At 36.4% G+C, this 144,179-nt stretch overlaps 2 protein-coding genes and 1 non-coding gene across 3 annotated transcripts; 1 reads left to right on the top strand and 2 right to left on the bottom strand.

The window, feature by feature from the left end:
- The first annotated feature begins 54,093 nt into the window (after positions 1-54,093).
- Positions 54,094-92,280, top strand: LOC149416458 (uncharacterized). Its single transcript, XM_089641698.1, has 12 exons — positions 54,094-54,205; positions 60,859-61,036; positions 66,121-66,222; positions 70,698-70,822; positions 71,847-72,025; positions 73,737-73,882; positions 75,434-75,540; positions 77,717-77,833; positions 79,350-79,471; positions 79,916-81,317; positions 83,595-83,688; positions 84,134-92,280. Exons 2-12 carry the CDS (start codon positions 60,887-60,889, stop codon positions 87,413-87,415), a joined length of 5,826 nt encoding a protein of 1,941 aa, XP_089497824.1. The 5' UTR covers positions 54,094-54,205; positions 60,859-60,886; the 3' UTR covers positions 87,416-92,280.
- A 9,724-nt stretch (positions 92,281-102,004) lies between these two features.
- Positions 102,005-102,079, bottom strand: TRNAK-CUU (transfer RNA lysine (anticodon CUU)). Its single transcript has one exon. It is a non-coding gene; the product is annotated as a tRNA-Lys (tRNA).
- A 144-nt stretch (positions 102,080-102,223) lies between these two features.
- LOC149416456 (uncharacterized) lies at positions 102,224-141,094 on the bottom strand. Its single transcript, XM_089641697.1, has 13 exons — positions 140,675-141,094; positions 138,712-138,805; positions 128,687-128,839; positions 127,290-127,352; positions 124,415-124,470; positions 123,454-123,634; positions 120,527-120,774; positions 117,773-117,942; positions 115,928-116,125; positions 114,856-114,987; positions 113,003-113,118; positions 111,954-112,089; positions 102,224-110,576 (listed from the first exon to the last, which is right to left on the bottom strand). The coding sequence occupies exons 1-13, from the start codon at positions 140,678-140,680 to the stop codon at positions 110,447-110,449; spliced, it is 1,683 nt and encodes a 560-aa protein (XP_089497823.1). The 5' UTR covers positions 140,681-141,094; the 3' UTR covers positions 102,224-110,446.
- Between the last annotated feature and the right edge of the window lie 3,085 nt (positions 141,095-144,179).

Below are 144,179 nucleotides of genomic sequence, written 5' to 3'. Positions count from 1 at the left end.
ATCCATAAAAAAATCATAACTTAGCAGGGGTACACAGGTTCATAGGGTGAGGTTTGTCTAGGTCCTGGCGGCGGATGCGTTTGCCCATCTACTGCGTGGCGGGCCGGATCGAAAGAAACTGGTTGAGGGATACCTTTCGACCATAAAAATCCAAAATGGCGGCAAAAGGAACAATGTTATGTAGGAAATTTTGAACCTGTATCTTTTACCATCTCTCCTGATTACGCTTCGTGACTTAGTAGGGGAGGCCGGGTTCTTGATTATAATGGGTAATTAATGGATGATTGGACGCGGTTGGAGCTAACAAAAAAACTGTCCAAAGAAGCGAAGCTAGCAGTCCACAATGGAGTGCTGGTACCTACCCTAATATATGGAAGTGAGGCATGGAACTGGCAGAAGAAGGCTGAAAGTAGACTGAATACTGTAGAAATGAGATCCCTGAGGCATTTGTACGGTAAAATCATGTATGACGAAATGTGCGTATGCTGTGTCTATTCTACAATCCCCAATTGGGGTTGTTGTGACTGTTGTGAGACTGAAGATATTGTGAACCTCGAAGGAGATGACGAGGAGGAAGTTGGTAGAGTACCTGGCTATTCAGATCTGGTTGCCAAACACTAATTGTAAAATAGTAACAATTTATTTTAGTAAAATTTATTTGAGCCCGCGACCTTCGGATTGCTAGTCGATAGCCTTACCCCTCGATAACGGAGGCCGTCATTTAGGTACGTTTTAAATTATGTTTTACATTTGAAAGTAGAAGTTTATCACAATTTGGGAGGAGGGTATGTGTACCGCCGCCCCGGGAACCATTTATTGGATAACCCACACTTCTGCCATAGGTCTCCCCAAGTTGTTTGATATGTTTGGTGACTTATCAGGAGTGCCCGGGTTTATAGGGTGAGGTTTGTTCGGTTCTTGGCGGCCGATGCGCTTGCCTACCAAATGCGTGGTGGGCCGGATCGATTAGTCCTCTTCCAACGCATCGCCTTGCAACGCAGTAGGAGAGTTAGATTTTTTTATTATTTTTTTTTTATAGTGAATACCTCACAAGAGTCCCAACTGCTCCCGTCTGGAGCCAGTGAGACTATGGCATCCCCAATTGGGGGATGTTGTGAGGCTGAAGGTAAGTGGGGAAGGGAAAGAGGAAGGTGGGGAAGTACCTGGCTATTCAGATCTAGTCACTAAACACGGCTAAAGCCATTTGGAGCAACGTTTCAATTCTGAATGGTGGTCTTACACCAGGGCGATACTGGTAGTATCTTCCACTCTGGAACGTGCCGCAAATATACTATATATTATTTTAATTAATTAATTGTGAAATAACACAAATTAATCAAATACAATTTATTTGCGCACGCCGGGTTTGAACCCGCGACCTTCGGAATGGCAGTCCAATGCGTTACCACTGGACTATGCCGGCATACATTATGATGTATATCACTCGAACACACTGAACCCCAGATTACTACCCACCCATCAAACCTATTTACTTCCCAGAACTCACCCTCCTTCCTTTCCTTCAAAATTCCCCCAACACAGCATTCACAAAGATGACATAGGCCCTGAGGGTTACGATTTTCCTCAGGGCCTCCTGTGTGGATATGATGTAAAAAATATAAGAAATAAACAACAATCTCGCTAAACGTTGGCGGTGACCTATGGTAGGGGTGTTGGTTATCTAATAAATGGTTCCCGGGGCGGCGGTACACATAATTGTAATAGTTCTCGAGGGCTCTGATGTACAGACATTATGGCTCATGTTGATTGACGAACATGTACTAAAACATCGTTGGTTGGAATCGTAGCTTGAAATGACTTTAGCCATGTTTAGTAATAAACAAATTAGAATAAATTTTTTAGCAATCATAATTTTTAAATTTGAAAAATTTAATTCTTACCAATCTAATCGCCGCAATTTTAATAGGCACATATTATGGATATTACGCTTTGTTTCAACTTAATCATTACAAGAAACTTACGTCGGGAGAGATGGTAAAAGATACATTAAAATAAAATTTTATTCAATCAAAGTTCAAAATTTCTCTTATAAAATGACCCAGACAAACCTCACCCCATGAACCCGGGCACCCCTGCTAAGTTACGAAACGTAGTAAATGATGTATTAAATTTACAATTTTTGTTTAATCAAGTTCAAAAGATTTTTTTAGCATGGATTTGACGTTTGCGAAAGTTCCATTTCAATATAAATACTCGTGAGGCAGTCTATCCTCTGTAAGTATAAAGTCTTTTTCATTGAATATGGATGTACTAACAGGATATAAAAAGTACGACAACGCGCGCGAAATTGGCGGTTAAGTTACAACGCATGCAAGCCGTCAAGTTTGTCAGAAATATATAGATCAACAAAATAAATCGTGTAAAATGTATATGCGACCGAAAAATGGGCGTGGCTTACAGCTATATCTCGATGACACAAGTTGATCTGTAGGGATTTACATATGTATGCCAGCTTGGGTAATGGATCAACATATCCGGGGTGGATCAACAAATGCAAACGGATCAACATATACCTGGCGTACCGTCGCACGAGATCAACATAGTACGAGAGGGGATAAATATATATATATATATATATATATATATATATATATATATATTTATCCCCTCTCGTACTATGTTGATCTCGCGCGACGGTACGCCAGGTATATGTTGATCCGTTTGCATTTGTTGATCCACCCCGGATATGTTGATCCACTACCCAAGCTGGCATACATATGTAAATCCCTACAGATCAACTTGTGTCATCGAGATTTTGCTGTAAGCCACGCCCGTTTTTCGGTCGCATATACATTTTACACGATTTATTTTGTTGATCTATATATTTCTGACAAACTTGACCGCTTGCATGTGTTGTAACTTGTAACCGCCAATTTCGCGCGCGTTGTGGTACTTTTTAGATTCCGTTAGAACATCCATATTCTATGAAAATGACTCTGTACTTAAAGAGGATAGACTGCCTAACGCGTATTTATATTGAAATGGAACTTTCAAAAACGTCAAATCCATGCTTAAAAAATCTTTTGAACTTGATTAAACAAAAATGTAACTTTAATGCATCATTTACTACGTTTCGTGACTTAGCAGGGGTGCCCGGGTTCATGGGGTGAGATTTGTCTAAGTCATTTTATAAGAGAAATTTTGAACATTGATTGAATAAAATTTTATTTTAATGTATCTTTTACCATCTCTCCCGACGTAAGTTTCTTGTAATGATTAAGTTGAAACAAAGCGTAATATCCATAATATGTGCCTATTAAAATTGCGGTGATTAGATTGGTGAGAATTTAATTTTTCAAATTTTAAATTGCAATTGCTGAAAAATTTATTCCAATTTGTTTTTTACTAAACATGGCTAAAGTCATTTCAAGCACCGATTCCAACCAACGATGTTTTAGTATATGTTCGTCAATCAACAGGAGCCATAATGTCTGTACATCAGAGCCCTCGAGAATTATTACAATTATGTGTACCGCCGCCCCGGGAGCCATTTATTAGATAACCAATACACCTACCATTAGTCACCGCCAACGATTTAGCGAGATAGTTGTTTATTTTTTGTATTTTTTTACATCGTCTCCACACAGGAGGCCCTAAGGAAAATCGTAACCCTCAAGGCCTATGTCATCTTTGTGAATGCTGTGTTGGGGATATTTTGAAAGAAAGGAAGGTCAGTGAGTTCTGGGAAGGAAATAGGTATGGATGGGTGGGTAGTATTCTGGGGGTCAGTGTGTTTGAGTGATAAACATAAGATTCCAACTCTCCTACTGCGTTGCAAGGTGATGCGTTGAAAGAGGATTAATCGATCCGGCCCACCACGCATTTGGTAGGCAAGCGCATCCGCCGCCAAGAACCGAACAAACCTCACCCCATAAACCCGGGCACTCCTGCTAAGTCACCAAACATATCAAACTACTTGAGGTGGCTCTCGACTAGCAATCCGAAGGTCGCGGGTTCAAATAAATTTTATTAAAATTAATTTGCACTATTTTACAATTAGTGTTTGGTTATATCTGAATAGCCAGGTACTCTCCCACCTTCCTCCTCGTCATCTCCTTTGAGGTCTCCTTTGAGGATGCCATAGTCTCACTGGCTCCAGACGGAAGTTTTTGTAAGTCTCCATATTCAAATTCGGCGGTATGATTTTTTTATGTGACACCTCTCACTAGAGCGCCCCTGTCTTTACGCGTTAAATACATAGAAACTATGTCGCCAACCGGTTGGGAAGCGTTATAAGGCGGGTTAAGGTAGGGGCTGTAGGAATGAATTTATTAATGCTGGTCTTAAAGAGGCGCGAATTATATGGACGAGGAAAAACAGATGCTGATAGCTCGTTCCACATGCGAGCCGACTTACGGTAAAACGAGTCGGAGAAACGACCCGTTCATACATAGATAACATCAACTTTACTGTGAACCTGTGTTCCGCTCGTGTCCGTCGAGTATCACGCACGTGCACGGTGCACCGGGGATCAATGCTGCTAGCTTCTTTTAACAGGCTCTTATAAAATACCTGTAGAATAGACACAGCATACGCACATTTCGTCATACATGATTTTACTGCACATATGCCTCAGGGATTTCATTTCTACAGTATTCTGTCTACTTTCAGCCTTCTTCTGCCAATTCCATGCCTCATTTCCATATATTAGGGTAGGTACCAGCACTACATTGTGGACTGCTAGCTTCGCTTCTTTGGACAGTTTTTAGTTAGCTCCAACCGCGTCCAATCATCCATTAATTACCCATTATAATCAAGAACCCGGCCTCCCCTACTAAGTCACGAAGCGTAATCAGGAGAGATGGTAAAAGATACAGGTTCAAAATTTCCTACATAACATTATTCCTTTTGCCGCCATTTTGGATTTTTATGGTCGAAAGGTATCCCTCAACCAGTTTCTTTCGATCCGGCCCGCCACGCAGTAGATGGGCAAACGCATCCGCCGCCAGGACTTAGACAAACCTCACCCTATGAACCCGTGTACCCCTGCTAAGTTATAATTTTTTTATGGATTTGTTTTTGCGAAATTTTCGTTTCAATCTAAATACGCATACATTTCTTATAAACAATTCAAGCAACACACGTCATTTTGATTTGAAACGGTACCATCTCACAGTCATTTCATGCGATATTCGACTCTAGAGACTAATACTTTGAGTTCAATATCACAAAAGATTACGGAATCACATAAAACCTTGTGATGAACAGTCCACCGATTGCCCCCTTGATTGGTTCATTTAGTAAAACCATATATAGGGACACAGATCAACTTTGTCTAATAACTTCTTACCTGGATCAACATACTACGGGAATAGATCAATATATATGAGATCAACAAAATCTTTTGAACTTTATTAAACAAAAATGTAACTTTAATGCATCATTTACTACGTTTCGTGACTTAGCAGGGGCGCCCGGGTTCATGGGGTGAGATTTGTCTAAGTCATTTTATAAGAGAAATTTTGAACATTGATTGAATAAATTTTTATTTTAATGTATCTTTTACCATCTCTCCCGACGTAAGTTTCTTGTAATGATTAAGTTGAAACAAAGCGTAATATAGATAATATGTGCCTATTAAAATTGCGGCGATTAGATTGGTGAGAATTAAATTTTTCAAATTTTAAATTATGATTGCTAAAAAATTTATTCTAATTTGTTTATTACTAAACATGGCTAAAGTCATTTCAAGCTACGATTCCAACCAACGATATTTTAGTATATGTTCGTCAATCAACAGGAGCCATAATGTCTGTACATCAGAGCCCTCGAGAACTATTACAATTATGTGTACCGCCGCCCCGGGAACCATTTATTAGATAACCAACACCCCTACCATAAGTCACCGCCAACGTTTAGCGAGATTGTTGTTTATTTCTTATATTTTTTACATCATATCCACACAGGAGGCCCTGAGGAAAATCGTAACCCTCAGGGCCTATGTCATCTTTGTGAATGCTGTGCTGGGGGAATTTTGAAGGAAAGGAAGGAGAGTGAGTTCTGGGAAGTAAATAGGTTTGATGGGTGGGTAGTAATCTGGGGTTCAGTGTGTTCGAGTGATATACATAAGAATCTAACTCTCCTACTGCGTTGCAAGGCGATGCGTTGAAAGAGGACTAATCGATCCGGCCCACCACGCAGTTATTAGGCAGGCGCATCCGCCGCCAAGCCCCTCACATACCTCACCCCATAAACTCGGGCACTCCTGATAAGTCACCAAACATATCAAACAACTTGGGGAGACCTATGGCAGAAGTGTGGGTTATCAAATAAATGGTTCCCGGGGCGGCGGTACACATACCCTCCTCCCAAATTGTGATAAACTTCTACTTTCAAATGTAAAACATAATTTAAAACGTACCTAAATGACGGCCTCCGTTATCGAGGGGTAAGGCTATCGACTAGCAATCCGAAGGTCGCGGGCTCAAATAAATTTTACTAAAATAAATTTGTACTATTTTACAATTAGTGTTTGGCAACCAGATCTGAATAGCCAGGTACTCTCCCAACTTTCTCCCCGTCATCTCCTTCGAGGTTCACAATATCTTCAGTCTCACAACAACCCCAATTGGGGATGCCATAGTCTCACTGGCTCCAGACGGTAGCAGTTGGGACTCTGGTGCGATATTCATTTTTTTTTTATAATGAAAATAGAAATATTGGTTCAGTATTATAATCAGATAATGATTAATACATCAGTGAATAACATTCATTTAACATGACCACCCAACGAGAGGCTGATTTGTTTCACAGTTTATCCGTCCGTCATTGTCCGTCGAGTATCAAGCACGTGCACGGTGCACCGGGGATCAATGCTGCTAGCTCCTTTTAACAGGCTCTAATAAAATATCTGTAGTATAGACACAGCATACGCACATTTCGTCATACATGATTTTACCGTACATATGCCTCAGGGATCTCATTTCTACAGTATTCAGTCTACTTTCAGCCTTCTTCTGCCAGTTCCATGCCTCACTTCCGTATATTAGGGTAGGTACCAGCACTCCATCGTGGACTGCTAGCTTCGCTTCTTTGGACAGTTTTTGTTAGCTCCAACCTCGTCCACTCATCCATTAATTACCCATTATAACCAAGAACCCGGCCACCCCTACTAAGTCACGAAGCTTAATCAGGAGAGATGGTAATAGATGCAAGTTCAAAATTTCCCATATAACATTATGCCTTTTGCCGCCATTTTGGATTTTGATGGTCAAAAGGTATCCCTCAACCAGTCTCTTTCGATCCGGCCCGCCACGCAGTAGGTATTTTTTATGGATTTGATTTTTGCGAAAGTTTCGTTTCAATCTAAATACGCATACATTTCTTATAAACAATTCAAGCAACATATATTAGGGTAGGTACCAGCACTCCATTGTGGACTGCTAGCTTCGCTTCTTGGGACAGTTTTTAGTTAGCTCCAACCGCGTCCAATCATCCATTAATTACCCATTATAACCAAGAACCTGGCCTCCCCTACTAAGTCACGAAGCGTAATCAGGAGAGATGGTAAAAGATACAGGTTCAAAATTTCCTACATAACATTATTCCTTTTGCCGCCATTTTGGATTTTTATGATCGAAAGGTATCCCTCAACCAGTTTATTTCAATCCGGCCCGCCACGCAGTAGATGGGCAAACGCATCCGCCGCCAGGACTTAGACAAACCTCACCCTATGAACCCGTGTACCCCTGCTAAGTTATAATTTTTTTATGGATTTGTTTTTGCGAAATTTTCGTTTCAATCTAAATACGCATACATTTCTTATAAACAATTCAAGCAACACACGTCATTTTGATTTGAAACGGTACCATCTCACAGTCATTTCATGCGATATTCGACTCTAGAGACTAATACTTTGAGTTCAATATCACAAAAGATTACGGAATCACATAAAACCTTGTGATGAACAGTCCACCGATTGCCCCTTGATTGGTTCATTTAGTAAAACCATATATAGGGACACAGATCAACTTTGTCTAATAACTTCTTACCTGGATCAACATACTACGGGAATAGATCAATATATATGAGATGAACATAAGTATGCCAATTTGGGTAGATCAACATACTACGGGAATAGATCAATATATATGAGATCAACATAAGTATGCCAATTTGGGTAGATCAACATAAATTATGCATCCGATTTCCATACAAATTTTGAAAATTTTACTAACAGTATATCAAATGGTTTTTCTGGCAAACTGGCAACATTGATAATTATTGTACCACTGTTGTCAATTCATTCAGATGTATTCCATAATAGCCAAGTTATATGGTGTTAAAGGTGGATCAACTTAGTCTAACAACTTCTTACTGGATCAACATAATACGGGAAGAGGACAAAATATATATATATATATATATATATTTATATGTAGAATAATGTTCTCGGTTTACCCGCGTAAAGTAGTCCTTAAAAGGACTTTTTAATTTCTGACGTTTCGGACAGATCTCACTGTCCATCTTCAGAGGCCTTATGTCCTGAATTCCGTCTCAAACTGAACGCTTTCGCGTGTCTGTTCGGTCCAAAAGTCCATGAATATTGCACTATGTTTTACTCACGATAATCGCTAATATCATATTTTTTTAATATTCATAATAATGCAGGTTTTGATGTTTATTACACTCTCATACATTTCTAGCGTCACGTACATACTCACGTCCGGGTGTATATTTTTTGTATATTGAAGGTTCCTTTTAATATAGGTTTCACGTCCGTTCACTCTAATTTAATTGTTACGTCTGCCGTATATTTCTGACTATTCTAATAAAGGTTTCACGTCCATACTGAATAATATATTCTTGCGTCCGAGTGTATATTATTTGTTTGTTACATGGCGTTTTGAAGGTCGATTTAATTTTTACGTCTTCCGTATATGCGGCCCTTAAGACTCTTGGATTTGTTTTGAGAGTTTCAAAAGGTAAATTTAGGCCGTTGTTATGCCCCTTATATTATTAAACCCCTTAGGATTACATGACTTATTCTGATATGGGAGATATATTTCACCTTAAAAATAATCAATATAAATATTGTTTATTTTAATTCTTTTATATATCGAGACAAATAGACATCTATAATTTTTGCAATCTTTTCTTTATTTTGAATATCTACTTATGTGAGACTTCTTATCATTTTTACCAATGTATCTTATTTTATTATACGCTTTTGTTGTAACATTTTACTTTTATTCATTCTATTTTGTTTTCTCTATTGTTTTAATTTTGAAGAATTTATAATAACTGCGATACTCAACTATTAAACTAGAATGTAAACGTCTATTAGGTGTAATAAATAAATTAACAAATAAATAAACAACACAAAATATTTCTTACTTTTCTAGTGAAGTTTTCACGTTCATAGTGAATTAATTAATTAATTACAGCATCTGTGGTTGAGAGATAAGACTCTCGACTCGAAATCCGAAGCCCGTAATCTGACGGTCAAACCCGGCGTGCGCAGATAAATTTTTATTTGTTTGTGTTATTTCACAATTAATACATTAAACATAATATAAAGTGTGTTTGCAGCACGTTCCAGAGTGAAATATACTCTCAGTATCGCCCTGGTGTGTGACCACCATTCCGAATGGAAACGTTATTTCCAAGCTTTTGCCGTGTTTGGTGACCAGATATAAATAGCCAGGTACTTTTCTACATTTCTCTTCCTCATCTTCTTCCCCTCCCCAATACCTTCACCCTAGTACTCAGATTGGGGATGCCACAGTCTCGCTGTTCCAGACGGGAGCGGTTGAGACTCTTGTGCGGTATATAAAAAATATATGTATATATATTTATGTTTTATTTTTTTGACATCCAGAAACACACCAGACCTGACAACAAACTGTCTATTGATTTTTTTTTTTTATATTTACTCCACACAGGAGGCCCTGAAGAAAATAATTTCCCTCAGGGCCTATGTCATCTTTGGGGATGCTGTGTGGAGGGTCTTTTTGTGGAGAGGAAGGAGTGAACATGGGTCTTGAAGAGTCCCATGTTGTAGGAGGGAGGAAACACATAGGCCGGCAGTTCGTTCCACAGCCGAGCTGTTGAACTTAAGAACGAATCATAGAAGCGACCCGTTCTCATGTGACAAGTGTCAACTGTGTACAAATGTTGGGCGCGCGTTTGGCGTGTATCCCGACTACGCACCGGTGCCGAAGGGATCAATGACGCTAGTTCCTCAGAGCATCTTCCATTGTAATACCGATAGAACAAGGACAGCATACCTACCTGACGCCTGTGCTCTAAAGATTGCAGTCCGTTTGTTAAGATTGGGGAATCTATCAAACGGACCGCCCGTTTCTGCACAGAGTCAAGGGTTTTTTTCAGGTATTTTGGGGCTCCAGACCAGAGATGGCTGCCAAATTCGACAGTAGGGCGCACTTGCGATTTGTACAGGGTGAGCAGTTGTGTACTATTAAAGTATCTGCGGGCCCTGTACAGTACGCCCAGCTTCTGAGAGGCCAACTTTACTCTAGCTTCGATGGAGCCCCCGTACCTGAGCTGGTCACTTATAGTGAGAAGTTTGAATGAATATCTTGTTGCACCTTGTATACAAACGTACCTACTGGGCGCAGGCGTGCGACAATTTTTTTACAACGATATCCTTAGTAAAAATGTATCATTTCATAACGCGCCCGTTTGCTCCATGGCAGAGGGCGGTCGGACATTTTTAGGTCGGGATATCAATTTACCGTCCACTGTAAACCATCTTACAAAAATGTCCACCCGCGCAAGGCGCTTTTTAGTTCTGAGTGCTAAGTGGCAACGTTGTAAATGAACTGAATGTTGCCAAATCTGGGGTTTTGATTCACCAAGGACTCAAACAAATCATAAAAATGTACAAATTCGCCAACGGCCATGGGGACGCAATACTATCGACGAAATGCGTGGACGCAGCACGGCCGTCGTTATGTATACAAAATAATATCTACTCGTGATTGGTCACGAGGATACAATACCATCGACGCAGAACTTCTGTCGTTACGTATTCAATATAATAATATCTGTTTTTATATTTAACTTAATTAGTTCAACCTCAAATTGCAATATTTTAATTAATGAGTTAAACTTATTAATACCATTAAGTTCAAAATAAAAATATTTTTTTATTTTTATTTCTTAACATCTTTAGTGTTACAATATTTACAACATAATATTAAATAATATTTAAATCACTTTTCTGATAAGTAAGATGCTTGTGCTTAGGAGAGGACAACAATATATTTTTACATATTTATATTGCAAATATTATTACAAAAACTATTAATAGCCTTACAAGAAAATACAATAAAAGTAATAAAAACAGGTTAGTTATAAATAATACCAAGGAATGATAAGCAGAAACATAATATGTGGAGTTTATTAAGCAGAATTTTTTTTTTTTTTTTTTTTTTTTTCTTTATTCATGAAATATTAATGTGTACAGTTTTAACATGCTTTTCGACTACCACACTAGACACACGCCCGTATTATGGTAGTCGAAATTGATTTGAAAGTACCTACACGGCACACACGCTCATGTAATCTAGTAAAATAAAAATGCTTGTCTTAGAAGAATATGTTAAACATATGTATAATAACATTCTCTCTGATTCTATTTTCAATGTAACCAAAATAAATATAAAAACTATATTAAAAATGTATTAAACGTGTACCAAACTGCATAAAATGTTATTATATTATGTAATGACATATATTATGTAGTATTACGTTATAATAATCTTCTGTTTTAATAATCTCCTGTTATAATAATCTCCAGTTAAAATAATCTCATGTTATAATAATCTCCCTCTTGAATAACGTTATATTTTTTACAAAATGAAACAATACTATGTTTTAAACCACTTTATATTTATTTTATACAATATTTGGGTTCAATCCAAACCGGTCGACGAAATATAAATAAAAATAAAGTGGTTTAAAACAAAGTATTTGTTTCATTTTGTATAATGTCAAGCCACTAAGTGTTTGCTTTCTTCGATAAATTTAATATTTTTTAGTTCTTGTAAGTATGGTTTTTAAATTTTTACATACATAATAGAATAGAATATTGCGGAAATCTGCAATTGGTTTCTCAGTTAGGTAAATTACACGTGTATAAATGAACCACATTGTACACTGTTGATTTCCCTGAAATAAAATAAATAAATAAATAATTTAAAACAATAAGAAAATTTATTAGGTGGTATTAGAGAATTTTAAATTGTTTTTATTTGTAACTGTCATAATTTTCCTCAGACATATCCAGGAGTAATTTATTGAATAATTTTATACCGTTAAATAAATAATGATGTTTTGCTGTTGTAGTTCGAACTAGTGGTACGGTTAGTCCTCCAATATAAATAATTATTTAGCTTAAAATTAATTATGGAATATTATTTTTATCAAATAAATCTTTATGTAATTGAAGTTCTTAATGTACGAGTATTTTTGTCATAAATTTTTGTGAGAAGGGGAACCGGGAAACCTTGGAAAACATTTATTGTTGGATAGTTATATGGCTTTTTTAAATATGATTTTTATTAATATTTTTTGAATTGTCACAAGTGGACGTAGGTATGATTTATACGCACCCCCCCCCCCCGCAAACCACGATTTCATATTTTAGTAGTGTAGAATGTGCAAGTGCAAAATAAATACCTTTAAGTATTTTTAATGATACAGTATTTCTAAGTCTAAAAAACATAAAGATGAGTTTTCTCATTCTGTCTACTGTGGAGTTTATTTGACTTTTCCATTTGATGTTATTATCGATAATTATTCCAAGATGTTCACAGCCTAAGCACCCTGATCAAGTTTCTGAAGGAATCGCTTGGGTACCTACTGGACTATAAGGGTATAACGAGCTATGTATTCGATACATGCAATTATATTAATTGGCTAATTATTTAGATTCATTAATTGACAAACAGTTTGCGTTACATATTGGTATTTCGTTAACATTGATATCAGTAAATTTTTCTTTAGCATAGACTTCAATTCCACTACTTTTATTTTTGTGATAATTTGTGACTTATTGTTTGTAGTTTGGAATACTTGGTATATTTTTATGTATTGCATGCGAGTGTGCCTCGGATAGTATTAAAAAATCTGGTTGTGGACATAATGTTAAATACATAGGTATACCAGAAGTTCGTCCATGTTTCAAATTATACTCCTTATGTTTAAGTGCAAGATTGTTATTATTATATTGTTCTAGATTTTAGTGCATTCGCTGTATGTTTCACATACGTATTCTTCTATATTTTGATTTTTTGTTGATTTCATTAAAGTTAAAGTTTTCATTGCATTTATGAAGGTGTGATAAAATATATAGTTATAATTCTATGAATATATTAATAATAATCCTCACAATTTGTTTTACGATATTCTTGCTAGATTTCAATTCATATCTTGAGGTTTTTATTTTATTCTATAAGATTTATTTTATATTCAGATAATATTCGGGAACTTATAAATTGTTTGTTTAATTGACAACAATATTTAATTTAAAATAAAACAATAACTTTGTAAACACCACTTTTATTTTTTATGCTTTGTGCCGACCGGGTTTCGCTCCCAAAAAAAACGCTTTTTCTTTTAAAAAAAACAACAACGGACGCAATACTACCAACGTAATGCGTAAACGCATCACGATCGTCGTTATGCATTAAAAACTACGCAGGATGCTTCTTAGTTCTGAGTGTCAAGCGGCATCGTTGTAAATTAACCCAACGTTGCCAAATCTGATGATTTACTCAACCAAACGCTCAAATAATTTATAAAAATGTACTCGTGGATGGCCATAGGGACGCAGTATTATCGAAGTAATGCGTGGACGCAGCAAAATCATCGTTATGCATTAAAAACCACGCAAGACGATTCTTAGTTCTGAGTATCAAGCGGCATCGTTGTAAATTAACCAAATGTTGCCAAATCTGATGATTTACTCAACCAAACGCTCAAATAATATTTAACAATGTACTCCGAATGGCCACGAGGACGCAGTACTATCGACGTAATGCGTAGACGCAGCAAGACCGTCGTTATGTATTCATAATAATATTTCAACGTGATCGGCCAGGGGGACGCAATACTATCAAAGTAATGCGTGGATGCAGCATGACCGTCGTTGTATATTCAAAATAATATCTATTCGTGATCGTTCACTGGGACGCAATACTATCGACGTGATGTATGGAAGCATCATGATTGTCATTATGAGTTAAAAATAGTATATTCTCATGAGCGGCTACGGGGACCCAGTACTATCGACGTAATGCGTGGACGCAGCACGACCGTCGTTATGTATATAAAATAATATCTACTCGTAATCGGTCTTGAGGACGCAATACTAACGATGTAATGCGTAGACGCAGCATGATCGTCGTTATGTATCGAAAATTATATTACTTCGTGGACGCGGCAAGATCGTAGAAATGAATAAAAACATACACTGCTCGATATATACATCGTGTAGCGAACCTGTCGGCAAAATGTCAAACGTTCAATATTCGTTTCCAGACATTCTGAGACATTTTTTGCTTCCACAAAAATTTTTGCCATACGATTATACATGGGGTAAGCATCGTTCTGGCCAATTTTGAGGTCAAAACATTGCAGCGTCCGTATATCGGACGCTGTAAGTCGGTGGACGCTGCAATGCTATGGAGTTTTTAGGGGTCGGACGCAACAAATGTAGCGGGATATATATATATATATATGTTATAATATATATATATATATATATTGTATTTATAATAACTATTGTATTGTTCTCTTTTATGTATTTTATATTTATATATTTTTTTATCTATGTATATTCTGTATTAATATGTAAAACAAATGTTATTTTTTTGTAAAAGCCGCTATAATCGGCGTTAATAAATAATAAATGAATAATAAATAAATAAATAAATATTCATGTTATTTTTACGTATGATATCGGAGAACTTGAAGTCATTTTTTTCCATCTGAGCCTGTTTCATCTTTGGAGATGCTGTGTGGAGGGTCTTTCGATGAGAGGAAAGAGTGAGCATAAGCTAAGTAATCGATAGTTAAAAAAATTTCAAGACCCATATTGTAGGAGGGAGGATACACAGGAGGTTTCAAAGCCGAGCCATTCAACTCAAGAACGAGTCGTTTAAGCGACCCGTTCTCGTGTGACATATGTCAACCTGCAAATGTTGGGAGAGAGTTTGACGTGTTTCCCGACCACAGATAATGTTTAGAAAAGTTATTTTGACGTCGCTGTATGTAGGCATACGGGGGGTATCAGGGCGGACCCGGCAGACTTTAACTAGCGATTACTGAGCTTATTTAGACGTCACCTTATGTAGGCATACGGGGGGTATCAGGGCGGACCCGGCAGACTTTAACTAGCGATTACTGAGCTTATTTAGACGTCACCTTATGTAGGCATACGGGGGGTATCAGGGCGGACCCGGGAGACTTTAACTAGCGATTACTGAGCTTATTTAGACGTCACCTTATGTAGGCATACGGGGGGTATCAGGGCGGACCCGGCAGACTTTAACTAGTGATTACTGAGCTTATTTAGACGTCACCTTATGTAGGCATACGGGGGGTATCAGGGCGGACCCGGGAGACTTTAACTAGCGATTACTGAGCTTATTTAGACGTCACCTTATGTAGGCATACGGGGGGTATCAGGGCGGACCCGGCAGACTTTAACTAGCGATTACTGAGCTTATTTAGACGTCACCTTATGTAGGCATACGGGGGGTATCAGGGCGGACCCGGTAGACTTTAACTAGCGATTACTGAGCTTATTTAGACGTCACCTTATGTAGGCATACGGGGGTATCAGGGCGGACCCGGCAGACTTTAACTAGCGATTACTGAGCTTATTTAGACGTCACCTGCATACGGGGGGTATCAGGGCGGACCCGGCAGACTTTAACTAGCGATTACTGAGCTTATTTAGACGTCACCTTATGTAGGCATACGGGGGGTATCAGGGCGGACCCGGCAGACTTTAACTAGCGATTACTGAGCTTATTTAGACGTCACCTTATGTAGACATACGGGGGGTATCAGGGCGGACCCGGCAGACTTTAACTAGCGATTACTGAGCTTATTTAGACGTCACCTTATGTAGGCATACGGGGGGTATCAGGGCGGACCCGGCAGACTTTAACTAGCGATTACTGAGCTTATTTAGACGTCACCTTATGTAGGCATACGGGGGGTATCAGGGCGGACCCGGCAGACTTTAACTAGCGATTACTGAGCTTATTTAGACGTCACCTTATGTAGGCATACGGGGGGTATCAGGGCGGACCCGGCAGATTTTAACTAGCGATTACTGAACTTATATACATTATTATATTATTATTACATCAATAGATTGGCGGTACGAGTGCCTTCACGAATTTACTAAATACTAATATTGAAAGTGTGTCGTATAATAGTACCACTACCAATTCGGAATATTAAAGTAAATCAACAAACCAATAAGAAAGTATATCATATCGTCGGCCTACTGGCAAAGTCCGCTAAGTCACTAAAACACAATCCTGAGATAATCGCATTTTAATATTTAGCGATTTTGGAAAGGCTATAAATGGATGGTTATCTCTAAAATATATATTTTATAATTTAGATTGAACCCTTAAGTAACTTATCAATACACAATATTAGTTGAAAGTAATAACAGGAACCTTTAGTTAAAGACTTACAAAAAAATGAGCCGGACTGGTTTTTACCGGTCAATAATGACTTAGTGTGCTTTGCTTGTTAAGATTATTGTCAAATTGTTGACTGTAATGCTGCAAAATAGCTTTAAGATTATTTTAATTATAATATTTAATTATTAAATACGAATTATTATTTCTTATTATAATTTCTAAATAAGACAAAAGTTTTTTTTGTAGTTTTTTTTATTAAAATAATAATAATTACAAATTATTGTTGGTACCTACTGAAATACAGATATTCAAAGCTACAAAAGAAATATTTATGATAATAATAATCACATAAAAGATATTATGACGAATATCAAAAATAAACAATGTGTGTGTTTAGATGAAATAAAAAAGATTATAGAAACATTAATCAACGTAAAAATAAGCAATGTTTGTAATATTTAGTAGAAATAAATATGAAAACCAAGAATGCAATACAAATTTTAATATTTTTTATTAAAAATAATATTGGTGTTTACTGAAAGACACATTCATAATATTTTATAATAATAAAAAAAGGCTTTTAAGGGATGCGTATACGTGTAGACATGTAGGTACGGTACACTCTACTCATCTTCAGGATCGGAATCAGAAAAGCTGGGCTCGGGAGCTACATTTTTAATGCTACTTAAACATGGTATATTTTCATACCAGTTATGTAAGGCTGGTGGAATAATATTGGTCTTACATAGTTTTAACAGGTCATTCTTTTTTGCGACTGATATTGGAATGGGCTTTGTATAAAGCTTTGGTATAATAACATTGTTTGCTCTTCGATCTATGCACATGTTATTTTATTTCTGATTGGTCGTGAAAGGGAGGCAACGGAAATCCTCTTGTAGTCACTGGAATAGTCATACCGATATTCTATAATGTTTGGTAATTTTTCTGATATCGGAAGCATTTAACTTTTAGCCATTTGACAATGCTGGAATCCTCATCAACCTTCTTATTTTTTATTTTCATTTCAACCAACTTTTTCAGATCTAAAAAATCTGTAAATAAAACTTCTTTAGTTTCATATGGAGGCTTTTTATTTTTTGGTTTCTAAGATCGAGCCATTTTAAAAACGTTGATCCATTCGTGCACACTAAAGATATCCAAATATTTTGTTTTGTTTTCAATTGCACTATGCATTGAGTCTACTTCCATAAATGAATGACCGCTTTAAGAAATTTTTGTTCAATAGTGTTATTTACACATGGAAGTGTTTTGGACGAAATGCAGGAACAGCGCGGAAATTTGTATATTTCTATTTTGTCCACCACAAGCATCTGGAAATATGGATACTTCAGTGATTTGCGGTGGGAGTTGTTTTAAATAAAGGGCCATGCATGTTCCAATTTCACAACTACCCTTTTTCCCGTTATTTTCTGTCCAAAGGTAACAGAGACCCTTATTTGGAGGTGCCGCTTCATAGATTGTAAAATTATACAAATTTCTTCTTCTTCTTTATGTGCCGTATCAGGTCCCCCCGACGTTGGCGATCACTCTAGAGAATGTCTCTTTGTCTTGCGCTGCCCGGAATAGCTCCTCCACACTTCTAATGCCGGTCCACTCTCGTATATTTCGCAGCCAAGACATTTGTCTCCTATCAGATCCTCTGCGACCCTCTATCTTGCCTTTCAATATTAACTGGAGCAAGTGATACTTCTCCCCTCGAAGTACATGACCCAGATATGAAAAGATTTTTATTAATCTAAGCAGTTCTCTCTCTGCTCTAGCCCGCCTGAGAATTTGTGTGTTGGTGATCATGTCGGTCCATGGGACTTTGAGTATTCTCCGGTGAAGCCTCTAACCTGTTCATGGTATTTACTTTCAAGGTCCATGTTTCACATCCATACAACAAGACCGACCACACATAACATTTTAGCATTCTCTGCCTTAGTTTTAAGCTGATATTATCATTGCAGAAGAGGGATTTGATTTTAATGAACGCAGTTCTTGCTGCTTCAATTCTGCACCTAACCTCTACATCTGGGTCAAGAGTCTCCGTGAGAATACTGCCGAGGTATCTAAATCTTTCGACCTTTTCGACATTGCAACCATTTAACTGTATCACTGATTCAGAGTGATCTAGTCGTCCAAAAGTCATCCATTTTGTTTTATTGACGTTGATTGTTAGGCCCAGTTGCTCACCAGCATTATTAACAAGATTTAATAGGTCTTGGAGGTCATCGATACAGTCAGCTAGTAATACAGTATCATCTGCGTATCTTATGTTATTAATGACAACTCCGTTGATCTTAAGACCCTTCTCAGTATTACTTAGGGCTCTTTTAAAGACATAGTTGGAATAGAGATTAAACAATAGTGGCGACAGGATACAGCCTTGTCGTACTCCACGCTGAATGGCAATTGCATTAGATCTCTCATTCCCATGTCTTATTTCTGCTGTTTGAAACCAATACAGGTTTTTTATAATACATACAAATAGTAAAGTAAGCTCACTTGGGAGCAAGGTAATTGCAAAACACTTTGCAAGTCACATGTTATAGACATGAAAGTAAAATCCTCAATAGCTCTTTTCTTATCTTCGTCTTTGGCTTTCATGGATTCAGATTTTCGGTTTTGGTGTTGTTGATAGTTATCTTCGAGGGTTTCCTTTTCTGGGGCACCGGCCTTGTTGTATACTATACAGGTGACGCATTGATCTTTCTTTGGTTTGAAGAAGGACAAGTTATAGTTCTGGCAGAATATTCTTCGCTAAGTTATAAGACTAACAGGATTGTCTTCACCGTCTTCTGTACACTTCCCTTCATACAGCGCATGCATTTTTGCAATGTTTAGTTTGGAATCTAAATATTGCCTCTTTGTGAATTTCCGTGTATAGTGGCTCTCTACTGAAGGAAAGCTTTCAATATGTTGCTTCACTTTTAAAAATCTAACGTCGTCGGTTTTGTTAGATGGAGCCCTTCGCCTAGAGTATAATGTCTGACTTAATGTGTTTTGCTTGGCAATAATATCGGATTTATAACTTAGTGTGAATTTAAAAACATGTTTAAATCAAAAACGATTAAATATACGACTTAATGGAGTATGCCAATCGAAAGAGGACGATTTTTTACAAAAGACCTCATACTTAAGTCATTTCACAAAAAAACGGGACTTAGTGGACTTTGCCGCCAAGCCGACGATAATATGATAGTACACAGATAACTGTCATGTTGTTAAGCCTGGCAGCTTATTACTATTTGATAGAAACCCAAAACGCACCTAGAATCGGCGTTTTCAAATGTCAAACTGTATGTTTAGCTGCACCCTGTACCTGTACTTAGATAGCATGCAAACTGTTTGTTTAGCTCCACCCTGTACCTGTACCTAGATAGCATGCAAACTGTCTGTTTAGCTCCACCCTGTACCTGTACTTAGATAGCATGCAAACTGTCTGTTTAGCCCCACCCTGTACCTGTACTTAGATAGCATGCAAACTGTCTGTTTAGCCCCACCCTGTACCTGTACTTAGATAGCATGCAAACTGTCTGTTTAGCTCCACCCTGTACCTGTACTTAGATAGCATGCAAACTGTCTGTTTAGCCCCACCCTGTACCTGTACTTAGATAGCATGCAAACTGTCTGTTTAGCTCCACCCTGTACCTGTAATTTCAATGTTATAAAGTATTTTAGTTAAAATTTTCACTGCTTCTAAGTTACCATAAATACTAAATATAAAGTAGATATAATTTAAAAGCGCTTACTCTCACAATTACAATAAAGACAATGAATTCCCACGCATTGACAAGTCTGACGTTCGTCCTAGTCCAGTAGCCCAGTAGCCCAGTACGCTGGCGTTGACAAGTCTGACGTTCGTCCTAGCCCGGTAGCCCAGTAGCCCAGTAGCCCAGTACGCTGGCGTTGACAAGTCTGACGTTCGTCCTAGTCCAGTAGCCCAGTATCCCAGTACGCTGGCGTTGACAAGCCTGACGTTCGTCCTAGCCCAGTAGCCCAGTACGCTGGCGTTGACAAGTCTGACGTTCGTCCTAGTCCAGTAGCCCAGTATCCCAGTACGCTGGCGTTGACAAGCCTGACGTTCGTCCTAGCCCAGTAGCCCAGTACGCTGGCGTTGACAGGCCTGACGTTCGTCCTAGTCCAGTAGCCCAGTACGCTGTATTACCTAGATATTTTACATCAACAAAATATTGTCTAAAATCATTATTTAACGCTTTAAACTATAGATTTATGTTATAAATGTGGGTTTTATTGCGTATCACTGTTTTATTTACTATTTATTAACTAAAAACTCTGCCATTCCAAGCCTGGGAATGGCATACGAAGGGTAGTTTTGGACGTGTTTGATAGTTGCTTTCTGATAAATTACATCATTTTGCCTATCATATACCTATAATGAATTTTACAAAATATGGTCTCATATTTTTCAACGGCTTATTTAATCAGAGTGAAATTGAAAGTTGTTAATTTCGATTACTGTATAATTCGTAGAACAACGACAACTTAATACAACATTTTTATTTAACCTTTTACAATTTTTAGGCAGAAAAAAGTGGTTTATTTTTGTATAAACCGTTGTCAGTTACTAATGTCAATGGAATGTTAATAATACTGTTAATTGAACGTTGATTGGTTGCAGGTGGTCTGATGAGCATATCACCTCCCCTCCAGAGGTGGTGTTCACCATTACAAGGGTCGTGCTCCATCCCCAGTACCTCCGCGGGGCCTCAACTGGAGCTAATGACATAGCCCTTCTGGAAATGGACCGGCCGTAAGCATCAAACATTAATAATAAATTACTTATTATCAATTTTCAAATTTAATTTCCATATTAATATTATTGACCGCCGTGGTAGAGCTCGCGGGTTCTAATCTCGTTGTGACCATTTTTTGGTTGATAAATATTGTGTTAGTTTATATATAATTTAACAAAACATATTAAATTAGCGACACATTCCATCACAATAGATACTCTCAGTATCGCCCCGGTAGCCGTGTTTGATGATCAGATCTGAATAGCCAGGTACTTACTGCCCCCCCACCGCCTTCCTCTCCCTTAATCCCTTTGGCATTATGTGGATGCCATAGTCCCACTGGCTCTGGGCAGTTGTGACCCTCGTGAGGTAATGTCACAAGACCAATTACAAATTAGCGACACATTCCATCACAATAGATACTCTCAGTATCGCTCCGGTAGCCGTGTTTGATGATCAGATCTGAATAGCCAGGTACTTACTGCCCCCCCACCGCCTTCCTCTCCCTTAATCCCTTTGGCATTATGTGGATGCCATAGTCCCACTGGCTCTGGGCAGTTGTGACCCTCGTGAGGTAATCCGATAAAAGTAAAAAAAATAATTGTTTGCCACAAGACCAATTACAAATTTCCTGGTTTCAATACATTTTCATCAAATTTGTTGTATCTAAAATAATATTTCAGTGGTAGTAAAGGTACAAGTAATGTGAAGTAAGGAAATATAATGATAGATAGAGTAACTCTGTGATGGTGTTTCAGGGTCCTCTTCGGCAGGAAGTATCGGCCGGTTTGTCTTCACACGCCGCAGGACTCTGTGGGAGGACTGACACTCTCTGAGTTGAACCAGTGGGGTGATAAGGTAAGTTAACCATAATGCCCGGGCAAGGAGCTTGCAGAGGTCACTGATATTTTCGTTTTAAATCTAGACACATTCAAAGCCAAATTAGTTCAGCACTTTTAGTTCATGTAAGTAACGAGTAGGATCCTTTTCAATGAATTTTTTTTTATTACACCTATATTAATTTCAAGTACTTTTTTAAAGTTAGCGAGAAACTTTTTTTAGTTTTATATATTTTTTTTTACATTAGCAGGAGGCCCTAAAAAAACCTCTGGGGATGCTGTGGGGGGGGGGGGGCTTTTTAAGAAAAGGAATCATAGAAAGTTCTGAGAAGGAAAAAAGGTATGAGGGGAGGGGGTATCTGGGGGTCAATATGTCCAGGAGGACCTTCCCACTGCGGTACAAGGCGATGGGTCGACAGGGTCCGGCTGGAGAGGTCAAAAGGTCTCCCTCAACCAGACTCTCTCAATCTGACCCGCCAAACGCAAAGACCTACACTAATCTCACCCCATGAACCCGGGCACCCCTGCTAAGTCACCAAACGTAGCGAACCACTGGCATTGATTATCCAATAAATGTTTCCCGGTAAATAATATTAATATTACATACACTCTCCTGATAAAGCAGACGCTTGTGCTTAGGACAGGAGAACTTATATATTATTATTGTGTAAAGTTACAAAACGGAGTTCAAAGTAAAAGGTAGATAGTTGAGTTAAGTGATATGCATGTTTTTAAACTTTATTTGTCTGACTAATAAACTTGTTTTAAAACTAACACAACTGTTATACAACCATTCATATATGGCAATCTGTTAAAATTTAAAATACGTTTATTAGTAAGGCGATAAGTATGTAAATTAGTGGCCTCCAGCATCTCTTCAGTGCGAAAGTAAATACATACATAGTTATTGTTTCTGTGTATATTCACAGGATCCAGTGGCCCTTCTGACCCAAGAGAAGTGCAGCAGAGTGTTCCCTCGCGGCAGTTATGGAGCACCTGGCGGAGTTACAGACAGACACATGTGCATCACCAACAGCAGTAGGAGGCATTGTGTAAGTAGCAATGACGCAACTATTCATTAATTCAATGCACTGCTCGATGGGCCTTGCGGGCTATTCTGTGATTTTGTTAAATCATTCATTTATTAAATTTAAATATCCCTTTAGTTCCCATTTCTTATTAAATTAAATGATTAACACACAAAGAGGGATCTTGTTGTATTGGTTCATTCAATCGCAAATGTTCAAATGATTTTTTGTGATGCAATTTCAATAATAGAAAAATTGGCTATTTTTGTAAATGAAATGTTTTCTGTAGGTAGGTACCTACAGTTTTTATACACGGTGTCCGGAAAATCGTAGCACAACTGGGAAATTAGTGAATCTATATCATATTTTGATTTGACATTTCGTTTTTGAGTCTCCAGGGGGTTAATAACAGCTGTTATAAAATGCACTGAAGCGTACAGCCTGCTCTAAAAGTTTTATAACCCTTTAGTAGCCGAAAATAAAACATGATGATATTTGATGTAAATTTACAAGTTTCCCGCTTATACCACGAGTTTCCGGGCACCGTGTATTACGAATGTTTTTGTTGTTGGAATCTAATTTATTGATAGCTCACGTTTGAATGTGATCAAAAACAATAATACCAACTTAACAGTGTGTGTAATGTTGAATAACGCTCCGTATTATATTTAACGTAAACAAGATCGGTTTGCAACCAAACATAACAGAAAGTGTCTCCCAGTTTAAATTACCTCGTGCTTGACATTTTAAATCAGTTAGATTTCAACATCGTAGTGAATACTGTACGGTATCGTGAATTGAAAAACAAATTTATCCAGAACAAATATATCTGAAATCAATTACAATCTAACTGCGCAGACGCAAACATTTGGATCATCATTGGTCGAAAGTGTCGTCACTTAGTGTCCCATTGGTGGAAAGTGTCATCATTGTTCGTCTGTGCTAAACGGATTGCGGCATTTAGGCGCTAATTACCGAAGTGTGCAGTTTTAATCAAATTCAACGGTAAATTTCAAAAATCGACAATGGCAAGCACGAGAGGCAAGACAACCACTCTGGAAAGTGAAGACAAGATTATTCAGTTCCTAGAAAAAAAAATGGACATTATGAAAAAAGATATAATATCCCAAATAACAAACCAAAATATTGAAAACCAAAAAAACCTCGACAGCATAAAGATAGAAATGTCAGAAATCATAGAAAAAAAATTTAATTCTGAATTGAAAGACGTCAAAAACATCAATAACCAGTTGAGCGAACTCACTAAAACCATCGATTTTCTCTCACAAAAAATCGACGATTACGAGGCGGAGAGAAACAAATTGCACAAAAAAATTAAGGAAGTTGAAAAGGAAAATAAAAATTTAAAATACATTGTCAACCAATCTCTGCAAAACTCTCTCGACACTACGCTTGAAATCAATGGAATCGACACGAAGAAAGACGAAAATCCTAAAATTCCAATAGAACGCATCTTCAAAAAAATAGGATGTGAAGACTTACTTGACACCATAACAAACTCCTACACCAACTCCATAAAAAATCAATAACTGTAAAAATGGCCACAAAAGAAGAAAAAGACAAGATCATTCTCCAAAAAAAGAAAGCGGGATATTTCTCTGCCAAAGACATTAACCACTCCAACTCAGAAAAACCCATCTACATAAACGATAAGCTGACGCCACAAAATAAACAACTGCTCTGGCTAGCGAGAGCAACAAAGGCGATGGGTTACCAATACGCGTGGACGAAGAACGGGAACGTCCTTCTCCGCAAAAATAAGGATACTCCAATTATATACATCAGAGACGCGAGCGACATACCCCTTCAATAACCTGGACTCCCTCCTGTACCTTCAAAGATGACCTCCGGACTCAACTAAAAATGGCCCCTTCAGAAGAAAACAGCATCCCTGAAACTCTTGAATGTGACAATTTTGAAGATGTAAACACACTTTTCTACGACACATCTTTCAACATACTAAACATGAACATCAGAAGCATTAGAAAAAATTTTGATGATTTCTGTATCCTTTTAAATTCGTTAACCTTCCAAATTGATTTTATTGCACTCACTGAAACACAAATGCGCGAATGTACCCCTTTCAACTTACCAAACTACACTACTTTTTCAGTTCCGTCTAGACACACCTCTCACGATGGCATAACCATATTTTACAATATACACACTATATCCAACATTAGCATAGACAACACTCATTTCAAATATGCAAATGCCGTCCATGCAACCTTCTCCTCCAAAGGAAAAAAATACTCAATTTTAACAGCATACCGCTCCCCTTCTTTATCCCCAATTTTGTTTACACAAGAAATCAAAACCTTTATCAACAATAACAGCTCTAATCAATTCGATTTTGCATTTTTTACGGGTGATATTAACATAAATATACAAAACGCTGTATTAAATCCGACCGCAAACGAATATCTAAATGTTCTATACTCCACAGGATACCTATCATACATAAACAACACTACCAGACCTAATCATCCAAACGATACATGTCTTGACCATATATTTCTAAAAACACATAAAAATTTCCAACATAAATCCGCTACATTAAAAATCGACATAACTGACCACTATCCCACCTTTTACGGCCATCATACACCAAATTTATCCACCTCTGTTGAACCGAAAAACAAAGCAATGATTAAAATCAACTATTCAACTTTAAATAACTTACTGAACGAAGAATCGTGGATCGCTGTCCTATCTAATGACAACCCAAATTTAGCTTTAAATACCTTCTATGAAATACTTCAAAATTGTATTAAAAAAAGTCAAAAAACAATAGCACCGCCAAAAAGTAAGCACAAACACATAAAACCGTGGATTACGCGCGGACTAATAATCTCAATACAACACAGAAACAAACTTTTTAAGATCTATAAAAATCACGAAAAATATTGCACATCCAAAAACGAAGCACAGAACCACACCAAACGGAACGAATACATTTTATTTAGAAACTACCTAAACTCAATCATAAAAAAACAAAAACAACAATACTACTCTACACAACTACATAATGCTCACAACGACTCCAAAAAAACATGGCACGTCATAAACGAAATCTCTAACAGGAACCAAAAAGTTCATAAAATTCCTCAAAAAATCATTACTGACAATAACACAACCATCGAAGACGCTGAGAGCATTGCAAACAATTTCAATCACTTCTTTACAAACATCGCCTCAACCCTCATAGATGATAATCCCAGTCTTAGCATTCACTCGAATCAAATTCCTCCCGGCCTTTCAGATTCTAATGACACTACATATGAACTATCTACCTTCAAAGAAATAACAGAACTTGAAATCTCAAAACAAATTGACAACCTTAAAGAGAAGTCTGCAAATGGCCCAGATAACATTAGCAATACCACAATTAAATCAATTAAAAAGCATATAATCATTCCAATACATCATATTTTCAACAAATGCATCAGGCATAGCATTTACCCCAATGACTTCAAACTCTCTCACATCATTCCAATACATAAATCCGGATCTCAATTCAAAACAGACAACTACAGACCTATAACTTTAACTTCTCAATTATCCAAAATCTTCGAAAAGTGTTTAAAACGACAAATTATGAACTTTCTAGAATCTAATGATATCCTCTCAGCTAATCAATATGGCTTTAGAACCAAACTGTGCACCGATGACGCTATCTTTAGCTTAACCAAAAGCATATACTCTAACCTTGACTCTAACACTAAAACGCTAACCATTTTCTTGGATTTAAAGAAAGCGTTTGACACAGTCAACCACAGAATTTTGTTAAAAAAAATCTCTAAAGTCGGTATTAAAAACAAAAGTTTCATGTTATTAAAAAGCTATTTATTGAATCGCCAACAACGCACAAAAATAGGAACAAGCTTAAGCACCTATGACTTGACAAAACATGGTATTCCTCAAGGAACTGTCTTAGGGCCACTACTCTTTCTAATCTACATCAATGACCTATGCAATATTGCAATACCAGGCAAAATTCTCTCTTTTGCCGATGATACTGCAATAACAGTACAAGGTAAAACGTGGGAAGAAACAACCAGTAAAGCCAACAAATGTATTGCAACAGTCAAAGATTGGCTTGATAGAAATCTCCTCAGTCTAAATTTGAATAAAACTATCTTTATTCCCTTTTACAATTCCCAAAAGTCATCCCCTAAAAATAATCTTAATCTGAAGTTCCACAACCCTAATTGTAACTTTGCGACATGCTTAAACTGCGAAGACGTGAAATTCGGACAATATATCAAGTATTTAGGAGTTACTATAGACTGCCAACTCAAATGGACTTACCATATAGAAAAGACGGTCAATAAACTGAGATACCTAAGTTACATTTTCAAACGAATGAGCAACATTGTCAATATAAGAACCATGAAACTTGTTTATGACGCGTTAGTGCTTTCATCTATTTCCTATGGAATAATTGCCTGGGGAGGAACTTACAATAATCACGTAAAACCCTTAGAAATCGCTCAGAAATCCATCATTAAAATAATGTACCAAAGGACCAAGACATATCCCACCAACCAGTTATTTCAAGAAACAGAAATCATGGAACTAAGACGGATCTATTGTATTCAATGTCTCAAATTTATATTTACGCGTCCTATCAATTTCACCAAAAACACAAATCGCTCGAGCCAGAGACATACCACATGCGTGTTCACAGTCCCTCACTGCAAAACTAGGCTGGGCCAAAGGCACATCAACTATATTGCCCCAAAATTGTTCAATTCTTTACCCAATTCCATCAACATGTGTCAAAACCTGAACTTATATAAGAAAAATGTTAAAAGTTGGATAAGAAATAATTTCGAAGCGCGTAACTTTTTTCTATAATTTAAGCCATCTGTTTCTAAATAACTAAACTACCACATGTCTTTCTGTAAATTAAAGATTAATTTCTTTAAATCGAAGAAATATATACATGCATCTATGTCTTATGTGTGTGTGTGTGTGTGGGTGTGTGGGTGTGTGTGTGTGTGTGTTTGTGTGTGTGTGTGTGCGTGAGTGTGTGTGTGCGTGTGTCTGTGTGTGTGTGTGTGTGTGTGTGTGTGTGTGTGTATATGTTTGTAAATTTAAAAAAAAGAAGAAAAAATAGAAACTTCTCTAAAAAAAAAAACCAATCACATTGATCTCTATAGATACATTTAACAAGTTTAAAAAATATATATTTTAAACACCACTGTTTTATCCTTACACTATAATACCCACGCTCAGGCTTCGCCTTTGTGGGATTTTTTTGTTACTCTTTCATTCTATATTACTATGTATGTACCTGAATTGTATATGTATCAAAAATTTTGTTAATAAAAAAAAATAAAAAATAAAAAAATTTGTGAAGTAATAATAATACAAAAGCAAGGAGCTCATTATTCTGATTAAAAAGGTTTATATAGTTTAACCGTCCCGTTGTTTGACAATGTCACAAATATTGACTAAGATTGACTGATTGATTAATCAACTCATTCAGAATTGAAGCATTGCTCGAAATGGTTTTAGCCGTGTTTAGTAGCCAGATCTGATTACTCAAGTACTCCCCATCTTTCTCTTTCCCATCTCCTTCCCCTCCCCTATACCTTCAGCCTCACAACATTCCCTAATTTGGGATGCTTTTGGTGACTTAGTAGGGATGCCCGGGTTCATGGGGTGAGGTGTGTCTAGGTCTGTTTGCCCACCTACTGCGTGGCGGGTCGGATCGAGAGAGACTGGTTGAGGGAAACCTTTGGACCTCTCCAGCCGCACTCTCTTTCTCCCCATCGTCTCGCCCCGCAGTGGGAGGGATGAATGCAACGTCCATCACTCCTGGACACACTGACCCCCAGATGTATCCTATTCCTATCCACCCCTCATACCATCTCCCGCTCGTGCCACCGAGCTTTTCACTGCACAAAGGCATTGCTTATATTCCGCATTGACTGACTCTAATGTGTGCATTGCAGTACAACTATGGACACTATCTCACAGCCAGCAACGGTGGCAGAGTGGCCTGCACCCAGCTGCTGGTGGGGTTGTCCTTGTTTTACAATAGTGAGGGTGACACCTGCCAGCAACTGTACCTCCGCATGTCCCACTATACCCCCTGGGTGGAGAGTGTGGTGTGGCCATAAGCTGCGTCTGCCCGTCTGACCATCAACTGTTCCTCCGCGTGGCCCACTACACCTCCTGGGTGGAGAGTGTGGTGTGGCCATAAGCTGCATCTGCCCGTCTGACCATCAACTGTTCCTCCGCATGTCCCACTATACCCCCTGGGTGGAGAGTGTGGTGTGGCCATAAGCTGCGTCTGCCCGTCTGACCATCAACTGTTCCTCCGCGTGGCCCACTACACCCCCTGGGTGGAGAGTGTGGTGTGGCCATAAGCTGCGTCTGCCCGTCTGACCATCAACTGTTCCTCCGCGTGGCCCACTACACCTCCTGGGTGGAGAGTGTGGTGTGGCCATAAGCTGCATCTGCCCGTCTGACCATCAACTGTTCCTCCGCGTGGCCCACTACACCCCCTGGGTGGAGAGTGTGGTGTGGCCATAAGCTGCGTCTGCCCGTCTGACCATCAACTGTTCCTCCGCGTGGCCCACTACACCCCCTGGGTGGAGAGTGTGGTGTGGCCATAAGCTGCATCTGCCCGTCTGACCATCAACTGTTCCTCCGCGTGGCCCACTACACCCCCTGGGTGGAGAGTGTGGTGTGGCCATAAGCTGCGTCTGCCCGTCTGACCATCAACTGTTCCTCCGCGTGGCCCACTACACCTCCTGGGTGGAGAGTGTGGTGTGGCCATAAGCTGCATCTGCCCGTCTGACCATCAGCTGTTCCTCCGCGTGGCCCACTACACCCCCTGGGTGGAGAGTGTGGTGTGGCCATAAGCTGCATCTGCCCGTCTGACCATCAACTGTTCCTCCGCGTGGCCCACTACACCCCCTGGGTGGAGAGTGTGATGAGGCCATAAGCTGCGTCTGCCCGTCTGACCATCAGCTCAAAAAAACAAATGTTCCTTTTCTTCATTCTTTTTTAATATAATATGCCATGGAGCTATTTTTAGCATTTTCATCTTTTTTCAAAATATTAATATTTTTTTGAAAAGAAAGAGAAGAAAATATGTTTGCAATAACCATAAATTCCTTCATATTTAGTTATGTAATAGCGCACACCTGTGAAAAATCACGGGATAGTTTGAATTCTTCACTGGTAAGATTTATATTTTTATGTAACAATTATTTTCTATTAAAATATTATATTAGAAGAATATTATATAACTTTAATCGCTTGTCTGAATTCTTCACACAATCAGTTCCAATTTTCAAATCCTTGTGACTAACTGCTTAATTGCAGTTTTACAGGATAAAGAATAAATAAATAAAACCAAGTTCAAAGCAAAATTAGAATTCATGTAAGCAGTTTTCACGCAGGACTAAAGCACAGCACAGACAACCGTGATAAGTGTTTGATTATGTACCCTTTCTTGAATGTGTTTTAGAATTTTTGTTTTTGTGTTTCTGTGGCTCAATCTGTCTGTGGAGATAGAGTAACAATAGCGCCTGTTGCTTTTACGTGCAACAGATTGCACTGTTTTTTTTAAAATAACATGTTTTTACCTGTACCATCTATATAATATAATACTTATATAAAATCACTCGCGTATTCGAATACAACGTTGTGTCAAAGCAATCGGTGAAGAACTTTAGGAGATTTAAGATTTTGAACAAACAAACAATTACATTTTTATTTAAATGGCGCTGATTACCGATTTGTAAAATGGGACGGGAGTTCGTGCAGTCGGGCCTTATGACTGCTTTACACCATCCTTTTTTTTCATAAAATTTGTTGATTCCTAGCAATTCGAAAAAAAGGACGTGTTCTGTTTTGGTAGTTGGTACCGGGAGTGGTATATCTACGTTGGTAACGATTTTTGAACAGTTTAAGATGAGCGACATTTGTTGACTTCTGTCATCTCTCATTGTTTTTATTTTTTTATATATAAACAGTTAAAAGTAAAGAATAATACATTTTTTAGCAGATTGACCAAAAAAAATCCCACATAGGCATTGCCAGTTCGTGGGTATACTTGTGTTTATTAACAGTTAAAATTTTATTAAATCAAATAAAACACTTTGTTTATTAACCACGACTTTATTATTATTACATCTACCGGTTTCGCTACGGTCGAGCTTCATCAGGATGTGAAATATAACTAAAAACTAAGACAGAGGTGATGCATATTTATAGGAAAACAGAGGGAGACAGAATATAATACATTATAAAAGTGGGAGGAGTCAAATATTACATAGGCATAGTGAATTGAAGATATATAATAACAATTAACATTTTTACATGAATTATACATATAATAATACATTTTAAAGACATAAGAAAAAGCATAAACTTATTATTTAAGAGTGGAAAGGATTCTGGGAAACAAGTTAAATATAGGACTATAGAATGTGTTTTTTTGATTAGATAAATTAACTTGTGTATTTAATAAATGGTCTGATAAGTTACTGTTTATAGATTTCCTGATTTCTAATGATTCTAAATTGTCTAACCTAATGCCTATACTATTTTTATTTAAGAGGCTAGTACCTGTTATTTTATCAAATCTATGGTCTGCTGATATTAAGTGGTTGGCGAGTTCCGAAAAACCTTTACCATTTAAACACCGTACATGTTCCTTCACTCTGGTGTTTACATTGCGCGATGTTTTACCTATATAAAAGGCGGGACAATCACTACAGTTGATTTTATAAATACCCGAATGGCTTAGTATGTCATCCTTGTCTTTAGTATTAATCAAAAATTTTCCTAGGGTATTGTTTGTATAAAAGGCAGGTTTAATATCTAAAGGAAGGTTCCTAACGCTTTGATTTGAAAAATTATTTATAAATAAAATCCTACGCCAGTGGTGAATATGGGTGTTGATATTAATTGGTGGAATACTGCTATATAGAAATTTGTTTGTGGAAATATGTTTTTGTTTTTTATTAAGAATTTTATCAATTAAGGCCGAATCATAGCCATTATTTGCTGCTATTTGTTTTATTATTGATAATTCATTTGAGAAATTATTGGTAGATAGAGGGACGGAAATTAACCTATGTATCATTGAATGGAACGCTGCATGTTTATGGGAGATGGGATGATTAGAAGTATTGTGGATGGTTATGTCTGTGTAGGTCGGTTTTCGGTATATGTTAAATTCAATTCTATTATTTATCAGGGTGAGCGTGAGGTCTAGAAAATTTAGAGAAGCATTGACACCTACTTCTAGGGTAAACTGAATTTGGGTATGGAAAGAATTTAAAAGCTGGAGGAAGATATTTAACTCATCTTCCTCCAGCTTTTAAATTCTTTCCATACCCAAATTCAGTTTACCCTAGAAGTAGGTGTCAATGCTTCTCTAAATTTTCTAGACCTCACGCTCACCCTGATAAATAATAGAATTGAATTTAACATATACCGAAAACCGACCTACACAGACATAACCATCCACAATACTTCTAATCATCCCATCTCCCATAAACATGCAGCGTTCCATTCAATGATACATAGGTTAATTTCCGTCCCTCTATCTACCAATAATTTCTCAAATGAATTATCAATAATAAAACAAATAGCAGCAAATAATGGCTATGATTCGGCCTTAATTGATAAAATTCTTAATAAAAAACAAAAACATATTTCCACAAACAAATTTCTATATAGCAGTATTCCACCAATTAATATCAACACCCCTATTCACCACTGGCGTAGGATTTTATTTATAAATAATTTTTCAAATCAAAGCGTTAGGAACCTTCCTTTAGATATTAAACCTGCCTTTTATACAAACAATACCCTAGGAAAATTTTTGATTAATACTAAAGACAAGGATGACATACTAAGCCATTCGGGTATTTATAAACTCAACTGTAGTGATTGTCCCGCCTTTTATATAGGTAAAACATCGCGCAATGTAAACACCAGAGTGAAGGAACATGTACGGTGTTTAAATGGTAAAGGTTTTTCGGAACTCGCCAACCACTTAATATCAGCAGACCATAGATTTGATAAAATAACAGGTACTAGCCTCTTACATAAAAATAGTATAGGCATTAGGTTAGACAATTTAGAATCATTAGAAATCAGGAAATCTATAAACAGTAACTTATCAGACCATTTATTAAATACACAAGTTAATTTATCTAATCAAAAAAACACATTCTATAGTCCTATATTTAACTTGTTTCCCAGAATCCTTTCCACTCTTAAATAATAAGTTTATGCTTTTTCTTATGTCTTTAAAATGTATTATTATATGTATAATTCATGTAAAAATGTTAATTGTTATTATATATCTTCAATTCACTATGCCTATGTAATATTTGACTCCTCCCACTTTTATAATGTATTATATTCTGTCTCCCTCTGTTTTCCTATAAATATGCATCACCTCTGTCTTAGTTTTTAGTTATATTTCACATCCTGATGAAGCTCGACCGTAGCGAAACCGGTAGATGTAATAATAATAAAGTCGTGGTTAATAAACAAAGTGTTTTATTTGATTTAATATAATATGTCTAACCACAAAGTGATTGCTTCCTACGAAAAAAAAAAAAAAAAAAAAAAAAAAAAAAAAAAAAGTTAAAATTTTACTCACGTACATACATTATCTTTGTAGAAGATTAGAAAATAAAATTGAAAATATAAAAAAATCAGTGTTTACTGAATTACAATTCAAAAGACATGATTGAAAAATATAAAAAAATATATATATTAAAAATGTTAAGTTACATCAGGTCAGATGTTACAGCAGGTCGGATGTTACGGCAAGTAAATGTTTGTATCAATGGTATTTAATTTATCCAAGACTCAATATGATTCAACAAACAGTTAAAAAGTTTTACCTAACTACCTATATCACATGACGTTTATTCAGTTTTATATTTTGAATTTTTCTTGTATTATTTCATTTAGTTATAAAAAAATATGTTTGTATATCTAGTATAAACCTTTGGAATAACTTGGAAGCAAAACTTATTTGTATGGCTTCAAGGCATACTTTAAACTGCATCTAAAACTTATTCTTTATAGCATTTAGGCATAACCCACAAAAGCTGCAAGGCTTTTAGCTTCTTTAACATCCATCGATAGTTCATTGAATATCTTGAATCCTTTAAAATAGAGATTATTTTGGGTTCCCGACAAATTTATAAAGTCTAAAATCTTCACAGCTTCTCGTGGGGTATTCATGTATTTAGAAATTTGAATTTTAATTATATATTTCCGGGGCATCTTATCTTAGAGCTTAAATGTAAATATGAAGATATTGTAAATTATACGCTGTCTCACACTTAACATACCTAGTTGTTTCTGCATATTCATTTGGTAGGCGGGTATGGGTACCGCCGCCCTGGGAACCATTTATTGGATGACCAACACCTCTGCCACAGGTCACCCCAAGTGGTTCGCTACGTTTGGTGACTTAGCAGGGGTGCCCGGGTTCATGGGTTAAGGTTTGCCCAGGTCTTGGTGGCGGGTGCGTCGGCCCACCTTCTGCGTGGCGGGCCGGTTGGGAGATGCTGGTTGAGGGAGACCCTTTACAACCGGTTACCGCTGTCCGGGCCGCTCGATAGTACAGGGGCCCGACCCTCAGGCTCACGACTAAGGGTGGGCTGCCCCATCAGCGAGTGAAAAAACCCCGCCACTGCTGTTGTGCCGGTTCGTGACCGGAGGGGACCCAGCAGCAGCGTTTGGGGCGCATTGGATGCCCTCTCCAGCCGGACTCTCCCAGCCTATCGCCTAGCACCGCAGTGAGTGGGCTGGAACCAAACGCTCATCACTCCTGGACAGCCTGAACCCCATATTCCTACCCACCCCTCATACCTTTCCATTCCAGACCTTCCTTTCACTTCATACCCTTAAAAAAGAAAAACAAAATTAAAATCATGAATATACATAAAAACAAACTTAACATCATTACAGCGGCGAGTAGCAGGCGTCCCCGGTGCGGGCCAAAACTGTTGGTAAATTTTGCCAACATTCACGGTCTGCACACTAATTTAAATTCAGTTCATCACCATATTTTGTCCCAACGTCCCAACCTTCTTTTCCTATCCGAAACTCAGATAGCCGAGCCGCCAGACTCCTCCTATCTGGACTGCCCGGGCTTTACCCTTGCAAGCAAGTTCCGATTCAAAGGAGGAGTCTGCCTCTATAGTCGAGCTGACGTCAACTTTGTACGACTATTGAGTCTGGAAAACTCCAGATTTGACGTAATGTGGGTGCGCGTCAATCTTGCCAGTACGGCAAGATTCTACGCATGTCTATACCGCTCCCCGAACCATAGCGAATCAGACACTTCCGAGCTCTTCAAACATTTAAGAGATACTATTGATGATCTCTTGCCCCGCTACCCTTTGGCCGAGTTTATTGTTCTGGGGGACTTCAATGTTCATAACGAACCATGGTTGAAGTTCTCAGGCCCAACGGACTCGGCTGGCCGACAGGCGGAATCCTTTGCCATTTGCTACGGATTAGAGCAACTGGTTCAGGAGCCTACAAGGGTTCCTGATGTCCAGACTCACCGTTCCAATCTGTTAGACCTATTCTTAACTACTGTGCCACACGGTTATAAGATAGACGTCACAGCGCCTCTGGGATCATCTGACCACTGCCTAGTGACGACATCAATCCCCGTTAGCCTCAGACCAACCAATGAGAGGCTGAGGAGAAAAGTGTGGCACTATAGGTCAGCAGATTGGTTCGGTATGCGGGCCCATTTCAACGCTTTTCCGTGGTCAGCTGTTTGTTTTCGGACTTCGGACCCTTCAAGATGTGCCCAGGAGATTGGTGAAGTCATCAAATCGGCGATGGATGGCTTCATACAATCGACTATTAAAGAAACTGGTGTGGGCTCAAAGCCGTGGTTCAGTCGACAATGCTCCGAAGCAGTTCGACGAAAAAACGCGGCTTACCGAGCCTACAACACATCTCGAACGCCCGAAAGCAGATCAGCATACAACAAATCGGCAAAGGAATGCAAGAGAATCATTAATAGGTCAAAATTTGAACACGACCTGCAGATCAGCAAAAAGCTGGCTGCCTGCCCGCATGGCAGCAGAGCATTCTGGTCCCTTGCGGGCTCAATAGGTCGGAATTTTTGCAAACCCAGTTTGCCACCTCTTACCAGACCTGACGGCTCACTAGCAAACACCGCCACCGAAAAGGCTAACTTATTAGGGAAAATGTTTGCGGAAAACTCGACCCTCGATGACGGAGGTGCTGTTCCGCCGTCGGTTCCTCACTGCGGCTTCTATATGAAAAAGCTGAGGATCCGGCATCGGGATGTACTCCACGTTATACGGGGGCTCGATGTTAACAAAGCTAGTGGACCTGATGGAATACCTGCCCTGGTATTGCAGAGGTGTGCTGCGGAAATAGTTCCAGTTTTGACAAAGCTCTTCAAAATGTCCCTGAAGTGTGGCACTGTGCCCTCTGGTTGGAAAAAAGCGGTCATTCACCCTATTCCCAAGAAAGGTGACCGCTCCAACCCGGCCAACTACCGCCCCATAGCGATCACATCAGTTCTGTCCAAAGTGATGGAACGTGTGATCAACGACAAACTGCTCACATACCTCGAGAAGAACAAAATTATCAACGACCGTCAATACGGATTCCGGCGGAACCGCTCGTGCGGTGATCTTCTCGCGTATGTGTCGCATGTTTGGGGGCGGTGCCTGGAACGTCACGGTGAGACCCAAACGGTCGCACTAGACATATCCAAGGCCTTTGACCGGGTCTGGCACCGAGGACTTGTCAACAAAATTGCCTTCTTACGGACTTCCCGCATCCCTGTGTACGTGGATTGCTGACTTTTTAAGGGATAGGTCGATTCAGGCAGTTGCTGACGGTTTCACCTCATCCTCACACTCTATAAATGCTGGCGTCCCACAGGGATCGGTTCTGTCTCCGACTTTGTTTTTGTTGCACATCAATGACCTTTTGACATGTGCACCGATTCATTGTTACGCGGATGACAGTACAGTTCATGATAGCTTTTTGTTTGACAAGCCCCCAAAGGGCACACAAACTCCAACGGCTCGGAGGGCTTTGAAGCAGAGAATGGACGGTTATCTCGAGAGTATTTCCTCCTGGGGTAAAAGTAATCTCGTCGAATTTAATGTTTCAAAGACCCAATCCTGTCTGATTACGTCTAAAAGGGATCTAAATGATAATCTAGTCTCCTTCAACGGAAGCAATCTTCCGAACAGGCCTTCCATTGATATGCTTGGTGTAACTATAAGTGACCAGCTCAGGTATGGGGGCTCCATCGAAGCCAGAGTAAAGCTGGCCTCTCAGAAGCTGGGCGTACTGTACAGGGCCCGCAGATACTTTAATAGTACACAACTGCTGACCCTGTACAAATCACAAGTGCGCCCTACTGTCGAATTTGGCAGCCATCTCTGGTCCGGAGCCCCTAAATACCTGAAAAAAACCCTTGACTCTGTGCAAAAACGGGCGGTCCGTTTGATAGATTCCCCAATCTTAACAAACGGACTGCAATCTTTAGAGCACAGGCGTCAGGTAGGTATGCTGTCCTTGTTCTATCGGTATTACAATGGAAGATGCTCTGAGGAACTAGCGTCATTGATCCCTTCGGCACCGGTGCGTAGTCGGGATACACGCCAAACGCGTGCCCAACATTTGTACACAGTTGACACTTGTCACATGAGAACGGGTCGCTTCTACGATTCGTTCTTAAGTTCAACAGCTCGGCTGTGGAACGAACTGCCGGCCTCTGTGTTTCCTCCCTCCTACAACATGGGACTCTTCAAGACCCATGTTCACTCCTTCCTCTCCACAAAGGGACCCTCCACACAGCATCCCCAAAGATGACATAGGCCCTGAGGGAAATTATTTTCTTCAGGGCCTCCTGTGTGGAGTTAATATAAAAAAAAAAAAATATATATTAGAATACCTGCTACAATTCAATACTGCTCGCATGTCTCTATTTTGAATTATTTGCATTTTTTTTTATCTGTGTTATTTATTTTCTTGTGCAAACAAAGAAAGATAAAAAATGTTTGTTTTTTAGGAAATAATACACGAGAACTTTACATACGTACTGTTAACTAATAAAGAAAATATATTTGTTTAACTTCATATTGTAAATGCTTTTATTAATGAATGAATCGAGACAGGGGTGTGACAGCTGTTGCTTTGGCATCTGTGCTGCTGTATTTTGGTGCTTTCACCTCATACATAATACTAATATCATTTATTTATTTATTTATTTATTATTTTATTTACGCCCTTATGGGCTTTTACATGAAAATATACATTTACATTGATTACAATATTTGAACATAAGAAGATAAATGGAGTTAATTGTAAGAAAGCAACACATATAATAAAATTTTGTGCAAATTAGCAAAACACTAATAAGATGGATTCAATATAAAATATACCCAAGCATGAAATAGTAAAGTAAAAGAAAGTTCAACATAAAAAGTAAGTAAGTGGGTGTGTTTAAACCCAGTATTAATTGTGTGTTTAACAAATCGATAAACCAATATAAATTAGAGTGTAACTTACTCGTGAGGTAAAGAACATTATAACAGAGATTTAAAAAAAAATAACAAAATAAGAGTTGCACCTGTAAAAAGCAAAAACTAATAGAATTTAGCAATATCGACATGAATAAGAAATAATAAGATCTGAGATGGAACATAGTGTTATTTATAAAAAGTAGTTAGTAGGTATATGCATACAATTATAAGTGTATAGTAGAGCAAATAAAAAACAAACAAATATGGATATAATTTACTTGAAAGGTTTCGAATGGGAGAAGATGTAATAAAATTATTAAAGCTATAAAAGTTAATTATTAGCCGATAGAATCGAAATAAGTTGCCTTTTAAAGCTCACAAAATTGTCAAAACCAAATATATCTATAAGTTCACAGTATTTATTCGCAAGGTTGTGAATTCTAGGAATTGGTGAAAAAATAGAATAATTAGTGTTGAGGTTCTTGTTAAATTTAAAAGTATCTTTACTGCGAGTTTGCCTAGCAGGAACATTAATGCAAATAAGTTCCAACAAATTAGGGCTGTCAATTAAAGATTTAATAATTTTGAATAAAAATAGCAAATCAATTAACACTCTTCTATCAGATAATATCATATCGATCAAGATACGGTGATCAGGCAGGCAAATTCACCAAGGCATACGTACCTATTCAAATCATTATGATAAAGGTTCAAACGATGAACGGGTAAACAAAAACACTGATTAGATACTGACCAAGCACAAACCAAGAAGTATTTTATTTCTTCTCTAATTGCAACTATCTGTATGAAATAGTAGGTATGAAAATAATGATTTAGTAGTGCAAAGTTTTTCATTTGGGTCCCCGATAATGGAGATGGGGAAGAATAGGAGAATGGTGTAAAGATAGATTATTTGTTTAAAGAATGTAAAACTCGACCATTTCATATCATCCAGGGTGGTAGATACTCTCAGTATCGCCATGGTAAAGATCATTTTGCCACCGTTTAGAATACAAACATTTAAGCTGTATTTTATTTAATGGTCAGATCTAAATCAGCCAATCCAGTTCTTCCCAACCTTTTGGTCTCCTAACAAATAATCTTTTTTTTTTGTTAATCCTTATATTTATGTAATTATGCTTTACTTTGTGTCTTTATCAAAAATATGTTGTGTTATTTGAGCGATTTACAATAAAATATTATAAAAAATTGTGGATGAATGTTTGATTATTATTTTTTTACATTTGTATTTGCATTTTAGTTGTTAAACTGTCACTGTACTGAACATGTAATAATACTAGCGTTTACAATTTTTTGTATTTCTTTGGCATTCACTATGTAACAATTTCTAGACATTTTTGTTTTTAATGAGTTTTATTATTCCAATGTATATTTGTTACTTATAAATTTTATTAATTAGCGACCGGTTTCGACACGTCCGTGTCATTAACTAGCTATTTTAAAACTAAATTTTTAAGTGCAGAAATATGGGGTTTTATTTAGTTTGGTTCTTTGGTGGGAGGGGATTTGATGGAGGGGGAGGAGGGAAACGGAGGGAGGAGTCAACATAACGGGGAACATTGTCAATAGAGGTGATTTGCAAGGTGCTATTATTTTATTAACTATATTCATGCTTGAATTAATTTTTTTGTTAATTTCTAATGTTTCTAATGGGCACAAATTAAAATATGTATTAATGTTAGAATGTTTAAACTTAGTTTTATCCCGGTTGAAGCTATGGCCTGTCTCTATCAAATGATTAGCGAACTCGGAGAAATTATTATTTTTTAAACATAGTTCGTGTTCCCTGATTCTAGTTTTGAAATTTCTAGTAGTCATACCTACATACTGTGCGTCACATTCATTACACTCTAAAGTGTATATCCCATTTTTATCTAATTTATTTCAAACATCCTTGTTATTAATTAAGTTTTTTTTTTTTATTTTAGAATTAGTGTAAAAAGCTGTTGAAATATTAACTGGTAAGATGCGGGATATTTTTAAGGATAAGTCGCCTGTATAAAGAAGTTTTTTTATAAATTAAATTTTTACTAGATTGATTGTTTTTATCTCCACTATAAATGTACTTTTTAGTAAATATTTTGGTTTGTTTCTTATTATATCCGTTGTTTAGAGCTATTTGTTTTATAATGTTAATTTCATTATTGAAATTCTCAATATTTAAAGAGACATTAATGGCTCGATGTATCATTGAGTTGAAGGAGGCGAGTTTATGGGACAAAGGATGAAGTGAAGTAGAAGGTATAACACAGTCAGTGTGTGTAGGTTTTCTATAGATGTTAAAAACACACTTATTATTATCTAAACTTATGTTTAAGTCTAAAAAATTTTAATTGTTATTATCGTTATGTTCCAGTGTAAATTTTATATTTTGGTGAATGTTATTAATAAAAGTGAGAAAATTGTCTAATTGTCTGTTGCTACCTGTCCAAATTACAAAAATGTCATCAACATATCTATACCAAACAAATACATTAGCTAAAAGGGAAAGTCCACATTCGAAAAGTTTGTTTTCAAAGGAATCCATAAATATTTCAGCAAACAAAGGAGAAGCAGGATTTCCCATTGGGAGACCATTATGCTGTTTATATAATTTATCATTAAAGGTGAAGTAGTTTTGATTGATACAAATTTCTAAGAAAGTGGACATTTCCTTCACAATGGTTGGATCTAAATGGGAATTATTTAAAATGTTTACAATTAGGTTTTTACATTCATTAGTGGAAATGCTTGGGAAAAGATTAACAACGTCAAAAGACACTAATTTACTGTGGCTAGGTATGTCTAAGTCTTTGATTTTATTTATTAACTCCAAACTGTTTTTAATTGAACGATGTGATCTGAATAAATTATTAGATTTGAATAAAGATACAAATTTAGAACGTATATTATAGTTGGGGCTAGAATATGCAGGAACAACAGGTCTAACCATATAGTATAGGAGGCTGTGGATTAGTTAATACTAGATGATTATATTAAGGTTCACGACATAGTAAAGGGCAGCTTTTGGTTGTCTTCTTGAAATATATTATAGTTGGGGCTAGAATATGCAGGAACAACAGGTCTAACCATATAGTTTAGGAGGCTGTGGATTAGTTAATACTAGATGATTATATTAAGGTTCACGACATAGTAAAGGGCAGCTTTTGGTTGTCTTCTTGAAATTCCAAGACAAAATATTCACAAAAAAAATAATTAACTACTCAAACTTGAAAGAAAAACTCAAACAAATAGACTGGAGTACAATATACCAAATAGAGAACGTGGAGGAGGCCTGGGATAAATTTCATAACATGTTAGCACAAGAAATAAATAAAAACACTATCATTATTTTTCGGAAAAACTTATTGAGTAAAACCTCAAATTATAATATTTAAATATTGAAGACAATATTAGTGATTCTTAAACGCAAATCTGAAACAGAAAAATCAGAAAAGGAAACGGTCACATGAAAAAAAAAAAAATGAAGACAACGTTGGTAGTTCTTATTCGAAGTATGATACAGTTAAAAGTGACCGAATAGGATAGGGTCCCATTAGCGCAGTTGGTAGAGCATTGTCCCGGAAAGACAAGGGTCCTGGGTCCCAGATGTGACCGTTTCCTTTTCTGATTTTTCTGTTTCAGATTTGCGTTTAAGAATCACTAATATTGTCTTCAATATTTAAAAACACTATCATAAAACAAGTAAAACTCACACACAAAGCTAAAAAAATTAAACTATGGATAACACAGGGAATATTAAACTGTATTCGTAAACGAGACAAAATTCACAAACAAATTAAATATACACCCTACGACATGGAACAACTTAACTACTATAAAAGATATAGAAACATCTGCACCAAAATTATTAGAGTGGCTAAGGAATTATATTATGGCGAAAAACTTAAAAAAGAAAAAAATACGCAAGACAGAAGTGAAACTTCTAGTTTCAGCTGATGCTTGGCGTGGCGCAGTTCGCTGGTGTCTGAGAGAGAGGAAAGAAGAGAAGAGAGAGAACGTTCGTGAGCGGCTCCCCCACCTCAACAAGGTTTCACTTCAAAAATGCCACAGCCGAGAATCGAACCTCGCTTAACTGATTGAAAGCCAACCACGCTGAGCACCAACTGTAAGCAAAGCCGCATAAATTGATTATATTATGTAGGTTCTGAAAATATGAGAGCTTGTTATGTTTTATAATGTTACCTACATCACACCCAAAATATAATATATTTTTAAAAATAATGTACAATGTACAGAAATAGAATCCCACACAAGATCGCGTAGTGCGCTCTAGCGAACGGATATTTTATCAGAGGGAGATAGTTTTAATTTTTTTTTCTGTAAATTATTACATATTATCAAAATAAATAAATTAATTAAATAAATGTAATACAATTATCATAATATACGGATTAGATAATAATTTTAATCCAACACAATAACGCAAAGCGCGCTCTAGCGGAGTAATGTTTTATCACAGTGAGATAAGTGTTTTTATTATTTTGCAATATTATTTTCTTTTAAAAAATGTTCTGACCTACTAAAAAATAAGATATTGAATGAAAAAGGCGTTAAAAACAAAAAAATAATGTGCGATGGCCGAGAATCGAACTCGGATCAACTGCTTGGAAGGCAACTATGCTGACCATTACACCACCAACGCCAGTTGTCGGGATGAGCTAAGAAGCATTTATATGTTACTTCAAAACTTTGACTAGATCAAATGAACTTTAATCGGTGGTGGGGGTACCCGCATTTTCGTTTCGGTCATGAGTCGGTTTTACTCCGGTCCTCGAAATTGCATGACGCGCGTAAAGAAGTTTCACTTCAATAACCCAAAGGAATTATGGAAAATATTAAAAGAAGTCACATACACACAAAAATACAAACAGAAAAATACTATTGAAAATCTAAATATTAACTCCAAAAAATTAGATGTCAATACAAATACAGAAACTATAGCAAATCATGTAAAATAACTTCTTTGCAAATATAGGAAAAGTTTTAGCGAACCGTAAATTGCATAACACAAACACACTAACACAAACAAATAGATCAAATATCAATAAAAAACCGACACAACACAGATTTACAATAAAAACAACCTCGGAAGAGGAAATTAACAAAATAATAAACACATTAAAAAACCGAATTGCTCCTGGATTAGATGAGATAACAACGGATTGCATTAAGATATTAAAAAATGAAATTTTGAAACCTATAACACACTTAATCAACCTTAGTATAACACACTCCTGCTTTCCTAGTACTCTTAAAAAAGGACTAGTTATCCCCATTTATAAATCCGGAGACAAAATGGAAATAACTAACTATAGACCAATCACTCTGTTAAACTCGCTATCAAAGATTTTCGAAAGAGTATTAAAAAACCAAATTATAAAATACCTTGAAGAAAACAAATTAATCTCGGATAACCAATATGGATTTAGAGACAAAATAGGCACAAAAGAAGCTTTAGCATGTACAGTAGATTATATACATAGCAACTTAGATCAAGGGTACAAATGCATAGCGATATATCTAGATTTAGCTTTGACTCAATCTGCCACAATTCACTTTTTAAAAAATTAGAAAACATGGGTATCAAAGGCAAGGAACTTCAACTATTTAAAAGTTATATGAGTAACAGAACTCAACAAGTCAAAATTAACAACCATACTAGTAAACCACTGCCGATTACATATGGAGTTCCACAAGGAAGCATACTAGGGCCCGTTCTTTTTACTATTTACATAAATGAACTTTGCAGCATGAAAATAGACGGTGAAATAGTTAGCTATGCTGATGACACAGTTTTACTTTTCAAATCTAAGGATTGGAATAATGTATATAACATAGCGAATTTGGGAATCTCGCAAGTGAAAACATGGCTAGACTCAAACATACTTACACTTAACATATCAAAGACAAAATTCACAACATACAGTATAAATAGCACGGGACAGCCAAAAAACAATACAAACACCATAAAAATACATGAATGTTTAAACACCAACATCTGCGATTGCCCTCCTCTAGAAAAAACAGAACAAATAAAGTATCTAGGAATCGTAATTGACCATAACCTTAGATGGATACCTCACATCAAACATATCACAAATAAACTTCTCAAAACAATCCACATTTTCCTTAACATAAGAAACATATATAAAATAAAACAATTGAAAACAATATATTTTGCACTCTGCCAATCAATAATAGAATATGGAATTATTGCTTGGGGAGGAGCAACAAACTCGGCTATCAATTACATAGAAACCGCACAGAAAACGATCTTAAAGGTAATACTAAAAAAACATAGACTGACCGATACAGACCAAATATTCAACAGCTGTGACGTACTAGATATACGCCAATTATACGTTAAAACACTACTAAACTACATTTTTAACAAAAAAAAAAAATTTCAACATACACAAAATAACACTAACAGACCAGTTAGACAAGCGTACAAAGAAAACATTAAAACTCCAACAGTAAATTCAACATTTGGACAAAGACACTACCAATACCATGCTATAAAAGCTTTCAACAGTCTAAAAATTGAAATTAAAATTGAGGAAAATAAAAATAAATTCACACACAAAATTACAAAATGGATTAAACAACAAAAAAGACAATATTACCAAAATGTCATAGCATAAAATAAAAATAAAACCTACACGTAACACACAAAACCAACATAAACACACATCACTCACAAACACACAAGATTATTTTCATTGTATTATTTTTTTAATTTTAAATGTATTATTATGTATTTTTATTTTTAATTTTAAATTTATTATTTTCTTTTCAAATTTACTATCTTCTCTTTAAATGTAATATGTAGATAAGATTTTCATATTATAAAATGAAGGCCTCAGCACGGGCAAGCCACCCAGTGAGGCCTACATTACTGGAAAACATAAATTGTAACAAAATAATGTACCAAATAAAAAAAAAAAAAAAAAAAAATATTATAGTTGGGGCTAGAATATGCAGGAACAACAGGTCTAACCAGAGACGGATTTGCAGTCTTGGCCGCCCTAGGCCCCAGACCATGTAGCCGCCCCTTTTTCAGTACCCATCATATTGACCAGGAGCATCCAAACTTTTCAGTAAGTTCCTAGGGTCAAAACCGTTTTAATTTTCCTGCCATTATCATTCATGGTTCATGGGGTGAGATTTGTCCAGGTCTTGGCGGCGGATACGTCTGCCCACCTGCTGCGTGGCGGGCCGGATCGAGAGAGACTGGGTGAGGGAGGCCTTTTGACCTTTCCAGCCGGACTATCTTGACCCATCGCCTTGCACCGCAGTTGGAGGGATGTATTCATACGTATGTCACTCCTGGACACACTAATCCCCAGATTCCTACCTACCCCTCATACATTTTCCCTTTCAGAACTACCTATCCTTCCCTTCCTTAAAAAGACCCTCCACACAGCATCACCATATTCATGGTGATTTCCATCCATATCTAATTATGCGAAATAACACTTTTTACGTGAGGTATCGTCCACGTCCTGTAAAATATTTTGATTTTTGTTAATATTGCAGTACATACACGTCGCGTCGCGAATACCTTTAAGAAATTAGGAAAACGCTCGTCAACTCGCTGCAATTGCTGTACGCACACTGGCATACTGACCACTGCCGGCACTGACTGCTGTCGCCTGTCGCGAGCGGGTGCGTATTTCCAATCCCTACGCGGATTGTTCCTCTGAAACGATTTCGGTCGAAAAATGGACAACGGACCACTTTTATTTTTCTGCGATTGATTTCGGTCCAAAAATGGACCACATTTCCTACCATTCGTAAAACATTTATTGTAATTATTTAAAACATTTTCTTGGCCAGCCGTTTATTTTAACACGGAGCTTTTGCAAATTGCAATGCTTTATCTATTTTGACCATAGATGTCACAAATCCGAACTCCGTAGGCTACTTTAGGACAATGCTAAAAAGAAATAAAAATCCTTTGCCTCTTAATCCTATTCCTACGTTCCTCCACCCCCCCCCCTTTTTCATAGATTTTAACTAAAAATATATATATTTTTATTTTTTAAAGAAAATAACTTTATAATGTCACACTTTATTATTCACTATCATCAGTGGAAAGTTCATAATTAGCATAAATAACATCTTATTATTGTATTATTTTATAATATCTGATTTATTTATTTATTATAGCTTTTGTAAGGTGATTAAGAGCGTATTCACACAGAGCTATAATATGCGTGGGATGGCGTATTTCGGCATATCGCTCGCCGTACATTCCAAATTGGAAAGTATGGCGAGCGATATTATAGCTCTGTGTGTATTATGCATAACAATACCTAACGCGGTTCAGTCACTAGCGCAACTGAATCACGGTAGGGATTGGAAATACGCGAGCGGGCGAGCGACGGAGCATGATAGGTGTGGCGAGGGCGGCTGCGGGGCGTGGGTGGGGGCGCGCTGTGTGCTGTGTGTGAACACGCTCTTGCATATCGCTATTTCGTACGTAGAATATTTAGGTACTTAGGAAGTAATTTCTTGTTATCATCTGTGACTTTTTTGTCACGATTGGCCGCCCCTAATATCTGGCCGCCCTAGGCCCGGGCCTACATAGGCCTAAGGGCAAATCCGCCTCTGGGTCTAACCATATAGTTTAGGAGGCTGTGGATTAGTTAATACTAGATGATTATATTAAGGTTCACGACATAGTAAAGGGCAGCTTTTGGTTGTCTTCTTGAAATATATTATAGTTGGGGCTAGAATATGCAGGAACAACAGGTCTAACCATATAGTTTAGGAGGCTGTGGATTAGTTAACACCACATAGTAAAGGGCAGCTTTTGATTTTCTTCTTGACGTCTTCTTGAAATATATTATAGTTGGGGCTAGAGTATGCAGGAACAACAGGTCTAACCATTTAGTTTAGGAGGCTGTGGATTAGTTAACACCACATAGTAAAGGGCAGCTTTTGATTGTCTTCTTGACGTCTTCTTCAAATTTCTTTGTAGGGTCTTTTGGAAGAGTTGAAAATTTATCACTTTTTAAAAAATCTTCTACTTTATTAAAATAGTCTATGTTGTTCAAAATCACTATGGTATTTCCTTTGTCGGCTTTGATTAGAGTTAGATTATTTTCTTTTATGGTTTTTTTTATGTTGTTTAAGGTTTGTTTTTCAGTATTTTTCGAGGAATTATTGTTATTATTATTTTTATTTTTAAGGTGTTTTTGGATGAGTTCAGAAGATTTATGTTTAATGGAATCTGGGCATTTGAAGAGGGCTTGATCCGTGTCAGCAGTAAGTATTTCAACGTTATGAACTTTGTCATCTTGAATGTTATAGTTAAGTCCTTTGGATAATAAACACGTTTCTTTGACGGATAGTTCATGATCAGACAGATTTGTTATTCTTTCATTAAATGTATGATTAGAAAAAATAATTTTATTAGGCAGGGGGTTCAAACATCCATCTAGTTTTTTGGAGGCGAGAATAAGGTTTTTTAGTTTCTTTTGTAAGGTAATTTTCTTTTTGAAAGCAATTCACTAGCACAATTTCTTACTTTGTCGTCGAACAAATCCCATTCTATAGAGTGTAAAGTGTTCACAAGTTCAGTATGTAAAACTTTTAACAAGGTTTGTATGTTGTCTCTGATGTGAAACCACGATTTTATTTCTTCCTTTAACCACATTTTCTTAGCAAAAAGAATCGATTTGGAAGCAGAAAAACTGTTGTTTTTAGATTTTATATTTATATATTTAGGAAACACTTTATTTTTAACACACATTTGATTAAAATATATATTTAAAGACACAATTCTGTACTTGCAAAAAGGTTTTAAATAATATTTGCCTTGGTATGCTGTACTAGCGTTTACAATTTTTTGTATTTCTTTGGCATTCACTATGTAACAATTTCTAGACATTTTTGTTTTTAATGAGTTTTATTATTCCAATATACATTTGTTACTTATAAATTTTATTAATTAGCGACCGGTTTCGACACGTCCGTGTCAAAAAAAACTAAATTTTTTTGTGCAGAAATATGGGGTTTTATTTAGTTTGGTTCTTTGGTGGGAGGGTATTTGAGGGAGGGGGAGGGGGTTGAGAGGGAAACGGAGGGAGGAGTCAACATAACGGGGAACATTGTCAATAGAGTTGTTGACTAGCTAATTACAATGATATAATTTACTGACAGCAGGACAAAAACTAACCTCATGCAGAGATTTAATGAAAAAACTACATCTAAATGTAAAATCATATGTACCATGTATTATGTTCATTTTTATGTTTTTGGTTATTTATTTTGCTGTTGTTGTTTTAAAAATAAAATTAAATCTTCTGTTGACACTGTATTGTGCAGAAAATCTTGTAAAATATGTACCATTTAAAAGCCCAGCATGGCGTTTAAATTAATTAAAAAATTAAATAAAAAAATAGCATCCTTAAATTATTTTTTTTACGTTTAGATATTGCATTGGTGGTACACAAAATGGAGATAACTCATTTTGTGAAAAAATTGGAGATGACGCTTTCTTCACAATGATGAAGGCAGTGTATGTTACCTATTTTTTTTTCAATTTATTTAAATTTTTAACGTAAATTATTTTACATAAAATCAATTAAAATATATGAAAGAAAACCAAGGAGCACAGCTCATGGCGTCACCAGCTTCCAAGCTAGGGGAGGCAAGCTTATTTTTTTATAGAGCTTACAAGGAAGGAACAAAGAAGTAGTCAGAATATAAACAAACAAAAAAAATCCCACACAAGATGAAGTGTGAAGGTGCCTGAAATAAACTTTTGCGTTTTGAAAGGTGAAATAAAAATCAAACCAATGTTTTTTTTTATCGTGTTGATTGCCTACTTAGATATAGATTACCAGATCCCTGTGGAATTATTACATCCCCAACTGGAGTAAGCAACGAGAGTGGCAGAGAGAGTGACAATGATACGGAAATACTTCATTTTTTCCATGGTATCCCCTTGGGATAGGTTGGCGTGGGTGAAGGTAGTACAGTGGTACCTCGACATACGAGTGCCCCAACATATGAGTTTTTCGAGATACGAGCCGGCGAGCGAGTGATTATTTGCTTTGAGTTACGAGCGAAATTCGAGATACGAGTTCGGTTTAGCAGGAATTGGAACCCGGTATGTCAGTAGAGGAGGAGATTGTGTCTCTGGGGAAATCCATGGGTCTAGAGGTGGAAGAGAGAGACGTGAACGAACTCGTCGAGGAACTGACGACTGAGGAGATACAAGAGTTACAGTCACAGCAGCATACGGATGTTATGCAAGAAATTGGTTATGCAAGAAATGAGTGAGATAAAGGAGATCTTAGGAATGTGGGAGAGAGTTTCACAGTTCGTGGAAAAGAAAAAGTTGCAACAGGTCGTGCATCTGATATTTTTAATGACACTTGCCTAACTCATTTCCGGAACATCCTGAGAGGGAGGAAGAAACAAACCTCCTTGGACATGTTTTTTTCTAAACGGCCTACAGGTGAAAGCGAGAAAAATGTACCGAAAAAGGCAAAGACCAGTAAGGATATCTAATTTATTTATTTACATTCTCTTTTTTGTTTTTGTACAATAAATATTTGTCATTTATAAATACGTTTTTATTAAATAACTGGGGTGACATTTTGGGGGTTGGAACGGATTAATGGTAGTCTAATTGTTTTGTATGGGGAAATCTGCATCGATATACGAGTAATTCAAGATACGAGCAAAGTTGCGGAACGAATTAAACTCGTATGTCGAGGTACCACTGTATTTGAATTATTATATTCACAAACGGTTCAATAAATGCTTTCGATGTTTATTTTTCTGAGAGTCAGTATCGCGACTTTACACCGCTGCTAGATGAAGTAAGTCCTCCATCATTGCATAGACAATATTTTCCCCTTATACAAAAACGAATATTATTTTCCGAGTCCTAGGTCCTCAATGTATGTCATTTGGAATCTAGCCGAGGCCCCCTCCAATGTTGGGGCCCCATGTAAAATTAGATAAATTATTTTCCGAGTCCTGTGTCCTCAATGTGCACTATTACCAATACCAATGGGATGGTCCGATGTTCTATAGGGAACCGGCTTGAACAGCGCGGGTGTAAACTGTGCGCCCTTAAGTTTAAGTTTAGACTACTTACTGTACTCAAAAAATACACTACTCAATTTTAAAGAAAAATATGAACACCTTGCTGAACAACACACCTACACTACAAGGACGAAATCCTCAAATCTACTAAACATTACAAAATTAAATACATCTTTTGGCCAGAAAAACCACTATTTCCATGCTATAAAATTATATAACGCCCTTCCCATTGAAATTAAGAACACCATGGATATAGAAAAGTTTAAAAAAGACATCAAATTATGGCTAACTAAACATGAAGATGAGGAAATCATTAAATTTATGAAGTAACCCCAACGCAACCTACAGACAACAAACATAAATACTTTTTGCTTAATTTATTTTATATTTTGTGGGAACCAACAAATTAGAAAATGAGGAAATTATGATCAACACAAATACAACAAACTACAGTCCGCCTCGGAACAGGAATACCTAGTGAGAAGGACTAAGAACAAACTACATCACTTTATATCTTTATGTTACAATATTGTAACTTTTTTACTTTACTTTATATTGCCGTTAAATAAAAAAATAAATAAAAAACTTAAAGAATTCAATACTTCGTTTGTGTGAGAGCAAAATGAAACAATACTTACACTGCAACCTCAAAGAAAACATATTGCTCCATAAGGATTTATTTCTCATCGGGGTCTCCTGTGTTTTTTTTTTTTTTTTTTTTTTTTATATTTACTCCACACAGGAGGCCCTGAAGAAAATAATTTCCCTCGGGGCCTATGTCATCTTTGGGGGTGCTGTGTGGAGGGTCTTTTTTTGGAGAGGAAGGAGTGAACATGGGTCTTGAAGAGTCCCATGTTGTAGGAGGGAGGAAACACAGAGGCCGGCAGTTCGTTCCACAGCCGAGCTGTTGAACTTAAGAACGAATCGTAGAAGCGACCCGTTCTCATGTGACAAGTGTCAACTGTGTACAAATGTTGGGCGCGCGTTTGGCGTGTATCCCGACTACGCACCGGTGCCGAAGGGATCAATGACGCTAGTTCCTCAGAGCATCTTCCATTGTAATACCGATAGAACAAGGACAGCATACCTACCTGACGCCTGTGCTCTAAAGATTGCAGTCCGTTTGTTAAGATTGGGGAATCTATCAAACGGACCGCCCGTTTCTGCACAGAGTCAAGGGTTTTTTTCAGGTATTTTGGGGCTTTGTGGAGTTAATATTAGAATAAAAATCGTTTCCTGGACGGGGTCGAAAAAATAACAGATTTGTAGTTTTGGCGCCAGTTACAAACATCTTTTTCCATTTCATTTTTTTAGTTCACCTTTACTTCTTCTAAAAAGTATATTTACCTAATTTTCTCGTCTCTGAAATCTTAAGATTTGCGTGTTGGTACCCATAAAACAGTTTTAAAATTACTTACTTTTTCAATTTTAATTTCTATAGAGATGGTGATACCTGAAATTGGTTATCACTGCGGTTCCGGTTACTGACGATCGATGTGGAACCGGTTATTTATTTAGTTTCTTTTGAAAAAAAAAACTCTCTGTGAGGGGGGGGGGGATTGCTAAAGAATTAGAAACTACAGTCCCTTTTTATTGAATGTTTTATCAATAACCTTCTATATTAAATACCAGCATATTTTTTCATTGTTATAGTTAGTTTTAAAAGTAAAAATAATTTTAATTTTTTTAATTTTTCCGGTCCACATCTCAAATCTATGGAAGTGATGTGTGACGTCACCAGTTTCAAAAAGCCTACTTTTTTTCCAACTGGGGCTGTATTTTGTTTGGAAGTCGAGACGTTTTTTATTCTTAAGATTACACGCTTTTAACAACCTGTGTTTGAAAATATGCATTACCACGAATGAAAATAAATCTTTCCAACATGCCTTCCAAAGATGACATAGGCCCTAAGGGAAATCATTTTCCTCGGGGCCTCCTTTGTGAGTTAAAGTAAAAGAATAATAATGTGGTGACGCCATCAAACTAACCATTAGAAAAATGCTTCTTTATCACTTAGATCAACTGAATTCAGATGTGGACTGTGGACGTTCTAGGCCATAGATATATAATACACGTAGACTGGTTATGATTGGTTATGATGTCCGAATCAGCGAATTTAGTCGTACCAACCACACAGCGGTGTTTTAACTATGAAGATGTTTTATTCATTTTTAAATTACGATTTGTACATTCTACTTATAATAAATCTTATACATTGAGAATCAACGTTTATTGATTTACATATATATTTAGGCCATAATTTTTTCACTGAAGTTCCTTAATTCTGAGTAAAAAATATCTCAAACTGTGGTGGGAGAGAAATTCTGAGAAAAGAGAACCAATTTCTCAAGAATTCTTAAATATTACGTCAGTTTTTATAAATTTTCGAATACTTTTTCCTTTTAGATAAATATTCCAAAAGGAACCAGCTCCAAAAATAACAGTTCGAAAAATAAGATAAAAATTATATCGACGGTTCCAATCATGGACGTAAAAAAACCTGGACAGTACATTAGTGTGATTTTGTGTAAATGACATTGAAGCCAAATCTCGGATGAGGGGAAATTGCCTGGCAGCCATCTTGTATGACAAACTTTTGAAACGATTTTTATGCAAAGTGGTATTTTTGTAACTATTTTATTTTTATATTTTAAATGCAATTATAACGGCTTACGATTTTTTAGGGTGATTTAGGGTATTCAATGGTACAGAGAATGAGACATTTATCGTTCATCTTCTCCTCACCTCGCGGCTTCAAATTGAAAGAAAAACGGAATATTACCGTACAGGGCTTATTAGGTTCATGGGGAACTGTCTAGCAGCCATCTTGTATGACAATATTTTTAAATGATTTGTATGCAAAGTGGTGTATAATAAACTATTATAATTATAATTTTTTTTTGTTAATGCAGTTATAATGATTTTTTGAGTATTTGATGAGACAAGGATGGGATGTGTCATTAAAAAATTTAAGTATGTTTTGGCATTTGTATTCATTACATCGTTCCCCTCACCCCGCAGGTTCTCGAATAGCTCCGTCCAAGCCTTTTTGGGTTCACGGTTCCAGTTACAGCAAGGGAACAGGTTCCTTGTAACCGAGACAGGAATAACGACCATCTCTAATTTCTAATATTTCTATGGCGAAGTGCGCGCCGATAATGCTGTCATGTTGAAAGTTGATACAATAATTTCCTGAGTTTGACGAAATTCGACAATGTGTAGTGATAAAATCTACGAAAATTTGTGATTCACGAACTTATCGAGTGGTGTCAGGTACCTACGCCCTTTTGCCATTTCAAAACTTGCCAAATGTCACTTTGTACGGGTCGCATTATTTCCAGGTACTTTCACAATAACTGCTTGAATAGTTAGTTGCCTAGAGATTAACGATATTTTGTTAATGGTATCTCTTCATTGGCTTATCGACAAATCGTTATCTCATTATCTTTTGATCGAGGTTTATTTATTTCTGAGAAGAATTTGACAAGATATTATGAAATAATTAATTTGTTTTTGACAGCGGAACAGGTTCATATTTTTGGTTACGTATAATAATACTAATAGTTGGTAGATATTTCTATCGCCCCCGTGAAAAACCATCATTCAGAATCGTGCTGGAAATGGCTTCACCCGTGTTTAGTGACCAGTTCGGAGCAGCCAGGTAGTAACCTTCTCCTACTCCTCCCAACTCTCTTCAGCATCACAGCCTACCTCGATTGGGGATGCCATGGTCCTTTGATTCTTGTTTGGTATTTACATTATAAAAATGCAGGTAAAGTTGTCGAATTACGCTTCAAGCAAAGGATCTATAAAAAAACAACACTTGATTTCAACTTAAATATCTAATGGAGACAACTATTTAAGTTTTGGGGATCTGGTATTGATCTCGCATTGCATCTAGAGTGTTCCCGCTACAATGCGTTATTATTATTATAATGTAATGAGCAGGCAGCATTCTGCTGATGCGCTCATATCTGATTTCACAACAAGTTTGACAGTAATTGAGTTGTTTTAAGTTTGAATTAAGTCCTTTCTTTCTTCTCTCCAAATGTGAATCCAATAGAGCTTTGAATTGATTTATATTTGTTGCATCGATGACATGTTGTGGGAGTTTGTTCCAAGCATCCACTACTCTATTGGCAAGGAAGTGTTTTCTAGGATTAGATGCAAAAGGCGTTTTGGTAATTGTGTCCACGGAGATTTATATTTTTATTAGTAGTGAAGATTTCTTGGATGCTAGGGCAACTGTAATGTCCAGATGAAAGTCTCGATCAAGTCACCCCTTTCTCTTCTTTCTTGTAAGGTTGGTAATCTTAGTTCCTTGAGTCTATCTTGGTATCGTAGATCTTTCAGAGCTCTTGGTATTTTGTCTCTGTACTCTCTCTAACAGATTTATATCCTTTGCGAAGTAAGGACTCCATATTTGGAAAGCATATTCCAGGAGAGGTCGCACATATGTTTTATATATTTTTAACATCATGTCCGGCGTTAGGTCAAGGAAGGATTTCCTGATTAGATATGTTAGTGAATTTGCTCTTTTCACAATTCCAGCAATGTGTGGTTCCCATTTCAAGTCCTGTGATATGGTAACTCCTAAGTCTTGTTGTAATGTCACTGCTTTTAGAGGTGTTCCATTAAGTTTGTAGGCAAGTGTAGGGTTAGTTTTTCCAACATGTAGGACAGTGCATTTTTCGACATTGAGTTTTAGAAGCCAATCATTTGTCCATTGATATATTTCGTTTAAATCGTTTTGCAGTTGGTTGTGATGTGTGTGTGGGTTGGCAAAGAATTTGGTATCATCTGCAAAGCAGCTGGAGTCTGATTTTATTATAGTATGCAGGTCCGTTATGTATTGGCGAGCATTCCAGAATATTCTTGTAGCATCGCTACAAAGTCAACATTCACAAAATAGGTTTTTAGGGTGTTAATTTGGGTTATTTTAATAATGTATGCATATTTCCTTACCTTCAAACTTAAGGTTGAGAAAAAATGGAACTTTAATGCATCTTTTACCATCTCCCCTGGCATAAATAGTTATTTCTTTTAGTAATTTAGTTGAAACCAAGTTCTATTTATAATTTTTTTTTTGCAGATTAAGCGTGAAGCGGAATTCAACCAGTTTATCAAAATATATAATACACTACTCTCAGTAATCCGCCGCTACGTTAACTGACAACTACTAGTTGAAAGCACAAAGTTAGGCTCTGTAATTCGCCAGTACTCTGTAGTCCTTGGCGTACTGGAGCGACAAGCCAAGTAAACTTGCTCTACTTATCGTACTCGTACACGCGCAGTCAATATACCCCCGTGTCTAGCTTGCTGACCATTTTTGTTGAGTCTTTGGAGTAAACATGACACCATAATGATAAACAAAAAAAACATATTCAACACTACAATCTCTTTTTTGTCATTTCATATAAAAATAATTAATAAAAAAATCACATAGTTTCGTGTTTATTTTCCAATTGCGTTCGCAACCTTTGTTTTCATAAAGGTGCACATTTTGATTCTTTCGTCGTTAACTTCTAGATTTGAATATTAAGTGTGGTGTTTTCTCTCTCTAATGCTACGTATAGTACGCGAGCCAAACTGCTGAACTGAATTTCAACTTATGGCTTAGTCTGTCTGTGCGGATAGAGAAATGCTAGCACGTGCAGAGATGTGCTTTATTTCAAATAAATCCTTTTCAAATGGAAATGCATAATGCAAAATGGGTATTTTCCATTTTAAATGCTTTTCTAAAAACCATATTGCATTTTAAATGCTTTTCTCAATGTATTTTCCATTTTAAATGCTTTTTGCAACATTCTTCCTACTATCTCCACTCATCTTTTTTTCATAATCCCCAAATATCAGTCGGTCCTCAACCTCGCTATGAGAGATAATTTACATTTGTCAAGATGCTCCCTGGTAGGAGCCCTGGCAATCGAGTGATACCATTACAAAAAATACTGAACATGGGGCCATGACGCTGTAATATTAAATGTTAGATAGCAGTTTCTATGTTTTTACGTTGGCAACATTAGTCCCGCGCAAATTTTTTGTGGTATCATAATCTGTAATTGTGGTGTTTTTGGATTTACCATCATGTAATATGTTTGTTCTACATTGATGTCCATTATTAAATGACAAAATTGTTTAAAAATTCAATAATTATTTTGATTGTTTGACCTGAGAAACCATTTTGCATTTTCAATGCATTTTGAAAATAGGTATTTTGCATTTTGCATTTGAAATGCTTTTCTAAAAACCATTTTGCATTTTCAAATGGAAAAGTTTTGACCCATTTCCATTTTGCATTTCAAATGGTTTTGGGTACCCATTTTGCACATCTCTGAGCACGTGTTACGTCCAACGAATAGCAATTTAAAAAAAAAAAAGCCTGTTTGTCCAACAGATAGTGCTTCGAAAAAATCATGGTTTTACCTGTAACAGGTGACATCTATATAATATAGGTAAATAAAAACACACGCGTATTCAAATGCAACTTTGTGTCAAAATTTAAAAGCAATCGGTGAAGAAGTTTCGGAGATTCAAGATTTTGAACAAACAACAATTTTATTTATACTAGAAGATTCGTGGCAAAAGTAAACATGAAATTTATTTTTTAATATTGGAGAATTTAATTAAAATTTTTACATATTTAGTTATATACAATGTTGCGTACTACGAAGGTGATTAGTTTCTGAATTTATGGATATGACTATGACAGGGTCGGCCATTGTACACCGAAAACGTTGTCCAAACGATGTATTCATTTTTAGCACCATAATCCTTTGTTCTGATCTTTGTCTTGTTGTGCAACTGTGATCTACAAGACCATGAAACTTGGAGTTAATAATATATGTCTTAATTTAAGAAAGTTTGCACATTACAACTAAAAATGCATATTATGATGTATATTGTACGTTGATTTGTATTTTTTTTTGTTTTTAAGGTCATAAAATTAACAGAAAAATACAAAAATAATATGATGAAGGTAAAAAGAAAATAAAAGTACAGTTAGTTGAGGTTTCTCAAATACCGCCTCACTAGGCTAGCCTGTGTTGAGGCAGAATTTTTCGGAAAGTCGAGTTTCAAGATGTATTCACTCAATAATGTGGTTATTTCAATAACTGCGAATTTGGGTGAATGCACCGGTAAAGGCCCTATTCTTATTTTTATCCAAGTTTTTACATTGTCTTTGAAATTTTTTTGTGAATTACATTGTTTTATATTGTCTGGAAGAATGTTGTAGAGTCTTTTCGCAAAGTATTTAAAGTTTCGTTGACCAAACGTAGTATGTGTTATCGGTATTTGTAGTATGTTTTTGTTGTTGCTTCGAGTACATCGTGTATTTGAACTTTTTTCGTAGTAATTATGTATTGAGTATAGATGAGTTAGGATAGTTTTTGCATATAGCTGCCGAACATCAAACACATTCATAATATTAAAGATTAGGTTCGAGTTCGCAATTATAGGTAGCCTAAGAATTATTTTCTGAGCCTTTATGATTGGGTCTAGTGCAGATGAAGTGCCGCCTCCCCATGCTATGATACCATACTAAATAATAGATTGGGTCTAGTGCAGATGAAGTGCCGCCCCCCTTGCTATGATACCATACTCAATAATAGATTGGGTCTAGTGCAGATGAAGTGCCGCCTCCCCATGCTATGATACCATACTAAATAATAGATTGGTTCTAGTGCAGATGAAGTGCCGCGCCCCATGCTATGATACCATACTCAATAATAGATTGGGTCTAGTGCAGATGAAGTGCCGCCTCCCCATGCTATGATACCATACTCAATAACAGATTGACAGACTGAAAAATAAATCATTTTCAGGTGTTTTAAGTCGAGAAAGTTTCGTATGATTCTGAAAAAGTGCATGATTTTTCTTATTTTGTTTGCAATTATTTGAGTATGAAGATTCCATTTGAGATATGGATCAATGGTGAGGCCGAGGTACTTCATCTGAGTAGAGCGCTGAATGCGGGCGCACTGACAACATTCATCAGAATTCGAACACGAGTATATTCTGATGGAGGCATCGTCAGGAGGTTGACCAGTAATATTAATGCTTGATGTGTCATATTTAGTTTTCTCAGTATTCAGCGTGAGCGTGTTTATATCCAACGACTTTTTTACCATGCTTATGTCCGTTTCAGATGTTTTATAGACAGCTAGCCAGGTGTCAGGTAATCGGTGTCATTGGCAAAACTAACGATTTTCCCCTGAATATTAATGTTGCATAAGTCGTTAATATACAACAGGAACAGAGACGGACCTAATATGCTTCCTTGTGGTATACCGTAGTCAGATGAACAAATGTTGCTAAGTATGTTATTTATTTTAACTTGTTGCTTGCGTCCATTAAGGTAGCTTTTAAAAAAGTTATGTTCATTTCCCGTAATACCGATTTGTCTAAGATTGTTTATTAATTTATTATTATTATTATTATGTAATGAGCAGGCAGCATTCTGCTGATACGCTCATATCTGATTTCACAACAAGTTTGACAGTAATTGAGTTGTTTTATGTTTGAACTAAGTCCTTTCTTCTCTCCAAATGTGAATCCAATAGAGCTTTGAATTGATTTATATTTGTTGCATGGATGACATGTTGTGGGAGTTTGTTCCAAGCATCCACTACTCTATTTGCAAGGAAGTGTTTTCTAGGATTAGATGCAAAAGGTGTCCACGGAGATTTATATTTTTATTAGTAGTGAAGATTTCTTGGATGCTAGGGCAACTGTAATGTCCAGATAAAAGTCTCGATCAAGTCACCCCTTTCTCTTCTTTCTTGTAAGGTTGGTAATCTTAGTTCCTTGAGTCTATCTTCGTATCGTAGATCTTTCAGAGCTCTTGGTATTTTGTCTCTGTACTCTCTCTAACAGATTTATATCCTTTGCGAAGTAAGGACTCCATATTTGGAAAGCATATTCCAGGAGAGGTCGCACATATGTTTTATATATTTTTAACATCATGTCCGGTGTTAGGTTTATTTATTGTGTGATATTGTATCAAAGGCTTTGGAAAGGTCTAAGAAGAAATAATTTTTTTCCTTTTATCGAGGTTTTTAACAATGAAATCTGTGACAGCGGTAATAGCGTCCGAAGTACTCTTGTTTTCTTGTATTGATTTTCTGAGATCAGTTTATGTCTCACGAGGAATTTTACCAGCTGTGAGTTGAGGACTTTTTCAAATACTTTTGATAGGCTTGTTAGTAAGGTTATTTATGTCTGTCTTGTTTCCTGTTTTATGTATAGGAATAACGATACCTTGTTTAAGGTTTGAGGGGAAGTGGCCCTGAGTGATACTAAGTTTTATTTAATGTACTAGTGGCAATGCAATTTTCGTAGACAGCGTTTTCAAGATCTTGGTTGTTATACCATCAGCACTGGCTTTAGAAGTTAGTCGTATACAACATTATCTGGCTCACATCTAATAATTTTGTTTGTAAGGTTTTTTACCCATTACTCTTACTACAGCTTTTTGCTTTGATCTTTAATGGTTTTGGCTGCAGCGCACATTTAGTATGCCATCAATATATATATAAAAATTCAGCTTGCGTATGTTTGTGCTCGCAAAACTAGAAAAGTAGCCCACCGATTTCGTTGAAAATTTCAAAGTTTGTTCTTATTAGTGCCAGGAGTGTTTAGACAGTGGTTTCAATGTTAGAAGAAGTTGAGGACGTCCGAAGAATACTTAACGCAATATCTCGAATTAAAGTCGATGTAATGTAGTTTTTTAACCGTAACATTGTGGTGTACAGTAGTGAGATTATAGAAGCCGGATTGCGGGGTCTACTTGTACATAATAATTGAATGTCAACAATGTTATGCGTATTCATTTGGCCATATTATTAAAGTCCGCTCTCCTGGTTAAAGAGTGGTCTATTAAAATTCCCAGATATGTGTTTCTTACGAGAAAGTTTTGTTTTCAGAAACGCCATTTGTAACGGAGGTGCAGAGATGGCCAAGGAAAAAACCCGTTGGGATAACAATAAAACTCTCCGAACCAATTCCCGCCCCTGTTCCTTCTGCAAAGAGTGTGACGATGTAGAGGTTCTGTTTGGCATCTTTTATACAATCGGAAAGACCAATTGCCATCATTACTGCCTGGTGAGTAGCCGTCTCTATTACTTACTGTCTGGTGAGTAGCCGTCTCTATTACTTACTGCCTGGTGAGTAGCCGTCTCTATTACTTACTGTCTGGTGAGTAGCCGTCTCTATTACTTACTGTCTGGTGAGTAGCCGTCTCTATTACTTACTGCCTGGTGAGTAGCCGTCTCTATTACTTACTGCCTGGTGAGTAGCCGTCTCTATTACTTACTGTCTGGTGAGTAGCCGTCTATATTACTTACTGCCTGGTGAGTAGCCGTCTCTATTACTTACTGCCTGGTGAGTAGCCGTCTCTATTACTTACTGTCTGGTGAGTAGCCGTCTCTATTACTTACTGTCTGGTGAGTAGCCGTCTCTATTACTTACTGTCTGGTGAGTAGCCGTCTATATTACTTACTGTCTGGTGAGTAGCCGTCTATATTACTTACTGCCTGGTGAGTAGCCGTCTCTATTACTTACTGCCTGGTGAGTAGCCGTCTCTATTACTTACTGTCTGGTGAGTAGCCGTCTCTATTACTTACTGTCTGGTGAGTAGCCGTCTCTATTACTTACTGTCTGGTGAGTAGCCGTCTCTATCACTCACTGTCTGGTGAGTAGCCGTCTCTATCACTCACTGTCTGGTGAGTAGCCGTCTCTATTACTCACTATCTGGTGAGTAGCCGTCTCTATTACTTACTGCCTGGTGAGTAGCCGTCTCTATTACTTACTGCCTGGTGAGTACCCGTCTCTATTATTTACTGCCTGGTGAGTAGCCGTCTCTATTACTTACTGCCTGGTGAGTAGCCGTCTCTATTACTTACTGTCTGGTGAGTAGCCGTCTCTATTACTTACTGTCTGGTGAGTAGCCGTCTATATTACTTACTGTCTGGTGAGTAGCCGTCTCTATTACTTACTGCCTGGTGAGTAGCCGTCTCTATTACTTACTGTCTGGTGAGTAGCCGTCTCTATTACTTACTGTCTGGTGAGTAGCCGTCTATATTACTTACTGTCTGGTGAGTAGCCGTCTCTATTACTTACTGCCTGGTGAGTAGCCGTCTCTATTACTTACTGTCTGGTGAGTAGCCGTCTCTATTACTTACTGTCTGGTGAGTAGCCGTCTATATTACTTACTGTCTGGTGAGTAGCCGTCTCTATTACTTACTGCCTGGTGAGTAGCCGTCTCTATTACTTACTGTCTGGTGAGTAGCCGTCTCTATTACTTACTGTCTGGTGAGTAGCCGTCTCTATTACTTACTGCCTGGTGAGTAGCCGTCTCTATTACTTACTGTCTGGTGAGTAGCCGTCTCTATTACTTACTGTCTGGTGAGTAGCCGTCTCTATTACTTACTGCCTGGTGAGTAGCCGTCTCTATTACTTACTGCCTGGTGAGTAGCCGTCTCTATTACTTACTGTCTGGTGAGTAGCCGTCTATATTACTTACTGCCTGGTGAGTAGCCGTCTCTATTACTTACTGCCTGGTGAGTAGCCGTCTCTATTACTTACTGTCTGGTGAGTAGCCGTCTCTATTACTTACTGTCTGGTGAGTAGCCGTCTCTATTACTTACTGTCTGGTGAGTAGCCGTCTATATTACTTACTGTCTGGTGAGTAGCCGTCTATATTACTTACTGCCTGGTGAGTAGCCGTCTCTATTACTTACTGCCTGGTGAGTAGCCGTCTCTATTACTTACTGTCTGGTGAGTAGCCGTCTCTATTACTTACTGTCTGGTGAGTAGCCGTCTCTATTACTTACTGCCTGGTGAGTAGCCGTCTCTATTACTTACTGTCTGGTGAGTAGCCGTCTCTATTACTTACTGTCTGGTGAGTAGCCGTCTCTATTACTTACTGCCTGGTGAGTAGCCGTCTCTATTACTTACTGCCTGGTGAGTAGCCGTCTCTATTACTTACTGTCTGGTGAGTAGCCGTCTCTATTACTTACTGCCTGGTGAGTAGCCGTCTCTTTTACTTACTGTCTGGTGAGAAGCTGTCTCTATTACTTAATTTGTTTAATATAAAAATTTTATCTATACAGGGTGTCCGGGGGTGATTCTACATGATAGTAGAAGTAAAAAAGATAAATAGTTTTTTTCTAAAATCCATTTGTTTATTTATTTTCTCATACAAACAATCCAACTTTTTTTTACCTAAAAACTGCCTTAAAGCATTGTAATTTTACAAAAGTTATTAACCTTTTTTACTTCTAAAATCATGTAGAATCATCCCTCGAAGTTAGCCCACTTTACCCCCAGACACCCTGTATAATCCTATGTACAGGGTTTTCCAATAAGAGGTTTTATTTTGATATTCAATCGTAAAAGATCAATGGTTTTGTTGCTTGTGTGGCACGTACCGCCGTCTTGTTGAAAGTAAACGTTGTCCAGATCAATACCATCCAATTCCGGCCATAAAAAATCATTAATCATCTCTCGATAGCGCAATCCATTCACCGTAACTGTTGCTCCAGCCTCATTTTCGAAAAAGTAAGGTCCAATGACTCCGCCGGACCATAAACCGCACCAAACAGTCACACGTTGAGGATAGAGAGGCTTTTCAACAATAACTCTTGGGTTTTCCGAGCCCCAGATGCGACAATTTTGCTTGTTGACGAAGCCACCGAGGAGGAAATGGGCCTCATCACTCAAGATGATCTGCATTTGATTCACTCAAGTGACTTTTAATAATTTCAATGTGTTGTTGAAGCGTGTATCGTTCCATTTTTATTAATGGCGTAGTTTCTACTTGTCAAATGTCAAAAAATGACAGCTTCAAAAGTAACATCTACCGAAATAGCGGGCTATTCAAAATAACACCTCTTATTGGAAAACCCTGTAGTTTCTCCATGATAGCTATTTATATTTGACAGCCTCCGTGGTAGAGGAGTAAGGCTCTTGACTAGCAATCCGAAGGTGGCGGGTACAATTCATGCCGTGCTCAAAAAAATTTTATTTGATGAATTCAAAATTTATTCATTAAAAATAATATATATTATGCTTGCGGCACGTTCCAGAGTGGAAGATACTCTCAGTATCGCCCTTGTGCAAGAACACCATTCAGAATTATACATGATCACAATGTAAATTGTTCGTTTGTTTGTCGTTGGAAAGGAATATCACGTCTAAGTTTTGCCATAACAATTAATGAAAAAATATAACTCGACGAACTTAGTATAATAGTTTTTGTTAAAATATGGCCATTTGGGCAAGGTTTGAACACGGGCACTTTCTAAACGCATCGTCCAGCCAATGATGGAAATCTAACGGACACGCCCAGAACTACTCGGCCTATCCTGATGCATAGCAGGGAGGCATGGAACTGGAAGAAGAAGAATTAACTCATTGGCCTCCGAATTGTTTGGCTAAAAAATTGTCCTTCACATCCGAATTAATTTTGTACCAAAAGTTTTAAGTGCAGTGGTGTACTAAATCTTACATAACTTTTAAACTAAACATGCAAACGAAACAATCTTTTTTAATTTACTTGTGCATTGAATCAAGGTATGTAAAAAATATATCCATTGTTTAAAAAAAATATATATATATGATTAAAGAGGATATGAAATTTTTTTTTTTTCAAAAACCAATATTTTTTTATAATTGGATTTAGAAAAGTTGTACATTAATCATACTTATTACCATAATATATATTTTTTGCCATTCGGGCTCTTGTTAGCAGCCCACCATGCGTTTTACGAACAAGCTTGTCAATTCCCGAACCACACGCCATTTTGAAAAAATTCAATGAAGCTGAAATATAGCAAAATTTCAATCGTAAATATCAGGAAAAAATTGTACCAAAGGAGTCCTGCCAATTACTACGAAATAAATGCTTAATTATCTACAGAGCGATTGGCACTTAAAATTTTAAACACAGATGTCAATAATGTATCCCTTTTTCGTTTTTAAGCCGACAGACATCGGACCCGCGGGGACGGCGTCGTTTGATTTTAAGACACATCGCCGTACACACGCCGGCGGGACGGCGTCGTTTGAGGCCAATGGGTTAAAGTAGACTGAATGTACAAATGAGATCATTGAAGCATATGTGTGTGTGTAAACGTTTGGTAACGGTAACCTATTGTATTACGTCTATGCCGTATTGCGCTTCGCCCTTCTTCAGCTAACGATTCGGTTAGGTTTACAGTATCCATCATTGTCCAACATCTGTGCTCGTGATGAACACTGTAATGCTGTCTGAAACGATGGCTAAAGAAGGAAGAAGCGCAACACGGCAAAAACACACTAAAATAAATCAACATTTAAACCAAATACATTCTCAAGTCAATATAAATTGAGTTGGGCCATGTCAAGAATAACAGAAGAGTATTTTTTAAATTTTTTTTTTTATATATTAACTCCACAAAGGAGGCCCTGAAGAAAATAATTTCCCTCAGGGCCTATGTCATCTTTGGGGATGCTGTGTGGAGGGTCTTTTTGTGGAGAGGAAGTAGTGAATGTGGGTCTTGAAGAGTCCCATGTTGTAGGAGGGAGGAAACACAGAGGCCGGCAGTTCGTTCCACAGCCGAGCTGTTGAACTTAAGAACGAATCGTAGAAGCGACCCGTTCTCATGTGACAAATGTCAACCGTGTACAAATGTTGGGCGCGCGTTTGGCGTGTATCCCGACTACGCACCGGTGCCGAAGGGATCAATGACGCTAGTTCCTCAGAGCATCTTCCATTGTAATACCGATAGAACAAGGACAGCATACCTACCTGACGCCTGTGCTCTAAAGATTGCAGTCCGTTTGTTAAGATTGGGGAATCTATCAAACGGACCGCCCGTTTCTGCACAGAGTCTAGGGTTTCTTTCAGGTATTTAGGGGCTCCGGACCAGAGATGGCTGCCAAATTCGACAGTAGGGCGCACTTGCGATTTGTACAGGGTCAGCAGTTGTGTACTATTAAAGTATCTGCGTATGTATGAGACGATGAATGAAACAAGGAGTGTGTGCCAAGACCCAGTTGTTTAGTAGTCTGTCCTCTCTGCCCACCCCTGTGGAGAAACGGCGTGTGAGTCTGTGAGTTATGTAAACTTATGATTCATCTTTATACTGTTAGATACATGTTCTAGTGCCAACTTGGGTTCTAATGGTGATTTTGTCTTGTAATAGTTGCTGTCATCTCGTCTGAAGCAAAATGGTCAAGACGATGAAGGAATCGAGGGTTTTCTGCATCAGGACATATCCAGGGAACTAAAACGTGGCAGTTCTAGGGTAAGATTTACACATAAGATACCGAATTGAGCTTCGCTAATTTGTTCCCTTTTTACATCTTCTTTTATATTACAACTCGTCGTCAATTCTGTTTTAAAAACCAATAAATATGTTTATGAAGGTACCTAGTAAATTTCTGATAGTGATGCACAGGCCGCTTTGCATATTTTTAAAACAGCCCGCGATTTACTTTGTTTTCGTTGAAATTCAAGCGTTAACATTGACTTTTTTAAATTTTGTGTTTTGCAAACCGGTTTTTCAAATTTGATTCCATTTAGGACACGCAGCGTAAATTAACTAAAAGTCTATTAAAAAATGTTTTTCTGCCAGGGTTTTTAAGAATTACCCCAAACCTTGATTTTTCTCTACAGCATTGTTAATAAATTTGAGTAATAAAAGTGTATTTTCGATAAGTATTACCTACTCGTATTTTGAAAATTTTGTCGGTCCTCTCGTGCTCGTTATAACCAAGTTTGTCTGTATTATATTTTAATTTGATTTTCAAAATTGGAACTTATTGTGTCATGAATTCAGACAAGCGATGAAGTAGGTACCTACATAAAATATCATATTTTAATTTGATTTTCAAAATTGGAATTTATTATGTCAAGAATTCAGACATGCGTTGAAGTAGGTACCTACATAAAATATTATATTTTAATTTAATTTTTAAAATTGGAATTTATTATGTCAAGAATTCAGACAAGCGATGAAGTAGGTACCTATATAAAATATCATATTTTAATTTGATTTTCAAAATTGGAATTTATTATGTCAAGAATTCAGACATGCGTTGAAGTAGGTACCTACATAAAATATTATATTTTAATTTAATTTTTAAAATTGGAATTTATTTTGTGTCATGAATTCAGACATGCGATGATGTAGGTACCTGCATAAAATATCATATTTTAATTTAATTTTCTAAATTGGAACTTATTGTGTCAAGAATTCAGGCAAGCGATAAAGTACAATATTTTAACACGAAATATTTTCGAACTGATATGTCAAGAATTCAGCGTTAAAATTCCACCTTATGTGTCAAGAATTAAGACAAACGATTAAGTACCTTCTACAAAATATAATATTTGAAAAAAATGTTCAAAATTGGAACTGATTTGTCAAAAATTCAGATGAGCGATAAATTACCTACCAAAATATAATTTTTTAAGGGAAAATTATTTTAATTGTCATTTTCATAATTGGAACTGATTTGTCAAGAATTCATACAAGTGATCAAGTACCTACCTATAAATTCATTCAGCAGTAATTGTCTTTTATCTGATGTGTTTTTTTTACATAAACTTTCAGCTTCACAAATCCCACAATTATAATATCCCGTGTTTTTTCACGGGTCTGCGCTAATGATGTCTTTATCCACTCGAGCGATGGTTATCGATTTAGTTAATATGAGGCATGAATCTGCCTACTGGGGTTTAAAGCCAATAAATCCACCGAGATTTCATCGTTTATCCAATATTTTTAGGTTCTATACATTCGGCGCACGTGGTTCGAGACGTTTTAGCAAACTTGCCGAAATATCATCTCTCGTTACAACACACATTCTAAAATACAACCCTACAATTTTTTTTATTTTTTTTTTTATATTAACTCCACACAGGAGGCCCTGAAGAAAATAATTTCCCTCAGGGCCTATGTCATCTTTGGGGATGCTGTGTGGAGGGTCTTTTTGTGGAGAGGAAGGAGTGAACATGGGTCTTGAAGAGTCCCATGTTGTAGGAGGGAGGAAACACAGAGGCCGGCAGTTCGTTCCACAGCCGAGCTGTTGAACTTAAGAACGAATCGTAGAAGCGACCCGTTCTCATGTGACAAATGTCAACCGTGTACAAATGTTGGGCGCGCGTTTGGCGTGTATCCCGACTACGCACCGGTGCCGAAGGGATCAATGACGCTAGTTCCTCAGAGCATCTTCCATTGTAATACCGATAGAACAAGGACAGCATACCTACCTGACGCCTGTGCTCTAAAGATTGCAGTCCGTTTGTTAAGATTGGGGAATCTATCAAACGGACCGCCCGTTTCTGCACAGAGTCTAGGGTTTTTTTCAGGTATTTAGAGGCTCCGGACCAGAGATGGCTCCCAAATTCGACAGTAGGGCGCACTTGCGATTTGTACAGGGAACAATTTGGTCACCTGTCTTTAATAATAATGTTAATATCATTGAAGGAGTTATAGCGATCGATACTACTGATATGTTCCAGAAAGAACGCCCATATTAAAATGCACGGACTTTGAAACTAAGAGACGTTTTTTCGCAAAACACATTTGGTTACGTAGTGTTAATATTCCGGCCGCCGCCGTATACGAGTACCTACTTGCGACGTCCGAAGCGAACTACCCACGACAATAATATTGCTGGTTTGGCGTAGTGCATTACGCGCACTCGCCAGAAGTGTCTAGACAAAGGGTCTAGGCATAATCCAACGCTGCAGAAACTACTAGAACAATCTAGTTCCAGCTAGTGCCCGTAGTTTACCAGCGATCTCACACAGCTACTACGACCGCCGGCCTAGCTATTAAATAGGCCCGACGCAGCCAGTAGTCAGTCTTCAGTCAACTACCTCGCGCGCTTGTAACCTTGACCTAGATATCGCCTGCATTCCACGCTAAATAATATAGTGCCTACTCGTATTTATCCCATAAAATAAACGCATTATTATTGTGAAGTAATTGCTATTGTGCATTCTTAAATAAATGCTCCACCTGAGTAAAACGAGACTTTTATTTTTGTACACCAAGATAACTACAGAGTCATTGTTGTATTTTATTATTATTATTATCATTAAGTAATGAGCAGGCAGCATTCTGCTGATGCGCTCATATCTGATTTGACAACAAGTTTGCCAGTAATTGAGTTGTTTTAAGTTTGAACTAAGTCCTTTCTTCTCTCCAAATGTGAATCCAATAGAGCTTTGAATTGATTTATATTTGTTGCATCGATGACATGTTGTGGGAGTTTGTTCCAAGCATCCACTACTCTATTTGCAAGGAAGTGTTTTCTAGGATTAGATGCAAAAGGCATTTTGGTAATTGTGTCTACGGAGATTTATATTTTTATAACATAATTGTATTTCATAATGTTTTCCCCACTGGGATTTCCCGTACGACAGAAGACATTTTTAGTATTTTTTATTTGATTTTAATATAATTTAATCTAATGTAATCTATTTATCTATTTCACTTCAATCAGTCTGTGTTTGGTTGTAAAGTTTTATAATTTTGTGTCTCCTGCGTCCCAGATCCAATTCTTTTATGAACGCTTTGAATATATTGACGTTTGTTTTTTGTAGGAGACTGGTAATCTGTTGTAAAGTTTTTGTTTGTTAGATGTATTTTTGATTGAAGTATCTAGTGATTTTGTTAGGTATGTTTGTTAGTAGATCAACTGTTTTTTTTACCTGTTACAAGTGACATCTGTATAATACAGGTATATAAAAACGTGCGCGTATTCAAATGCAACATTGTGTCAAAATTTCAAAGCAATTAGTGAAGAACCTTCGGAGATTTAAGATTTTGAACAAACAAACATTTACATTTATATAGATTATTTGGTAATGTTAGCCTCACTGAATACTGACGCCTTATTTTACAATGTTATGTGACAAATATTATGTAAATAAAATGGACTGTATTGAAATGATGTAAAATTTAATAAATTTAAATAAAATAAAATGAATTATTATTTTTTGGTAAACTAATGTTTAAGACAAGATTTTTTATGCATAGCACAAAGGGTAACAATTATTTTTATAAGCAATAATTATTAGCCTGAAACACTCATCCACATTGAAAAATCTCCTGATAAAAGATACATGACGCCAACGGGACTTGAACCCGTGTCCTTTCGATTTCCGGTCGACAGCTCTGACCACTGAGCTATGGCGGCTTATCTCTTATCTGCGAAATAATTCAATATATACTAGTGTTTCATTCAACAATTACTGAATATTGAATTATTTCGCGGATAAGAGATAAGCCGCCATAGCTCAGTAGTCAGAGCTGTCGACCGGAAATCGAAAGGACACGCGTCCCGTTGGCGTCATGTATCTTTTATCAGGAGATTTTTCAATGTGGATGAGTGTTTCAGGCTAATAATTATTGCTTATAAAAATAAAATAAAATGAAATAATTAAGATAGTTATAAAAACTAAGCAATTTGTGTGTAATTAATTATTGGTCCAGTTGTGTATGATATGTGTACTATGTGGGTACATTTTTTTTTGTAATTTGCGTGTTTTCTGACTATGCACGGCGCCGAAGAAAACAATGACGCCTTTTCGTCAGAGCATCTTCCATTGAAATACCAGAACAAGGACACAAGTAGAACAAGGACAGCATTCCCAGCTGGCGCATCTGCTTTATAGTTTGCAATCGATTTGAAGATTACGCTTCATGTAAACATTCTTAGGGAATTCCGACCAGCGTAATATTAGCGATATCTTCCTCTGTTGCAGATGTGTTACTATTGCGGAAGAAACAATGCCACGTTAATGTGTCACTTCCCCGACTGCAGCAAGCAGTTCCACCTGCCGTGCGGACGTCGGAATGGCGCTTTGAACCTTTTTCACGATCAGTTCCAGTAAGTTTTAATTCATATTTGTTTTTCTATCTATGTACGTTATGCTTGCAAAACTAGAAAAGTTGTCGACCAATATCGCTGCAAATTTTAAAGATTGTTCCACGAGACAACGTTTTGTAATGAGGGACAATTATTACACCTAGATAAGTTACACGGTCAACGTTTTCCAATGAGGGACAATTATTACACCTAGATAAGTTACATGGTCAACGTTTTCCAATGAGGGACAATTTTTACACCTAGATAAGTTACACGGTCAACGTTTGCCAATGAGGGACAATTTTTACACCTAGATATGTTACATGGTCAACGTTTTCCAATGAGAGACACTTATTACATCTAGATAAGTTACATGGTCAACGTTTTCCAATGAGGGACAATTATTACACCTAGATAAGTAACATGGTCAACGTTTTCCAATGAGGGACAATTATTACACCTAGATAAGTAACATGGTCAACGTTTTCCAATGAGGGACAATTATTACACCTAGATTAGTTACATGGTCAACGTTTTCCAATGAGGGACAATTATTACACCTAGATAAGTTACGCGGTCAACGTTTTCCAGTAAGGGACAATTATTACACCTAGATAAGTTACATGGTTATGTGAATACCCAGCAAGAGTCTCAACTGCTGAAAATCGTTTGGAGCAAGTGCAACTATAGCATCCGCAATCGGGGTATTTTACGAGGCTGAAGGTAGTGGAGAGGGGAAATTTGGGGGAGTACCTGGCTATTCAGACCTGGTAAGATACGGCTAAAGCCATTTCAAACAACGTTTCAATTCTGAATAGCGGTCTTTCACCAGGGCGATACTGGAAGCGTCTTCCGCTCTTTAACGTGCTGCAAATATGCTACTTATTATTTTAAATTAATGAATTTTGAAATTATACAAATTATGTAAATAATAAAATTACTTGCGCATGTTGGGATTTGAACCTGCAACCTCAGGGTTGGTATTGGAGAACCTTAACCCTCGACCACGGTGTTCATTATTTAATTTATTACATTTACATTCCAGGTCATACTGCGCTTTCCACCGCCCGGTTCAACGTGTCCCCACCAGCATCCTGACCTCCCGCCCCACGGTAACTCCTGGCTCCATCGTCATCCAACTGCCGCGCCTCAGCAGTCTGCCGGAGCTGCAATGGCTGACCATAGGGGACGCTAGCAGAGATGTGATTGTCCACGAGACCAGACGTAAGCCCGATTGGTCGACTTCTTTTTTAAATGAAGTTATTGTACTCCATTCATAAATACAGATTTAAATTAATTTCATTCAAAATTTATATTCACTAAATGCTTAACCAATACAGTGATAGCTACCCACATTTGGGTACCTCCATTAATGACCCTGGGCGATAGATACCCAAATTTAGGTAGCACCGTTAATGATCCTGGGCGATAGCTACCCAAATTCGGGTAGCACCGTTAATGATCCTGGGCGATAGCTACCCAAATTTGGGTAGCACCGTTAATGATCCTGGGCGATAGCTACCCAAATTTGGGTAGCACCGTTAATGATCCTGGGCAATAGCTACCCAAATTCGGGTAGCACCGTTAATGACCCTGGGCGATAGCTACCCAAATTTGGGTAGTGCCGTTAATGACCCTGGGCGATAGCTACCCAAATTTGGGTAGTGCCGTTATTGATCCTGGGCAATAGCTACCCAAATTTGGGTAGCACCGTTAATGATCCTGGGCAATAGCTACCCAAGTTTGGGTAGCACCGTTAATGATCTTGGGCAATAGCTACCAAAATTTTGGTAGCACCATTCATGACCCTGAGGATAGCTACCCAAATTCGGGTTGTTAATTTTGAACCTCCCGCACCAATCAGCTAATATATATGTAGTTGATTAAGTTTCTAACAGATACCAAAGAATATCACAAAGTGAAGCTAGAACGAAGATTTCTCAATGCAGTCGAAGATTTTATACCTGACTCAAGTGTCAAGTGGTGTTGGGAATTACGGGACCTTTTCAACCGAGGATGTCTGCATGGAGGACAGATAAGCCATATTTTGTTTAAAGTTTTTGTCTTTGTTTTTATTTTCTGTTTTTGTTTATGTATTTTGTTACAGATGACACTCATAAACTTCACTTTGACTTTGGTTCAAGATTTTGCTTATGATAGCCTGCGATAAGCGAGCCCTAAGGGTCTGAGACAGAGGTGTGAAATCGTCGGATCACGACAATAGAAAGAATGTATTGGAGCCAGGAAGGAGTCTGAAAGGGTCGAGAGGATGCACTAGGTGGCATGAAAGGCTGGGAGGTGACTGGAGAGACTAAGGTAAACTAGGATGAGGTGATTTTGCACAGCGGTGCTGCCAAGGTCTGTTATCTATGTGAGGATATTGTGTCGGCGCTCTTTATTGGCAGCAGACACATGTCAGCGCTATATTAGCGGCGGACACATGCCTGAACGGATGACGAGCCTCGTGCTGGCACAGTTGGTGGACGGGGTAGTCTCTCTCCCTGCAGCAGCTGGTACAGTTCCTTCGCTACCTAGGACTCTTGCAGCAGAGTCTCCATCTTCTGTCTTCGTCGAGCGTCACAGCGGTGCTGCCAAGGTTTGTTGTCTATGTGAGGATGTTGTGTCAGCGCTCTTTATTGGCAGCAGATACATGTCAGCGCTATATTGGCGGCAGACACATGCCTGAACGGATGACGAACCTCGTGCTGGCACAGTTGGTCTAAATAACAAATGTAGATCCTAGGAAATAAATTGTACAGCGCCCTTGAGGTGATTTTTCACAAAAACGGCGCTATACAAATTATCCAATTATTATTATTATTATTATTATTACATAATGTTATTATTATGGAATATTCTATATTTTTTACACGTCATGTCTAAACGTTTGCTAGTAACTATTTGACATTAGACTTTTATATTTTGTTTGTTACAGAGTCAACTTTAGCCGCGCCACAACTATCCAGTGAATGGCATACTTGTGGTATTTGCTATGATAAAGTGACCCCGCTACCCACTTGGAACACTCTGTGGCCACCGTGCTGCAAGGGGGACCGGTGGTTCCATAGGATATGTGTTGCTGTAAGTTGGAATCTCTACGTAATTTGTCTGAAGCCACAATTGTTGACGCAACTACTCGTATGTGTATATCGTATTAGTGGAGCACCTGACCTGACCTGCAATCAGAAGGCTGCGGGTTCGATTCCCGACAAGTGGATCCACAGAATATAGAAACTTGTAGATTATTATTTACCTGAACCTGCAGAATTGCATCAGCGACAAGTGTATCCACAGAATATATAGAAACTTGTAGATTATTATTTACCTGAACCCGCAGAATTGCATTAGCAACAAGTGGATCCACAGAATATAGAAACTTGTAAATTATTATTTATCTGAACCCACAGAATTACATTACTTGCATAATGTTGATTGACTAGACGATCATTTCTGGAAAAGTGTGTGGAAGGGTTTAGTTTTTCCTGTGGGGAAGATTTAACCCGGACATAAAATCGGAAAATAGAAAAAAATTGGGTAATCAACATCTAGTTGGAGTTCGTACTTATAAAGGGATTTTGATCTTAGATCTGTCTTGGCTGATGATCCAAGACTTGATGTCTGTTTTATATTTCAAAAAAATTGTGTTCAGTCTAATGGCTAGTGGGAGAGCATTATATAGCCTTATTGCAAAATATCTAAAATTTCTCTGGCCAAAAGTTGTTTTAGCGAAAGGGATTAGTAAGAGATTATGTCCTTTGGTTCTAGTATCACGAGCAGTTTGGACATTGTCAAAAGTAGTTTTGTGTTTGAAGAGGTATGCTAGTATGTTTTTGGCATAAAGTTGCCTAATGTCCATAACACAGATTTTCCTAAAAATTTCATCCGAGCTGCTTGTGATTGGTAGTTTGAGGATAATCTTTATTTATAAGTTTCTGAGCTTTAGATGTTGGATCAATGGCGGCAGCGTTTGCTCCTCCCCATGCTATGATACTATACTCTATTTAAGTTTGTTTGCTGTTGTGGTTATATATTGTTTCCAAATTGCTGTCAAAAATAATACCCAAGTATTTAATTTTAGTTACCTGTTATATAACACGGTGAGAAAGTTATTTATCTGAACCCGCAGAATTACATCAGCGACAAGTGGATCCACTGAATATAGAAACTTGTAGATTATTATTTACCTGAACCCGCAGAATTGCATCAGCGACAAGTGGATCCACAGAATATAGAAACTAGTAGATTATTATTTATCTGAACCTGCAGAATTACATTATGAGGTGATTTTGAACAAAAACAGCGCTATAAAAATCATCCAAATATTATTATTATTATTACATTAGCAACAAGTGGATCCACAGAATGTGTGTATTCAATAATATACATATTTGGATGATTTGTATAGTGCCGTTTTAGTGAAAAATCACCTCAAGGGAGCTGTACAAATATATTTCCGCAATACAATTAGCAAACTTACAAAAAGCGTATTTTAATAAAATAATTAAATTAACACCATCTATGTAGAGTATATCGAACGTCGCGTTTAACCTTAACAGCCAATATCTCAGAACTCACTTTTACATACGCTGTTGTCTTTTCCTTTATTGTGCTTATTGACTGTTTTATGTTTAGAAATTGGCCCTGTCAGCTGGAAGACACTACGTGAAGTGTCCCTTGTGCAATAACCAACCTATCTTCCTGGCCACCCTGTTGAAGTTTGGCTTCTACGTACCTGATCGGTGAGTCAATTAATTCCTGTAACCTGTATCTCTCGTTTTTTAAGGATTCTATTGAAATGAAATATGAAAGCAAGAAAACAATGATCGACAGAATATAGAGAGAAAAAAACTGCATTCATAACCCCTGAAGCAATTTTGGGATATGTTTCTCGCAGGCATCAAACACCCGTAGATTTTGGCAGATATTTCTTGCAGACATCAAACACCCGTAGATTTTGGGAGATATTCCTCCCCAACATCAAACCCCCATAGATTTGGGAGATATTTCTTGCAGACATCAAACACCCGTAGATTTTGGGAGATATTCCTCCCCAACATCAAACCCCCATAGATTTGGGAGATATTTCTTGCAGACATCAAACACCCGTAGATTTTGGCAGATATTTCTTGCAGACATCAAACACCCGTAGATTTTGGGAGATATTCCTCCCCAACATCAAACCCCCATAGATTTGGGAGATATTTCTTGCAGACATCAAACACCCGTAGATTTTGGGAGATATTCCTCCCCAACATCAAACCCCCATAGATTTGGGAGATATTTCTTGCAGACATCAAACACCCGTAGATTTTGGCAGATATTTCTTGCAGACATCAAACACCCGTAGATTTTGGGAGATATTCCTCCCCAACATCAAACCCCCATAGATTTGGGAGATATTTCTTGCAGACATCAAACACCCGTAGATTTTGGGAGATATTCCTCCCCAACATCAAACCCCCATAGATTTGGGAGATATTTCTTGCAGACATCAAACACCCGTAGATTTTGGCAGATATTTCTTGCAGACATCAAACACCCGTAGATTTTGGGAGATATTCCTCCCCAACATCAAACCCCCATAGATTTGGGAGATATTTCTTGCAGACATCAAACACCCGTAGATTTTGGCAGATATTTCTTGCAGACATCAAACACCCGTAGATTTTGGGAGATATTTCTTGCAGACATCAAACACCCGTAGATTTTGGGAGATATTCCTCCACAACATCAAACACCCATAGATTTGGGAGATGTTTCTCGCAGGCATCAAACACCCGTAGATTTTGGGAGATATTTCTTCACAACATCAAACACCCGTAGATTTTGGGAGATATTTCTCCACAACATCAAACACCCGTAGATTTGGGAGATGTTTCTCGCAGGCATCAGACACCCGTAGATTTGGGAGATGTTTCTCCCAGGCATCAAACACCCGTAGATTTTGGCAGATATTCCTCCACAACATCAAACCCCCGTAGATTTGGGAGATGTTTCTCGCAGGCATCAAACACCCGTAGATTTTGGCAGATATTCCTCCACAACATCAAACCCCCGTAGATTTGGGAGATTTTTCTCGCAGGCATCAAACACCCGTAGATTTTGGCAGATATTCCTCCACAACATCAAACCCCCGTAGATTTGGGAGATGTTTCTCGCAGGCATCAAACACCCGTAGATTTTGACAGATATTTCTTGCAAACATCAAACACCCGTAGATTTTGGGAGATATTTCTCCACAACATCAAACACCCGTAGATTTTGGCAGATATTCCTCCACAACATCAAACCCCCGTAGATTTGGGAGATGTTTCTCGCAGGCATCAAACACCCGTAGATTTTGGCAGATATTCCTCCACAACATCAAACCCCCGTAGATTTGGGAGATTTTTCTCGCAGGCATCAAACACCCGTAGATTTTGGCAGATATTCCTCCACAACATCAAACCCCCGTAGATTTGGGAGATGTTTCTCGCAGGCATCAAACACCCGTAGATTTTGACAGATATTTCTTGCAAACATCAAACACCCGTAGATTTTGGGAGATATTTCTCCACAACATCAAACACCCGTAGATTTTGGGAGATATTTCTCCACAACATCAAACACCCGTAGATTTTGGCAGATATTCCTCCACAACATCAAACCCCCGTAGATTTGGGAGATGTTTCTCGCAGGCATCAGACACCCGTAGATTTTGGCAGATATTTCTTGCAGACATCAAACATTTATAGATTTGGGAGATGTTTCTTCTCCCACATCTACTTTCAAAAACAGTATTTTATTTTGAAATACATTAGAAAACGGTGAATTCATCTGGTATTGAACAATGCAAAAATATTTCATTTTATCCCTGTTCCTTGTGTTTGAAACAAGCCGTGTTCCTGACATGTCACGATGTGGGTATATTTGCAGGGACGCGTCCTGGGAGCGAGAAGACGGGGCCTTCAGGGAGCTGCACGAGCGCCCCAAGGAGTGCTACGTCTCCCACTGTCTCAGCAACGCCGGGCGACGCTACTCGGGCAGTAAATTGTGAGTATCGCTGTTATCATTAATTGTCGCTAATACTGCCGTCATACATCTGCGTGGAAGTTCGTTCACAGGCATACGTCGCACCACCCTCAGTTAGGTCTATTGTTTGTTTATTTATTTATTCTATTCACTTTTCTTCAATGTTATGTTGCTGTTCTGTTTTTTCACAGATGCATCCGTTACGCCAACCAGTTAAAAGAATAGGTTAGGTTTGATTTATGTTTGTTCGTTTTAAATACGTCTATTTGAATTTGATTTTTATTTTCGGCAATGAATTAATGCAAATCTTGGAAGGAGAAATTAATCCACTTTCCGACATCCGATCCAGCTAGCATCCATCCGTTGTCGATGACAATGCGTTGAAATCGATGATTACTACGCGTTTGGCATCTGGCAAGGTCTGTAACGCGGTTGACTTTGGTCCCTGGGAAGGAAGGTTTAAACTCAGACATTTAAAAATGTAGTATAAAACAAGTTTGTATTGTATGGGTTGATTTTTATTCAGTTTTCTTCAATGTTCTGCTTTGTCACTGTTCTGTTTTTGATAGAAGCATTTATCTGTGACTGTATTCTGTTAGTAAGTTGCTATTTATTATGTTCCAATTTGACGTTTATTCCAATTTGACGGCCGGCATAGTCCAGTGGTAACGCATTGGACTGCCATTCCGAAGGTCGCGGGTTCGAACCCGGCGTGCGCAAATAAATTTTATTTGATTAATTTGTGTTATTTCACAATTAATTAATTAAAATAATATATAGTATATTTGCGGCACGTTCCAGAGTGGAAGATACTACCAGTATCGCCCTGGTGTAAGACCACCATTCAGAATTGAAACGTTGCTCCAAATGGCTTTAGCCGTGTTTAGTGACTAGATCTGAATAGCCAGGTACTTCCCCACCTTCCTCTTTCCCTTCCCCACTTACCTTCAGCCTCACAACATCCCCCAATTGGGGATGCCATAGTCTCACTGGCTCCAGACGGGAGCAGTTGGGACTCTTGTGAGGTATTCACTATAAAAAAAAAAAATTAAAAAAATGTACTCTGTTAGTAAGTTGCTATTTATTATGTATTCTGTTAGTAAGTTGCTATTTATTATGTATTCTGTTAGTAAGTTGCTATTTATTATGTATTCTGTTAGTAAGTTGCTATTTATTATGTATTCTGTTAGTAAGTTGCTATTTATTATGTATTCTGTTAGTAAGTTGCTATTTATTATGTATTCTGTTAGTAAGTTGCTATTTATTATGTATTCTGTTAGTAAGTTGCTATTTATTATGTATTCTGTTAGTAAGTTGCTATTTATTATGTATTCTGTTAGTAAGTTGCTATTTATTATGTATTCTGTTAGTAAGTTGCTATTTATTATGTATTCTGTTAGTAAGTTGCTATTTATTATGTATTCTGTTAGTAAGTCGCTGCACTAGTAAGTTGTTGGGTGCTTCTGTTCGTGGCTAGTACATAAGTGGTTCGGTTCTTCAGTGGTGATAATAATATGTTTTTGTATTCTACCACCAGATGGCAGTTGGTGATCTGCAACCTGTGCGGGTCGCAGGCGGCACACCGGCGCTGCGCCGACCTCAAGCTAAATCGCAGTCTCATTTGTTCGCGCTGCCAGCCTGATCAACCACAGACTCGAGGTATATACGAGGAATATACAAATGTTGTTTATTTTTAAAAGATCCATACAAATGATTATGGTAAAAAATCCTGATCTATGGCAGTGAGGCATTGATTTGCAGAGGAAAGATGAATGTCCGTTCATAAATTTACCTTTCGAATTAATTAAATTACGACATTGAATTATTAGTTAACAAAATAATTTTGGTACCTGCTTTATCGCTTCTCTGAATTGTTCACACAATCAGTTCCAATTTTGAAAATCAAAGCAAATCCAAATTCCAAAGTCACTGAAATGGAGTTGCACGGAGACACACCACGGAAATAATTATTTTTAATTATAATGACAATACATTAATATTCTGATTTATACAGATTAGGCCAAATATTACAACATTATTTTTGTCAGAAGCCTAGATAATAAACATGATAAAGAATAAATAAATCATGCTTTTTATTTTCAGCTTTCGATGACACCGTTGAAGAACTCTGCTCTTCCAATGACACTTTCATCGCTTGGAGAGACGATACTAACGCTGCCCGCGATAGACGGGACTCGGTGATCTCTGTACAGGGAAGTAGCAGCGGTAGTGCCGGCACTTGTGAAGCCTATCTCACCATGAACAACGATCTGATCATTAAAACGGATAAAGAAAACGTCTTCTCCGTTCGAAGCATTGATTCGGCCATCATCAAATCACTCAGCCCAAAAAAGGGCGAGCTCACAACGAATAATCGTTCAAATAATACTATTCTAGAAAAGTTGTTGAGTGTTTCTAGCAGTCATAATAGCGAAGATGTCGGTTCGTCCGTTGATCAACTATTGAATCAAAAAGAACAGTACGTTATTTTAAATGAAGCGCCGGAAGAAACCGTTAAAAAACCAGCTCCACGGCGTTCAATTCGAAGAGAGTCAGTTTATTCTAATACAATATGCATAGATGAAAGCGATAACACAGAAGATATCGAAGACAGTGTTAAGGAACCTACGCGACGGCGTTCAATTCGAAGGCAGTCGGTTTATTCATCTAGAATAACTGTAGATGAAAGCGATAGCAAAGAAGAAAGCACTAAGCGACCTGCACCACGGCGTTCAATTCGAAGAGAATCAGTTTATTCAAATAGAATGTTCGTAGATGAAAGCGATAGGAAAGAAGAAATGGCAGAAAGCGGTAAGAAACCTGTTCCACATTGTTCCTTCCAACGACAATCTATAAGTTCGACAAGCGATAATAAAGAGGGAACAGGAGAAAGTGTTAAGAAGCCTGCTGCACCTCACCCTATCAGACGTAAATCTATTTGTGCTTCTAGATTTTATTCAGAAAAACATGACAACAGAGTTACTCGAGATGATCTGGAGGTTGGAAAACGTTTATCTAATGAAAACACAGTGCAAAAAACCATTTCTAGCTATTTTAAAGACCCCATTAAAAAACCTATCAAATTAGAAGAGATTTCGTCAAATGCCGACGTGAAAAAAGCAAATATTAACTCGACAAACAAGTACAGCGGAGGGAAATTTAAAGTGAAGATTTCGCCCACATCTTCGAAACATAAAAAGCACGAAAAGAATGCGGAGCAATCCAACGTCTCGTCCGGTAGAGAAACGTTTAAAGACAAAGTTGAGAAGTATTTCCAACATCTTGAAGAGTTGCGAAATAAGACGACGTTGAACACTTCCCCCGTTTTTAATACCGAGCAGCCTCTTAGGATTGTGTTTAAAGTGGAAGGTTTCCTTTCTAAAAGCGCCGACACCTCGAGCAGGAAGCGTAAACGGCCAAGCGAAACGCAAAGTCAGAACAAAAAAGCCAAAAACATTAAGATGGAAAACAAACCCTGTCCGAAGTCAAAGAAGTTATTCTACGTGTGAGTATAAATTTTTTTATTTTTCGTGTAACTGCCAAATTTGTAACTTTATTTTGTTTACTAAAATTGGAGTGTTTCGGGTTGAATTTTCAACATCGGTGTTTTTAAATGTCAATCAAATTGTGATATGGCCATTATGTTTCTAACTGATAGCAATTTCATTTGCTTTTGACAACTGCAGCTTACTTTTTTATTATTATTTTTGAATGAGCAGGCAGCATTCTGCTGATATCTGATTTCACAGTAAGTCTAACAGTCGTTGAATCATTTTAAATTTAAAGTAAGTTAATCCTTTCTTCTCTCCAAATAAGAATCCAATGGAGATTTAAATAGGTTTATATTAGTAGAATGGATGACATGTTGTGGAAGTTAGTTCCATACTTCCACTACTCTATTTGCAAGGAAGTGTTTCCTAGGATTGAAGTAAAATAAACAGAACTGGACCCAGAACAGATTCTTGAGGAATACCACTGGACACATCATTCGCTCAGTTGCTAGCTGGTTGCCAATTCGAACTTGTAATTTTCATGGTACCCAGGTCTAATTCTGTAGCCGAGGCGCATACGGTTGCAACTCCAAACCACGGATTGTTCAGGAGAGCCGAAAACTTATGTGTTTTCATCAAATCTCTCATTATTTCCACAAAATTTTTATTGATAATTAAAATAAATTCTGTTTTTTTTTTTCATCTATTAACCTCTCAGAAAAGGACTTTTATTTACTTTGTGTTCCTTTGCGAACTGTCAAAACGCGAAAATTTTTGTGTTATTCACGAGTTTTGTTAAAAGCTTCATAACTCACGTTTTGGGAAACGTAGCCTCATTCTAAAAAATGTTTTGGAAAGATTATGAAATTCACTATCGTATTGTTTTGTTATACGTAAATATTTGCGTTTCTAAATATACATTTTCTGAAAACGTCAAAAATATGTAAAAATCGCTGACCATTATTTCAAAGCTGTGAAAAATGTACTTTTTTCTGAGTATCATAAAGAAATAACACTTTATATATTGAAGAAATATAATTAAAAACTATTAGTCACCTCAAAATATTAACCGTCCAAACTAAAATATTTTTAATAAATTATTTAAAAACGCAATAAATTATGAACGAACAAGATGACAGATTCAATCGACTCAGATAATGCACCTCGAAATTCCATAGATATTTTTGAATGCAGACGCGTAGCGTTATTCATTATCGATACTCTGTTTTTTAAATCATGGCAATCCGTATACTAGTGATGGAAATAAATCGATTTTTGTAAAATCTCGCGCGTTTACGTGAAAAGACGTACTAATGTCTTGACCGCTATTATCATATTTACGTCTTTTGACGTTCTAATGTTCCGAGTGGTTAATTAAAATATTAGTGGAAATAACGAGAGATTTGCTAATGGGTGTAAATTGTGGGTAAGGATACTAATCGTAAACAATGTTATGTTTCGGTTTGCTGGAGTCAGAGCGCTATTCATGAATTACCACCCACCCTGTCATCCGATGGTTCGGATTATAGATACTATTCTCTAGTCAAAACACACTAAAGTGTAGAAAAGTTGATTTGGACTTTTGGGGATCGGTAGTGAGACAATGAAAGATAGTGTTTGTTGTCACAGCGTTTATTTGGGTGAGTCAGTAGCGCAGTTGTGACTCCGGACCGATGAGGATGATACCAAGTCTAAGCGGCGATGATGGCGGTGGAGTGGTCGAGGCTGTAGTCAGTGAGTCGACACCGCGTTGGTGGAGACCGGACTCGTGGATGTGTTCAGCACTGGTGAAGATGTGGAGTCTTCCAGGTACTCCAGTGTGAACAAAGTAGCCGAAGGTGTGATGTACCTGGTCGAGAGATGCAGGCCGCCGACGATGTCGCGGGGCCGAGGCGAAGACCGGAGAAGGTGTCGCAGGGTCTAGGCGTGTGAGGAGGGCAGGCCTGGGATGATAGCCGAGGAGTCCATAATAATTCGTAGTCCGTGCAGAGCCGGGTGTAGGTTAGATAAGGTCCTGTAGCAGAGGGGCGCTATCTGGAGCGATGCGCCTCATTTTATAGCCGCCCGGTGCATCGAGAATATTCAGACTTGTAGGTAGGAGCGCCGAATGCTAGCATTGTATCTGGAGTTCCAGCTACGATGCGTTTTGCATTGGCGATCGTTCTCGAATATTCTAGTAGCATCGCTACAGACTTATCTCGGTATTGTGTAATTGCAGTAACATCAGCCACTCACTTGTAATTTGACATATAATAAAAATATGTTATGAATAACGAATTTAAATTTTTCAGTGAAAATGAGGAAATAATAAATCTCAATGACAAGATGGACATCGAGGAAGAAGCCTCTATTAAATACAAGATTATCAACGATGAATACGCTAAGGTTAGTATTTTACTTTTATACTGGAGAAGAATCCCAATGCCCGGAGCCAGTGGAAGTTGTTATATCGTGGTGATGAATTAGAACACCATTACAATGCCACGATAGGCCCATTGTCTCTGATGGTGTTGACAGCCTTGAATTTCGAGACACCCGGTCTACACAATTTATATATCTATGGTCTACCTACTAACACGGCGGCCTACTAATCGATATGCGACCGGCGGTTGCATATCGATCTATCTATGTCATTTTTCCTACATGTTCAAGTACTCGATTACTTTGCCAGTGGGTTGTGATCGATCTAGGTCTCGATCGATCAAGGTCGTAATCTTTCTAGGTCGTGTAAAATGATTGATCTGCCCAGCTCTATTACAGAGATCTAGTCCATCAAATCTGTGACTCCAATTCACTAGTTAAATTGTTAATATTTCTTTTTTATTTCCAGGTAATAACATCAAGACGTGTGTTCACGGTACCCATACCAAAATGCCCGGGCGACAAATGCAAAAAGAGGGACAAGGAAAAGCGGAAATCCGCCGAGACGGGGCAAACAAACATAATGTCTTACTTTCATGCTATCAATGTCAATAAAGAACCTACTGCCGTCGTTAGTACTCAAGAAAGAAACGATAAAAAGCCTGATGAAAAATTTCCTAAAGGTCCCTTAAAACTAGTGGACAAAAGTTTGGCTGATATTAAAATGGAAAATCCACATAAAAACCCCATTAAGAAAATGGACGGTAATTCTGACAGCCTCGCCAATCAGTTGGATGTTCATGATAATGATTTTCACGAATTTGTCGTAAATAACTGCGTAGAATTGCTGGGAATGTCCGGTGAGAGAAAGCCTCGCAAGAAGTACAAAAGGTCTCTTGCGGCACGAACACTTATCGATTATCGAACTAAAAAAAAAAGAAAAAATGTGGTGAAACAGAAAGGTTTATGCGAAAGGAATCCTGTTAACGGAAGATATCTTAAATTCGGTAGCGTAAAATCCGAACTGGTTAAAAAAGCTCGAGAAAATAGCTCTGTGATAGCAGCAGTCATAGCGAATGATGGTCTTAGTTCAGGAAGCAATTTGTCTTACAAAAAATTTGTTCAAAAAGTTTCACCTAACGATGTCTGTAATAAAGAAGTCATTGAAAAGGTTTCACCTAACAATGTCTCTGATAAAGAAGTCATTGAAAAGGTTTCACCTAACAATGTCTCTGATAAAGAAGTCATTGAAAAGGTTTCACCTAACGATGTCTGTAATAAAGAAGTCATTGAAAAGGTTTCACCTAACAATGTCTCTAATAAAGAAGTCATTGAAAAGGTTTCACCTAACAATGTCTCTAATAAAGAAGTCATTGAAAAGGTTTCACCTAACAATGTCTCTAATAAAGAAGTCATTGAAAAGGTTTCACCTAACAATGTCTCTAATAAAGAAGTCATTGAAAAGGTTTCACCTAACAATGTCTCTAATAAAGAAGTCATTGAAAAGGTTTCACCTAACAATGTCCCTACTAAAGAGGTTGTTCAAAAAAGCTTGCCAATCACTACTAGTAATCTGAACATTATAAATGGTTCAAAAATCGAATTGAAAAAGAACAATGTTTCCAAATTTGAAAAAGAATGTGATGATACGGGTATTAAAGGTGGCGGAGAACGCCTTTTGGGATGTAAAAAAGGTGATTTAGCAAATAATGTTGATGTAGTGAGTGAAAAGGGTGATTTGGTGTTAGAAATTGGGGAAAATAAACAATTGAACGAAGAACAAGGTGATTTGGTGATTGACAGCGGAAAAAAGAGATCGAAGAGTGAAGAAGGCGACTCGGTGAATGATATTTTAAAAAAGAGATCGAAGAGTGAACAAGGCGACTCGGTAAATGATATTGGAAAAAAAAAATCGAAGCGTGAACAAGGCGTGAAAGTTGGTTCAGATTACAAAAATGACGCCGCCTTAAATGTGACTTGTGACCTCCCCGTTAGCAGAACTGATTCAATCGAAGAAATAATATTTGCTCAAAAATTCAATTTAATTACTGTACCGGACGTATCAGAACCATTGCAGAATGTGGATGTCGATGAATTCATCAATGGATCTAAGATATTCGGTGAGACGTGCCACTTCATCAATGAATCTAGCGGTAGTGAGGAATGTTTCATTGACGATGATGTAACCGTGCCGGTAAAGCAATATAGCAACCATTCTAAAAATGCAGATTTGCGTACCGTCGATGAAATAAAGGATCTTAATAAAGGTACAGAAGAACATAACATCGATGAAATAAATGATCTGCCTAAAGATGCAGAGATGCATAACATCGATGAAGTAAAGGATCTTAATAAAGGTACAGAAGAACATAACATCGATGAAATAAATGATCTGCCTAAAGAGACAGAAATACATAACCTCAATGAAATAAATGATCTCTCCAAAGATGCAGAGATGCATAACATCGATGAAATAAATGATCTGCCTAAAGAAACAGAAATACACAACGTCGATGAAATAAATGATCTGTCCAAAGATGCGCAAATGCATAATATTGATAAAATAAATGATATGCCTAATGAGACAGAAATACATAACGTCGATGAAATAAATGATGCAGAGATGCATAACATCGATGAAATAAATGATACTGTATTTTCCAGCTCATTACCAAAAAGTGATAATCTATCTGAAGTATCTTCACACGAAAAGACTAATAAAATAAGTAACGTTGCGTCATTGTTAGACGACCCAAACGATGAAATTGTGTCTTTACTCTATGACTCCGATACATCTTATAACGAAATAACTGAAATCAACAACGCACACAATGAAATTGTGTCTCTTGTTGGTGAAAATAACGATGAATGCATTTTAATTCTTGAAGACAATGATGATGAAGAAATCGCACCAACTTCCGATGAAACTAATAAAATTCTGACAGAGAATACCGATGTACATAAGAACGATGCAAATTTTGAAATTTCAATAGACGATTTAATCAAAAAGACTGTAGGAAAATTGGTATGTGACACCATAGATTTGAGTGATAATAAAGACAAATCTTTGAATAATTCAGAAAACGATTTTTCAAATTCGCCTCTCAGTAAAAAGTATAATGATTCAAAAATTGGTTACAGTACAAATTCTAGCTTCTCCGTTCACGGGAATGTCTTAAATGTACGACGTCACGCCAAACGTGTTATCAAGTTGGAAACTCCATACGTCGAGGAAATAATTGAACTGAACGATCTACCGAACACATCAAATGATACATTAACAGACGATTCGGTAAACAAACAAATGCGCAACGATTCTATTAACGTTGACACCGTTAAAAGATACAATTTATTCACATGTAAAGATTCTGAGAGTGATGTATCAATCAAAGATCTTGATGCAAACAAAAAAGGTTCAACGTCAGATCAAGATTGTGTTTTTGTAAATGATTCTGTGAACACGAAAGAGAAAGGTGTCGACGCTAATAAAAAACCTAACCCGTTGGATGAAGATTGTGTGATTGTTAATGTGTCTAAAAAGCGTAAACGCAAGCGTCAAAAGTTTAAAAATCACGACAGTTTGATGAGCGAAAGTGATGGGAAGCAAAAAAAAAACAAAAATTCTGATTTCGTAGCAAATAGCACGGTATCCACATTCAATTCGATAACGTCAGCAAATGAATCGCCATCTTTTTCGCAACGGAGTTTCAGACGAGATTTTTGGAAAATTACGTCTGTTACGAAGCGGTAAAAAATAGAAAAATGGACGGTCAACTTTGTGATGTTATTGTGAAATTCAAATAGAAGGAATACATATTTTTATGTGAATATGTAGAAAGTTTGGGTATTAAATGTAAAAATTGGAACCACTTCTGTGGCAACACCGATATTAGAACAATATTATTTAAAATCGATTCAAATGTTCAGGTTATGATTGACTCCTGAATTAGACGGAAAAAAAAAACATAATTCTTTTTTTTTTTAACGTTTTGTCTTAATTTTAGTATTTCTTTATTGTGTTTATGACCATTTTTATTAAACTTCTTTTAAATAATTCTTTTAAAATACCCTTTCAAACAATTATCTTTTATCAACCTTCCAGCGGGTAATTTCCTTGAGTTTTCTCTATGTAAATGGTGTTTTTTTTTATATAAATGTTAGGGAATTGCTGTATTGCTTAAATGAGAAATAAATAGAAAAAAGTAGTAGTTGATTTAATACGATTACACTTCAGGGCGCGTGTCGTAAAATTTACGTTCAACTGAAATTTCCAAATATCAATGAATAACAAAAACTTTAAGCACACCCGGTAATGTCTGTTGTTTAGATAGACACTGACCCTCGAATAGGTCGGGGTTCGATACTTGCGACTAATGGGGGAAGCGATAAGGCTCATTTGCAGAGATGTGCAAAATGGGTACCCAAAACCATTTGAAATGCAAAATGAAAATGGGTCAAAACTTTTCCATTTGAAAATGCAAAATGGTTTTTAGAAAAGCTTTTCAAAATGCATTGAAAATGCAAAATGGTTTCTCAGTCAAACAATCAAAATAATTATAGAATTTTTAAACAATTTTGTCATTTAATAATGGACATCAATGTAGAACAAACATATTACATGATGGTAAATCCAAAAACACCACGACTACAGATTATGAAACCACAAAAAATTTGCGCGGGACTAATGTTGCCAACGTAAAAACATAGAAACTGCTATCTAACATTTAATATTACAGCGTCATGGCCATGTTCAGTATTTTTTGTAATGGTATTACTCAATTGCCAGGGCTCCTACCAGGGAGCAACTTGACAAATGTAAATTATCTCTCATAGCGAGGTTGAGGACCGACTGATATTTGGGGCTTATGAAAAGAAGATGAGTGGAGATAGTAGGAAGAATGTTGCAAAAAAGCATTTAAAATGGAAAATGCATTGAGAAAAGCATTTAAAATGCAAAATGAAAAATACCCATTTTGCATTTCCATTTGAAATAAAGCACATCTCTGCTCATTTGTAGTAAATTTTGCGACAGCGCGCCCGCTGGAAGGTTAAGTAATTTAAAAAGTGTCTGAACACTGTGTACACATAATGTGAAAAATTGCTCTTGGAACATGGTGCTTTCTTCAAGTTACCTCAGTGTTGCCATGTAAAGCAAATATTTGTCACAATGTAATAACGTTCTTCCATAGGGATACGCTAAGTTCCGATACGTAGACAGGCACATGTTACTGACACGTTTTAAACTCGTCTGCGACGCCAGAGGTTGTTCCCACTCAAGATGTTGTCAAGACTTTAATCCTGGAGTCACTCGTGTCAGACAATGCGTGTAATTTAGATTAATGCTAGATATAAATATGACAGCTGCAGCAACTGTTTGTTTGTGAGTGAGTTTATGAAAGCACTGGTGCAGACTTGACAGTGAAAAATTACAAGGTAGTCGCAGAGGCGCTATCGCCTACTAATATCTCGTTGAAATATGTTCCACGTTATCACGCCAGTATAAGTGAGCGTTGAAGGTCAATTTGGACTAATTGAAAGTAAAAAATGTGGAATCAATTTTTAAAATGATTTTATAAAATATATTATATGCAGATACTTTATTGAATTCTTCAAACGAATGCTTCCAATTTTGAAAATGAAAATTAAATATAAAACAAAAGTTCTAGAGATCATTGAACTGGAGTTACAGACAGAAGCACAGCCGAAATTTGTATTTTTAATTCTAGTTTTGACGTTTTGAAAATTCAACGATGATTTATGGGGACGCGGGTCTTGTTTCAGTAGCGAAGTGTACGGATGCACGATAAGTTTTTTGCGACGTGAATACACGACACGAGTATGGGATACTTGCGTACGCCTATGAAAGAACTGCATAAGTTGTCTTATTTTATTATACTTTTTATTCTACTTGAGATTAAAATTCTGAATTTACTGATGGAAAAAAAATCTCTTTTTCTGGTTGAACAGCTTACCTAGAAGTGTGTTTTTAATATATATTGAACTGATTTAAAAGATTTTTTTTTATTTGAAAAATTGAACCCTTAAGCGGGAAAAAAGCGTTATCGAAATAATGTTTTTTTTTTGTGCAGATCTATTCAAATTACGCACCATTATCGCAACTACTTACTGCAAAAATCATTTTAAAATCTAAATCACAGATTATAAGGCCTGCGGTGACAGACGGTTGCAAATATACAGACACAAGTCAACCATTAAGGGGGTGACAGATTACGCTATAAGAAACTTGGCAGTCCGTCCTCTCTGCCTACCCCTGCGGGGAAATGGCGTGATGGTTAGTTAGTTCAAAGCGTTTTATATAACTCCACATTGCTCACCATGCAATCCCATACAGACCTGACAGATTTTGTGCTATAAGTGTGGAAGTGGCGACGATGATGCGCCGTGATCTGCTAGCCAGGCTATATTTGAAAATTATGCGACATTTACAATCAATTCTAATATACAATGACCCGGCTGTCATCTGTCAAAGTGACAGATCCCATACAAAGAAATGATATTACGCGGCAGTTCCCCAGTTGATCTGACCCCCTCTCCTGAGGAAGATTATTATGTAGTAGCGTCGCACCTCAACTTACAATCCGTATAGGCCACGTCCAAATTATGTGTTTTGCGTAATGTGTCTTTACTCAATTAAAACTGACGGTTTGTGCTATCGGCGCTAGACATATTTGTCATTATTTATATTGATAAAGTTTAATTTCTGCTTTGTGTTATTATTAATACTAACTTTGTTGCTTGGAGTTATCCTTAAGAGATAGATATACGCCATCACTGACTTTCTGTAGACCTTTTTAAGATATATAATTCCGTAGTACATTAATTTGATGAATCTCATAAGGTTTAGCCAGCGTTAGCAATTATGTAAGTTCCCGAAAATATTATTTTTTTACAACTTGTTTACAAAACATAGACTTTTCTCTACTTTCTATAAGTATAATATGCGTGTATTATATATATAAACCTTGGGGAAGAATTTCTCTAAATGATAGTGAAAACCATATCAAAATCCGTTTTTTAGTTTAGAAGAACTAAGCGCACAAACAAACAAGCGGATAGCGATTTTGTTTTATACTATTTACAGATTATTCCCAACATCTAGAATTTGGAAAAATGGCGATATAATTTTTTTTCTTTTACTCAAAACTTATGAATGAATCGATTAGAATACATAAAACATGTTGTTTGTTAATTAAAATATCTTATTACATATAAATTAATTAGACTTTCAATGTGTATTTAGTCACTGCAGTCAAACGAAATGTTTAACAGCCAATATCGCAGATCTCCCTTATCGCATAACGCTGTTTTTCCGCAAAAGGGATCAATTTATCGACCTTAATTTGGACCAGCGGACATTAAAATACATTTCTTTTGGTTTGAATATCTTCAGTGTTTGACAATATAAAAAGTTATGTTATTTCAAAATAATATGTTAAGGCGATGCCATACGTAGTAATGCAAAATTATGTTTTTTTGTTCAGTGTTTTTGGTTTGAAAATTTGGTCGCCTAGAAATGTTTCAGATGCTTTAATTAAATACTGCGAGTAGAATACATCTTGGCCTTTGAAATAATCGAGTATTTTTTTATATAAGTCTTTTTATAAGCCCAGAAAAAAATAATGTATAAGGCCTATGAAAACTGCTTTAAATTTCAAAATCTCCTACTTACGAACCCATTTTCGGTTATGATTTTATTGTATAATCTGGCAAATTAAGTTATTTATAAAATGATGGGAAAAAAATTAAATATTTATGCCTGAACATCCACAAAATAAAATAAAAGGCACTTTTTGGCCATGTTTTTTTCTTTTGCATAAATCAAAACAGGCGGATGGTGTTAAGCGGGAATTTAAACCTTATCGCCACCTACGTAAGGGGTGTTATTGATAGCGGCTCGATTTAAAATATTACACGACGTAGTGCATCGCCTTAAGTTCTTGTACTGTATAAGAGTTTTTGTTTTTGGCGACCAGAGCTTGTATAATTTTATGTTTCATGTTATATTTATATGTCGTGCAATTATTAGAGTTGAGACGAACAACACATAATTAGAATTGTGTGTATCGGTGCCTTATTATTCATTTCCTGCAGCATTTTGTCTCGCTTTCTCCTGTTTAATGTTTGTTACTAGCGAGAAAGGAATATGAATATTCGAAAAGGGAAGTACAGTGAAACTCTCTTAAGAAGTTCCCACTTAAAAAGTTTTCACTCTTAAAGCTGGGTCCAGACATGTTCTTTTGTCCGTACCGTACCTCCGTTTCGTACCAGCGTCGCGATCCAAAAACTCTGGACGCATCATCTTTTGTCCGTACCGTACCTCCGTTTCGTATCCGCGTCGCGATCAAGAGCCCGTATCTCCGTAACGTCGCTGCGATCATCGCGTGTCCATTTCCTCCCACCATGTCGTCGACTGCGGAAGTGTTTGAGAATTTGACGATTGCTTGCGCGTCCTTCATTGTTATTCACAATAATATAACGAAAAAAAAACAAAAAAGGCGACGTTGGTGGGAGTTAGAATTGTTCAAAAACAGAGAAAGATGTAAGACGCCGCGAACACGTCCAGACTGGCGCAGACCCGTACCGTATCGCCTTTGAACGGGCCGAAAAACCGACTCGCGATGGATCGGAGCGTACCTCTATCCGTATCGAGATGCCGTACCACCGTACCGTACCGAACGGGCGTCCAAACTAGCGTTCTTGATCGCGACGCTGGTACGAAACGGAGGTACGGTACGGACAAAAGAACATGTCTGGACCGAGCTTAAGAAGTTTTATTCTCGGTCCTTTGAAATTCTGTACAAAAAAATGTTTTTAGCTAAAACTGCTTCCCGCTTAAGAAGTTTTAAATGTTTGGCAGTGAATCCATCACGAACGAAAACAATAATAAATTGTCCCCTTTTAGTTGGGCAGTAAAACCCATCATAAACCGAAACTAGAAACTACTGTCACAACACGAAATTAACCTTTTTTCAACAGTCATAAAATGTACAGTTTTGTTGTTGCTCCACATTTTTGTGTTTGCTATGATTGAAGAAATATGAAAGTATTGATGTTTTTGTAGCTGGAAACAATAACATATTTTTAATTCATTTTACCTGTGAAAATTAAAACTATGTTCAATACAAGAAAAAAAATCTTTTAAAAATTGCCAAATTTGGATCTCACAAAGTTTTTTTTTGTCTAATCCCTTGGAAAACTTCTTGAAAGAGTTTCACTGTGTATGTGTATCGGTGCATATATTGTATACACTTCTGACAGTGAAGTCTTAGCTAAATATCACTGAGAAACAGTATTTTATCTTATAGTTATTAGTGAGAAAGAGACAAGTATATACGATCGTCGAATTTGAATATTTGAAAAGTTTTTGTAGTGTGTTCAAAAAATTATGTTTTTTTATAAATTTTCTTTTCTTAAGTGGAATAACAACATTTGGAGTGCTGTGTCTGGAAACTCGTAGTAAAAGTGGAAAAATGGTAAATAATACATCACATAGAGAACCCAAAAATATATTTTTTTAATTAAATTCTAACTTTAGACTCGATCAATTCGAAAATAAAAAACACAAATAAAAATTGTTATATCACAAAATCTATTCCAAATTTGATGTAGATTCACAAATTTCCTGCTTGTACCATTGCTTTCCGGACACTGTATACCATAAACACCCAAATCGATAGACTTGCCTGACATGAAAGTTTTGAATCATTTCATGTAATCATATTTATGTCACCACGAGGGTTTGAGAATGCTTTGATTTTTGCAAAAATGAGTGAGGTGGGTAAATTAAAACACACTTGTAAAATAACGAAATATTAAATTTTGGAAACAAGCCCGAACTTGCAAGAGTTTCTCAGATTTGCAGTCAAGTTTTTCAGGCAACCAGCAATTTGTAAAAAGGACTATTAATGATATTACAATGCGAGTTTCTTGCTTAATGTCAGATTCATCTATCGACGAATCACAGAAAGGGAAACGGTCACGCCCCCTTCGCTCTTGCGCGCTTGGTTTGTTCTTCTTTCCCTGATTGGCTGGTCTATCAATTTGAACATCGATGTGTGTACACACTATTTCTATATAAATAAAAAAACACAAGAAAACGATTAAGCTCATTATTATTGTTTTATACTATTTTGTTCTATTAACTGTTTTGCATATAATATATATTTTTAAAGATACTCCTATTTTTCTGTAAAATAAAAATTTGAACAGATAAACACGTATTGCATTTTTGTTGTTATTTAACTCTTTTTCATGTGAATACCGCACGATAATCCCACCTGTCCGAAGCCAAAAATAATGATGATAATTTGTATAGCGCCATTTTTGTGAAAAATCACCTCAAGGGAGCTGTACAATATAAGACGTCCTAGGCTTTATCTAATTTTATTATTTACAAACAGACAGAGATATTGAAAGTAGGGTAAATGCAGGTAACTCCATTAATGGAGGACTGAACGCAGTTGGCGCTAACAAAAAATTGTTCAAAGAAGCAAAGCTAGCAGTCCACAATGGAGTGCTGGTACCTACGCTGATGTAATGAAGTGAGGCATGGAACTGGCAAAGAAAGTAGATTGAATGCTGTTGAAATGAGATCCCTGAGGCGTATTTGTGGTAAAACCATGTTTGATTGTGTAAGGAATGTGGATATCTGCAAAGAGTGCAAGGCTGATGTAAGCGTAATGAGTAAGATCAAGAAAAGGACGCTTAGATGGTTTGGGCATGTAGAGCAAATGAGCGAAGAAAGGAGTGTAAGGAGAATATACAATGCAAATGTGAATGGTAGCAGAAGTCGGGGACGCCCGATGAAGACATGGTGCGACCAAGTGAATCAGATACTTGAGTCGGGCCATGTCAAGAGTCAGAATAATAAAAGAGTATGTATGAATGTGAATGAGGCAAGAAGTGTGTGGTGTGACCGAGTTGTTTGGCGGTCCGTCCTCTCTGCCTACCCCTGCGGGGAAAAGGCGTGATGGTTAGTTATAAAGAAAAACATATTTACAGCTAGTCACTTCAGATGAAAACACCTTTATTGAAAAGTTTACGACTTTTCACGCAGAGGACCCTAACTACCCACTTGCTATTTCAACATCATAACTGCTGATAATACATGTATCCACTCGATTGGTTTTAACATATATTAACAATATTATTTTATTATTGTTAATACGGAAACATACGAACTACTTTTGAAACTGTGGTTTAAAATCAAAGATATTAGAAGAACGAGATATGCTATGTTGGCCGCCGGACCGTAGGTGGAGTACTACCTAATTAGGGTACTTTGAATACTATCGGGACGTGTACGCACAGAAATCTGTTCTATGTATTAGTGCGGATACCTTAGCGTAAGCGAAGGTGTGCAGTAGTATTGGTGAACAAAACCGGCGACACCGGGCAAAACAATTCCACACAGTATGAACTACTCATAGCACATCTCGTTCTTCTAATATCTTTGTTTAAAATCAACGAATCCGCCTAGATTTCGCCGTCTATCCCATATTTTTAGGTTCCATAAATTTGGCACATTATGGCAAGCGATCATCGCTCAAAATAGTAGTAGATGTGTTCAACTGCACGGAATATAGTTATAAGACGGCTATAATAACATACCTCAATCACAATAATCAATGTCAGGAATGATAATATTCTTCTGCATGACTCCTATATCATATTTTACTACATCTAAACTATTTACTTCAGATATCTTATAGTCTTAGCTGATATATGTATTATTTCTTATCCATAAGTATAAATGCAACGTACACTTCAATGGTAGAGAAAGTACAAAAGAAGTTTCTACGTTATCTTTATCTTAGAGACTTCGGGTACTATCCCTATTTATACCCATCTGCCTTCCTTTCCGGAATGCTAGGTATCGATAGTCTTGTCAACAGGCGGAAAGCTGCGTTGCTGATGATGGCCTATAACTTGTTGAACGGTCACATCAACAATCCACAAATTTTGAATAAAATTTTATTTTACTTCCCTGATAACTTCGCTCTTGCGCGTAGACACAAACCATTCATTCTTCCGAGATGTAGGACTAACTTACCTTCTAAACTCACTAGCCTCTGACATCGACATTTTCCACCTGAGCATTATTATATTTAAATCGCTAATTAGGCAATTATGATTGTATAATGTATCTTTGTTATTGGAATTTTTTTATTCTGTAAATATGCATATAAAATATAAATAAATAAATTGTATCGCTGACAAAGTTGCGATGCCTGCTCAGCTAATCCAATTACAATTAATTTTGTGGGTAACAATAAACTCACTACTGACTATTATTTATTTATTTATTTATTGGTAAAGGTAAGAGACAAACAGCTTATACATAAAATACAAATATAAATATATACATGTTAAAAACAGTCAAGCCAAAAAAGTCTCCTATATTAATATTGATTGGAGATGGAGTTTTATTGCATAAAAAAAAAATATATATATTTTAGGTGAGGAGGGGAGGAATAGGAATTTAGGATGAGGATAGGAGATGCTCTGGATACATTCCATACAATAGTATTAATTTTCGATCGTACGAGTTACTTCTAATCGATATTTGTGAAGTGTATTGCTAAAAATATCTATGTTTTGAAATTTAGTATTATATTGGGCACATATACGTGGAATTGGTGAATTTTTTCTAAAGTTAGTTCTACATGTAGGTAAATGAAACAAATGGGATTGCCGTGTTGATCTTGTTGGAATATGAATATTTATTAAATTCATTAGCTCTGGTGAGTCGAGGCCATTGTTAAGAATTTTAAATAATAAAATTTGGTCAAAAACCAAACGTCGTGTATGAAGTGAGTTGAAGTTGTGGTAATTAATAGAATCGGCGTAATTTGAGAAATGTAAGTTTTGTTTATAATTAATGTGTTTAAAAAATTTTTTTTGAATTCTTTCGATTCTTTCAATGTGGGCTTGGTAAAAAGGAGTCCAGATCGGTGTGCAGTGTTCTAGGTGGGGACGGATGAACGCTGTGTAAAGGGAATATAGAGTCTTAAGGTTGCGGAAAGGTTTCGTTAAACGTATTATAAATCCTAGCATTTTGTTGGCTTTGTTGATGATTGCATCAGTGTGTTGAATGAAGTTTAATTTCACATCCAGTATTACCCCAAGGTCTCTGATAGAATCTACTTCTTTGATTTGTGTCCCGTTTAATGTATAATCAAAGGAAATTTTATTTTTGTTACGTGTAAATGATAATTTATTGCACTTTGAGGTATTTACTACAAGTTTATTTGATTCACAGTAGTTAAAAAGACAATTGAGATCCTCTTGAAGTTTAATGCAATCTTCGATTGATTTGATAACTAAGTAGATTTTTTTATCGTCTGCATATGCTAGGTAATTGGCATGTAAAAAACATTTGTGAATATCATAAATATACACATTAAATAATAATGGCCCTAAATGAGAACCTTGAGGTACACCGGAGGGCACGGAAAAGAAACTGGACTTAGTTCCCGCAACTGATACACATTGAAGTCTGCTCCGAAGGTATGAAGTGAGCCACCGGAGTAAATCACCATGGATGCCTATTTGACTTAATTTTTTAATTAAAATGAAATGGTTTACTTTATCGAAGGCCTTAGAGTAATCAGTGTAGATTACATCTACTTGGTTTCTATTGTCCATATTGCTCATAGACATAGATTACTCATTATCATAGACACCTCATACTTCGCCTTAAGACAGGTCTTAAACAAGCCTAGTATAAATTAGTTCTACTATCGTTACACTGGTATATATTTCTTTTGAATTATGCATTGTCTTACAGCACTTATATTAATAACTGCATCACTTGCAATAGTGTTTTTGGGTACACATTAATTGTTCTATAATTTATTGCTATTATTATCCTGTTTACCACTGTACGCTTGTAATTCGATCATCACTGTATTGTAAAAGCCATTATTTGGCGTTTGAATAAATAAATTTAAAAAATGTTTTTGCCAACTCGCCATAAAATGCTAAAAATCGCTCAGGTTTATTAGGAAGATTAGTGACTGAGGTTAAGTTGATATTTCTTTTAAAAGACTGGAGAATTTTAATTTCGATATTGTTTTTCGTTGAATAAATAAATTAATTAATTAATGTAATGGAATTAGGAAGTGTTAACCCGCTTAGCGACATCTGATAGAGCTGAAACTCAACAGATAGATTCGTTGTTGATGATAATGCATTCTATGTATCAACTTTTCGTGGCACTCGTGCACACGTGCATTTTTCTGAAATTGGATGACATTATCTATCGCAGCCAAGTGAAGGAATAGGTAGTACCCAAAATGACTATTCTCCTTATATTAGCTTAAATACTTGACATATCATTTTAGTATTTTACGTTTTCCTGCGCAAATACATAAGTTACCATTAATAATTGGGATTTCTATAGTTTAAAAGCCCATAAGACAGAAAAATGCATGGGGTCGTCGGAAGACGCACTTGATTACTGACGTTTTGTTTGGCATCTTGGCATGTCAAGAATTATAAAAATTTACTAAATAAATGTCAGTACTAATTAGGATAGCGTGGTCAACTCATTTAAGCCAATCCCTGGGGAGGATTGTTCAATCCTCAGTCAAACCAAAAAATATATATTTTTAAATAATCTATTAATAGAAATATTATTTTTTTATGAAATGACCTTTAAATGTTGCGAGATTGAAGGGACGGAGATGTGTAGAGGAAGGTTGGTAAGTATCCGGCTATTCAGATCTGGTCACGATACATGGCTAAAGCCACTTCAATTCTGAATGGAAGTCTTTCACCAGGGCTATAATGAGACCATCTACCATTCTGGAACGTGCACAAATATAACGTGATAACCTTACTAATAAACGTGTTTTAAATTTTACGCAACTGTTTTACAAATATTGTAAAAATTAAAACATTTTTATTAGTAAGGAGAATTTTTATATACATTATTTTATATCAACATGTCGCATAGAAATCGTATCTCCCTTACCGTCATGTTGAGAACTATGATCTAAACGCTGTTAGAAAGAGAAAACACCACGCTTTATATTCAAATCTAGAAGTTAACCACAGGATAATTAAAATGTACACTTTTATGAAACGAAAAGTTCTGACCGCAATTTTGTGAATTTTTTATCAATTATTTTTGTAAACAACTAGCTGTACCCCGCCACGCGTTGCTGTAGCTCAGTCTGTCTGTGCAGATAGAGATACAATAGCGCATTTTGTTTTTACATTGAACAGACGGTGCTGTTTTAAGTATGTTTTTACATCATATTACATCTATACAGGATGTATCGGCACAGTTCCATGATAATTCAACACAGTGACAATAAAGTCATTAGAATCGATGAAAAAAAAAATTTAAACCTAACCTAACCTGCTTAACCCAGTTAATAAAGTTTTTGTTTCATCACTTTCCATGACTTTTTTTTATTTTAACTTCCGATTTAGTTGTCCGGGTTAAATCTTCCCCAAAGGAAAAACTTAACCCTTCCACTCACTTTTCCACAAATGATCATCTAGTCAATCAACATTATGTAAGTGCATTATACAGGGTGTCCGGAAACTCGTAGTACAAGCGAGAAACTGGTGAATCTACATCACATTTGGAGTCGATTTTGTAGTATATATTTTTTTTATTTGAGCTTTCGTTATCGAGTAAATCGAGTTTGAAGTTGATTTTTTTTTTTTTTTTTTTTTTTTTTTTTAATCAAATTCTTATAAATTATTACTGAAGATCAAAGTACCCAACTAATTAAAACTATTTGAAAGTAAAACAAATGAAGAAACTCGGATTTGAAGCATTATTTTGAAATCACCCTTCATTTAACCCGGTTTAATCATAAAATATTTCTGCTCTGCAGGGTTAAAACATCTGTTATTCAACCCTAAGCACCAGAAAAAACTTTAACCCTAAAATAGCCGAAAAATATTTTTTTTTGGTTTTTTTTTTTTTTTTTTTGAAAATGCTCAAATCAAAAAACTTTATGTTTTTTTGGGTTCCCCATGTGGTGTAGATTCTCCAGTTTCCCGCTTGTACTACGAGTTTCCGGACACCGTGTATAAGCAAAATAAATACAAAACAATACAAGAACAACACGTCAACTCACCAGAGATCAAATGGGAAAATAATTCACCGACTCCAGATATTTTCATATCAGAGGGTTCGGCTCGGTAGAACTTCTAACAGGGCCTATAAATCCTACTGATCCCTCAACATAAATATTTAAAAAATCTTTTGTTATCCTACATGTATTCAAAATGACCAAAATAACTTTTTAAAGATGTGATGACGGATAAATCATCAAAATGAATTATCATTTTGATGATTTATCCGGTCACCTATCGGCACGTACCTGACTAAATTTAACCAGCTATTCTTTAGCAAATTTGGAGTAAAAAATGTTATGGACACTTTTTCTGCCGGTGACATTTTTTTAAAATTAATTTTTTCAATACAAGAAAGAAAAAAAATCCATACTCCGTCACTGTCGTTGGCATTGTTTCTCGTGTTCAACAGCTGTTATTAGCAAGTGTGTCAAAAAGCACCCTCGCTCTTTCATACACACTAAATAATAATAGTAAATCCAACATGACTCGTGCCTGGGAAGAAAATTGGGCAGTCTCCAAAATAATAACTGGATCTTTCTATGCTGGAATTCAAAACCATATCCCTGCTAAGCCATGGTTTCACGGTAAAAAACTGTCAAAACGATTCATTTCATGTATTTCGAGAATGAGAATTGGTCACTGTTCAATTGCATCCCACTTGGCTAGAATTAGAGTTTTGGATGATCCGGTCTGCCAGTGCGGTGTGGAAGAGGAAACCCTCGACCACGTTTTCTTTAACTGTAAAAATCATTCATCTTTCAAGAACATATACCGCCGTCTTATTAAAATCACACACCAGTCCCCCCTTAACATTTCATACCTTTTATCTCTTAACAATTCTCGTGTTCATACAGCTTTATGTAAGTTTATTAACCTGAATGAATTCAACATTTAATTTGTTTTAGCGATCTAAATGAGTCCAATGATTAAATTGTTATTTTTAACTGTTACCGGCACAAAGCACTCTTTTCAGGGTGAAATGCCTAAAACCAAAAAAAATAATAATAATAATAGTTAAAAATGAGACAAATGGTGCCATGCCATTTCGTTGTGATTGTAAAAGCGCCCAAATGTAGGTACGTACGTACATTATTCAACGAAACTCGAATAAAATATTGCCAGATGGGTTTTCAAACTTTTACAAAGGAAAAAACATTGGTGACATGTGGTGAAAATATGAACAGTAAATTTTTTGATTAAAAAAAAATGTTACCGGACAGTAAAGTGGCCATAACATTTTTTACTCCAAATGTGCTAAGGAATAGCTGGTTAAAGTTTGTCGGGTACGTGCTGATACACCCTGTATAATATAAGTAAGAAAAAAATTATTTATTTGAATATAAAGCTTGGTGTTTTCTCTTTTTAACATTGTTTAGTTCATATTGCTAACTACGACAGTGAGGGAGAAACAATGATTTCTATGAGAACATATGAGCTCTTCAAAAAACTAACAAATGACTACGGGTAATATCTGTTTGTTCCCAAAACCCAACAAATTAGCTTTAACGGTTAACTAACCTAACAAAGATAATATATCTTAGGAAAAAGGTATGAAGGGTGAGTAGGAATCTAGGGATCAATGTGTCCAGGAGTGACTGGCGTATGAATCCATCCCTCCCACTGCGGCGTAAGGCGAGTCCGGCCGGAGATGTCACCCTGGACAAACCTCACCTATCTCGCTATTTTGGGTGACCTTGTAGCAGTTCAATATTGCCCTGCCACTAATTTCCTAACAACTGACAAGACCTCTCAGTTGTTTATGTGACGCATGCTTTATGCCGCCTTCTAGAAGGGAGCTCGAGACAGAATTTCGTGAGCGGCGAGTTCAGTACCAATCGGGCAGCCAGCTGGAACCGACACGTCTTGAGGGAGATACGAACGAGCACTCCAGACGACACTCTTACTGGCATGCGATGACGCCATCAGCTTGTAGAATTAATTCACTGGTCATCGGATTGCACCGTTTTCTTAATTTAACAACGCTTTAAGTGTTGTTACATATTACTTTGTATTGACGCTCACACCTGTGATGTAACTAATATTGTTGTTAACTAGAGATCTCTTGCTCTTTAAGATGTTGGAATAAATGTAATATTGGAATTCTTTTCTCTTTTATTCTTACAATCTTAGCAATACCCGATGTTGGTTCCCCTTTAGCTGAGACAATGGCGGCCCAAACATGGCTTATTAGAATTATTATTTCAGATTGTTAGAATGGCGCCCAACGTGGGGCTCGAACCCACGACCCTGAGATATTAAGAGTCTCACACTCTACCGACTGAGCTAGCCGGGAGGTGTTGATTATCGAATGGTTCCCGGGGCAGCGGTACCTTTACCCGCATCCTAAATTGAAATATTTGTATTTAATTAAATGTAAAATAACAAAAAAACATAATTTTGATAGAATATGATTTAATTCATAAAATTTTCACCTAAAGTTATACAACATCATTTTTCTATTTTACAAAAAACAAAAAAATTCATATAAAAATGTAAGAACATGCTTTGTAACAATAATATATCCAAAATCGAAGTCTTATGCGGATGTGTTACAAACATTATATTATAACGGTCTCCGTTAAATGCGGATTCTCGGCGCATTTCAGCGTTTGATCAAAATGTGAGTGAAGACTTTAAAATGTGCTCTGTTCAACAAACAACACTGTTTACTGTGATTTTCACACATCTTGATTAATAAAAAATTTGCTGTGTTTGCCGTGCAATAAGATATTATTTATTTCAAGCAAAAAGATAAAAACTGAGTGCCTGAGGTAGATTCACTACTTTCCCGTTTGTACCACTAGTTTCCAAACGCCGTGTAGGTATAATATTTAACTTAAAAAACGCATTATAGAAAGAATGATATTTTTTTAACAATTTTGTATTCTGTTTTTGATTTGATATTATCCATAGTCAGTATAAAGAATAACATAAGAAACATTTTTTAATAATATGAGCATAATCTGGTCATATATTAACATACAAAACTGTGTTTCACAATGTTTACGAAATTCAAATGAGATGGCAATAAACAATTGTAAGAGAGGCAGACCGCGTGCTAATTGCTCTAGAATCAAAAGGTACTAAGTCTAAAATTTGTATGGAAGGTGGTTTTCTTCTTTATTGTATGGTGGCCAATGAATAGATTACCTAATAGAATAAATGTGTGCGTCTGCCAATTCTGAGGTCAATTTTACCTTACTTCCCGTGAAATCGATCCAAAAATATTCAAATGGCGAAATTTTTCTTGAATGTCAGTTTTCACAAAATTATGATAACGATTTATAATTTGGTGACAGCCGTCTTACCAGATATTAGCGGTTTGCATGTCAAAATGACGTTGTAGTCAGTTGGTGCCGTTTTTAAAATCAATAATTGTGAATGCAAATATTCATTGAAGACAATATTAACAAATATAAACCAGAACAAAACTGTCTCAACTGGGAATCGAACCCACGATCTCTGTCTTACCGGGACAACGTCTTTATCCACTTGACCATTGGTACCTAATTATTATACGTCATTTTTGTCAAACTCATATTTCAAATTCATAATTAACTAATTTTCCCTATTTTTTTGGCAAAGGATCTAGTATAGATAGTGTCTCGGATAAACATATCCGATTTTTATTTATATGAGACACCTGTTGACTTTTTCTATAAGTATAAATGAATGTTCAATTTTTATTGGAATAACTTGTCTTTTGATAACTATATATTGAGTCTGTTAACCTCTCAGAAAAGGACTTTTATTTACTTTGTGTTCCTTTGCGAACTGTCAAAACGCGAAAATTTTTGTGTTATTCACGAGTTTTGTTAAAAGCTTCATAACTCACGTTTTGGGAAACGTAGCCTCATTCTAAAAAATGTTTTGGAAAGATTATGAAATTCACTATCGTATTGTTTTGTTATACGTAAATATTTGCGTTTCTAAATATACATTTTCTGAAAACGTCAAAAATATGTAAAAATCACTGACCATTATTTCAAAGATGTGAAAAATGTACTATTTTCTGAGTATCATAAAGAAATAACACTTTATATATTGAAGAAATATAATTAAAAACTATTAGTCACCTCAAAATATTAACCGTCCAAACTAAAATATTTTTAATAAATTATTTAGAAACGCAATAAATTATGAACGAACAAGATGACAGATCCAATCGACTTAGATAATGCACCTCTACATTCCATAGATATTTTTGAATGCAGACGCGTAGCGTTATTCATTATCGATACTCTGTTTTTTAAATCATGGCAATCCGTATACTAGTGATGGAAATAAATCGATTTTTGTAAAATCTCGCGCGTTTACGTGAAAAGACGTACTAATGTCTTGACCGCTATTATCATATTTACGTCTTTTGACGTTCTAATGTTCCGAGTGGTTAACTTTTAATGTGTCTTGTTCTGCTTCATGTTTAGCTTAGATTTAGTTAGCATTATCTTCATCTTCAATGATATGAAATCTATGGGTGAGCTAGTACACTAATTTCAAGAAAATTACAGCTTTGATTCCAAATGGTGGTTGGTCTCTCACTGCGGTGAAAATTTATTACATACACGAGGAATACACGGGATAGAGAAGGTTTGGAATCATGTATGACTGTGAATAAAGCAAGGAATGTGTGACCAAGTTACAAGTTTATATGGTTACTTAGTTTATTGATGGAAAAATATAATAATATATATATTATAAACGCATAAAAGTGGAAACATATTTTATATGAGAAAAGGTTACCCTTCATAAAATGTGTGGGTAAATTTATTTAATAAAATGATTATTATTTATATTTACAAGTATTATTTGTATTACAAAAACTAGTATTTTGTGTTCATTAAAAATTGCAAAGGGATATTAAGAAATTTTGATTTTTTTAAAATTGCGACATTTTGACAAATTTAATTTATTTATATCAAGGTGACTGACGCCATTTTGAAATTTGAACGGTTTGCCGGTCTCGGTGTAATCATTTGTCGTAGCCGATCATAGGTACCCGTTAAATGCCTGTTCTCTGCCTGTTTAGGCGTTTGATCAAATTTTAATCAGCCGTCAAGGATAACAGCATGAGCGTTATGCTTCACACAGTTTACACATCATTTCACAGCTGATCGCAATTCGATCAAAAGCTGATACCGGCCGAGAATAGACGTTTAACAGGGGTAAAAAAGAGAACCAACAAAATGGCGCCAATCATGTACAATAATTTTTTTATGTTTTTTGAAAATTGTCAAAATGCAGGTCATTTTTGGTCATACAGGCCGTCCCAAAAATCAAGTGCTAAATTGAATTATTTATGTAGTACTAAACAAAAGTTTTGGAACGGCCTGTATACACCCAACATAGTACAGTGTGCTCTATTTTAAAAATCCCCAAAAATAAAATAGTGCTAGTAAAAAAATATTTATATAATAAAAAAACATGTTTTAATTAATTGTTGTAAACATAATTAAAATAAAAATTAGTCGGAACTTTTTTAAGGACTAACTTTCTTAATCTTGTTCGCCACTCTTACATCAGCAATGGATTCTTAACCATTCAGGCTTCTGAAGGACATTCCATTCACGTCACATTCCATTAGAGGCTCTGAAGGACATTACTAGCCACAAACATCACATTCCATTAGAGGCTCTGAAGGACATTACTAGCCACAAACATCACATTCCATTTCTGAAGGACATTACTAGCCACAAACATCACATTCCATTAGAGGCTCTGAAGGACATTACTAGCCACAAACATCACATTCCATTAGAGGCTCTGAAGGACATTACTAGCCACAAACATCACATTCCATTTCTGAAGGACATTACTAGCCACAAACATCTCATTCCATTAGAGGCTCTGAAGGACATTACTAGCCACAAACATCACATTCCATTGGAGGCTTTGAAGGACATTACTAGCCACAAACATCACATTCCATTAGAGACTTTGAAGGACATTACTAGCCACAAACATCACATTCCATTAGAGGCTCTGAAGGACATTACTAGCCACAAACATCACATTCCATTAGAGGCTCTGAAGGACATTACTAGCCACAAACATCACATTCCATTTCTGAAGGACATTACTAGCCACAAACATCACATTCCATTAGAGACTTTGAAGGACATTACTAGCCACAAACATCACATTCCATTAGAGACTTTGAAGGACATTACTAGCCACAAACATCACATTCCATTAGAGGCTCTGAAGGACATTACTAGCCACAAACATCACATTCCATTAGAGGCTCTGAAGGACATTACTAGCCACAAACATCACATTCCATTTCTGAAGGACATTACTAGCCACAAACATCACATTCCATTAGAGACTTTGAAGGACATTACTAGCCACAAACATCACATTCCATTAGAGGCTCTGAAGGACATATCTGACCGAAGCGTCCATACATTATAAAAGTATTTTTATCTTTTTTTCTTTATTGCGTAGATATGTGATTTGTTCGTCGTTGGAAAGATAAATAATTTTACTTCTCAGTTTGTCTCAAATATTTATACATTGTTACATTGATTAAATCCTAAAAATTGTCAAAGTGCATGATTACAAACTGGCGGGATTTTTTCATTAAAAAATTGTTTATATTTTTTTATTATATGAACGGCATAAAAAACGAAGTGACAGTTTTCTTACTAATTCCCTAAACAAAAGGAATGTGTTTTCTAAATATTGAATTCATTCAAAATTGTGGACGTTTCGAGTCAAAATGATTGATATTAAAACGTTATTTTTTAGAAATGTCAATGTTTCAAATGCAAACATTTCAAAGATAATTTTCTAAAATGGTATTTCTTTTACGACAACTTCAAAAATAAGAAATACGCGATATATTTTAGATACCTTGCGAACATTCCGAAAAACATATCATGACATTTCACTGTGTCGGTGGGACTTGTAAAATATTCAAAAACCTGAAGGGATAATAGATCTCCACATCTGTGATACTGCATTATATGAGTTTACCCATAGACATCCAAATCGATAGATTAGTGGCGTGACGTCTAACTTTCCGAAATATGTTAACGTTTCCAAAATTTAATATATTTTTTTACACAATTTAGCAAGACACAAATGTGTTATAATTTACCCATCTCGCTCATTTTTTGCGTCCAGGTGTTTCCGTTAAAAACTGACATTCACACCCTGCACAGAAAAGTTTTTGCCACAGAGGACTGCGCTGCAAACCGTTGCCTTAAAAATTTTGTAGAGCGGAGACGGTTTACGTGTAGTTCCCGTGAGCACTTAGGCCATAGGTCCATTTTGCTATCTCCCATTTTACCTCAATCCTTTAACAACAACCCAGTCCCTTTTATAAAGTTCACCAGGGTTGTTATTGGATATGTGGCTATGTCTTCTGGTTCTACGATGTGTCTTCCCAGGTATCTGAGCCTTGTTCCCAACAGAGCGGGACATTGACACCATAGGTGAATTGGAGTCTCTTCATCCTCTTCACATTTCCAGCATCTGTTGGTGTTTTCCACTTCCAGTATCTGCATGTGTCTCCTGAGATGGCAGTGTCCCGTTATTAGTCCTACCAGTTCCCTCAGTGAGTTTCTGTCCACCGTTGCCTTTCTGCGCACGGTCTGGTTATTTCAACATACAACTGATATCCTAGTTTGATCAAAGCCTTCTCGAACCCTCTTAGTGCCACAAATATAGTCACGTAATTTGGCTCCAGCTCGTCGAAATGATACTCAGATTTCATGTCGTAACATGACCCTAGCGAATCTATCGATTTGGACGTCTAAAGTTTTACAACTCAGTACTCTGTCTACTTTCAAACAGTTTCAAATTGTTGTCACTGACTTTCAAAAGGCGCTAGACCACCAATTGGTTCGGCACATCAAATGTTGGCCTGCGTCAGTGTTGTCAGATCGAAACCACAACAGCATAAAAAATTATAAATGCGGCGATAATATTAACAAGCGCGGAATTGTTTTAAATACAACCAACGATGCCCTCACAAGTAGCACAATCAGAGTTGAAGCAAAGAACACATACTTAGTATTGTGTGTATTAGTGCATATTATGTATATACAACCCACAATGTTGTCCTTGCACAAACGTTATTGAGAAATAGCCTATTTTTTGCTTGCCAGCGAAAAAGATACAATGAGTGTACGTACAAGAGACGTACTTGACTTTGACATTAACTCAGCACAGGAGGCCTTGAAGAAAATAATTTTCCTCAGGGCCTATGTTATCTTTGAGGATGATGTGTGGAGGGTCTTTTGGTAGGAGGGAGGAAACACAGAGGCCGGAAAATTGTTACATAGCCGAGCTCTGTCGGACTCAAAAACAAGTCGTAGAAACACCGTGTGCAAATGTTGGGCAAGCGTTTGGCATGTTTTCCGACTGTGAAAGCTACGCTTGAAATGGCTTTAGCCGTGTTTGGCAACCAGACCCGAAGAGAGGGACAGGAGTGAGACTATTCTGTTTGCCTCAACTCTATTTGCGATAAATGCATGCGTTAAACTCCTAACATAAACAGAATGATTGCGCTCCACTAAAAATGTAAACACTGCATTTCAGAGTGATACCGCGAACGTAAAATCTAAGGAAATATACAATAATATGTATACAAGTCCCAAACGAACACATTACAATTTATTTTCGGTAAATTGAACCATGTTACGCAGAAACCATACTACCCACAATCTGCACAAAAATTGTATTTTTGATGAATCATTATTGAATAATTGAGCGATATTATTTAAAAAATATTAATATCCCATATTTTAAAGTTATATAAATTTGGCACATTATGGCAAGCGATCGCTCAAAACGTTTTGCAAACTTGCCATAATACGCCAAAAATCGCTCGAGTGGATATATTCGTTTACTAAGGACATTTATAGGATAGTTTTCAGCATTTATGAATAGAAATTATTTTCATAATCGTCGTTTAGAGGATGTGTTTAACTTTGATGTAGAAGAGAAAAAGGGATTGCCGAATAAGCCATACAAAAGCTTTGAAAATATATATTTTTTTTATCAATTGTAACTTTACCGACTAAAATAGCAAAAGTCTCAAATTTTTCTAAATTAGATATATGTAGACAGAGACCTTCTTTTTGTTTTAAGCCTCGAGTGTGCAAAATTTCATCAAGAAATATCAAAATTATGTTTTAAGGTGTGAGAAAAGGGGACACACTGGAGGTGACTTTGAGCAAAATGATCTCTCTCCGGGCCTGGAGGGGATTTTTAGAAAAGGAAGAGGAAGAAGTTCAGAGAAGAAAAAGGGTATGAGGGTGGGAATCTGGGGGGTCAGTGCATGCAGGAGTGACGGACGTATGAACGCATGATTCGATTTTCATCAATTTCAGGACAAAACTGTAGATTTGTATAAAAATCAAATCCAACAGATTTTTTTCTATTTTTTTTTTTTTTTTAAATCGGCAAACTTTTAAATGCAAAATATCTTGTCTTGCCAGTTTGTGAGTTGGATGGTTTCTGCGCGACATGGTAAACATCCAGACCGCTACTGGCTAACTAAATGCAAAATCTGTTTGACCTAACGACTGATTGGCTATTGTTTATCTTGTTCCGAAGAACATCAACATAATCGAAGATACGATAATGTGACCAATAATTTGAGTCAAGAATGCTTTAAACGCGCAGTATGCTTCGAAACGACAGGTCATCAAAGTTAAAAATGCTTTAAACCCACGGTATGCTTCAATATGAATATGTTATCATGCTTAAAATGCTTTAAACACACAGTGTGCTTGAAAATGACAGGTAATTTCAAAGTTTAAAATATGCTAAAATAACAGTAATTTTTTTAATTAAAAAAGTTTTAAACCCACATTATGCCTGAATATGACAGGTCACTTAGTTTAAAATGCTTTAAAACCACAGTGTGCTTGAATATGACAGGCCATTTTTAAGTTTAAAATGCTTTAAACGCACATTATCCTTAAATACGACACGCCATTTAAAGTGTAAAATTCTTTCAAAACGAAGTATGCTCAGAATATGCTAGAAAATGACAGATAAACTAAATAAAGATTACATCACGTCTGTAAAATTATACATTTGAAATTGCTTTTCAAAAATATTAAATATAAATTTCAAAGAAATTAAAAAATATTTTACAACTCACTATGCTTGTATATGACAGTTCATTTGAGATAAATAACCTTCAAACATAATATTTAGGGACATAAATATAATTTGCATGCATGTCTCAAAATGACAACACAAAAATGTTATTTACAAATGCTTGAAAATAACAGTTAAAAAAAAATGATTTACAAACATAATATGCATACCTATCTCAAAATGCTTTGCAAACATAATAATGCTTAAAAATGACAGTATATAATATTTTAAAAACAAATGTCTGAAATCAACAAATTTGTGTTTTCCGATACTACATAAATAAGTTGCAATCTACAAAATTACTTTTCACAATTAACTTTTATTTTACAAGAACGTTCCCGAACCACCCAGAACTGACGGGACTAAGTCACTAAAAACGTCTAAATCCAGCAACGTTTCATTTCAGAATCTGCAGGACGACACTGTCAATATCAACTCATCACCTTCCTAAATCATACTGTTCGCACAGACGGAGCGCGATTAGACGATGTATTGAAGAATGCCGCGATGGGGGCAAAGTATGGATGCTGTCCGATCTCTACTAAGAAGTCTTGAGCTGCCGGTAGCGGTCCAGGTGACTGTTGAGATGCGACGCGAGGGAATTTGCATCATTGAAGGATGTCTTGCATACGACGCACTTGTAAACTGCCTTCGAGTGATTGGAAAGGTGTCTGAAAAAAGAAAATACCAAAAATTTATATAAAATTATCTCTCGGTGGTACACCACCCCAAAAACCGGACAACTTCGCACAAATATTCGCACATTTCAGAACACCTTTGTAACCTTCACTGGTCAAGTGCCCTGAAAGAATCCAGTACAAACTGTGCTGGATGGTGTTTAAATCCATCAAATGAAATGGCCCCACCCTACATCTCTGAACTATGCGTCCCGGAAAACACTGGTCTGAGGCAGTCAACTCTTAGATCAGCAACATCAGCAGCTGTAGGCAGACTGATGGAACCTAAGCGCAAGACAAATACTAAGTTTGGTGATCGCGCTTTCGGAGTATCTGGGCCGAAGGCTTGGAATAAACTCCCTCTGGAACTAAGATCCATAACAAGTCCAACAGAATTCAGGTCTAAACTAAAAACTTACCTTTTTAAGCTGTCATACCCTTAAATTAAATATACCATTCCTGAGAGAAAGTCGAGTTATATCTAATTATGTCCTAAATCCTGTATCTTATTTTCGCCAATAAACAATTAGATAATGTTAATAAAGTGTTAATCTCAAGTGACCTACCAGGTTAGTATGGTACTGTATATCATCTCCGAATATAGTTAGTAATAACATTGTAGAAATGTATTATATACTTGTACAGCGCCCTTGAGGTGATTTTGCACAATTATTACTGAATTTTACATATGAATAGTGGCAAATTACAGAGCATAATTTCGTGCTTTCAACTAGTATGTATAATGATACATGTTGAACTATTAATCTTCCTTTAACATTGTCCTTGAATTTTTCCATCCCATTTTTACCTACAAGTACCTATCATTATCTGACTATACCCACGTGTTTGTGTGACATTTTACTACAATAAAAGTAAAACCAGTTTATTGATGGAGCCTGTTTGATGAACATCTATTTGTGATCAGTGCTGTTATTGATATCAACTCAGGGTAGAAGGCCTGTGCAGTGAACATATTCGGTTCTCTCAGTGAGTTTCGTATCCAACCAGGATGTTATGGAAGCTTGTCAGTGAAACCAACCATCATCATCTTTGAAGAACATCAAAGGTGTAAGTCGGATTCCTTCCTTACTCCATGTTCACCATCTCCAACCATAGTTGTGTCAACTTCAAAGTTCACAATTAATATTTTACAGTCAACTCTTGATTCGCCTATTGCGATCACAATACAAAAATTTAATAATTACCGGGTGAGGTGTGTAGTATACAGGTTTGTGTGTATATATATGACAAATGACAACTGTGAACAAATGCTGAACATGCTCTAATAAGACAGAATTCGTCGAGAAAACTTCTTGACTGTGTATTCATGACCTATCTCCCTTGTTTCTATTATCTCGGTACGGGACTCACCTGGACAGCGAGTGTGAATAGGTGAAGGCCTTGCGGCAGAGTGGGCAGGCGTGCGGCGCGGGGGGAGCGTGCGCGGCACGATGTCGCCGCAGCTGCTCCCAGCTGGAGTAGATCTCGCCGCATTCCGCGCAGCGCCCTGGAAATTCAAAAACCCCAAAATTCATTTTATTCTATACTGTAACACCTCTGCCATAGGTCACCCCAAGCGGTTTGCTAGGACCGGTGACTTCACAGGGTGAGGATTGTATGATCTAGGTCTCGGTGGCAGATGAGCCCGGGTGGCGGCTTTGGAGAGACTGGTTGAGAGAGATCTCTTTACATCTCCAGCAGGACTCGCTCGACCCGTCTCCTTGCACTGCAGTGGGAGGGATGAATTGAAACCTCCTTCACTCCTGGACACACTGGATTTCTACATATACCTTTTTCTTTTCCAGAACTTGCTTTCCTTAAAAAGACCCTCCACACAGCATCTCCAAAGATAAGATAAGCCCTGAGGGAAATAATTCTCCTTAAATTAGCCTCCTATGTGGGGTAATAATAATGAATGAACAAATTAATTAATTAATTAATCAATGATTAAAGTAATTAATGCAATAAAGAATGATTAAAGTAATGAATCAATTAAGGAATGAATTATTTGATTAATGAAATAATGAATGATTAAAGTGATGAATAAATTAACTAATGAAAAAATTATTAAAGTAATGAATGAATTAATTAATTAATAAAAAATGCATGAATGAACTAATGAATGAATTATGAAATAATGCATGAATGAACTGATTAATGAATAAAATAATGAATGAATGCACTGATGAAATTAATGAATTAACTGACGAATGCATGAAATAATGAATGAATGCATGAATGAACTGATGAAATTAATGAATGATTAAAATAATTAATGATTAAAGTAATGAATGATTTAAGTAATGAATGATTAAAGTAATGAATGAATGAATTAATAAAAGAAATAATGTATAAATGCATGAATGAACTAATGAATGAATGAATGCATGAATTAATGCATGAATGAATTGATAGTGTACCGGCTCTCTCGTCAGGCGTGTGCGTGGCAAAGTGCCTCTTCTGCTGCTCCTCGTCCTCGAAGCCTCGTCCGCACACTTCGCAGCGCTCCGTCAGGGTGCCGCGGTGCCGCTCCGATCTGCAAACAAATAACCAACCAAACATTGGCAGCATTAGAAAAAGAATTTACGCTAATTATATAAGGATGATTTGCTTTCTTCTCGTCCTGGATTTAACCCCATCAACACATTGGCAATCAATGACAGAACATTAACAGAATTTTGTGACTTGCAAACAAACAGCCAATCGAACATTAGCAGCATTAGACAAAACTAAGATGAGCATTATTGAAGGATTGGGGCCTACTCTGTATTATCTGTACCGATTGATCGATTGATTGATAGAATTACTGGGGATTTACTGATTTAATTAACGAGTGGAGGATTTAATATTATTTTTTAAACATTATCTCCATATAGGAGGCCCTGAGGAAAATGATTTCCGTTGTTCTTTAAGAGGGCTCCATCGAAGCCAGAGTAAAGTTGGCCTCTCAGAATCTGGGCGTACTGTACAGGGCCCGCAGATACTTTAATAATACACAACTGCTGACCCTGTACAAATCGCAAGTGCGCCCTACTGTCGAATTTGGCAGCCATCTCTGGTCCGGAGCCCCTAAAAACCCTTGACTCTGTGCAAAAACGGGCGGTCCGTTTGATAGATTCACCAATCTTAACAAACGGACTGCAATCTTTAGAGCACAGGCGTCAGGTAGGTATGCTGTCCTTGTTCTATCGGTATTACAATGGAAGATGCTCTGAGGAACTAGCGTCATTGATCCCTTCGGCACCGATGCGTAGTCGGAATACACGCCAAACGCGCGCCCAACATTTGTACACAGTTGACATTTGTCACATGAGAACGGGTCGCTTCTACGATTCGTTCTTAAGTTCAACAGCTCGGCTGTGGAACGAACTGCCGGCCTCTGTGTTTCCTCCCTCCTACAACATGGGACTCTTCAAGACCCATGTTCACTCCTTCCTCTCCACAAAAAGACCCTCCACACAGCATCCCCAAAGATGACATAGGCCCTGAGGGAAATTATTTTCTTCGTGTGGAGTAAATATAAAAAAAAAAAAAAAGAGACCCATGTTGTAGGAGAGAGGAAACACACAATCCGAGCTGTTGAACTCAAGAACGAGTCGTAGAAGTGACCTGTTCTCATGAGACAAATGTCAACCGTGTACATATGTTGGGCGTGCATTTGTGTTTCCTGACTATATACCAGTGCCGAAGGGTTCGATGGCGCTAGTTCCCGGGAGCATCTTCCATTGAGATACCGGTAGAACAGGGACAGCATACCTACCTGACGCCTGTGCTCTAAATATTGCAATCCGTTTTTTATGATAGAAGAATCTATCAAACGGACCCGCTAGGCTCTGCACAAAGTTAAGGGTTTTAAACTGATTAAACGATTTTTTTTAACGAATTGTAGATGGGATAAGTAAATAATTGAATTGAATGTATGAATGAATAATTAAAAAATATTTTTTAATGCATGAATAATTAAATAGGGGATTTAATGAAATATGAAAATGATTAGATATGGGATTGAATGAGTGATTGGAGAATTACACGAAGGATTGCAGGATTGCACAGTTGATTATTTAATTGAATACATAATAATTTCATTGATTGGTTTAGTGTTAGATTGAATGATTGATTTGTTGATTCATTAGATAGAGGATTGAATTATTGATTCGCGAGACAGTGATCAAATTATTGATTCATCAGATAGGGGATTGAAAGATTGATTCATTAGATTGGGGATTGAATGATTGCTTAATTAGCTTTTGGAATTGATCGGTGATGATGTTACCGGTGCTGCTCGAGGCGCTCGCGTCTGGTGAAAGTAGCCTCACAGCAGTCGCACTCGTAGCGGCGCGAGGCCCGCCCGCCCCCGCTGCCGCTGCCGCCCGAGGGTTTCGCCACGTGACTGCGCTTGTGAATCCTGAAATCAATAAGTGAGGTTATGTTATTTATTTATATGCCTAAAAAGACTTTTACATAAGTGATACATGACACAGAAGAATATCTGAATGATATAGGAAATAATAGTGATGAACTATAACTGTTAGTTAGTTCACATATGTGATGTAAGAGCCACACAGCATAGATGACTCTGGTGCTAATAGCTTCTAGAGTTATCCAAGTAATGTCTCTATTTATTTATTTATTTATTGGACAATTTGTATAGCGCCGCTTTTGTAAGATATCACCTCAGGGGCGCTTTACAGTTGATACAGGTATTACAAAAAATATAAATATTACAAAAATAAAGTGAAGTTAAATTAAGTAAAATGAAGTACAGGAACAGGTGACACGAAGATAGAAGATGGAGACTCTGCAGCAAGAATCCTAGGTGGTGAAGAAACTGTACCAGCTGCTGCAGCGAAAGAGTCCACCGCGTCCACCAACGGTGCCAGCACGAGGTTCGTCATCCGTCCAGGTATGTGTCTGCTACTAATAAACCTCACACAGATAAGAGACCCTTGCAGCACTGCTGTGACTCTTCGGCAAGTCCAACATTCATCTCCATGTAATCCTGTTCCTGGTGATTGTTGAAGTGGTGCATTTTTCCCGCAATATAAAGCGACGGTCGGGATAATAAATTACCCTGGGCTCAGCAAAACACTTGCCAGGGCCTTCAGAGTTTCCGAGAATTCCGTTGAAAACATCTGTGGTGCATATAACGATCGACGTTCGTTTCGAATGTCGAATATTTTTGAGCAAAATTTCCGAATATTCACTTTTAAAAAACTGCACTCAAATCACATATTATAAAGTTCTAATAACTTTTTTTAATTATTAGTTAAAATAAAGTGTTTTGCCGTGAAGAAGGCGTTACTATTTCTCAAGACCCGTTCACAACATGATGGAGGGGTTCTCACCTCAGTGTAACGGTGGTGCTAAACCACTTCTTGCAGGTATGGCACTGGAAGGGCTTATCCGGACACTCGGACGAGGCGGAGCTCGGGGAGCGCGGCGGCGAGTCGAGGCGCGCCAAGTCGTCTCTACCCTCACCCCTCGCCTGCGCCTCTCTTTCCCCCTCCGAGGCGGAGGAGCGATCAGACCAGTCCTCGGACATGCTGGAATACAAAAATATGAGATTAACGGACTTATATATTACAAAGCAATACGAGACTTGGGACAATGTACAATGCAAGATTAAAGGATGGTATATAAAACGAGAGACAAACAGGGAAAACATAAGAAAATAGAAATGAAACAGAAGTGTCAAGTCAAGACCTTGTTAAAACTAAAGTGATACAAAATATCCTCAATTGCATGGTGAGCGACAAAAAACATTCTGACTTATACCAAAAAAATCAAGGTCTTGACGTGATTTGACCATTCTACATATTCTGGACAGTGGTGAATTATAAGCATAATTAGTGGAGTGTTGATTGAGGAAGAGCAGTTCTTTATTTCTGAGTCTACGAGAAGGTATATTGAATGAGACGAGTTCTACTAATGAAGGTGAGTCAATCAAATTGTTGATAATTTTAAAGAAAAAAATGAGATCAGATTTTTTCCGACGGTCTTCTAAAGGAGAAAGGTTTAGAATTTGTTCAATTTCTTTCTAGTCCTAGCCTCCTAGCAATCCCTCTTAAGAACCGATGTTGAACAGATTCAATATGACAAATATGGATAGCATAAAAAAGAGACCATATAACACAAGCATATTCAAGATGGGGGCGAATCGAGGAGCAGTAAAGAGTTCTTATAAGGGTTTTTATATTTTTGAAGTCGGAAGTGATTCTAGTGATGAAGCCAAGTAGTTTGAGAGATTTATTAACAATCACGTTTATATGTTCCCGAAAAGAAAGCTTGCTGTAAAGAGAGATACCAGGGTCTTTAATAGATTGAACAGTTGTTAACCTTTCCATTACAGTGCTAAAAAAATCCACGCGTTCTGGTGCTGTGTAGTCAATACGCATCTCAAAATAAGCAATTTAATATCGGAAAAATATGAATATTCATAGCTAATCGCTTATGTTTATTATATTTTATATGGAAAGTGATAATAATTGTAATTTAATTGCTGAAAACATGAAAAAACCATCGGCAGATGCTAAAAACACGTGCGAGGGGTCCACATCTAACAACGGTCCGCTTCCTACTGGCTGGAGATCGATCGATCTGGTATCGATGGTCTAAATCAAAGTACAACTGCGGACGTGTGGATTTCTCATGTTCCCGCGTAGCGAACTAAAGCGGGACATCAATAGCGTGTCATTTCCTCGCACACTCTTCGCGTAGCAGTCGCACACGGTTGATTGTATTGGTGTATTTGTTTCCGATTTTCAACAAAAATCTCTGATTTTTAATTGAATTTGAAAAAATGTAAAATATTATTTTTTAATTCAGTGCATAAATGTATAACGGAGGAATACCTAAAATATGAACCCAGAATTTATTATATTTATACAGTTATTAAAGTTATTAGAAGCAATGTGTAGTAAATACACACCACAGATAAGGAAAGGTTAAGCATTTATTATGGTAATAGATTATTGCATGAGATGAGAGAAGATATGAGGTAAGTATCCTAACCTAACCTAAGCAACCCTCAGACATATTGAAACACAAGAACATACATCACGAGAGATCGCAGTCTGAATGGTCAAATTCATTCGGCGTGTTTTTCGCCCCAGCAACAGTGTTAAGCAGTCATCATTTATAAAACAATATAATACAATAAAATCATATTAAATTAACATTTTGTATTATACCTCAAATGATTAGAAACACCGTTAGATCTGATGACAGGCGGCGGGGGGGGAGAGGGCGTATATCTCTGTCTCTCTTTGTCCGACTCCGAGCTGTCATCGGATGATGAACTGCCGTCTTCATCGTCTGATGATGAACTGTCGCTACCACTGCCGCCGGATGAAGACGAATCCTGATGATGAAATCAAACCGGTAAATATGACGTACCTAATATAATAAAATAAATTAAACATACATCTTGAGGTGGTCAAAGGAGGAACTAACTTTTAAATCTAATCAACACGAGCAAAGTTAACCGTCAGGCTAATCTATTAAATTAAATTATTAGGACGCAAGTCCAAAAGTAGTTGTGACGAAATAATCTCGAAATATATGTTAAATATGAATAATGAAGAAACCGTAGCAGATAAGTTTGTTGAATATTTTACAAATAGTGTTAACTCTATGATACATAAATGTGATTATTTAGCATCGACCGTCAGGCCGAATGAAGTGCAACATAGTATGTACCTACCCAGAGCTACCTGCCAAGAAATCAATATTATTGTTAGCAAATTAAACAATTCAAAGTCACCAGGGATTGACAACATTCGAATGTTTGACATTAAGACACATATTAATATTTTAGGGCCTGTTATAACACACTTTATCAATTTAATTTTATCGCAAGCAGTAATACCAGATGAACTAAAAAGTAGCATCATTAGGCCAATTTACAAAGGGGGCAAACATACAGATATTCAAAATTATAGGCCAATAAGCATATTGCCAGCCCTAGAAAAAATACTTGAAAAATACATTTCCATAAAACTTAATAAATATCTAGAATCTTTCTCTTTGTTGGATCCCAACCAATATGGATTTCAAAAGAAAAAAAGTACGGAAATGCTGCTTCAGGAATTTTCAAATCACATAAATTATGAATTAAATCTAAAAAAACAAGTTTTGGTTTTATTCATAGATAACTCTAAGGCATTTGATACCATTGATACAAATAAACTATTAGAAACACTGGAGGCAATAGGAATTAGAGGAAAGCTGCTAGTTTTATTAAAAAATTTACTAACTGATCGACAAATAAGAGTAAAAATTCTTAAAAAATTTAGCACAAGAAAATATATCTCAACAGGTGTTAATTCTAGGGCCAACCCTTTATATTATTTATGTCTCAATTATGAGAAAATTGTTTTCATTTGTTAAACATTTTGTATATGCAGACGATACGGCGCTCGTAATATCGCACGAAGATCTGGTTACTGCAATGAACCTTATGCAACATGATTTTATTGCCCTACTGAAATGGTCGCATGATTCAGGCCTCTTTATAAACGCCAAAAAAACTAAAATTATGCACATCAGATCTCCACACGCTAGATGTAATGTAATTCCTTCATTATATACACACACATTTGACTGCATACATAAAAATGTTGCACAGCCCTGTTCATGTGAAACCATTGATTTTGTCAAAAGTTATGTATATTTGGGTGTTACTATTGACTGCTACATGAAATGGGATGTACAAATTGCTAATGTTTGTAAACGTCTACGAGCTATTGTGGGTAGGATTTATAAAATAAAATATTTCGTGCCTATAAGTACTTTAAAGTTAATCTACTTATCTCTGGCTGAATCCACTATACGTTATGGAATTACTTCTTGGGGACATTCTTGTAAAACTAATATAAGCTATATACAAACATTACAAAACTCCATTATAAAATTGTTAATCCATAAATATCACAATCAACACAGAAGTAACATTAAATGAATATACAAGTCTCTGAACATTTTACCTGTCAGAGGATTATTGTTTTATAATATTGTAAGTCAACATGTTATATTGTCTGATTCATTGTATAGGGAAAGAGTTTGCCATAAACATAACACAAGATTCACTCAAAATGAAGGACTGGTAGTTCCGAAATGTACTAATAAATATGGTGAAAGAACTTTAAACTATATAGTACCCAAAATGTTTAACTTATTACCAATGACAATTAAAAATAATAACATGTATACTGCTAATGTTAAATATAATCTAAGGAAATGGTTATTGGATAATAATGATCTATACTGATGCCCCTGAAATGGAATTCATATTCTTAGAAAATGGAAAAACAATTATTTTGTAATACCTGACTACCTACCTCTATTTATGAAACTATTGATGTACTTGTTGATAATACTAATTTGTTCATACATTTATTTTTCTTGCTTATTTTATAAGGCTTTTATGTTTTATGTTGATAATACTAATTTGTTCATACATTTATTTTTACTTGCTTATTATATAAGGCTTTTATGCTGCTATTTAAACTTTTCTGCAATGTAACCAATTTATGTAATTATGTACCGTTCAAATTGTATCTTATGAGTGTATAAATGTTGTCTCTATGTCCCTGCTGACAAACTACACAAGTAGTTTAGCGGGTTTAAATGTGAATAAAAAAAAAAAAAAATATATAGCTCTCATTGAAATAGTTGTCTCCCTCACTGTCATAGTGAGAAATGTAGTGTTCCCTTAGTGTTAGAGAGAGAAAACACCACGCTTTATATTCAAATCTAAAAGTAAACCCCGGAAAAATTTAAATACACAACCAAAGTATCCATAAACAAAATTTATGTGAGAACTTTTACTAATTATTCTTATATGAAACAACAAAAAAGTGAAGTTGAAAGTTTGTTAAATTTATTTTTGTTTACTAAGGGTGTATATACCTGTGTATCAAAATCAAACTATATAATATACTGACTTCCAATCTGCTGATGACCTGTGATCTCTTTCCCCCGCTGCTCGATGAGGCGGGAGACAGGCGGCCGTGGCCCCGCGCCCCCGGAGCCCCGCCGTGGCGCCTCGCACCCCCCGCAGCCCCGGGGGGGGACAGGGGACCCGGCGGGGCCAGCGGCAGAGGGAGGGAGGGGGCCTGCTCCGAGCAGAACACAACAGAGTCGTTGGACGACTCAGAGTGGTGGACAACGGGGATCGGATTCACTGGCAAGGCTGGAATGAAAAACAGAAAAAACAAAATGTTTATATTATATATGGACAAAAAGGTATTGAGGGCAACGAGCGGGCTGACGAACTAGCAAGGAAAGGGGCGAAAGCACCACTTGTGGTATCTGAGCCGGCCGTAGGAGTAGCAGCTTGCCACACCAAACTACATATCAAGAGGTGGGTCAAATCCCAACACTGGAAGGAATGGAAGAAGGCACCCGGAATGAGGCAATCTAAAGTACTCATAAACGGACCGGACCCTAACCGAACCAGGCTACTACTCGATATGGACAGAAACTCACTGAGGGAACTGGTAGGACTATTAACGGGACACTGCCATCTCAGGAGACACATGCAACTGTTGGGAGTGGAAAACACCAACATCTGTAGGAAATGTGAAGAGGAGGAAGAGACTCCAATTCACCTATGGTGCCAATGTCCCGCTCTGCTGGGAATAAGGCTCAGATACCTGGGAAGACACAGTGTGAAACCAGAAGACATCGCCACATATCCAATGACAGCCCTGGTGAACTTCAGTAAAGGGACCGGGTTACTGGCAAGGGAATGAGGTAAAATGGGAGATAGTACAATGGGCCTATGGCCTAAGTGCTCGCGGGGACCGTAATTAAACCGCCGGCGACTTTAAAAAACAAAAAAAATATATACATATATGGACAAAAGATTGGCCTCTGAATTCTGAAAAAATGAACTGTCCTACATATTGGAAAAACTAACGTTAATCTCGCATACCGACTTAATAGAACACCTCTAAAACCAGTGACGTTACAACTAGACCTAGGAGTTACCATGTCAATTTAATTTGGGAAGCGGATTTGGGTATTGCCACCCCAGTTATGGTTGGTGATTGAGCAGGGGGCCCGGCTTCATCGGGTGAGGTGTGTTCAGGATCCCACCAGCTTGGCATGCCAGATCGGTAGGGACTGGTCTGGGGAGACCTCTCCGACTGAACTTCCGACCGATCGCATTGCGCCGCAGTCGAAGGAATGTATTCTTTCGTCCGTCAGTCCTGGACACACTGAACCCTAGATTCCTACCCAACCCTTATACCTTTTACCTTCCCAGAACTCCTCTCCTTCCTTTCCTTAAAAAAGACCCACCACCCATCCCAAAGTATCATCGTGTGGGGTTAATGTAAAAAATAAAGACTTGAAATGGGAACCGCATATCGCTGGGATTGTCAAAAGAGCAAACTCGATAACATATTTAATCAGGAAAGCCTTCCTTTAACTAACACCGGACTTGATGTTATAAATATATTAAACATATGAACATGCCAACACTCCTGGAACATGCTTTCCAAATAGGGACTCCATATTTTGCCAAGAATATATATCTAATAGAGAGAGTACACAGACCAAGAGCTTTGAAAGACCGGCAATATGAAGATAGACTCAAGGAACTAAGATTACCAACGTTAAAAGAAAGAAGAGAAAGTGGCGAATTGATTGAGACTATAGTTGTCCTGGTATTCAAGAAATCTTCACCACCAACACAACTGTACATCTTCGTGGAGACCTTTTGCATCCAATCCTAGGAAACACTTCCTTGCAAATAGAGTAGTGGAAGCATGGAGCCTTCAGAGATCTGGTCACCAAACATATATATCAATGGACAAATGATTGGCTTCTAAAACTCAATGTCGAAAAATGCACTGTCCTACATGTTGGAAAAACTAACCCTACACTTGCCTACAAACTTAATGGAACACCTCTAAAAGCAGTGATATTACAACAAGACTTAGGAGTTACCATATCAAAGGACTTGAAATGGGAACCACACATCGCTGGAATTGTGAAAAGAGCAAATTCACTAACATATCTAATCAGGAAATCCTTCCTTGACCTAACGCCGGACATAATGTTAAAAATATATAAAACATATGTGCGACCTCTCCTGGAATATGCTTTCCAAATAAGGAGTCCTTACTTCGCAAAGGATATAAATCTGTTAGAGAGAGTACAGAGACAAAATACCAAGAGCTCTGAAAGATCTACGATACGAAGATAGACTCAAGGAACTAAGATTACCAACCTTACAAGAAAGAAGAGAAAGGGGTGACTTGATCGAGACTTTCAAAATTTTATCTGGACATTACAGTTGCCCTAGCATCCAAGAAATCTTCACTACTAATAAAAATATAAATCTTCGTGGACACTATTACCAAAACGCCTTTTGCATCTAATCCTAGAAAACACTTCCTTGCAAATAGAGTAGTGGATGCTTGGAACAAACTCCCACAACATGTCATCGATGCAACAAATATAAATCAATTCAAAGCTCTATTGGATTCACATTTGGAGAGAAGAAAGGACTTAGTTCAAACTTAAAACAACTCAATTACTGTCAAACTTGTTGTGAAATCAGATATGAGCGCATCAGCAGAATGCTGCCTGCTCATTACATAATAATAATAATAATAAACACAGTCAAAAGCCATTTTAAGAAACGTGTCAATACCAAATGGCGGTTATTCACCCGCGCGAGTATCTTCCACTCTGAAATGTTAGTAGGAATATAGATTCACCAATTTCCCACTTGTTGTTTGTGTTTCTAGAAATTTTTTATAACGCTAGGATTTGAACCCGCAAAATTCGGTTTGTAACCAAGGATCATTGCCACTCGACCACGGAGGCCATGATAAATGAAGGAAGAAAGATATATTACCAATCTGAACGTCCTTTTTCTTCTGCTTCTTCTCGCGGGGAGGTTTCTTCTCGCGAGGCTTCCTCTCACGAGGCTTTTTCTCCGCCGGCTCTTTCTTCCTACGTCCCCCCTCCTTCCTCTTATCTTTTCCTTTCTTCTCTTTCGGCTCCTTCAGCTCTTTCTTGTCCGCAGATTCTACTCCCTGGAAAGACAAACATAATAACCAATTAACTAAGATTTACGAATTAATAATACAAATTAGGACAATCTATAACCACGTAATGGAAATTTAACGGTGTTTTACCTCTCTTTGTAGAACAGCGGCCTGTCAAAGAACAGAGAGAGGATCGAACTCCTTTCTCTGCCACATTACGGTGATACAACTTAAAGCGTGGGTTTCAATTAATTTTTGACAGACTCGGCAATTATGAATTCTGACAAATCGGCAATTGCCATTACTTTGGATTTGTTGCTGAAGTCCTGGGAAGACCCAAAACACATAGAGCACGCGTAATTACAGAGGCAATTTAAATTCATAAAAATCACATTAATATTAATAAAGACTACGGAGGTAAGCTCAATAGTTCTTGGTATCCGGACGGCTACACCAAAACTAAACACAGAAAACCATGTTAAATTATGGCAACATGGTATCACATCTACATACACATCTTACCACATCTGCCCTGGTGATGGACGTCGGAAACGTTAGCAAAAGAACGGGGTAGCACAACAAGGCATAATACCCAAAAATAAATCAAGCTATGTTTTTGTCGGCCGTGAAAAAATATCAGGTTCAACATGTAGTTAGGTTAGGTTAGGTCAGGGGTTGATTTTATTTTCTGAATCTTGTTCTAGTTACCGATAAAAAGTTTATGGACTGCTCAATTGACTACACTTGCCGGCAGAAACCATTGTAGAGATGACCAAAAGCAATATTTAAACGACAGCCGTAATCAAATAATTCATTTGTGATACTTACGGCATTTTTTGGACGACGTGGAGTGTATTTTCTTTTAGCTTTCGGAACAACATCGGCTGAAATATAAAAAAAATATCATCAGCATACAAGAAAAACTAAATAATCATTATATACACAACATGAATGAGCACAAAATGAGCTAGAACTCAAGAATGGGTAGTAATAGCAAGCCATTCTTACGAGACAAAATGTCAACTGTGTACAAATGATGGGCGTGCGTTTGGCGGGTTCCCCAGATAGTGCAGCGGTGCCGAACAGATAAATGACGCACTTTCCATAATATAACCAAGCTTCGACTAATACATAAAAGAAACAGTTTTTATTTTTGAAATAACTTAATCAGTAAAAACCTCAAATTGACTCAAATTTAGTTATTTAAGTACAAACTGCACCACATGTACCATTAACATAAATATAAATATAAGAGTATAAAGTATACAGCATAAAGTTTAAAGTATAATATACAATATAAAATGTAAAGGTTAAATATAAAATTAAGTTTATTTTTCGGAATAACTTTATTGAGTAAAACCTCAAATTGTTATATTTAAATATTGAAGACAATATTAGTGATTTCTAAACGAAAATCTGAAACAGAAAAATCAGAAAAGGAAACGGTCACATCTAGGACTCGAACCCAGGACCCTTGTCTTTCCGGGACAGTGCTCTACCAACTGAGCTAATGGGACCCTATCCCCCTCGGTCACTTTTAACTGTATCATACTTCGAATAAGACGCTGTCTGGATTGCATTTAGTTCGGGTTGAATCTTGCGATCATACATAAAGATAGTTGCCAATAAAAATGTGCGGTGAAAAAATTAAGACAATGTTAGTGGTTCTTATTCGAAGTATGATACAGTTAAAAGTGACCGAGGGGAATAGGGTCCCATTAGCTCAGTTGGTAGAGCACTGTCCCGGAAAGACAAGGGTCCTGGGTTCGAGTCCCAGATGTGACCGTTTCCTTTTCTGATTTTTCTGTTTCAGATTTTCGTTTAGAAATCACTAATATTGTCTTCAATATTTAAATAAAATTAAGTATAAATTATAATGGTTCCATGATAACTCAACACAGTGACAATTCAACACACCTTTGAAAAGTGATATAAAGTCATTAGAAACGATGAAAAAAAAAATTTAAACCTAACCTAACCTACATAACCCAGTTAATAAATTTTTTGTGTTTTTGTATTTCACCGATAGAAGGAGAACTGCTTTGCTGACAACAGCATATAAACTTCTAAACGGTAACATCTGTATTCCCGATATAATAGAAAAATTTGAGTTTTATCCCCGACAATTACACAAGAGCACGCAGGCGCGGAACTTTTGTCGTTTCAAAATGCAGAACTAACTTACCATTAGTAATACCGCCCGGAAAAATGATTCTGTTACTAAATTACCTGTTCCCTGATATGTATAGATATTTTCCAATTAAATATTCAACAATTCAAAAACGCAATTATTACTTAATAAAATGTATATTTATTATTGGTTATGTATAACTGTAAATGTGCATTTAAAACAAAATAAATAAATTGCTAGAATGCCTTCAATACTCTTCCAACCAATACACTGTTGGCTAAACTTAAATTTCTAGGCTTAAGAGGATGACTTCTCGAATAGTTCAAATCCTTCTTTACTGAGAGAAAATTACAAGTTTCAATTGGCAACCAGCTGTTGACCAAGCGAAATGTGACTAATGGTGTCCCCCAAGGATCAGTTCTGGATACAGATCTGTTTATTTTGTACATCACAGATCTCCACACCATAGTAAAATCAGACTCCAGCTGTTGCCAAGTCACAAATACATCACAACCAACTGTAAAATTACATAAATTTACTTATTACTGCTTACTGCAGTTTAACCTCTCAGACAAAGACTTTAATTTACTGTGTGTTCCTTTGAGAACTGTCAAAATGTGAAAATTTTTGTGTTATTTACGAGTTTTGCTAAAAGCTTCATAACTCACGTTTTGGGAAACGTAGCCTCATTCTAAAAAATGTTTTGGAAAGATTATGAAATTCACTATCGTATTGTGTTGTTATACGTAAATATTTGCGTTTCTAAATATACATTTTATGAAAACGTCAAAAATATGTAAAAATCGCTTAACATTATTTCAAAGCCGTGAAAAATGTACTTTTTTCTGAGTATCATAAAGAAATAACACTTTATATATTGAAGAAATATAATTAAAAACTATTAGTCACCTCAAAATATTAACCGTCCAATCTAAAATATTTTTAATAAATTATTTAGAAAAGCAATAAATTATGAACGAACAAGATGACAGATCCAATCGGCTTAGATAATGCACCTCTACATTCCATAGATATTCTTGAATACAGACGCGTAGCGTTATTCATTATCGATACTCTGTTTTTTAAATCATGGCAATCCGTATACTAGTGATGGAAATAAATCGATTTTTGTAAAATCTCGCGCGTTTACGTGAAAAGACGTTCTAATGTCTTGACTGCTATTATCATATTTACGTCTTTTGACGTTCTAATGTTCTGAGTGGTTAGAGCCAATGAATCCACCTACATTTTGCCGCCTATCCCACATTTTTAGGTTCTATAAATATGTTGCTTTATGACAAGCGATCGATCAAAACGTTTTTTGCAAACTTGGCATAATACGCCAAAAATCGATCGAGCGGATATGACCGCATCAGCAAAATGCTGCCTGCTCATTAAATAAACATAATAAAAAGGCTGTTTCTGCGCGAAGTACATATGAACCCATACACACAACCTTAAGTATGCGTTGTTTGTCTCAGCTTTAATTACGTGACCTGTTGGTACCACTACTGTGTAATAAAACGCAAATAAGGTGGTTAATAAATAAATATATAAAATGATAAAAATTACTTTCTGTGATGACTTTCGGCGCTCTTTTCTTGTAGGCTCGTTTTGGCTTCGAGGTCCCCTCCGCTACAATTCAATAACAAATCAAATAAGCAAAATAAAATAAAATAAACAATACAAATTATAAAATAATCGGTACCGGTAGTTCTTTGAATGGTACTAGACCTCACGTCCAAAAAGGTACGTGTTTTAATAAATCATATATCACTGAAGAAGAAGATAATACTAATAAATCTAAATGAAACAGAACAAGACAAGTCACAACTAGGAATCGAAGCCATGATCTTACCTTTCCTGGTAAAACAAGAGGTAATAGTCAATTTATTTTTTGGAATAACTTACTGAGTAAAACCTCAAATTGTAATATTTAATTATTGAAGAAAATATTAGCGATTCCTAAACGAAAATCTGAAACAGAAAAATCAGAAAAAGATACGGTCACATCTAGAACTCGAACCCAGGACCCTTGTCTTGCCGGGCACCGCTCTACCAACTGAGCTAATGGGACCCTATCTCCTTCGGTCATATTTAACTGTATCATACATCGAATAAGAACTACCAACATTGTCTTCATTTTACTCATCGCACATTTTTATTGGCAACTTTCTTTATGTATGCGTCTTTAGATAAACATATCTTATTTTTTATTTTAATGTGCGACATCTATTGACTTTTCTGCAAGTCTAGGATAAATATTTATTTTTTGGAATTACTTACTTAGACAATGTTGGTAGTTCTTATTCGAAGTATGATACAGTTAAATATGACTGAAGGAGATAGGGTCCCATTAGCTCAGTTGTTAGAGCGGTGTCCCGGCAAGACAAGGGTCCTGGGTTCGAGTCCTAGACGTGACCATATCTTTTTCTACTTCAGATTTTCATTAAGAAATCGCTAATATTGTCTTCATTAATTAGATAGTAGTCAAGTTGGTTAAGACTACTGTCCCGTTGAGTCAACAGATCGTGGGTTCGATTCCTAGTTGTGACTATGATATATTACATTGATGGGATAACCTTCAAAATAAATTAACAAAAGTCGTTCGTAAATAATAAATAAATCGAAACCAAAATTTCCGCTGACATCATAAGATCTTGTAAGTAGGTACTTAAATACAAACCTACTTAGTTATAAAGCCAGGGTTATTAATACAGGGTGTCCGGGGGTAAATTGCACAAACTTCGGGAGGTGCATGTCCTTAACGAGTTGTGTTTTATTAAATATTTTCACCATGCTTGCATAATTATTATCGTTTTTGAATATTAGCACGCTGGTCTAACATTCGTATTTACATATCGCCTTTCAAACCATCTTTGAACGCTTACTACGCAGCCTTCATTGCGTTCTCATTTGTAGAGAAGAAAGGATTGATGTATTGTGAAATTGATGATTTGGCTACTTACCAGCCTGAGGATTCTCTTTCTTGAGGAACCCCTTCTTGGGGCGGCCGCGCCCCCTGCGGGCCCCCGTGGACACCTCCACCTCAGCCCCCGTGTCTATAGCGATGTCCGGCTGGTACAACTCCATGGGGGCTTCCTGCATGGAGTGGATATCCGCTGCAGTCACAACAAATAATCCATCTTTATTCAGTTTACAATAACTAAATAAAAATACAGTGAAATCTCAATCCATCATTACTCAAATTTATTTATTTATACTTGGTTTTTACAGACGTTCTCACTTACGTGAGAACTATCCAGTTATAAAAACTCAGTTAAGTTACAGGCAAAAATCTACAAATTACATACACACAGGTAAAAATGCAATTAAATACAGGTTACGGCGCCCTTGAGGTGATTTTGCAGAAAAACGGCGCTATACAAGTTATCCAATTATTATTTTTAAAACTTCCGATTTTATTGTCCGGGTTAAATCGTCCCGATAGGAAAAACTAAACCCTTCCACACACTTTTCCACAAATGATCATCTAGTCAATCAACACTATGTAAGTGCATTATATAAGCAAAATAAATACAAAACAATACAAGAACAACACGTCAACTCACCAGAGATCAAATGGGAAAATAATTCACCGACTCCAGATATTTTCATATCAGAGGGTTCGGCTCGGTAGAACTTCTAACAGGGCCTATAAATCCTATTAAATCTAATTATTATTACGGGCAATTAATAAACTAAACAAATAATAATATAAATTATACATAAGTTCAGTAAAATGACAAATAATACTAGGAGAGACAAGATACACAAGAGTTACAGTAATACTTTATGTAACTATCTAAACATACAGGGTGCGCCAGAGAAACTTACTTATTTGAAAGTTCAATAAAAACAAAAGCACTGTAGTTATTGTTGTAATTCTTTGAAAATGCAATGTACCAAGTTTTTTTTCATACTGTTTTAAAAATTACATCTTTTAAATGGCGACCCTCATCGCGCATACACTGGTTAAGTCGTTTTTTGAAGTTTTCGTCCACTCTTCTCAGCATATCAATCGGAATATTGGCAATAGCATCAGGAATGTTGTTCTTCAGGTGATCTATGGTCCGTGGTCGATTGACATAAACAAGGGATTTCAAATAACCCCATAAAAAAAATCACATGGAGTCAAATCCGGAGAGCGCGCCGGCCATGGGAGATCGTCTCGGAGAGAGATGAGGCGGTTGGGGAAATGTTGTTGCAGCAAATTCATGCCCGCTGCTCTCTAGACCACAGCATAATGGCAACTGACGAGAATGGGAAACAAACTTGGGGACGTCCTCCTCCAGATGCGCCCCCTCCCGCCCCTCTACTTGCCCAACTCAACGGTCGAGAATTTTTTCAAATAAGTAAGTTTCTCTGGCGCACCCTGTATTATTTAGCAGCAGCAAAAATTTTTTTTTGAATCTTAATAAATTATCGACGAAAATATCTACTTCAGCACACTCAGGGGGTATTTCACTATCTCTGATTATGTTCTGACTAAGCACTAATCCGCGGATTAGTCATTTTTTCGTTTTCACTATATCTGAATAACGCTAACGCTCGGGTTAAAGTTCGATTTGACTAATCAGTGCTCGAACCTCACGTTAGGCGCTATTCCTCGAATCAAAGATGGCGTCAAAACATTCCGAGTTTGACAGCGGAGAAGTGAGTCGAATTTTGTTGAATGAATTTGAATGCTTGTATGATCCATCCTGAATTATTTGATTGTGTTCAAAATAAGAAACAATGTATTAATTCGACACGAATCTATCTAAATTGACCTGATAATCAACATAACATAACCAAAAAAATGCACACTTTGCGGTGTGCGGACTGTGACGCATGACAGCCGTGGCAGTAGATGGAGTAACTGCAAACATTTTGCGATGTTGCCAGACTATTTCGAGTGTTATCTATCCGGAAGCTCGGCAACAATGGTGAAACGGTCGCCGTTGAATAACGAAGTTATTCTGATCTTTAAAGCCAGCCAACGGATAGCTAGTCAGATATTTAGCCCGACATAGTGAAATACCCCCTCAATCTTATTATACAGTCGACACATTTGGGTCAGAGGGCTAAAATAGGCGATATTATTTTTGAGTATATTCAGGTGAAAAATTCTATGTCTTAAACAATGGGAATTGGGGATATTTATTTCAATATTGCTAAGACATAATAAGGTATCAAGATGGCCGTGGATACTTTTATGCAAACATACTAGGTCGGTCAATTGCCTTCTTATTTTAAGAGTATTAATCTTAAAGTATTCACGACGTGCGTCGTATGATCTAAGATGGTCATGTAGTCCACATTTGAAAGGTAATAGTCCAAGTACATTTTTTTTTAACCGATTCTATAATGTTTTCATACTTGCAATAATGTGGATTCCAAATAGTGCTCCCATATTCAAGTTTACTTCTAATTAAGGTATAGTAAAGGGTTAGAATCACAGACATAGGAATTAATAGACGAGAAGATAATGGCGAGGGGTAAAATCAACTGTTGAAGAACGAAGAGAGTGAAGCTGACTGTGATTCGTCAATAAATCAATCTGACAGTAAATAGGCATCTCGTATTATAATATCACCATTTACTTCTTAAAAGTAAAATCTGCTTTTGAATGAATAGACATTTTTACATGGGAGCGCAAATTACTCGCCACGTTATGAACAAATTTGCGAAGTCCAAATTCGGCAAAAAAATTCGGTTCTATTTTCAGAGTCGAATATTTCGTTTAAGTATTTAGTTAAGACACTTTTATAAATGTTCATAATTTACTTCCCAGCAACCAACCAGCTTTGTGTTTCGCGTCCAGACGTTTCTCGATGTGATAGTAACAACTGATTCATATTATACGATGTGAATATGCTTAAAATAAAGTAAAATAATGCTTATATATGGAATGTAATACGAAAATTTGGTTTATTCTCTTTTTCACATCTATTTTTACAAGTTTTCATAGTACAAGTCAACATTTTGCCGTGTTATTTCGTAAAATGAACCGATGATGCCTCGACCATAGTTCGCACAAGAATGATGACGTCACGTTTTCAAATTTCACTTGAGGCCATACGCGAGCACAGCCGGCTCCAATGGAACCGGTATGGGGAGTGGGGATAATACGCTTTTAATCACTTAGGGCAGGTCTACTAATATTCATATGTCTATGGTTAGAATTGAATAATCGTTTTCCCTCATGTGTCATTTATTTCTTACCGTGCCGAATTAATTTCATACAGAATAGACGTCATCGATCGTTCATCTATGCATCGTTTAACCGCATTAATCATTTAAACATGCAGGATTTTTTTACTATTTTACTCAATCAATCGCTGCCAGCGGCCGCTTCTGACATTAGTTATTGTCAGAGTGCGGTTATCTTTTTGCTTTCTAGTATTTTAACATTTCAACCCTAAAAATAAACCGTCTGGTGAAAAAGTTTTCGAAGTAAATGATGAATAAACGTGAATGATGCCTTGATGTCTGAATGTAACGTTTTTCTATATTGCCCGTATTCATTGTCTATTTGTTCTCTTCTAAAACCATAGATAGAGGTTTCACTGTAGTAAATTCAAACATAGAAAGCATATTGCGTACAACGTGGAAGATCAACACGCAGTCTCTCGTGTATAGGATGAACAAAGCATATATGTATGAAGAATGAGTTAATGATGAATGTAAGTAAGTCTACAATCGTGGTGTTTGAGAGAGAGAGAGTACGAAAACAGTGTGCAATATAGCTGCGAATGAGGAATACTTGGAGCAGGTGGATGAGTTTGTGTATTTAGGAAGTATGTTCTAGAGAGATGGGAAGGCTGACAGAGATATTGAAAGAAGGTTAAATGCAGGTAACTCCAATCATGGAGGACTGAACGCAGTCGGCGAAGAAGCGAAGCTAGCAGTCCACAATGGAGTGCTGGTACCTACCCTGATGTATGGAAGTGGGGCATGGAACTGGCAGATAAAGGATGATAGACTGAATGCTGTAGAAATGATATCCCTGAGGTGAATGAGTGTTAAAACCAAAGATATGCTCTAAATATGTGGAGATTTGGGAAGAATGCAAGGCTGTTGTAAAGCATAACAATTAAGATTAAGGAAGGTAAGCTAAGGGCTTTTAAGGCTTCTTTACAGCCCATAATTACAATTCAAAGAATAATTATAAAAATCATCCTTAGAAAACCACATGACTCCCCTACTTTAGAGATATTTCAGGAATTTAATGTACCATCTATCACAGAATTGTATAAGAGAATCGCCTTATATCAAATTTATAAAGAATATTTTATTTATGAAATTCACCCCTCAGATAGCATAAGCAATAGATTCAAAACTAATGGCTCAATAGCCATTCCTATGCTTAGAACGACCACGGCTTAGCACCACTATTCGTATTTAGGTGTGAGATGGTACAATATATTATTGTCCAAAAATAAAATTAGTGTAACCGAAACTGTGAATTATGAACAATTCAAAAAGTTAATTAAGTCCCTCAAATTGGATACTGATATATTGTACCCCTAATTTTCTTACACTTACTCAATCTGTAAAAAATATATATTAATTTGATTGTCTTTAAAAAAAACTATTTTTCTAAATTTTTCTTGATATATTGTACCCTTAATTTCCTCACGCTTACTTAATATGTAAAAAGATGTATTATTTTAATTATCTTTAAAAACACAATTTTCTAATTTGTGTACCTATGTTAATATCTGTACCCGAGAAGCATACGGATGCAAGTCCAAAATTTGAAGAAATGAGTTTTTGATGAAGACATGAAGTAAATTATCATGTTCATTAGTGGCAGAAAGATGCAAGCCCTATCTTGAATATTTATGGTATTTTCAAAAATATTATAAGGATGCAAGAACCATTAGCACATTCACACCGTAGAAGCATAAAGATGTACATTGGACTTGCATCTTTCTGCCTCTAACATTACTACGCTTTCCATGGAAGTAAACATTCGAATGTAGACTCAAGTCCATTTTGCGTCCTTCTGCCTCTAATTTCTATGTTTTCTGTGGAACTAAACAGAACAATCCCAGTGCTCTCATCATTATTTATTGCATTCCTGCAATAAATAATGATGAAAAAGAGTATTTCCGTGTATGAATGTATGACGAGGCTCAAGAAACAGAATTCTTCTTAAAAGACTGATGGAAACATAGGTGGTGATATTATTATTGAAGACCTGACCATGTCACTTATTTATTTATTTACTTACATTTACCTTACCTCATCATTATACTACTGAATGGACTATATAGGGACGGAAAACAGGGGGCAAATGAAGTAGCTTCTTGCCTCTTAAAGTGGATATACAGCGATATAGGGGATAATGTTGAAGAAATAACCGTATGGTCTGACAACTGTGCAGGTCAAAATAGAAATATAACAATGGCCATATCCTACGTATGGCAGGTTTTATAAAAAATTAAAAACCTCAAGATCATTCATCTTAAATTTTTATTACCTGGAAGTAGACTCTGTCCATTCAGCGATTGAAAGGGCAAAAAAAAAATACCCAAATTTTACCGCACGACAAAAAAAATTAATGGGAACAATTCTTCAGATATTGCAAAACTAATAATCAGTACATTGTACACACAATGAACTTAGAAAATTTCAAATATATAAATTCCCTTTAAAACTGGTTCACAATCACCTTTTGTATATCGAAAGAAGAATATGAATGGTAAGGGTTTCCTAATATCAACGGTATTATGGCTACGAGCTGACGTAAATGTGTCGGGGATGCTACTCTATAAAAATGGTTTTCAGGAAACTGAATTTAAATATTATTATATTAGAAGAAAAGGGAGAGGTGTTTTGAGCGGTGACCGGATAAATCATCAAAATGATAATTCATGATAATTTCCCATTTTTAAAAAGTTATGTAAAGTCATGAAAAGTGATGGTAAAGTGAAGAACAAAATCTCTATTAACTGGGTTAAGTGGGTTAGGTTAGGTTTAATTTATTTTTTTCATCGTTTCTAATGACTTTATATCACTTTTTAAAGGTGTGTTGAATTGTCGATTTATCATGGAACCGTTTTGAGCACCCCGGAGGTATTGCCCCAGGTAAATACAATTCCAATCGCATTAAATACACCAAATGTTGGTGTCCTACAAAAGATGTTACAGTGGGTACCAGAGCCACTGCACTTTTTTTACACTTATTTTTTTTAATATTTTTTTCCTCTGTCAGATGACGAAGATATGGAAAATACCAATAATTTGTAAAAATAATTATAATTAAATAAAAAAATATATAAATAAAATAGAAATTTATATATACTGGTTATATAGTTATTATTTTACTTCCAAATGAAATTTCAACATTGATCTATTTTATTTATATTTACCTATAAATATCTATTTGATTTTTTATTTATATTTACCTAGTAAATATAAATATCTATTTTATTTATAGGGAAATATAAATATAAATAAAATAGATATTTATATTTACCTGTTATATAGTTATTATTTTAGTTCCAAGTGAAGTTTTCAACATTGATCCCTTTATAATATACCATGTGTCATACCAAAATATTCAATATCATTTTGAAGCAGAAGGACTCAAGTCCACCATGCTTTTTTTAAAACATTTTTAATATAAAAATATACAAAATAAAGATACAAAATTAATTGATTCAATAGGATAAAAAATAAAAATTAATTATCATGAATATCTGCAGAAGTTATGAGACCAAACTTACAGAAAAAAAACGTATTTTGGCTCTCCTGAACATTTAGCTTTTTGGACTTGCATCCGTATGCTTCTCGGGTACAGTTATTATGTTTGTATTTATTTCAAAAGTTTTTAATCATTAGAACTAAATGTAAATACTCCTCCCATAAACACGAGCTCCTGGAGCTCAACTTATGGACAAATAGAATAATAACGAAAAAATTATATATATAAGTCTGCATATTGTTATCATTTATAATGTTAAATAATAAATAAAATAAAAATAAGATGATTGGGCAATTTAGAGCAGATCAACGAAGACAGGAGTGTAAGGAAAGAAGTCGGGGACGCCCAAGGAAGACATGGTGCGATTATGTGAATCAAATACTCGAGAGTCAGAATCAGTGGCCACTGCAAAAATATCGGTCAATCTTAAAATAATAATTATCAACCGATAATAATATCACCGAAAATCAAAGCAAATAACAGACGTAAGAGTAATAAAAAAATTTTACTCTAAGAATTAAGTTAAATTCTATATGTCATAAGCAGAGCTGTGCTTTATTTCAAATAAATCCATTTCAAATGGAAATGCAAAATGGGTATTTTCCATTTTGCATTTTAAATGCTTTTCTAAAAACCATTTTGCATTTTAAAGGCTTTTCCCAATGCATTTTCCATTTTAAATGCTTTTTTGCAACATTCTTCCTACTATCTCCACTCATCTTTTTTTCATAAGCCTCAAATATCAGTCGGTCCTCAACCTCGCTATGAGAGATAATTTACATTTGTCAAGTTGCTCCCTGGTAGGAGCCCTGGCAATTGAGTGATACCATTACAAAAAATACTGATTCAAATACTGAACATGGGGCCATGACGCTGTTATATTAAATGTTAGATAGCAGTTTCTATGTTTTTACGTTGGCAACATTAGTCCCGCGCAATTTTTTTGTGGTTTCATAATCTGTAATCGTGGCGTTTTTGGATTTACCATCATGTAATATGTTTGTTCTACATTGATGTCCATTATTAAATGACAAAATTGTTCAAAAATTCTATAATTATTTTAATTGTTTGACCTGAGAAACCATTTTGCATTTTCAATGCATTTTGAAAATAGGTATTTTGCATTTTGCATTTTCAAATAGAAAAGTTTTGACCCATTTCCATTTTGCATTTCAAATGGTTTTGGGTACCCATTTTGCACATCTCTGGTCATAAGTGACGTGGTGCAATAGAATTCCATATTGCTCATCTAGAAACATTACCCGGGAACATCAATTTTCTATATGTGCTGAGAGTGGGTGCTGACCATAGCATTATTTATTTATTTATTTATTTTGTAAGAAACAAACAGCTTTTATATAATATGCAGTAATAGATATAAATATACAAGTTAACTGAAGTCAAGCCACAGAAGTTTCTTATGTTAAAGTGCATTAGAAATGAAGTTTTAGTTTCTTAAAATTAATTTGGTGTTAAAGGAAGGGGAGAGGAAGAGGAAAATAGGAAGAGGAAAATAGGAAGAGGATAGGAGATGCTGCTGATTCATTCCACACTCTCATATTAATAATTGATCGTACGCATTACTTCATATCGATATTTCTTTAGGTTATTACCAAAAATGTCAATGCTGTAAAGTTTTTTATTATATTGTGCATATATACGAGGAATTGGGGATTTTTTTCGAATGTTTGTTCTACACGAGGGTAGATAAAATAAATCAGATTGTCGGGTTGATCTAGACGGAATATGAAGATTTATTAAATTGGTAAGTTCTGGTGAGTCCAGACCATTATTTAGGATTTTAAACAATAAGATTTGTTCAAAAATTAGACGTCGTGTTTGGAGGAAGTTAAAATTATGAAATTTAATGGATTCGGTATAATTTGAGAAGTGTAAGTTTAGTTTATAATTTATATGTTCTTTGTATTCTTTCGATATGGGCTTGGTATAAAGGAGTCCAGATCGGTGTACAGTGTTCCAGGTGCGGGCGAATATATGAGGTGTAAAGGGAATATAGAGTGTTTATGTTGTGGAAGGGTTTTGCTATGCGAATTATAAATCCCAGCATTTTATTGGCTTTGTTAATGATGTCATCAGTGTGTTGGATAAAGTTTAATTTAACATCGAGTGTTACCCCAAGGTCCCTGATATATTTTACTTCATTGATGTGTGTGCCGTTTAGTGTGTATACAAAGGATATTTTATTTTTATTACGTGTAAATGTTAATTTATTGCATTTTGCGATGTTAATAACAAGTTTGTTTAATTCGCAATAGACAAAGAGACGATTGAGGTCCTCTTGAAGTTTAATGCAGTCGTTGATTGATTTGATATAGTAATATTATTACATACACATGAGGAAAGAGAATCGCTTTGTTTACATCCACTGTTAAATCGGACAAATATGTGTTCTAAACAAGTACAAGTAACTTTTCCTGCTAAAACTGCTTCTCGAGTTACGTCACAAATACATTTGATTAAATAATTATCCGACATTATATTTTCATATGCCATAATAATAGGGTTTTGACATAGACATATGAATATTAGTAGACCTGCCCTAAGTGATTAAAAGCGTATTATTCCCCACTCCCCATACCGGTTCCATTGGAGCCGGCTGGGCTCGCGTATGGCTTCCCGTGAATCTTGAGAATGTGACGTCATCATTCTTGTTCGAACTAGCGTCGAGCTATGGTCGAGGCATTTTACGAAATAACACGGCAAAATGGTGGCTTAGCTATGAAAACTTGTAAAAATAGATGTGAAAAAGAGAATAAACCCAATTGTCGTATTACATTCCATATGTAAGCATTATTTTAAGCGTAATTACATCGTATAATATGGATCAGTTTGTAGAAACATATACTATCACATCGAGATATATCTGTACGCATCGTTGGTTACTGGGAACTAAATTATGAACACTTATAAAAGTGTCTTAACTAAATACATAAACAAAATATTCGACTATGAAAATAGAAAAAAAATTTTTTTGCCGAATTTGGACTTCGCAAATTTGTTCATAACGTGGCGAGTAATTTGCGCTCCCATGTAAAAATGTCTATTCATTCAAAAGCAGATTTTACTTTTAAGAACTAAATGGTGATATTATAATGCGAGATGCCTATATACTGTCAGATTGATTTATTGACGAATCACAGTCAGCTTTACCCCCTTCGTTCTTCAACAGTTGATTTTACCCCTCACCTTTAATTTCTAGTCTATATATTCATATATAGTGTGCACCACCCATTTTTGTGAGTACAAGCCGCCACTGGTCAGAATAACGTAACTCACCGGGATGAGCTGAGATCTGCACGTCAGCCATAGTGAACTGCTCCGTACACTTGAGGAAACTTGGATCGGACTGACCCAAAATCGGCGACTCCAACTAGAAAAGATAAATTAATTGATGCATCAACGAGACGTGTAAAAATAACAATATACACATCCCATCCCATGGTTCGTTTACATAAATTTTAACGAATACAAAATAACCACAAGTAAATAGTGATTTAATTACTTTAAAGGTGATCTATATTGGTTATTACAGGTAGACTTACAAAAGATTATCCTTTTTTTGTATTTGTTCAATATTTGTGTTTTTTACAATAAATATACAATGTTTACAAGTCATACTATTTTAATTTCTACTGCACTTCCATTAAAAGCATTTGCTTGTGGATGGAAGAGGAGTGTACATTTGCGAAAAAATAATATAATAACTAGGTTACAAAGTTAAATAAATTACAAAATTAAAATCTATACAAATTATTGTATTTGGAAGGAAGAAAAAAAATATATTATGGAGGATAAATAGAGTATAGTAGGATAATTTGTGAGATCTTCAGGTGAAACTAGGGGAATCAGTTTTGTTGTTAACGATTTCCCTAAAATATTTTTTAATATGGTTCATAATTTGTTGTTTATCATTAATGCTTCTAATTTGTTCTGGTAATTTATTAAAGAAATGTTTTCCTTGGTGGGTATAATGGTGCTGTGCAAAAGAAGTGTGTAGTTTAAGGCATGCAAATATATATTTAAGTCTGGTTCGATTTTCAGCTATGAATGGGTATTTTTTTTTTTCTTTTATAATTTTAATAATTGAATTTTTCATAAATAAGTGTTTAAATGTGGGAACTTTGAATTCTTCAAATACGCGTTCAGTGGGGAAGTCTGGAGGTTTTTTTAGTATATTATTTTATTCAATGATAAGGTTTCGTGTTTACTCCTCTGCATTTTGAAAACGTATTCAGACAAAATCGTTGCGAAACGAAACACATACAACCATTCCCAAGATGCACAGAGAAATGTCCTAAAACAACAATAATGAAATCTAGCAAGCTAGACGGCGGTATAGTAACTTGAGTGTGTTAGGGTAAGTATACATTTGCGAACCGGAACGCGAACCGTTTCACGAATTACGGGAAAGAAACGAATCAACTGCAAGAGGAGTTTCGCGCCATTTGCGGTTGCTTCGTTTTCTTTCCAATAAATTGAGGTTCAGTTTGGCAGTTCGGCTCGCAGATGTATACGTAGCATGAGATAGCAAGAGTAAGTGTACTTGGCTTGGTGCTCCAGTCTGGGCTACTGAATTTTAAATACGAATACCGGCCAATTGTAGAGTTTTATTTTCTTGCTTTTCACTTTTCAAATAACGATTGATTTATGCGTATCTTCTTCAAACATCGACTGTCGTTCTATCAAAACACGATTGAATTTGAACTTTGATCGAGAAAAAATTGATGCATCTTTTACTATCTCCCCTGACATAAATAAATGTTCCTTGAAATAATTAAGTTGAAATCAAGTGCTACGCATAATTTTTTTGTAAACTAAGCATGAGGCGGAAATTGACTAATTTATCCGTTTCTTCCTCGAGTTTCAAAACATACTCCAATTAGGGGTGCCATAGCCCCACGGGCTCCGGAGAGCAGTTGGGACTATTGTGGGGAAACACATAAAAAAATCTCGATTGAGTTTTTTGTACATGAATTTCATTACAGGGCGAAACACATCGATTTTCTTTCAAATTATTTTTTTAAATTAAAGCCATTTACTCAATGTTTTATAGTAATTTTTTAACGTGTCACACTTCTTTCAAAAGAAAACAAAACTAATATTGTGTTTACGATTCTTTCTATAAACAATCTACGTATTGACATGTCAATGACAGTTAAGTAAAAACATGACATTTACATTATTTAAATGTGTGATGGAGTATTATTGATGTATACAATGAGTCAAGGAGGGTACTTACATTCATATTACGAATCAAGGGTCCACCGCGGGCGAAGTGCTTATCAAAAACATCGCTTATAACAAATATATAAATATTATCTATACAACAAAAAAACTGTAAAAACACAAACACTTAACTTGAACTAATATAACATATTAATTTAACTAGCTTTAAAACACATTTGCACGGTTTTTCCACGACATATAAACAAAGTAGCTAACAAACAATAATAATTCACCAGTACAAATTTACAAATTATCCGATCGGACAATGTCACTTTTGTGATGGTGATAACTTGTGAAATAACACGGTTATTGGCTTTTTTAACGTTTACTTATATTTATGAGGTAGTTTTCTGGATTTGCGCACCGTTTTCCGGGCAAACGGGCCGCTAAATCGGTGAAATTCGGGGAAAATAAACAAAGCGATGTAGGCACGGCTGGGGATTTGACGCGATTTGACGTCCATGTCAGAAGGCATAGACAAAATGCTTTCAAGCGGCTTTAAAAACAACCCAAGCGGGTTCTTACTTCCCGAATAAGTAGGTACTGTAAAATTTACCATTTTACAAAATGAAAAAGTTTGTTTTAAAGCGATGCACTACGTAGTAATGCAAAATCATGTGTTTTTGGTTTGAAATTTTGTTCGCCTAGAAATGTTTCAGATGTTTAATTAAATACTGCGAGTATAATACATCTTGGCCTTCAAAATGATCGAGTATATTTTAGATAAGTCTTTTTATAAGCCAGAAAAAAATAATGTATAAGGCCCATGAAAACTGCGTTAAAGTTAAAAATTACCTACTGACAAATCCATTATCGGTTATGATTATATTGCATAATGTGGCAAATTAAGTTATTTATAAAACGATCTGAAAAAAATTAAATATTTTTGCCTAAACATCCATGAAATAAAATAAAAGGCACTTTTCGCTATGTGTTTTTCTTGCATAAATCAAAACAGGCGGATAGTGTTAGGCGGGAATTTAAACCTTATCGCCATCTACGTAAGGGCTGTTATTGATAGGGGCTCAATTTAAAATATTACACGACGTAGTGCATCGGCTTAAACCACTTTATTTAAAATAAAGTGGTTTAAAACAAAAAACAAAAAAACAAACAAAAAAAATTAAGTGGTTCTAATCTAAGTAATCTAACTAAACATACATCAGTTAATTAATCAAAACTAATAACCCTTTTCGTGAATATATATAGTTGTTTCTGGCGCCCGCAGGGGGGGGGGGTGGAAAGGGGGGACACTCCCCCCCCCCACTTGGATTGATTTAAAATAGTCAAATAATGTGAGGTGGATTTTACCAATAAAATGTATGTAAAATATAAATGTATGTTAATTTATTGGTTAATAAATATATATATTTTTTTAAATGTTACTTTTATTAAAATTAAAATTTGTTTGCCACAGTATGCCCTTCGTTTAGTTTATTTTTACTCGGGAGATATTTGAAATTGTAATGATATTTCAGGCGAGTAATCATTGCTTATAATAATATGTAATTTTCAAAATCGTTGCCTGTAAGTGCTGTGGTTATGGAAATAATTACAACATTTTTAATAAGGGCATATTTTTTAATTTAAAAAATAGGGTACGTAGTTAAAGAATAACCTAAAATTGTTATAACAACTTTAATGCTTTCAAATTTTTTCCGATTTTATGTCCGGGTTAAATCTTCCCCGTAGGAAAAACTAAACCCTTCCACACACTTTTCCTCAAATGATAATGATGACAATGACTCCAAATATTTTCATATCAGAGGGTTCGGCTCCGTAGAACTCCTAACAGGGCCTATAAATCCTACTTATCCCTCAACATAAATATTTAAAAAATCTTATTTTCATTTTAATTATCGTAATCACAACTATTTACCGTTTTTACTAATTAATTTATAATTTATTAATAAAAAATGATCTGAAACTATGCTTTAGAACAAGCTGTGATTATTTTTGGGTTATTATGCCGTGTTGCACTTCTTACTTGTGGCGCAACACGTCGGCTTATAATAAAAATGAATAATATTTTTCTGTCGGCCGTGAAGATTTCAAAACATATCAAACTTATACCACGAAAACTCCGCCACGCAAGCAAACATCGCATCCATCATAAATAAATCCATAAATATACCACTCTCATAAATAAATCCATGAATAAACCACTCACTCGTCCAAATAAAAATAGAAGAAGAAGATGCAACAGCTGAGCGCGCCTAAAATCTCCATACAAAACTTTGTCGATAATAGAGTTGCTAAAATCTGAATTTGCCGTCACTGCGGTTCCAGCTACCGCCAACCGCGAGGGAATCGGTTCCGTTACCAGCTATTATTGCCCAATATAATAATAATAACATGGCATTTATATAGCGCAGTTTAGTGTCATTTCACTTCAAGTGCGCTTAACTACTCGTATAACAAACTTAAAAAATGGTAATTCAGTATTAGTGGTTCTTAAAATTATTCCTACAGTGTGCCTTACCCAATACAGATCTAATAGTATAACACTAAATACACTGTTTATACAAAGTGATGACAAAACATAGAATAACAATATCAACAGGACAGGACAAAACAAGAATATTAAAACTAAAACATAATATAAAACAGGAGGCAGTTTGTGCTCAGAAATGAGAATTTTCTGAGCAGACACTTTAAAAACAAGGTACAATAAGGAGACAACCGAAACTAAACAATTACCGGAAGTTTTAGAATATGGCTTATTATAGAATATTGAAAATAAGTTAAGATTTATGAATGGTAAGATTTTTTAAATAATTTTGTTTTTAAAGCCCGTTTAAATTCAGCCAAATTCTGGAGATTAGTAGGAGTTGAGGGAAGTCTATTCCAGATGAGCGGGCCTGTTACACTAAAAGAACGATCATAGTAAACGGCTCGATTTGACCCAGAAAGTTCGATTAGACGATTACTAACATCTAGATCATTCGTGACAATGTTGCATTTTTATTCAATTTTATAATCAAAATATCAACAAAAAGACTTTAATATCTATTTATTACTAATAGGTCTTGAGAAATTCACGTGTATGTTTAATTATTTGACATTTTTTATGCCACCTCTCATTGCTTTACGTAACGATATTACGTGAAAATGTTGCATTTTATTCAATTTTATATTTGAAATATTAATAAAGAGTATTTACTACAATATGTATTACTGATTGTTAATGTGTATTACTGTTAGGTATTGTAAACTTCGCATGTATATTTAATGTTTTGACATTTTTTGAGGAAATAATACACTAGAATTTTAAATACGTATCCGTAGAGTCACGGGTTCAAATCGGGCATGAGGAAGTAAATTTTATTTGATGAATTTGTGTTACTTCAAGATTTATTCATAACAAATAATTTAATTTATGATATACGTATAGCACGTTCCAGAGTTGAAAATACTCTCAGTATCACCCTGGTGTAAGACCACCATTCAGAATTGATACTTTAAATGCCTTTAGCTGTATTTGGTGACCAGACGTGAATATTTAGTTATTTTCCCAC

Source organism: Hesperophylax consimilis, chromosome 17, assembly GCF_061612785.1.
Source record: "Hesperophylax consimilis isolate HC1 chromosome 17, BYU_Hcon_1.0, whole genome shotgun sequence".
Taxonomy (NCBI): domain Eukaryota; kingdom Metazoa; phylum Arthropoda; class Insecta; order Trichoptera; family Limnephilidae; genus Hesperophylax; species Hesperophylax consimilis.
The sequence above is the reverse complement of the archived record's forward strand: the minus strand, read 5'-3'. Positions and strand labels throughout refer to the sequence as shown.

Coding starts and splice junctions, on each gene's coding strand:
- LOC149416456 (XM_089641697.1), bottom strand. Junction 128,840..138,711: donor GCAGATCTCAGCTCATCCCG/GTGAGTTACGTT, acceptor TTGTGACTGCAG/CGGATATCCACTCCATGCAG. Junction 113,119..114,855: donor GAGCGCCTCGAGCAGCACCG/GTAACATCATCA, acceptor ATTTGTTTGCAG/ATCGGAGCGGCACCGCGGCA.
- LOC149416458 (XM_089641698.1), top strand. CDS start 60,887: ATGGCCAAGGAAAAAACCCGTTGGGATAACAATAAAACTCTCCGAACC. Junction 61,037..66,120: donor ATTGCCATCATTACTGCCTG/GTGAGTAGCCGT, acceptor GTCTTGTAATAG/TTGCTGTCATCTCGTCTGAA. Junction 72,026..73,736: donor GATTGTCCACGAGACCAGAC/GTAAGCCCGATT, acceptor TGTTTGTTACAG/AGTCAACTTTAGCCGCGCCA.